Here is a 144,179-nt window from a genome sequence, read left to right on the forward strand (position 1 = left end):
GCATCTGTGCAGTTTTTCCATGGAGTAATCTGTGATCTGACTGTAATTTGCATAGTTGTGTGTGTGTTCCTCAGTGCAGTCAATAAATGACCTGGGAGGGAGGGAGGTAACATTCCAAACCAGCTATTTTAAGCATTGTTGCTGTTTGTGCATTTTCTTGGAGGAGCAACTTAGCGACAGGAAACGCCAGCCTAAATACAGTACTATCGTTGGTCTTTAATTGATTTCTTCCAGAGCTTGTCTCATTTATGACTAACATTGCAGCCATCTCAATACGGTAGTGCAAGAAAAATCCTGGGAAAAATAAATCTGAAGGATTTATTTGCTTTGTGAGCTAGCTGCAACAACAACAGTAGATTCTTGCATTTATATCGTGTCTTTCACTCAGGATTGTGTCTCAGAATGCTGGTAATTACTAATATTTTACTGATTTTTTCCCACATAAAAACAAGGCTTTGAGCAAAATAGGTCAAATGATCTATGTCATCTGAGGTGGTAGATTTTGGTAGAACGAATAAGGAAGTCACATACATCCTGGAAAATAAAAACCTAAATGGGGTAGAGGAACAAAGGGATTTTACAGTACAAATAGACTGTAATCCTTGGTTAGTATGAAAGCCAGTCTATTGATGAGATAACAAACTGGTCATCAGGCGTTGTGGATGGTTTAATAAACTGTTCAATGTATGCTGTGTAGATTGTGTTACAGTACAAATACTGTCATAGGAAGATACATTTGAATATACAGCACAGAAACAGACCATTCGGCTCAACTGGTCTATGCCGGTGTTTATGCTCCACATGAGCCTCCTCCTGCTCTCCCTCAACTAAGCCTTCAAGCATAACCTTCAATTCCTTTCTCCCTCATGTACCTATCTAGCTTTCTCTTAAATACATCTGTGCTATTTGCCTCAACAACCCCTTGTGGTAGCGTGTTCCATATTCCCACTACTCTCTGTGTGAAGAAATTTCTTCTAATTTCCCTATTTGATCTATTTGTGACTATTTTATATTGATGGCCCCTGGTTTTGGTCTCCCCCACAAGTGGAAACATCTTCCCTATATCTACCCTATCAAAACCTTTCATAATCCTGAAGACCTCTACCAGGTCACCCCTTACCCTCCTCTTTTGAAGAGAAAAGAGTCCAAGCATGTTCAGCCTTTCCTGATGGGTATAACCTCTCAGTTCTGGGATCATCTTTGTGAATCTCCTTTGCACCCTCTCCAGTGCCTCTACATCTCTTCTGTAATGTGGGGACCAGAACTGCACACAGTATTCTAAGTGTGGTCTAACCGAGGTTCTATAGAAGTTTACCATAACTTCCCTGTTTTTCATTTCTATCCCTCTAGAAATGAACCCCAATGCCTGGTTTGCCTTTTTTATGGCCTTATTAACCTGCGTTGCTACTCTTAGTGAATTGTGTATGTGTACCCCTAGGACCCTTTGCTCCTCTACCCCTTTTAGATTTTTATTTTCCAGGATGTATGTGACTTCCTTATTCGTTCTACCAACATCTACCACCTCAGATGACATAGATCAGCAGAGCATCATCACAAAGGGCAAGGTGTCCTGGTGAGACATTGTTTAACCAAATACCAATCTAATGAAGAAATAAAATCATGCTCAGATCCTCAGACAAAAAAACTCAATTCTGAAACTCAATCATGTTCTTGTTGATACTGCACTGGCCTGATAGAACCACCAATGGCAAGTTGGGCAGTTCAAAGAAAAGGGAATTCTCTGAATTTTCCCTGCGCGCATTCATTTTCAGAAATGTCACAGTGCTGAAAAAATCAGAGCTTCAGAGCTGAATTCCAGCTCCGCCACTGTTAAGCACCCCGTAAGAAGGATGCTATATAAATGTAAGTTGTTGTTGTTGAACATTTTAAATACCTGTAGTTTACAGAAGCACTTGTCTTTGAGGTGTATGCCTGCTGGGCAAGAAGTGATGCTTGTGACGATCTAATCACCTGGATGTCAACTATTTTGGTTTCTTGCGCCCTAAAAATGTCTGACTTCCTGATAATGAGGTCACTGGCTACGACATGTCCTGCACAGTTAACATGATCCAGAACTCAGCCACATTTTCAGTGCGTGGGAGCTGGGCGGCAGTGGAAAGTAATCACCTGATTGTACACAAGTGCAGGGAACCTGGCTATTGCGGTCCTGTTATAGCACTGGTTGGGATTTATTTTGATTCCAAACATTACCTTATAACCTGTATACTGTATTAAAAATATCTACAGGAGGATCTGTCTATTTTTTAAAGAAGAAAGGTTGAATTAAATTAGGTCAATTTAATGGTATATTCAAATTTACCATCTGGGAGGGAAACTGCTTGAGTCATATTTGACGTAAATATTTTTAATTTACTTAAATATGATTAAGCTGGTTTCTGGCCTAACCCTTTCTTCTCAAACTTTCACCCACAAAATATACAATCAATTCACTTTACAGTGTATTCTGTGAAGCGCTTTGAGATGTCTTGAAGATGTGATAAAGCGCTATATCAAATGCAATGATTATTATTATTAACCTTCTCAATGGGATCAACCATAAAGCCAGGTCAGAGGTCTGAAGTTGTAAATCACGCCTACCAGACAGTGGGATCACTTTTTTTACTCTGAGGTTTTTAGTTTAAAAAACGCCAGCAACCTACAAGCAGAATGCTGATCTTGGCTCCATGGACATGACCTCAGACATACATCCATCTACCTTCTGATGTGAGCAATTTTGAATCCATCATTAAAATTGATCCCATTGTGATAGTGTAAATCGTATTGAAATGCAATCCCTCACTTGAATTACATTCAATACATACATCTGAAAAAATGCTGTACTCTGTCCAGCGCCTTGGGAAGTCCTCCCAACGTGAAAGGCGCTATTACAAATGTAATCTTGTTGTTGTTGTACATGCCTGATTATGATAAAAGGAATTACAGTCACTTCTCCCTCCACTCCTTCCAAAACAACTACAAACAATTTGCCAGATATATCCTTCAGGATCTCTCTGTGAAATGCACTACACAGTTCACCAACAAAATACACAGTCAGCATACTTTACAGTAAATCCTGTGAAGCACTTTGAGACATCCTCCCAGTGGGAAGGGCACTACTTCAAATGCAAGTATTGATATTAATCTGATTATATGCAATACAACAACAACAACAAGATTCCATTTATAAAGCGCCTTTCACGTCAGGAGGACGTCCCAAGGCGCTGCACAGTTGGGTCATGACCCGAGCAGGGGGGAAATGGTCAGGGTGAGGGGAGGGAAGGGAGGGAGCGAGGAGGGGGGAAATGGTCAGGGTAAGGGGAGGGAAGGGAGGGAGCGAGGAGGGGGAAGAGAGTCGAGAGGGGAGCTGAAGACTCGGTCAAAGAGAAAGGTTTTGAGACCGGCCTTGAAGGAGGAAAGGGAGGAAGCGGCGAAGGCACTGGGGGATAGAGTTCCAGAGCCTGGGGGCTGAGAGGCTGAAGGCCCGACCACCGATGGTAGGGCGATTGGGGCGGGGGACGTGGAGCAGACCGGAGCCAGAGGAACGGAGGGTACGGGCAGGTAGGTAGGGGGATAGTAGGTCGGAGAGGTAGGAGGGAGCAAGGCCATGAATGGCCTTGTAGGTGAGGATGAGGATCTTGAAATCAATCCTCTGGGGGATTCACATATACAATTCACATTTATATAGAGTATAAGAATTTATTCACCCTGGGACTCCATTCTGACGTTGGAAGAGTCCTGCTTCAATCACATAAAAGGGAGTGGAATTTAATACTCCATAAAGTACAGTAAAAGAAACTTCTGTTTAGCTCCTCAGTACTCTTCACATGCAATTTACTCTGTCATATTCAGTATCTTGGTAAATTGTGCTTTTATTCTATGTATTCATTAGCTTGGCCCTGTTGGTGTCACTCTTACCTCCACATCTAGCTCTACATACGAATAAACGCAAGGGTTCTACAAAAAAGAAGTAAGAATAGAAAACACATGTACTCCATGGATGGAATTGAATTCGTCAAAGGGGAAGCTAAAAGAGAACTGGGGGTGTTAGTTGACTCATCAATCACCATGTCAAAACAATGTGAGGCAACAATAAACAAGGAAAAGAGAATGCAGGGCTATGTTACGAAATCAGTTGAGTTTAGATCTCCAGATGTCACAGTCAGGCTGCAAAATGCTCTGGTCAGGCCTCACCAAGAGTATAGCATACAGTTCTGGTCACTGCTACATAAGGGGGCTCTCCAGTCCAAGAGAGAGTGTAGAGGAGAGCAATGAGGATCACCCCACTGTGAGAGGAATGAGCTATGAGCAACAAATGTTGCTCATAGCTCAGGACAAGCTAGTGCTCTTCAGTCGTGAGGGGATGTTAAAACGGTGTAATAATAATAATCCTTGTATTTGATATAGCTTTTTTCACGTCTTCTAGACGTCTCAAAGCGCTTCACACAATATACTATAAGGTGAATTGACTGTAAATTTTGTTGGCGAAATGCAACAGCCAATTGCCCATAGCAGTGTCCTACAGACAGTCGTGGATTGAAGTGACTAATTTTTTTTGAAGGAATTATTAGCCCTGGAAAAGCGATCTGACAATCAATCAAAAAATGGGTTCCTACTTACTGCTAGGTAAACAGTGACGTGTGGAGTAAGGAAACTTGCTGGGAATCAAACCCAGGTCTAGAGAGAGTGCTCTAACCACTGAGCTACAGGTCTCCACTTTGATACTTCAGATCAGACAAAACTTTCTTTGAACCTGTGACTTAAATAAGAAGCTGGATTTGCTATGACAACAGAGCATCGGGAGTTACAATGACCTGCCCTGATTTACATAAAGGGCCCACAGGGACACAATGGATTTTAATATGATTTTGACCTTGGACAGATGGTTTCTATCTAAAGTCAAATTTACTAATAAAGCTAGTGAAACACTATTTTACACCACATGGTCATTGAGTGCAAATCAAAATGAGTTAGTCTAACTTTGGGGGTGAGAAACGTAATGTTAAAATAAGAGTTCCAAAATGAGTCAATAATTATTGAAAAGCCAATCTTTAACAACAAGTTGCATTTGTTTCACCCCTTCCCTCCTTCAAGGCCCATCTCAAGACTTTCCCCTTTGACCACGCCTTAGGTTATCTTCCTACCATTATCCCCTTTCCCCCACCCTTCTTGAATCCAGCCCCCAACTTGGGTTCAAATCCTAGACTGTCCAGAGCCTTGAGACATCCTCCCAATGTGAAATAATAATCCTTGCATTTGATATGGCGCTTTTCACGTCAGGAGGACGTCCCAAAGCGCTTCACAGAACACACTGTAAAGTGAATTGACTGTATATTTGTGGGCGAACGCGGCAGCCAATTGCGCACAGCAATGTCCCACAAACAGTCGTAGATTGAAAATGACCAATTTTTTTTTATTATTGTTTTTGGTTTTGGAGGGCACCATATAAATGTAATTTGTTGTTGTTGTTGTTGTACAAAAGATAATGGCAATACACAGCATTTGGCCCACAAAACATGTTGTACAATGAGTTAGTACAATCCAGGTCACTCTGAGATTACCAAAGATACTGAATGAAAATGAAGTTCTTCCCCAGACAGAAGGAAAAATGATCTGATGGCAAATCAAGTTATCCTAAACCTTTGCATTTCCTGTCACCTGGTTTCAGACTTCCAATGTTAGATAATGTGGAGGGAATAACCTCCAAATGCAAATAAATTATCTCCCCCTCCCCAGCAAAGTTTTTCTTATTTTATTTATCATATTTTTATTTCATTTATTTAACTCTTGGATTGACTATATGTACCGCAACATTCTTCCCTCGTTCTGTGCAAACTGGGCAGGGACCATAAAGAAAAAATATAGAAGAATTCTATAAAACACATAAAATCAAAAGAATAGTTAAAGAAAAAGTATGACTAGTTAGAAATGAAATGGGAAATTCAGTCATAGAAAATTAACGTATGCAGGGATACAGAATGAGTATTTCTCCTTAATTTTTACAGAAGTGAGTGGTACTGAGACATTTTGTGTATCAGAGGGGTGTGTGCAGCAATTAGAATGGATCGCTGTAGAAAAGGAAGGGATGCTTAATAAACTGATGAAACTCAAATTATTACTCCCGGAAAAGCAATCCGCCAATCGACTAACAACCGGTTCCTACTTACTGCTAGGTAAACAGAGGCGTGTGGGGTAAGGAAACTTGCCCAACATTTCGCCCTGACGGGAATCAAATCCAGGTCTTTCGCTTGCGAGGCGAGTGCTCTAACCACTGAGCAACAGGACTCCACACAGGTGTATATTTAAAATGAAATTGAAAAAGTAAACCCAGAACAATACTTAAGGATGTACAGTAGAATAAGAAGACACAGATTTAAAGTTTTTCTTTACTGGGAGGGTAATTAATGACTGGGACAGGTTGTCAGGAAGAGTGGTTGAAGCCAGGCCACTGAATTCATTTAAAAAACAAGTTGATGCAGTGATGGGGGGACGGTAGGGTGGGTGTTCTGGAAGGAGGAGATTAGATGGGTTGAAGGGCCTTCTTCATCCAAACTGATCTTGTGATCTCTGCTATAACTATGAACTCAAAGTTCAGGTTGGTAGTCCAGGGAGGAAACCATTGTATTGTCGTAACTACCGTACTTTGGACGAGATATAAAACTGAGATCCCAACTGTTCATGAGAACATTAAATATACGTGTTCATAACATGGGCTGTCATTGTATCAATGTCCATTGTATTCAGTTGTCTGACAATTACATTGACATTAGCAGACAATCCGACAGAAAAATTGGTATTCACTTCTTTGCTATTTGTGAGACACAGCTGTGACTACTGATCCGCTGATGTTCTGTCAGCTTGTTTATCAGACATTAAGGCCTGGATGAGTGCAAACTTGCTGCAGCAAGTTGAAGCTGTAGTCCTAGGCTCCCATCGATGGCTTCTCTCCTGCTGCTCTTATTTCCTCAACCTTCCCTGCTTATCCATAAGACTTACCGAACCTGTACGTTGATCCCCAGCTCTCCTTCCTACTCCACATCCGGTCCCTGACTAGGACCACTTTCCTCCACCTCCGTCACGTTGCCCATCTCTGACCGTACCGTACACCCAACGCAGCTGAAATCCTTGCCTTCATCACTTACTGCCTCGACTATTGCAATGTCCTCCTCGCTGGTATCCCCAACTCCACAATCCATAAGATCCAACTAGTTCAAACTTTTTAATTAAACATCTGTATACTCACCTGCACTAAACTCCGTACCCCTATCACAGCAGTCCTCACCAGGCTCCACTGACTCTCTATCCAGATGGATTGACTTCAAGAACCTCACACTCGTCTACAAATCCCTTCACGCCCTGGTATCTCCCTACCTCTCCGAGCTGCTTACTCCCCACTCCATCACCTGACCCCTCTGCTTGGCTGAATCCGGCTTCCTGCTTATCCCTTGTCCCCTCCGCTCCACCAATGATGGATGTGCTTTCAAACGCCTCCGTCCAAATCTTTGGAACTCTCTCCCTCAAACCTTCTGCCTAAAGGCTTTCCTCTTCAACTGTGCTTATGGTCGCCTCCCCTCTTCCAGCTCGGCATCAGACTCTGCTGCTGTTAAGTGCTTTGAGACGCTACCTCATGTGAAGGTTGCAAGCTGTTGTTGACACATTTGCCTTCAAATACAACATTTGACAGCAATTACATGTGAAACGCTTGAAGACATTTCAGCATTCTAGGCACTATTTCAAATGCAAGAGTAATATTTTTGCCTGCTGGCATGATGCAGACATTGGTGTTGTATTCATTTTTTTCTGTTCAACATGTTGTCATATGTCACATGAAACATATTCATAAAACCATCTTAGTTACATAAGACACCTCTGATGAGTTCATATCCATATCATATCCATCCTTCAAATGAGACATAAAACCTGCCTGTTCACCAAATAAAATAAAATAGATCATTCACTTTATAGCTGTTTATGGGACATTTGTGTACACAAATTTGCTGCTGCATTTGCACAAAACACAATCGCTATACTTTACATAGCACCTATGAAGCACTTAGAGATGTCCTCCCAATTTGAAAGATGCTGTATCAAATGCAAGGATTATGATTATTATCTAATTGTAATATATTGTAACATATAATTAACTTTGTATTTGCAGATGTTCTTCAGCTGAAGTTAGAAGACAATGTTTGCAACAGCCCAATTCTACAGTCATCCATTACAAGCGCTCTCCAAGCATGTGTGGCTCTTCTATGTTTCACATTGTAAGTGCAGAATATGCTGTGGATCAACAGCTGCAACCATTTAGGATAAAAAGTACCTGATGGAAGTTCAGATGAAGAAAGTCCCTTGCTCCATTGACCTTGTGACCTTGTGATTCCCATGTTTCCAGGATACCTTAGGATCTTACAGTTACAATACCATACACATTTAGATGTATACAGCGCCTTTCATGTTGGGAGGATGTCACAAAGCACTTGACACCACTGGCTGGGCACTCAAGCTGGGGTTGGGAGCCAAGGGGGTGGTGAGCGGAAACATGACCAAAGGTGTGGTTAAAGACCTTTCAAGATGAATGATATAGCTTTAAGTTGTTTCTTAAGGAGTCTTGTCCTCTGATCTGTACCACTCTCCAGTAACCCATACCCCACTGTGTAAAGAAACATTCTCTGTCCAAGATGTCTCTTTGCGTTTGATTTAATGCCTATAATTTCAAAGTCTTAAAGTAATTGATAGGAAATTGCTGTCAAGAGTAGTAAATACAGGCAACCAATCTACACAAAATAATGTTCATGAAGTGAACAGCCATGTGGTGAATGTCCAATTAATCTGGAGAACTTGTTGGCCAGGACACATGGAGAAACTCCCTTCTTGTTTTGAGTGTTGTCTTTACCAATTAACAGGAACAAGAAGCTGCAGGCGAAAATTCTGCAAGATTTCCCAACGAGTTCAGTGCTGTGAGAGTGAAACTAAAACACAAGAGACAGATAATAGGAAGTTTACCCAGTGCCAAAGAACATGCAGCAATGTAATGAACTATGTTTGGGACCTCATTTGTCCTGGGCCTCTGGCTGTGCTGTGAGCAACACTCGAGTGTTGACACTTGGACATTACTCTCAGGGTAGGGTGACCACACTTAGGGTAAACTAGGTAGTTTATCAGGTAAACTAGGTAGGGTAAACTAGATCCAGGGACGTATATTTTCAAACTCACCAGAATTCTGATGCTGTCAGTTACTGGAAAAGCTTGTTGGATTAAATGGCTGTATTTCTCTGATGAGTGTATCTGTTTTAGAATGCTATTATTATTGCTCAGTTTGTTGTTGGACTCAAGACGGGGCAAATTTGGCCAGGGACTATCCCAGGAAATGGGGACATATGGTCATTCTATTCTTAGGGTAGCTCCAATCACGGTAGTTAATTACTGTATGCATGAGTAATCTACGATGCCACCACATCCTAAACACATGCAGAATCTTTGATATGATAATTCCTGCTATTGACATAAAGTAAACGCCTGATACCTCGCTGCTCCGTGAGAAAAGGGTTCAGTGACGAGTTATCTGGAGTAGGGAGCTAGGCATTTGTATAAATACGTAAATAAATGTGCCCGGGATATTGACAGCATGACGACTTAAGTGGTTGTCACAAGTTAAGCCAGGATCCAGTTATCAGAGTTCACAGAATAACTTAAGATGCTTCACCGGATTTAAAGTGCAGTTTCTGTGTATTTTGTAGGAGAAAGCAGCAGCCAGCTTTGCGCACAGCACAGTCTCACAAACAGCCGTGTGGAGTGAGTGACGGTTTTCTGTGAGGGATTGTCGGCCGGGACACAGATGCTGGAATATTGAAATTTGAAATTGATAAATTCTAGAATGAGGTACAAGTGATTATAAAAAGGTGACGATCTGGTCATGTGGGCAGTTGGTGAACCCAGATTTACAGGGAGGGCCACGAGAGAATGAAGACAAAGGCAAAAGGTTTGAGTTTGGGGAATATTTTAGTGGGGGACGGAGAACAAAATTGAGAGACCAAAAATAGAGCATCTGAAATCGATCCAAGAAAAAAATAATATGAAAAGAGTCCAGAGAAAGCTATAAGGAAGACTGATGATCCTGGCAGATGGAGAGAGTAATAATAATCCTTGCATTTTGTGTAGCCGCCTTATCATGTGTCAGTGCCTCTGAGCGCTTCACAACATTTGACTGTAAATTGTAGTGACTGTGTATTTGTAGCTTAGTGGTTTAGAGCACTCGCCTCGCAAGCGAGAGACCTGGGTTTGATTCCCGTTAGGGCGAAATGTTGGGCACGTTTCCTTACTCCACAATGCCTGTTTACCTAGCAGTAAGTAAGAACCTGGTTGTTAGTCGTTTGGCGGATTACTTTTCTGGGGGTAATAATTGCTTCAAAAAAATAATAATGAATTGGTCACTTCAATCCACGACTGTTTGTGGGACACTGCTGTACACAATTGGCTGCTGCATTTCACCCACAAAATATACAGTCGATTCACTTTTCAGCATATTCTGTGAAGCGTTTTAGGACGTCTCAAAGACGCGATGAGGCGTTACATCAAATGCAAGGATTATTCTTATTATTTGTAGGTGAATGGGCATCACTGAGCTTAAGTAAATCAATTTAGAGTTAAAAAATTTAAAATCTTCGCATTTAATATAGCATCTTATCACATCATGGAAACTTTTCAAAGTGACTGTGTATTTTGTGGGTAAATGCTGCATAAAATTTGCACACAGAGTCATCCCACAAACGAGCCATGTAATGAATGAGGTGACTATTGAAAGGGGAAGGAAAGTCTAGGGAAGCATTTTCTTTTCAACGTATTCAACGCATGTCTGTGCGTGTTTGTGGGAAAAAATCTAAATATTTGAAATACCTGTATTGAAATTATGACAGATTTTCCTGCTTCAGACAAAGCTTTGGTACAACACCAGTAATAATTATCACATTGTATCCCAACAAATTTCCTAGCATTTTTTAAGCAAACCTCACATTACAGTGACTCGTAATATATAACTGCCATGTCCTTCGCTACTGAGATGTTGCTTATCTACCCTCCCTCCCCCATCCCCCGACAGTTGGTTGAAAGAATACTGCTTCCCAAATATAGGAACTTCCCCAGAGAATCAATGTTCAACTTTGGCTGCGAGAATTGTTGTGTCTCTGCCCAGGCTCTGCCCATCTCAGGCAAGGACCACTGGAAAGGCAAATCTCACGCTCAGTTGGCAAGATTTCCATGTCTTGAGGTTGTTTTATCAGATGGCAAAAGCAAAAGTCATTTTAAAGTGAGCTGGTGTCATTCCTTGTTGCGCACCATTTGTTGTGTGTGTTTTAAAAAAGTAATTTCCTCTTCCACATTCTTCAAATGTGAATCTAGACCGTGAATCTTGGTGAGCTCTTCAATGGTGGCAACCCTCCTCTATCTCCGAGGGACTTGAATTCTTTTTCACCCAGTTCAGTGAAGCCTGTCCTGTAACCAGTGCTCTGGCTCTTCTTTGACTCCCTCTTGTGGCGGTTCTCCGGACGCCCCAACTGTGGCCAACCGTCTCGCACTCTCTCCCTATGGTCCTAGTTTCTGAATCTTCTCCCATTCCCAGTCTGTGGGGGGGTGACTCTCATTTAGAGGCCCCACGTCATATTGCTGCATGTGTGGGGTAAGAGTAGAAAAAATGGTAAAGACAACCTTGCACTGTGTATGAAAATGCAAGCAGGTATCTGCCTACCCAAACAATCTAATGCCTGTTAATTGCCTGTACTGCAGATTGGCAAAGTTCTAACACTGTATCACTGTTTCTATGCTGAAAGCAAGTGTTTAAATTATGTAGAGTTACGGCAGACTGATCCACATGTAGGAAGGGGTACAGACTATACAACATGTATATAGTTTATAAATAGACCTAATATTTGTTAGGTCAGAGTATTAAGGGATTTGAGACAAGGGCAGATAATTGGTCTTGAGGTATACATCAGCCATGATTTTATGGAATGGCGGAATGGGCTTGAGGGGCTGAATGGCCTACTCCTGCTTCTATGTTTTTATAGAAGACATGTGGAAAGCAAGCTGAATGCCAGGTTTGAGGATGGGGATGTTTACAGTGCATTCTCCTTTCAAATCCTCGTCTGATTGTCCACCACTATTCCCGACTGGATGTGGCAGCACTGCAGAGTTTTTCTCTGATGCTTTGGTTGTGGGCTCGCTAAGTGTGTTGGTTTTGGTGTTTGATATTCAGGCAGCCCTGTATTGCTGCATTACAAGGTTGGCGCCTCAGTCTAAGGTATGGCCGCTGCTGCTCCCAGGATGCCCTCCTACTCTCTTCACTGAACTAGGGTTGGTCTCCTGGCTTGATGGGAGTAAAGGATGTGCAGGCTATGAGTTTACAGGCTATAGTGGTGTACAGTTCTGCTACTGATTATGATCTATGGCCCTTCAAGCATGCCAAAAGGCACGTATGCATATATGTGTTTGTGTGTGTGTGTGTGTGTATGTATGTGGTGTGCGTCTGTGTGCTGAGCACCTGTGTGCATTTGTATGTGGCAAAAATTAATCCCTATATTTGGTATAGCACCTTTCACGTCAGGAGGATGTCTCAAAGCTCTTCACAGGATATACTGTAAAATGCAGTAACAGTGTTTTTTGTGGGCGAACGAGGAAGCCAATTTGCCCACAGCAATGTCCCATAAATAGCCATAAAGTGAATGACCAATTTGTTTTTATGCTGTGGTGCTACATGAATAGAGTAAATCTGGTGGTTTAATAATAATCCTTGTATTTGATATAGCGCTTTTCGTCTTCTAGACTTCTCAAAGTGCTTCACAGAATACACTGTAAAGTGAATTGACTGCTTATTTGTGGGTGAAATGCAGCAGCCAGTTGTATACAGCAGTGTCCCACAAGCAGTTATGGATTGAGTGACCAAATTATTATTACTTTTTTTTAAGGATTATTATCCCCAGAAAAGCGATCTGCCAATCGACTAACAACCATGTTCCTACTTACTGCTAGATAAACAGAGGCATGTGGAGTAAGGAAATTTGCTCAACATTTCGCCTTGCCGGGAATAGAACCCAGGTCTTTCGCTTGTGAGGCGTGTGCTCTAACATATGAGGTAATTCAAGTGGTGAATCATCTAAAAATGTTTTTAAAGCAACTTATTCCTCATATTTCTTAGTTCTCTACTCCTCCGGTACATTTCTGCTGTAGGTTAGTCATTGTGTGACGTGGATATTGAATAATAATAATGTAAAATAGTAATCCTTGCATTTGATATAGTGCTTTTCACGTTTTCTAGACGTCTCAAAGCGCTTCACAGAATATAATGTAAAGTGAATTAACTGTATATTTGTGGGCAAAACACTGCAGCCAATTGCGCATAGCAGTGTCCCACAAACAGTTGTGGATTTAGTAACCAAATTATTATTCTATTTTGTTTTTTTACTTGAGGGATTATTATCAGGCGTGTGGAGTAAGGAAACTCGCCGTCCTGGGAATCGAACCCAGCAATTGCTCTAACCACTGAGCTACAGGATTCCATAATAGAATAAACAGAACTTGTGTCCTCAAATTAATGCTCCCAAATGAAATTTAACTATATAGAATGAGAAGGCTTTTAAAGTGAGACTCACACTTACTTCCTGCTGCTTGCTTGTCAAACTATCAGTGACCTCAGTTCCGGAAAGTGCAACTGCCTGGTTTAGACATCTGTACCTCACTTTTGCAACTTAGTGTGTAGTTTGCATGTAAGCAGGAAGACGGTCGAGTAACCACTTCTCCTTTTGCAAATTCGGTTGCATAGCTTTGTCCTCTCCTCTTTTTGCAAAGACGCCATTTTAAGAGCCAGGACTTTTCATCCATCCTCAACAGGTAGGAAAATTTCGCAAGTTAATGCCGAATGGATGCTGACATTTAGTGAGAGGTTTAAATGTGTTGGACTTTGCTTTACCGCTGCATATTTTGATAAGAATCTGCACAATATGCAAATTGTTTTTTGTTCTGACACAAAAATGAAGCATTTGATTAATTTCACATAGTTAGATCTAGTTTTAACCAATGTCCTGATGTTGTTATGATCTCACACAAGTGTTGGTAGGGGCTTGATATGCCAGCATTCAGGTGCACTAACCAGTATTTGTGAACAATTAGGATTTGCAAACATCTAAGCAGTTCGCTGCCTTGAAGCATTTTATTCTGTGAAGGGCCTAGGTTAACAGGAAGCTGGTTAATGCACCCTGGATGTGTATCAGTACAATTTACCAACTAATAAGAGATATTGGTGCAATAATGACGAGTGTAATCCTGCAAATGAGGGTGGACGAAAACTTTGTCGGAGAAGAGGGTTTCATAATGCTGCTTTTTTATTGAGACATGGAGGAACTACATTTGTCGGGGGTGCTGTGAATTTGTGTTTCCAGAGTCTCATGTTGCTAGCATCTTAATAAGTAATTGGCTTGAGTGCAATTCTAAACAGTATTTTGCGGCTATTCTTCCCAGTGTAGCGCAGTCAAAAATATTGAGAAAAGGTTAAAATCTATGTTATTCAGTATTATATTGGATTGTTGTTGGAAATCACTGCTGCTGATGATGTGACAAGTACATAGAATGTTACAGTGGAAATGAGCCATACTAATCCCTAATGGTGTTTATACTCCACAGACACCTCAACCCCTCCTATTCCCCTCTCCTATACCCCTCTATTGCCTTCTGTCTCATGCATGAATTAAGTTTCTTAAATACGTTGACGTTTTTTTCTTCAACCACAGCTTCCGGCAGCACTTGCAGTGTTTGTTGTACTGTGCCAGCTTGTGGTCAGAGAGAGAGGGCTAGGAAGTCAGGACGGGAAGAGAATGCAAAGTGAGAGAATATGACGGGGCCCACAAGCTAAGGCTTATCATTGTCATTTGTTAGGAATAGAACCATAGCAATTTACGGCACAGAAGAAGTCCATTCAGTCCATTGTGTCTGTGCCAGCTCCCTCAAGAGCAATCCTTTCTATCCTACTTACTAGCTATTTCCCCACACCACTTTAGCTGACTCTTTTTAAGGTATTTATCTAGATCCCTCTTGAAGGCCAATTTGGATTCTGCCTCAACCACTACTCCCGGCAGAACATTCCATATCCTAACTAGTGTGTGTGTGAAACAAATTCTCCTAACTTGCCCATTTGCTCATTTACTAACCATCTTAAATTGGTTGCCCTCTTGTTACTGAACTAACCGACCAGTGCAAATAATTTTTACCTATTGACTCTATCAAAACCCCTCATCATTTTAAAGACTCTGTCAGGTCACCCTCAACATTCTGTTTTCCAGAGGAAAGAGTCCCAGTTTTTCCAGTCTCCGCTTGTAAGTCAAACCCCTCATCCTTGGTATTATTCCCAGTAAATCTCTTCTGCACCCTCTATTGCCCTGACGCATTTCCTAAAGTGTAATGACCAAAACTGGACACAATATTCTAACTGTGGTCTAACTAAGAATATAATAGCAATATAACTAATGATAAGTAAAATGTAAAATGCAGTTGTGTTTCGTGCAGACATAGTTGAAGCATCCAGCCAAGATGGATGAAAGAGTGTGCTTATTTTAGTATTCTAATAATAACTTGGTCATTCAATCCACGACTGTTTGTGGGACGCTGCTGTGCACAATTGGCTGTGATGTTTCGCACGCAGAATATACAGTCAATTCACTTTACACTATATTCTGTGAAGCGCTTTGAGACGTCTCAACAATGTGTCAAGATGCAATATCAAATGCAAGGATTATTATTATATTATTATAGAAGTTTAGCATTACCTCTGCTTTTATATTGTATACCCCCATTTACAAAAGAACTACTTGCACTTATATAGAGCCCTCTACACAGGGTAGCATCTCAGAGTGCTTAACAGTGGCAGAGCCTGACACCGAACTGAGGTGAGGAGGTGGCCATAAGCATGATCGTAGAGGAAAGTTTTCAGGCGGGACTTGAAAAAGGAGAGAGAGGAGGCATATAGAGGGATTGAGGGAGTGTGTTCCAGAGTTTCGGGGCATTGTGGCTGAAAGCCCGACCTCCAATGGTGGGGTGGATGGTCCAAGGGCCAAGTAGGAGGCCAGTGCCAGTCGAGTGGAGGTGCTGGGTGGTGGATTGGGGAGTGAAGAGGTTGGAGAGGTAGGGAGGTACCAGAAGGGAAGAAACCTAAGATTCCATATTGAATATCATTTGCTATTTCTCTGCCCAATCAACTAATTGGCCTATGTCCCCCTGAAGTTGTTTATAATCTTCATTGTTAACTATACTGCCTAGTTTTTGGTCATCTGCAAATTTAGAAATGGTGCCACTTATGCTAGAATAATTTACATAAATGGAGAAAAGCAACGGTCCTAACACTGACCATGGGGCACACCACCTATCTCCACTTTAAATAACAACCCTTTATTCTTACCATGTTTTCTATCCTTTAACCAACCTTCTATCCATGCTGTTACCTCCCATTATTCGTATGCACCTTAATTTTGTTTTTACAAGCCTCCTATGCGACACCTCATCAAAAGCTTTCTGAAAATCCATATATGCCACATTCACAGCATTCTCATCATCTATTTTCTCAATTATTTCTTAAGAAAAATAAAAAAATTAGACTTGCCAGGTAAGACTTGCCTTTATCCATGCTGACTGTTAAGTGATCCATGATACTATCCCGCATGAAGGGCACTATATAAATACAAGTTGTTGTTTGTTGTCTTTAGTCAACCCATGTATTTCCAAGTGGTTATTAATATGCTGTATTATAGCTTCTAAAGGTTTTCTCGCTTGCTCCTGTTCTCCCTTTTAAAACAGAGGTGATACATTAGCTACTCTCCAATCTCCTGGCACAACTTTGAACTGCAAAGATGTTTGCCAGAGCATCTACTATTTCCTCCCTGAATTCCCTCAACATTCTCAAGTGCTGCCATCAGGGCCTTGTGACGTGTTCCCTTTGAGTTCATTATTTTATTAAGCATCCCTTCCTTTCTATAACGATCTATTCTAATTGTTGCACACACCCCTCTGATACACACAATGTCTCAGTACCATTCTCTTCTGTAAAAACTAAGAAGAACTACTCATTCTGTATCCCTGCATACTTTCATTTTCTTGACTGGATTTCCCAGTTCATTTCTAATTAGCCATACTTTTTTTTTAACTATTCTTTTGATTTTTATGTGTTTTATAGAATCCTTCTATATTTTTCTTTATGTTCCCTGCCCAGAGTGCACAGAACTAGAGAAAAATGTTGCGGTACATATGGTCAATCCAAGAGTTAAATAAATGAAATAAAGATATGATAAATAAAATAAGAAAAACTTTGCTGGGGAGGGGGAGATAATTTATTTGCATTTGGAGGTTATTCCCTCCACATTATCTAACATTGGAGGTCTGAAACCAGGTGACAGGAAATGCAAAGGGTCAGGATGACTCGATTTGCCATCAGATCATTTTTCCTTCTGTCTGGGGAAGAACTTCATTTTCGTTCAGTATCTTTGGTAATTTCAGAGTGACCTGGATTGTAATAACTCATCGTACAACATGTTTTGTGGGCCAAATGATGTGCATTGCCATTATCTTTTGTACAACAACAACAAATTGGATTTATATAGTGCCTTTCACATTGGGAGGATGTCTCAAGGCTCTGGACAGTCTAGGATTTGCACCCAAGTTGGGGGCTGGATTCAAGAAGGGTGGGGGAAAGGGGATAATGGTAGGAAGATAACCTAAGGCGTGGTCAAAGGGGAAAGTCTTGAGATGGGCCTTGAAGGAGGGAAGGGGTGAAACAAATGCAAGTTGTTGTTGAGGATTGGCTATTCAATAATTATTGACTCATTTTGGAACTCTTATTTTAACATTAAGTTTCTCACCCCCAAAGTTAGACTAACTCATTTTGATTTGCACTCAATGACCACTTGGTGTAAAATAGTGTTTCACTAGCTTTATTAGTAAATTTGACTTTAGATAGAAACCATCTGTCCAAGGTCAAAATCACATTCAAATCCATTGTGTCCCTGTGGGCCCTTTATGTAAATCAGGGCAGGTCATTGTAACTCCCGATGCTCTGTTGTCATAGCAAATCCAGCTTCTTATTTAAGTCACAGGTTCAAAGAAAGTTTTGTCTGATCTGAAGTATCAAAGTGGAGACCTGTAGCTCAGTGGTTAGAGCACTCACTCTAGACCTGGGTTTGATTCCCAGCAAGTTTCCTTACTCCACACGTCTCTGGTTTACGTAGCAGTAAGTAGGAACCCATTTTTTGATTGATTGGTCGATTGGCAGATCGCTTTTCCAGGGGTAATAATTCCTTCAAAAAAAAAAGATTGGTCACTTCAATCCATGACTGTTTGTAGGACACTGTTGTGGGCAATTGGCTGTTGCATTTTGCCAACAAAATATACAGTCAATTCGCTTTACAGTGTATTCTGTGAAGCGCTTTGAGATATCTCGACGACGTGATAAGGTGCTACATCAAATGCAAGGATTATTTTTATTATTTTGTCAGGAAACGAAGGCCCGAAGATATGATTTGTTGCCTTCACCATAATTTCAGGCACAAAGTCCCAGAGTCCTACCAGGAGTCAAAAGTAATCTTTATTCACTTGGGTTAATGCCATAAACTAGAGATGAGAATGGCTGTGACTCAGACTTGTTTTTCTAGGTGCCAAACTTTTCAGTTGAAATAAAAGATCCCACCCTTCACTTTTTCAAAATCAAATAGCGATAGAGAACTTAATTCTGATAAAAAATTCTAAATCATTGAACTAAAGAATCTTGCTACTGGATTTGTTTTTATCCAACACAATTGGTACATATTTTTCAATACCTGTTTGACCAGAAAAAAAATGATTTTATCTCAGGGGCACCACAAACCACAAGGCCATCATTCTAAATGTTAAAAAGTATGTATCAAGCAATGTAGTGGAATCAGTAACTTGGATACAATCAAACTGAGAAGTGCATCAGCCTGGCTCAGTTGGTGGCCCTCTTGCCTCAGTCTGGGACTCATACGTTTTAAGATGGCAATACAGAGCTGGGGATATGCTACATTATCAGAGGTGAGACATTAAACCGATTCACATCTGTCTGTCCAGGTGGACATTAAAAATCCCATGTCACTATTTGAGGAGAGAAAGGAATTTCTCCCAGTGTCCTGGACAACAATCCTCCAGACAAAATTTGTCATTGATTCATGGCTGTTTGTGTGACATTGCTATGTGCAAGTTGGCTGCCATGTTTGCCCACAAATACACAGTCACTCCACTTTACAGTATACCCTGTGAAGCCCTTTGAAACAGCTCGACGATATGATAAAGCGCTATACCAACATCAACAACAACAAGATTTCATTTATAGAGCGCCTTTCACCTTGGGAGGACGTCCCAAGGCGCTGGACAGTTGGGTCGGGACCCAAGCAGGCGGGAAATGTTCAGGATGAGGGGAGGGAAGGGAGGGAGCGAGGAGGGGGTAGAGAGTCGAAAGGGGAGCTGAAGGCACAGTTGAAGAGAAGATGTATGATATCAAATGTAAGGATTTATTATAAGTGCTAAACTGCACAATCTCAATATTTAATTTACATATAACAGACGATGTAACAAGACAGATTAGTCACACACCGACCATAGTTTCTCTCCTCAGTACACAAATGAAAGATACAGAAATGTATACCATAAGGTGAAATGCACCTCTCCTTATTGCACCCCACATACTTACCCGGACCAAACTCCGTATCCACATCTCACCCATTCTGGCCAGGCACCACTGGCTCCCGATTACTGAACGGATCGATTCCAAGATCCTCACACTCGTATTCAAATCCCTTCACTCTCTGGCACTTCCCTATCTCTCCAACCTCCTCACTCCCTAATCCACGACCCGGCGCCTCCGCTCGACTGGCACCGGCCTCCTGCTCATCCCTTGCACCTTCCACCTTACCATCGGAGGTCGGGCTTTCAGCCACTACACTCCAAAACTCTGGAACGCTCTCCCTCAATCCCTCCGCCTTGCCCCCTCTCCCCTTTTTCAAATCCCGCCTGAAAACCTTCTTCTTTGACCACCTCCCTCCCCCAGCTTGGAATCAGGCTCTGCCACTGTTAAGCGATCTGAGACGCTATTCTGCGTGGAGGACGCTATATAGTTGTTGTTATTATACAAATTGTAATCAAACTCAAATATAGTAATGAACAATGTAACAAAGTGTACTCAGCACTGTGCTTCCAGTTTGATATCGAACTGTCTTGAAGAAGGAAATGAAATGAAAGTTACGTGGATGTGTGGATAAATCTTAAAGGGTCACGGAAATCACAGGATGTTGCGCGAGTATTTTTCTTTGTGTGAACACTATTTGAATCTCACTCTCCAGATCACTCCCCATACCTTTTTATGTACTGTTTCCCTTTTTTTTAGCATCTATCTGATTCCATTGAAAATAATTCATGGATTCTGCCTCAACAACACATTATTGTTAAACTTAGAACTTTGGCGCTTACAGATTCGAAACAATAAATGAGACTAACTCTTGACTTGTCTGAATTAGAAGTAGGTGTAAATCAGTGAATTCATCCCAATTTATCCTACATGGATCAGTTAAATGTAAGCCAAGAGACTACATCCTTAAAATCTTCAACTGGTTCATAGTCTGCTTTGAAAGTTTGGTTGAAATACTTAAATGGTTCAATTTCTACTTCTTTAGCAATAATGTAGATAACAATCTTGGGGTTAACAGTGTAGAATTCTTGCATCCTGTGTTGTGTTCTCTAGGGTGAGGTCTTTGAACAGTAACAACTAATTGTGCCCCTACCGATGATCCAGAAATAAATCTGAGCCTTGGCTTGCTGAAGACTAAGACACACACTGTAATACTTGTAAATATGAATAAGAAAACACTAGAATGGGATAAAATTGTCATGTTAATGCTCCGAGACACTTCCCCTGCATGAAAGGCACTATATTATAATGATATAGTTAAAATTATATAAACGCAAGTTGTTGTCATAGGATCATCTTCCTCATATAATAATAATCCTTGCATTTGATATAACGGTTTTCACGTCTTCTAGATGTCTCAAAGCACTTCACAGAATATATTGTAAAGTGAATTGACTGTATAATTGTGGGCAAAACGCAGCAGCCAATTGGTATATAAAACACTGTTAGTGCAAAAGTAAGTTTTGTTTTATTCAAAGCGTGGAATATTTTGGAACTGAATCATACAGTATGATTGAAAAATCAATTGACTTCAGCATTCTTAAAAGCTTCTACTCTGGTGCTCAGTGGTAGCGCTCTCATCTCTAAGTCAGAAGGTTGTGGGTTCAAGTCCCACGTTGAGACTTGGAATCACATTGTCTAAAATGACACTCCAATGTGGTGCTGAGGGTGTGCTACATTGTTGGAGGTGCTGTCCTTCAGATGATACGTTAAACCGAAGTCCCGTCTACCTATTCAGGTGGACATTAAAGATCCCATGATGTTATTCAAACAAAGAAGGGAGTTTTTACTGGTGTCCTGGACAACAATCCCCCAAATAAAATTGGTCACTCACTCCACGGTTGTTTGTGGGACATTGCTGGGTGCAACTGGCTGCTGTGTTTCGCCCACAAACTACTTTTCTTGATGACATGCTCTCCTTCCCCTCCCCCACCCCCACATCTGCTCTACTCTTGATGGAACAGTATGCGATAGGAAACTCTCAAGGCAGGGAGTTGTCAGCATAAACCCATATCTTGTTGTTTCATGTTGTGCTGGGCTACTTGGCAATAATGTATTTTAATGTTTGTGCAAGAAATGGATATAGAATAATTCTAAATGTGTTGGAAGGTCTCCTGTAAGATACTGCCTTCATTAAACAAACAACTAGTCTATGAACATGATATGCATTAAATCAAACCATCTCATCGAAGTTTTCTGATGCATAGTATACATTGGTAGTGGGGTGCCCATTGGTTTTTGGACGTCCATTTGCCAAAGTTCCTGATATGAGGACCTGGATTAATCAGCTGATTTGTGGCACTGGACTTGAACATTCAGCCCATCAAGGTGGCTGTCATTGAACCGATTTGAGGAATATAACAACCCAGAGTAACTGAAGGGGGGATAAAAATATAATCCTTGTATTTGATTTAGCATTTCTCATATCAGAAGAGTGTCTCAAAGCACTTCATATGATTTACTTTAAAGAGTAATGAGTATTTTGTAGCTGAAAACAACATCCAGTTAGGTATTCAATAGTTAATTAGGTGATTGGCGGATTGCGTTTCTGGGGATAATAATCCCTTCAAAAAAAAAATGATTTGGTCACTCAATCCATAGTTTGTAGTACACTGCTGTGCAAAATTGGCTGCCGTGTTTTGCCCATGTAATATACAGTCAATTCAGTTCACAATATATTACCCCACCGTTTGAAACTCCATCCCAAATTCCCTTCATTTCGCTCCCTCCCTTGCCTCCTTCAAGGCACATCTCAAAACCCTCCTCTTCGACCGAGCCTTCGCAACCCTCCTACCCTACCCTCCACCTTCCCCGAACCCAACCCCAGCTTGGGTCCAAATCCCTGACTATCCAGTGCCTTGGGACATCCTCCCAATGTGAAAGGCGCTATACAAATGTAATTTTATATTGTATTGTACACATACCAAATAGCTCCTGGATAATACACTAGTAATGGTCTGTTTTCATATCTAAGTAAGTACTATACTATCCAGTATATGTCCCGACACTGCCCACAGTTATGTGTAAATAATAGGAACATTCAATTTAATTAACTTCAGACTGACTCTTCCAAATTGAATTGAATTTTCAGCAGCTTGATGGCTAAGTTAGTAAACTCACTGCTTAGATTGAATCACATACCAGTGTCTTCCGGAGAGGAAGGAGAACAGTATTTTTTAAAAAAACCTATCAAAGTGTGGGCGTGTGTAAAAGCAGGAAGCCAGTCAAAGTGAGGGCGGTCCTGATGTTGAAAGCATCCGATGTAGAAAGCAGGCCCAAACCCAATATGTCCATTACTCATCAAACAAAAGTAAAAGCACAGAAATATATAGCATGGAAGAAGGTCATTCAGCCCATTGAGTCTGTGCTGGCTCTGTGAAAGAGCAATTCATTTAGCTCCATTGACCTTTTCCCCAAATCTCTACAAATTACTGCCTTTTAGATAACTGTCTAGATCCCTCTTAAAACCTAATATGAATGTTGCCTCAACCACCACATCCAACAGGGCATTCCACTTTCCACATCCCAACAAGTCCGTGTAAGAATAATTCCACCTAAACTCATGTCGGAGGTGCCATCCTTTACGATTGAGACATTAAACTGAGGTCCCGTAGAACTACTCAAAAAGAGAAGGGAGTTTCTCCCGGTGTCCTGGCCAACAATGCCCCAGATAAAATGGATCATTCATTTGTCCATTGCTCATCAAACAAAAGTAAAAGCTGTTTGTGAGATACTACTGTGCACAAATTGACTGCCAATTTATCTACAAAGTTCACAGTGACACACTTAACAGTATAAACCTGTGAAGCACTTTGAAATGTCTTCCTGACAAGAAAGGTGCTATATCAATTGTGAGTATTCTATTTAAATTGATGCCCTCTAGTCACAAATAAAACTTAGTCACTGCAAGTGAGAAGTAGCCATAGTCTAATAAATCTGCCCTTGTCTAAATATGGGCCAAATATTGTTTTGCATTTGCAAAATCAGTTTTCAATTCAAGGACATTCTTAATTTTAATAAAAATAAAGTTGTATTCTGTTGTATAATGTCACACATACTCCATTATGTTGATGCAAAGAACCAGCACAGATTGCCAGTCTCTCTCCCTCTCTCTCTCCTTGCATCAGTGTAGAAAGTGTTCTGCAACAGAGATCGTAATGTCCCTGATACTTTGGGTTATTTTGTGCAGGCTCCCGTAGCCTGTACAGGAGTGATAAGAACTGTTTAATACTGATGCAGCAAAAAAGCTCAGCGCCATAGCTTACCACGTGGTGTGATGCCAATCTTGCCAGGTCACCACGGATCTTGTAATGTGGGCGGTAAAATCTGTGAGTGATGCATTGCAGGCCCATTTGCACCCACTTCCTAGCATCTAGTGCCGACATGAGGTTGCCAAACATCTCTGAACTTATCATGGGTCTCGCAAGTGTAAAGCATTTATAATCAGGATTAAAGGGCAACAGAGTGAGGGACAATATGGTGTAGGTTGCAGATCAATACTCGGTGTGTTTCCAGTTTTGCCTGTACTGCTCAGGTTAAAGGCTAAAGGGGAACTTCCCATGCTGCAAATTAGTTGGTGACTAATGATGACAGACAGAATGTGAATTTTTGCAGAATTTTTGGGGAGAAAAATGCAACACGTGCTGTAATTTGCCTGAAGAAATCCATCAGTGTTTCAGTTGTTGTCCCATCCCAAAGCTGGCTCTGAGGATCATTGATGTTACTGCCAGTGTCCGGGTTCCCATCTTATCTTAATTTGTACTTTTAAAGCCACCAAAAAGATGGAATTTTTAACATTCTGATAATAGCATTTGTCATCATTGCCTCATCAGGTCATTTTTTCAGCCCATTATTTTAGTGCTGGTTTTGTTGGAAAATTACTTATTTTACTGATTTTGGTAAAAGGGGTAGTCATTCTAACAGTAACCCTACCCCTCACTACAACCACCACCATTGTACACTTGCTTGTGAGTCACTCAAATATATTGTCACTACACTTTACCAAAAAAAAAGCACTTGGAGATGTTTCAACGTGATAATGATAATAATCCTTGCATTTGATATAGCGCCTTATCACATTGTTGAGACATCTCAAAGCGCTACACAGAATATATTGTAAAGGGAATTGATTGTGTATTTTGTGGGTGAAACGCGCCAGCCGATTGGGCACAGCAGTGTCCCACAAACAGCCGTGGATTGAATGATCGAATTCTTATTTTTTTAAGGGTTTATTACCCCGGGAAAGCGATCCACCAATCGAATAACAACCGGGTTTCTACTTATTGCTGGGTAAACAGAGGTGTGTGGAGTAAGGAAATTTGCCTAAGCTTTCACCCCGCCCAGAAAATGAACCTGGGTCCTCTTGCTTGCGAGACAAGTGAGGTAACCACTGCGCTACTGGACTTTACTGCTATATGTACTATAAAGTGCTGTATATACTATAGGTTGCTATATGTACAATTAGTATTATTATAGTACAGTAAATTTAGTTCATGTTTGATTTATGTAAAAGCTGCTTTTAAATGGGTAAGTTTCCCATTTACATCCTGAATACATATTAATCAGCGGTTCCTTCCCTTCATGTTCCGCAGCCTTCATTTTATGAACCGGTAGTGCCATTGGACTATGAAGACTTCATGATGGCACATTTCAGCCTTACAGATTCTGAGCTCCAGCAGGACTTGGGGGACTTCCCGGATGATGACCTGGAGATTACTTTTGTTCCCAGAGAATGTCATACGCTACAGCCTTCCATGCCAGAAGAAGGGTAAAGCAGCCATTCTCCAAATCTAGTCTTGTTTAATACACCAGTGCGATGATTCATGGACTGGATGGACTAAACGGTCCCACCCTGATCCTCGGTTCCTATGTATTTCTATGTGACCAAGTAATACATGCATACTTATCGCATTGTGTGGCATTCTTTATCTGGTGATACACCAGCCAATGACTGAACACCCATCTCATCTCATCTTATCTCACCTTCAGCTCTCCTCTCGACTCTCTACCCCCTACTCGCTCCCTCCCTTCCCTCCCCTCACCTTGACCATTTCCCCCCTGCTCGGGTCCCGATCCAACTGTCCAGCGCCTTGGGACCTCTTCCCGACGTGAAAGGCGCTCTATAAATGCAATCTTGTTGTTGTTGTTATTGTTCAGATGGTTGCATATGAACCTGAGCAAGTCTTCCTCAAACTGGCACTGATATCGTGGGCTGTGGGTTGTAGCAGCTCAGTGGGCACAACCATTTGAAGACAGTCAGGTGGTTCTGATCGGTAATACCCTAAACCAACTCACAAGGAAGTATGCAGTTGATACTCGTTGTCTAGCTGCTACATGAAGACCACTTGGGCAGAGTACCAGAAGACTCCATTGCCTTCAGCATGGCTCAAAATTGTTTCTAAAGAGTTCACATGATCAAAGGCTGGGAACTATTCTTGACAAAAGCCATTTAATGTGTGTGTGTGTGTGTACCTTTGGGTATGTGTGTTTGTTTGTGTGGGTTTGTGTTTGAGTCTGTGGGGGTTTGTACGTTTGTGTGTGGGGGGGGGAGGGTGTGTGTGTGTGTTTGGGTCTGGGAGGGTTTTATATGTTTGTGTGTGAGGGGGGTAGGTTTGTTTGTGTGTGTGGGGGGAGGTTTATTTGTGTGTGGGTGTTTGTATGGATGTGTGTGTTTGTGGTGGGAGTTGGTGTTTTCACCTCCACTCTGTTCCTCTATTTGACTCTCCTCGACTTCTGTAGACTGTGAGCACCTCAAGGTGAAAGCTTGCTCTCTGAAACCTGCTCTTCCCACATACCACACCACAATGCCACCAGGGTGAAATATTATGTAATTATGTTTGATCAACAAGCGGGCGCAGAATTACAACAGCAACGCTACCCATTTGAGAATCCGAGAAGGAGAATCTAGGATCCTTTATCCCAGTAGATGTGTTTAGAGGAATGATGACTATTTTCCACTGATGATTCTCAAACCGCACAGATCAAAGACAACTCCAGCCTCTTAACTTGCAATGATTCACTTCAATGTGATTCTTTTTAACTATTTTAAACTGTGTTTATAGCAGGTCCCGTTATATTTATGCATTTTGTAACAAATATTTTCATGAAGCAAGCTGGGACATTTTATAAGCATTTTGTTAGCCTTTTTGTTTGCTTTTATTCCTAGGGTTGATCTAGATCCACATGTCCGAGACTGTGTTCAAACTTACACTCAGGAATGGCTCATCGTGAACAGAAAGTAAGTAACACAATACGTACCCATGATCTCTCTCATTTTATACACCTATTTGAAAGTGCCAGCATAGACAGAATAGGTTGAATGGTCTTTTTCTGTGCTATAATCTTAATGTGCTTTTCACTCTGAAAAAGCATTATTTGTGGATCATACCGTTCAGTATCCAAGTATAAGATAGCTGTACATCATACTCAAAAAGAACCTTCTTAGCGATATATATTTACCAGGGCATTTCCCCCACTTTTAACAAAAACATCATTTTGCTATATGCTTATTAGCTAACCACCAATGAGCATGAGTGAAATAGCCAGCCCATATTTCCTCTGAGTCCCCTAATGAGTCACGCTGTTATTCACACCCTGCATTTTGCATAGCCAGTGTGGAGTTGTCAACATCCTCAAGGCAAATTCATGTACAAGGTAACCCACAACTCATTTTTGATGACTACAACAGCAACAACAAAACAGGAGGACGTCCCTAAGCACTGAATAGTCAAGGATCAGGACCTGAACGCGGGTGGGGGTGAGGCAGGGTTGGGATGAGGGAGGGCAGAGGGGGTAGGAGGGCGGCTGAAGTCACGGTCAAAAAGGAGGGTCTTGAGTCGTGCCTTGAAGGAGGCAAGAGAGGGAGCAAGGCAAAGGGATTGTGGGATGGAGTTCCAAAGAGTGGGAGCAGAGGCTGAAAGCCCGGCCACCGATGGTTGGGCGGGAGAGCTGGAGCAGGCTGGAGCCTGCTGAGCGGAGGGAGCGGGCAGGTTAATTGGGGGTCAGCAGGTCAGAGATGTAGGAGGGGGCAAGGCCATGGAGGGTCTTGAAAGTGAGGACGAGGATTTTGAACTCTATCCACTGGGGGTATAGGGAGCCAGTGGAGCCGGGCGAGGGTTGGGGTAATGTTGTGACAGAGCCTGGTGCAGGAGAGGCCACGAGCTGCAGACTTCTTGATCTGCAGCTTGTGGAGGGAAGAGTTGGGGAGGCTGACAAGGAGGGAGTTTCCGTAGTCGAGCCTTGAGATGATGAGTGCATGTATGACATAGAAAATAGACTAATAGAAACACTGCATTATGGATTATTTCAGTGTCAATCTGCCATTTTAGTTGCACTCTCGCCTCTGAGTCAGAAAGTTGTGGGTTCAAGTCTGAGCTCACATAGTTTAGGCTGACACTCCAAACTCAGTGCTGGGGGTTTATTGCATTGTTGGAGGTTCGGTCTTTTAGATGAAGTAATAAACTGAAATTCCACTGCCTATTCAGAATGAAGTTAAAGATCCCATGGCAGTATTTGAAAACAGAAGGGAGTTTCTCAGGTATCCTGGCTAACAGTCCTCCATATAAGTTTGACCCTTTACTTCAAGGCTGTTTGTGGGACATTTCTATTTGCAAATTGGCTGCCATGTTTGCCAACAAAACATACACTCACTGCACATTCCAGTAAATCCTGTGATGTTCTCCTCTCAACACGAAAAGCTCTATATCAAATGGAAGAATTATTATACTTATTGATTCTAACGCCTGTTATTCAGGAACCAAGGTAGCAGTGGAACTTTGAACTCAAGCAGACCTGGATCAAGGAAAGATCTGCACAAAACTCTCCAGAAGCAAATCTTCGAATCGGAGGAAACTGTTGATTTGTCCAGTCAAGAAATCAAGGTATCTATTCATTTCATTCACTATGTTAGCCTTTCCTTCATGTCAATTGTCTGCCTCACTTCCTTTACTCTCTAATAAAGCCCACTTCGAAAAAGTGTACCATAATAAGAGTTGGTGATGTGTTTTTCTGCTGTTAAATGACATGTCCTCAACCAATCTAAGGGCTTATTGCTGTCCTTTCCTTCACTTGTTTATAGTTTAAATTGTCCAAAACGCTACTGCACATGAAGGGGCCTATATAAACGCAACTTGTTGTTGTTATTGTTGTTTTTCAATGGTAGTGTCTGAAGATCCTCAAGTATCTATCCAGAGCTGACAGCCAGTGGCTTTTTTTTCTCCATCGTGTGTTTTTATAGGGATGGTCTGGAGTTCAGCTTCTCATTTAAGTGCAGGAAGCTGGTTATGTCTGACTTCCAAGTGGCCAGGATAACACAGGAACAGTTCAAGGACCACTTCCCTCTTTGCACAGCAAATAAGTTCCCCATTGGCCATTTTAGTGTAAATGCCAGCTGGCAAGCAGGTGTAATAGAATTCACATTATAAAGAAGTACGTTATAACAGGCCCGCATTGTAATTGAATTTCCTATTGAAACACATGATGATTACCGTTTACAATTGCTTTGTGATGAACCCCATTGCCATTGTTCTCCAGCCAGGTTTATATTGAGAAATAAAGATTGAAGGCCCTTGGTTAAGATGCTGGCCCACAGCTTTATAGAGCTCTGATCCAAGGGGCATACATCACTAAGGTATTATATGGTTTTTAACATGGTTTGTAAAGCTGCAATGACTTATTTCCACAGGACAAATCCAGACCAACTCTATGTGGGCAACCTGGGCAGGGAACATTGACGTCAACCGACTTTGACCTCCAGAGTCTGCAGCCGGAGCCCCGCCTCCAAAATGTCCTTCAGACCCTCAACCCTGAGGAGCTCGACAAACAAAACGAAGAGGCACGAAAAGCCGACAGACAAATGGAACTGTTTGCTCTCTTTCCATCAGCAGAGGAGGTATGACATTCATATTTCATACATGAGCAATTATAAAAACGGCACAATTCGCTCTTCCAATGGACTAGTGAGTAAAGGTGTAACATTAGGGTATACAGGTTCGGAAGTTGCAGGTTCAAATCCTAGTCCTCTTTTGTATTCATTGATCTCAGTATTTAAGGTGCTACAGATGGTCTCAGCCCCACTGGGTTAGGAAAGATGAATTTATCCAGGGTTAATGCTCCCGATTGCTGGCTGGAGACGATACTGGGAAATGTGGATGTGGCGCTGAGTGAGTAGGGCTTGCATTTGGCTGCAGTGCTCCCTGGTGTCAAACAATCTGCCAAGACTTACAGTCAAGTTTCTCACATGATTCTCATCATTTACACTTTTGCTTTCCAAAGTTAACTCACTATATCAAATGAAAGGATTATTATTATTATTGTTTTGTTCACAATGTTACTTTCAACATGATTTACATTATTGACAGCTACCTTTGGCTGAAGACTTTTTGATGCCTTTGACTTGGTTAAAAAATGACACACAACTGGTGTACAAAGTGGTGTGTGCTGCACAGTTTTATAATGAGTCTGTTTATCAGAAAATACCTTAACGCTTCCCTTTCTGTTACTTAGGAGGATGCTGTGGAAATCCGTCCTGCTCCTGATTGTCCGAAGGAACACTTGGGTTACAGGATCCTTGTGAAATGCCAAACCATAAAGTAATTTTACAATTGATCACCTAACTTCTTTCTGTTCAAGTTTTGGTTTCACTTTGAATCTGCCTGAAATGGGGTCTGACTCAGTTGAGTCAAAAGGCTGTAGGTTCAAAGCTCACTTTGGGGCTGATACTCCAATGCAGTCCGTTGCACGTGGGATGTACCATCCTTTGGATGAGACATTAAAGTGAGGTCCTGTCTGTTTATTCAGGTGGACGTTAAAGATCCCATGGCACTATTTGAAAAGAGTAGGGAGTTTCTCCCAGCGTCCTGATCAGCAATTCCCCAGATAAAATTGGTCATTCACTTCATTCCTGTACGCAAATTATCTGTAGCATTTGGGTATAAAACACACAGTCACTACACTTTACAGTAAATCCTGACACGTACTCCCAACATGAAAGGCTCAAAAATATTATTTTATTGTTATTATTTGCAAAACCTAACTGAGAGGTATCAAAAATAGTAACTGCTCAGCAGCACAAAAAAGTAAAGGTATTTATCAAGGACTAAATGTCTCTGATGAATCACTTGGCAGGTTGAACGCTGGCGTGTTTAAACTGATCCTGAAGCGTGTGGATGCGCACTTTGTGCATTTGATATTGTAGTAATGTGATGTGCCTCTGTCTGCTCACGATGGCTTCAATCAGTATGTCCTTTTCTTTTTAAACTCTCCATGGGATCCAGCAACTAGCTCCCCTCCCCTCACCACCCCCACCCCAGTTAATTATATTTGAAGAAAAGTTTGAATTATGACAATTATAATAATCCTTCCATTTTATACAAAATCTTGCACATCGGGAGGATTTCTCAAAGCGCTTCGCAGGATTTACTGTTGTGGATTTGTAGGTGAAAACAGCAGCTAATCTGTTTTCACCTACAAGTCAAACCACTTTACAGTATATCCTGTGAAGCGCTTTGAGATGTCTCAACTATGTGATAAGGCGCTATATCAAATGCAAGGATTATTATTATAAAAGTTTATTGCATAAAATGAATGCATTGACACTTTATAATTTGATGAGATAGTTTAACACGAGTAGTGACTATAGTACCTCCCATTGATCTTTCACTGTATACTTGGAGCACATGCCGGCACTGGGTTTTCTAGTGGAGACTTGTCCTTATGGCTGCAAGGAATGTTTTAATATCTGTCTGCTTTAAAACTCATCACGCGTTGGAGTGTGCCAAAATGCAGCCCTTCTTGTAGCCCAATTCTTCGTTTCTTTATTTGACAGGTTTGAAATTGAAGTGGAGCCAATGTTCGCCAGTTTAGCCCTGTATGACTTAAAAGAGAAGAAAAAGGTATTTTGTCACGTATATTTGTGATTAGTAAAGTGCACTTAAGTTATCTGAATATGTTACACCTCCTTGGGACATTTTCCCAACGTGAAAGGTGCCATACAAATGTAAGTTGTTTCATGTGCAATACATATGTATTTTGCAAATTCACAGACTGCCTTTGCTTATATACTTCAATGAAAGGCATGGGCAACTTTTTGGATTTTGTTTTAACATACACTGAGGCTGAAATGGAATTATTAAAGGAAACGGGATCACTAAGCAATTCTTAAAGAGCCACGTCAAGGCATAGTGTCGTCTTGTTAACCAAAAGCAGTGGATGATACAATCAGCAGTGGAATTATTTCATTGTCCTGAAATCCTGTGTGCCTCTAGCAAATGTATTATGTGTTTTATTTTGTTTTACCTCTTATCTATCCATTTTAAGGGATATTCAAATAGTTTATCATTCATTGGCTTTATTTGTAGCCTTCGTTCTGCCTGTAGTCAATGGCTTCCATTGCTCTCTGGTGCTAGGAGATGTAGGAGACCATGCCGACATGTTCGTTCCTCTTCTCCCCCCTCACCCACCCCCGGGAGTTTTCTTAAAGTCTGCCTCTATTCAATGTAAGGATTATTATTGTTGTACAATATGATAGATTATATAATAGTATCATTATATAATATGATATATAATAGTGTTATATAATAATCAATGCAAGGATTAATATTATTACTCCATGCGACCGAGTTAGCACACTAACTAACCCTCAAAGACCTTTGCCTTAACTGTAATAATAACAACGATTCCTAGAAAAATACTAACTAAATTCAGCAACCTGGCCACTCAGCAACTCAATTTCCGGAGCAGGAATGTCTGACTGTAGCCTCTCTGAAAATTCTTCCCTGCAATAATAATCCTCTCTTAGATCATAGAAACTAAAACACTGAAAAATTGCATGTTTAAGTGGGTTTGGAGTCCTCAGCATCGTTAGCCCAAATCCTTATCATTCTTAACCATCCAGTTTGAAAAAAGTGGCAGATCTATCCTGCAGAATGTTAGAATGCAGAACAGTGCTGTACCGTGACCTAATTGAAATGGAATGGGTTAGCATACAACTTGGTCACCACTCTCAGGATGTGTTCTCAGTGGATTATGAATTCTAAATGTATTTTTTGTCATTATTTTTCTTCAGATTTCAGAAAACTTTTACTGTGATTTGAACACTGACCAGATAAAAGCATTTCTTCGTCCACACACACCTCAAATCAAGACATCCAGTCTGGCCAGATCAGCTATCTTCTCCGTAACCTATCCCTCACCAGACATTTATCTGGTCATCAAGGTACAGTGCTCCTGTGTTTGTATGTGTGTGTGTGTGTGTTGTGTGTGTGAGTGAGTGAATGAGTGCATTTAAAAAGCTGCTTGATGGTGTGATAGGAGGATGATAGGATGATCCTATTCTGGAAGGATAGGATTAGATGGGTTAAAGGGGCTTCTTCATCCAGACCAATCTTGTGATTTTGTGTGTGTGTGTGTGTGTGAGAGAGAGAGAGTTTTCTCTGTGTGCGTGAAAGTATGCCTATATGTCAGTGTGTCTGTTTTTTTTAAATGTGTATGATCCTTACATGTATGCATGTATACACGTGTACGTGTATAAATTCTGTGCTCTGAGAATGTGGGACCAGTGTATGAAAGTACAGAATTTCTAAAGTGTAGGAATTTGTTAAGCTGCTTGAAATGTAAGCAGTTCATTCTCCAGGTCAATGCATAATTATCTCAGTCATTTTGCAGTATTAATTCAACTGTTTAACACACTCTCATCTTTGTTCCTTGTGAGTTATTGAACTGACAAGCATCAATAAATAAATCAAAGTCAAATCTTTCCCATATCAAAGGAAATTATTCTCTTGTTTGGTTCAAAGTTGTAGGCTTGTGGTTTGTGGATGACCAGAGCACTGACTAATGTTCCAGATCAGGGCTGTTTCTCAATGACCTCACAAGATTCACAAGATCACAAGGTTCCATCAGCTGTATGGTTAATGCAACACGGGAAACCGGACCACATGTATCTTGGGACCTGTGGTGATGCAAGTTTGGCATCCATAACTGCGCACGTGAAACACAGCTTGGGCCGAGCATAAGAATGACAACAAGAGGCATAAGATTGAATAAAACGTATTGAAAGTGCAGCCAAAAGGTTAAATCATGAAAAGGAAGTCTGGCCCAACTTCTCAGTACAAAATACAATAATGTATCTCCTACTTGCTTGTCTGCAGCGTCACCCAGTGGATGTTTGTGGAATGATTTGCAGAGCTAATGTCGTCCAAAACTTGACGACTGTCATCAGTACAAGTACCCGATCAGCACACAGTTAATGAAAATGAAACCCAATTTTTCGCTGAACAGTGCTCGGATGGAACACCAGTGTGAAACTGTAATCACCACACAAACCCCCACACTCGTGGCAGAGATTACCTGTAAGGTGGTTCAGTTTGATAAGCGAGGTTTGTGTTTCAGTCATTTACTTATATCATAATTTATTCTCTTTAAGATTGAAAAAGTCCTTCAGCAGGGAGACATTGGAGAATGTGCTGAACCGTATCTTGTGATGAAAGAGAGTGATTCTGCAAAGGTAACTTATTTCTGTAAATCTCTTTCCGCTTTCTGGTAAATGTTCAGTTTTCTCAATCCTTCCCTCTGCCTTTCCTCTTGACAGAGAGTGTGTAACCCCCTAGCCATTCTCAGTCATTTATATTTATCTTGCTCCGAAAGCCAGTGTGGGCTGAATGTCCTCTATCTGTGCTGTAAATTTCTGTGATTCAATGATGTTTTTTCTCACAGGTCAATGCCCTGAACTTTACGCATCTCTGAGGTCCCTTGCTTAGGTGCTTAGGTGCCTGCCAGTGTGCAGAGGGCAGACTCCTGAGAGTTGCATGTTCACTTCCAGAACTTCACACAATGCTTCAAGTGATTGATGCTTAACTTCCTCAGAAACACTGGATAGATTTATCAGGCATGGCAAAAGCCTGCCTTCACTAAATCTATCTGCACACTTGTATCATATTCCCCAAATGTCTTTTAGTTGCCTTATTGAGGACGTTTTTTTTCCTCCTGTATTGTTTGCTAGTAAAGTCAGCTTTTGGTCCTGTAATTTCCAGGGCCGTGTGTATTGACTCTAATACAACCATAGATTGATTAAGCACACTAATGCATTCTGTTCTAAATGTTACTTGGTATTTTTCAGAACAAGGATAAAATTGAGAAGCTGAAAAGTCAGGCTGAGTCATTCTGCCAACGCCTGGGGAAGTACCGCATGCCCTTTGCCTGGGCTAACATAAACCTGATGAATCTGGTCTCTACAGCAACGGTTGACCGGGATTCACCAGAGGTTGAGAACAACAATGGTAATATTGTCCTAAATATATTCTGGTATATACATTTGAATCAGATTTTTTTGGCAATTTCCCTCTTCCCTCCACCCCACCCATCGCTCCCCCCCCCCCCCCCCCCCGCCCCCAACACACACACTTCAATAACTTGCCTTTTATTTTTCCTCTTTTATGTAATGCTCAAAGGTAAAGGGAATTTAGGAGATCGAAAATATCTCTTGCAAGCGAGACGACTTTCTGAGAGGTCAGGAGGTACAGAGGACCAGTGCAATCTGCCCTATTTCAAAACAACCCCCTATACCGTCAACACCTTCTATAAGCAGGTATGCATCACTGTGTGTGCCCACTTGTATGTTTTACTAGTGTAAAGGTTCTTATTAAAATAATAATAATAATTATTGAGAGTAAAGAGTGTTTCCTCCTTTTGAGCAACACTGAATTACATTGGGATATTGTCCCATGGTGGCTCAGTCGGTCGTACTCTCGTCTCTAGGTCAAGAAGATTGGATTGCAAGCATCTTGTCAGGACTTTGAGCTCACAGTTGAGGGAAATGCTGGATTGTCTGAATAAACAACTGTTTGAACCCCCCCCCCAAATAATGTCTAGAAAATTGTGAGGTGAAATCCTGTACACCCTCCTATCTCCACCCTCCCTGCCCTCCACCCCTCCTGATCCCAACCACCAGCTCAGGTGTAGATCCCTGACTGTCCAGCTCCTTGGGATGTCGTCCTGACGTGAAGTGCACTATACAAATGTGATTTGTTGTTGTGGTTGCTCCTAATTACACAGATGTTCCAAGAGAAATATATTTAATAATAATAATACAATAATAATCTTTGTATTTGATATAGCACTTTATCATGTCATTGAGATGTCTCAAAGCGCTTCACAGGATATACTGTAAAGTAATTTGTATATTCTGTGGACAAAATGCAACAGCCAGTTTGCACACTGCAATGTCCCACAAGTGGGTAATGAATTTGATTTGAAGGATTGTTGGCTAAGACACTGAGAGAAACTCTTTTCGCATCATGCTATAGGATCTTTAACCTTTAACCGGACCAGGCAGACAAGACCTTGGGTTAACATCTCATCCCGAAGAATAGCATCTCCAAGAATGCATCCCCCCACCCCTCTCCAGCACTGCATTGGAGTGTCAGCTTAGACTATGTGATTCTACGTCCCAAAGCGGGGCTTGAGCCCACAACCTTCTGACTCTGAGGCGAGAGAGTTAAATAGTAGTGTGTATCCTGTTAACGCCAGAAGCAATTTAGCACTGGTGTTAAAAGCTTCAGACCTGGGTGAACTCTGCTTCAGGAAAAACTGTGCTGCCTTAGGTCAGCATGAGATTCAAGAGTTTGGCTGGAAAATTACACTTTTTAAACCTCATTCCACATTTTGTCCCATTGTTCAGATATCCTCAGCTAGGCCAAGGGTGTTGAGTTTGTCTTCTTAATGTTTGCAGGAAGGTGAGAAGCTAAGCGACGAAGATTTGCTGAAGTTTTTGGCTGAACTGAAGAGATCTAGTGCTTCACTGAGACGGCTGCGATTGATATCAGGTAAGAGTTCTGTTTTGTTCAGGTTTTAAGATTATTTTAAGAACAAACCTAGAGAATATATTAAATACAGGTGATAGGGGTGAATGAATTCACAACTTGGTTGGATTAACTTACTTGATGATTTGATTCACTACCAATATTTTGGTTTCCCTTCAAAAACACAACTGGCGACCAACAACAACAACTTGCATTTATATAGCGTCTTCACATGGGGTAGCTTCTCGGAGCTACCATATGTAGAGCAGCACTTCTCACTCACTCACATCGATGTTCTCACTTTTGTAACATCTGGAGAGATGTTTGTGCAGTCTCAGGGGGTTTGGGGTGGGGTGGGGGCAATGGGACAGGAAGGGGAAGATAGTATCCATAGTGTCCCTTATGCCCTGCAATTTGACTTTGTAGTGGTGATGGTACAAACAATCAATCATTCAGCAAGCTCCTTACCATAGTTGAAACAGCTCTGCTCATTTAGTTTCTTATTCTAATAATTTATTTTATATATTAATCTAAATTATATATGCTTGGCAGGCACTGGCCTGCTTCACGTCTCTCTCCTTGCCCGCTCCACCATCAGCGGTCAGGCATTCAGCCTCTCTGTCCCCACTCTCTGGAGCTCCATCCCTGAGTCCCTTCGCCTCACCACTTCCCTCACTTCCTTCTCAAGACCTTCCACTTTGACTGCACCTTTGGTCAAACTTCCGTTACCCCCCCCCACACACACACTTCTGCCTCAATTAGCCCTCACCCCTCCCAAATCCAACCCCAGCTGTGGTTCAAACCCTCAACTGTCCAGCCCTTCGGGAGGTCCTCTCAACATGAAAGGGACCATGTAAATCCAATTTGCTGTTGTGGTTGTTGTTGTTGTCAATCCCTCCCTCTGATTTTTCTCACCATATACCATGTGTGATACGCAGTGTATCAGGTATATCTACGGTTGACTTGCTTGCAACCTGTGTGTTCTTTGTCGTCCTATCTGATTTTGCCGACTGTGTTTCAGGTCAAGTAAAGCTGGAAATCTCTCCGGCTCCAGAGAACCCTACATTCTGCCTTACACCTGAACTGTTACCCGTCAACCAGCAACCTGAAAACCGTAGCCGAGTAATAAAAGAAATCCTGGAGTTCCCCTCTCGAGAAGTCTACGTTCCTCACACCTCCTACAGGTAAGTGGTCAATGTGAAACGGTTTGAAGAGACTTTGAAAATAGCTTTATTATAAAAAAATAGACATAGAACTTGTCCAGCGGCTAGGAATTTCTGCCTGTGACTGCACGGAGGGTGAAGCTGCACAGTTAATTCTAAGCTTCTAATTGCTACAGATAGGCAGTGATGATACTTATTGTACAGTACGATGTCAGCTCTGGCTCTCAGTGGTGTGAAGCCTAAAGTATGTGATGGATTAAACGTGATTCAGCACAGAATCCTGAGGCAGATGGAATTTTTTTCTTTCGCTGTGTTGCCTTCCAGTCAATCATCGTGCTTGATGTGTGCACTTACAGATGTAACCACAAGAGGGAGCGTTTATCCTATTTGCAGTTGTACATTTTATGGACCCTTGGATTTGGCTGTGGTGGTAACTTACATTGTGAAGCAATAATAATAATAATAAAATAATAATGATAAGAATCCTTGCATTTGATAAAGCACCTTATTGCATCTCAAAGCACTTCACAGGATAAACTGTAAAGTGCAGTGATTTTGTATATTGAGAGAAGGTATGAAATCTTTAAAGAAGGTGACATTTCACCCATCGAGTTAGTTATTAGTTCTAGTTATTACATCTTTATCTTTCTAATCATTTCTAATTTCTTTTATTTCTCAATACAAAATACAAGGATTATTAACATCCTTACTTTCAAGTACCCATTTACTCTTAAACCCATTTACATCTCTCTTAAACCCCTCCATTGATGTTTCTTCCAATGGGGCAGCTCATCCACAATTGAAAGCAATAACTGTAAAAAGGAAGGCCTCACAGTGAGTGGCTTAACAGATAATAAGTGGCAATGTGTATAGCTATCCCTGTTGGAGGAATGATAATGGAAGCTGACTTTTTATATAAAAAAATTAGATAATCTTGTGCCTGTTTAAATATTGACAAAAGCGACATAAGCATGGTGTGTAGATATGAAGTAAACATTGGGCTTTTCAAATAGGGGCAATCTTATTGTAGTGTGGCCAATAGCAGGAACAGAGTAAAGCTCAAGGACTGTAACTGTATGCACACCCACTTGTGTTTTTGTCCGTAAGGTCGTGAAATGCTTTGTCAGTTTCATTAAAGTACAGGACGTGCTTTTAGTTCAGACTTGTGGCCGGCCTGACCATTAGTAATGTGGATTTGAAAGAGTAATAACTGCTTTTCCAAGTCTTCCATAATATTCCTTTCTTCCGATCTGGTCTCCGTGCAATTCTAGTGCTAAAATATTTCCCGTTCAGGTTGGCTTCTCCACAGGCGCTGAACCACCACCCTCCTATGAAAAGAGAATGGTACAATAGGTTTCACAACAAAATAATACGATACAAATTTACATATACACAGCGGCTTTCACACCTGGAGGATGTCCCAAGGTGCTTAATAGCCTTGGCATGTACTTGAGCTGAGGGTGGGAGCTTTTGAGATGAGGAGTGGAAGGATGACCAAAAGCAAGCTCAAGGTGGTAGGTATTGAATGAGGTGAGTGAGGGAAAGAGTGGGAGGGACCGTGAGATGGAGTTTCAGTGAGTGGGGGCAGATAGGCTGGAAACCCGACTGCCTATGGTGGGCGGGTAGGCAGGGGGGCAGACGGAGGCTGGTGCCCGCTGAGCAAAGCAAGCAGCTGGGTTGAGGAGGTCACAGAAGTAAGGTTAGGCAAGACTGTAGAAGGATTTAAAAGTGATAACAAAGTGTGTCAGTGTGACCTATAAGTTCAAGTCCCAGTGTGTTTGAATACTGAGATGCAACGAACGCTGATGAGATCTCTACTCAGCAAGAAAGAAATGAAAAACCTCCCACACACTGATTATGCCAGAGTTGCTGTTGGTATCAATGGCTACTGGTATTGTTTGTAGTTTACAGTAGAATACCTGAATGTTTCTGGGCGCAGTTTATGGCACTGTGGAGGTCATTGTCTCGATCACTGGTGCTGAAGGGGACGTCTTTACACTCGCTCATGGCTGATGGAAGATCTCCCGTTACCATCTGACCAATTTGTAGAGTGTAGCCGTTGTCCTCACCGCTCAGTCTAAAGGTGTACTCAATCCAGCTTGTGTTGTTCTTCCAATCCTGCAGTTTTATCTGCAGCAGGTATTTGCCCTGGCGAGCAATCTGGTAGAAATTTTCTAAACCCAGCCAGAATTCACCTGGACAGAAAGAGTTGATTTTATTTTGGTCAACTAAGTATCTGACACAATCGGAAACCCATCACCATGCTTAAGAGTATCCTAACCAAACAGTTCCATAATAATAATAATCCTTGCATTTGATATAGTGCCTTATCACATCTTCAAGACGTCTCAAAGCGCTTCACAGAATATACTGTAAATAAATAATAATCCTTGCATTTGATATAGCGCTTTTCACGTCGGGAGGACGTCCCAAAGCGCTTCACAGAATATACTGTAAAGTGAATTGACTGTATATTTGTGGGCGAACGCGGCAGCCAATTGCGCACAGCAATGTCCCACAAACAGTCGTAGATTGAAAATGACCAATTTATTATTGTTTTGGGTTTTTTGGAGGGATTATTATTAGGCGTGTGGAGTAAGGAAACTTGCCCAAGGTTTCGCCCTGCCTGGAATTGAACCCAGGTGTCTTGCTTGCAAAGCAAGTGCTCTAACCACTGAGCTACAGGACTCCACAAAGCGCTTCACAGAATATACTGTAAAGTGAATTGACTATACTTTGTGGGCGAAATACAGCAGCTAATTACACCCAGCATTGTCCCACAAACAATCGTGGATTGAGTGACCAATTTATTATTTTTTTTAAACAATTATTACCCCTGGAAAAGCCAATCGACTAACAACCTGGTTCCAACTTACTGCTATGTAAACAGAGGCGTGTGGAATAAGGAAATTTGCCCAACGTTTTGCATAGGTTTCTATGAAGAGCACTGCCTGGCAAGCTTTCCTGTTGCTTGTCCAGCTAGGACCACCTATCTGTTGGGTCTTAAGCTTGCAGGGTTAACATAATTAATTAAAGATGGAGGAGGGACAGGAATTCCATTTTGTTTTCTTTTCATCCATTTGTGCAGTTATTCAAATGTGCTTGTGAAATACTTCCATCTGGAAATGGAAGTTTCAACGAGAGGACATCAATTTAAGAGCCAAGAGAAAGGTTTTTTTTACACAGAGAGTTGTTAAGGATGTGGAAAGCACTTCTGGATGCAGCGGTTGAGGCAGAATCCATATTAGCTTTCAAGAGGGAATGGGATATATATTTAAAGAGGATCAATCTCCACGGGTATTTGGAAAAGGCAGGTAAATGGAACTGAATGGATAGCTCTTTCAAAGGACCAGCAAATGGGCTGAATGGCCTTCTGTACTGCAGATTTCTGTGGTTCTAAACCGCCTTATTTTTGTGTGGAAAATTTAGTCTGCTGCCAGAACTAGCAGTAATATCTGGTGTGTGTGTCCAACTGGAGGATTCTGATCAACAAAAAAAATCATATAATCTATGTCATATAAGTTACTCATGCCACAAGCCCATGAGAGTAACTTTGCTGCAGGAGTTTTAATAAATTATTTTGGCCACCGTGTATTTTGTTCATTGGATCTATTTTTGCTGCACTGTGCATTATCATAATAATCATCAACATCATAATTCTTTTAATTGATATAGTGCCTTCTCATGTCGTCAAAACAGCTCATAGGGCTTCACATGATTTACTATAAAGTGTAATGACTGTAGGCAAATCAGAAATTAATGCATTAGAATGCAGGTTGCCATAATTATTGATGTTACGTGATATGTTCCATCAGATATGTTCCTTTGCTGCTGTGGTGCAAAGTGTGTCCCTTCAGTGTGTTATTCCAACTCATGCTGGCATTTGTCAAACCCTTGTTGGTGGCTTCATCTCCCTTATAAGGTGTTAAAAGTAGTTCTAGCAGTCGTATAAACCACTGAAATAATTGGATGACATGTCGAACAGTTACATTGTACATGATGCTATTACTTCAGAGTTTTCTGTGGTGGAATTAAACCATGGAATAAAACTATGTTAAAAGAAGCCATGTGTGAATAACGAGCTGCATTAGTAACAGACTGAGGTAAAGCTTGACAAAGGCCCTCATGGCCTCTGGCATGGTGGTGCAGTTTAAGCATGGAGATTATAGTCTCCCTATTGGTAGGTCTCCCTATTGATTTAGGATGGAATTTAAACCTCTGTGTGCATTGACGGCACTGTTTATTCATTCATTCAGTCTGTGTACACTTCCTTTGATCATCACACATTTTGACGGTATAACTTTTCACTTTTCTTTAATTTGCCACTACTCCCCAAAACTCTGGAACACTCTCCCTCAATGCCACTGCCTTAGTCCCTCTCTCCCCTTTTTCAAGTCCCACCTAAAAAACCTTCCTCTTCGACCGTGCTTACGGCCAACTCCCCCTGCCCCCAGCTTGGAGTCAGGCTCCACCACTTTTAAGCTCTCTGCGTGGAGGGCGTTATATAAGTGCAAGTGTGGAGTCCTGTAGCTCAGTGGTTAGAGCACTCGCTTTGCAAGCGAGAGACCTGAGTTCAATTCCAGGCAGGTCAGGGCGAAACCTTGGGCAAGTTTCCTTACTCCACACGCCTAATAATAATCCCTCCAAAAACAAAAACAATAATAAATTGGTCATTTTCAATCTACGACTACTTGTGGGACATTGCTGTGCGCAATTGGCTGCCGCGTTCGCCCACAAATATACAGTCAATTCACTTTACAGTGTGTTCTGTGAAGCACTTTGGGACGTCCTCTCGTCGTGAAAAGCGCTATATCAAATGCAAGGATTATTATTTTTATTATTTTAAGTTGTTGTTGTTGATTGGGGGACATCTACAGTTAGTTGCTGGTGAAAGATGAAGATTCCAGCAGTGAGAAAGAGGTTTGCAATTGATGAAACAGCAATCTCTCACTAGAATTCCTATCTCCAATTTCTAGGAGGGTCCAGTTTCAAATGCTTTTTACTGAACTCTGACACCAGGTGCCGAGAGTACAATCAGTTTATAGCAAGTGGTGAGCACTCCCATGATAGTTATTAAATCATAATTATGACTGAGGAGCTGACAATGAAGGGCCTGTTTTAAGAAGGTGATCAATTCGCTAATCTCATTTTACTTTTAGCCATATATTTAATGAGGAAACCTTTAGAAATAAAATTTATTAAAATAAAATTGTCTTGTTAATAGTTGAACGTTATGAAAGTAAAATTACAGTACCCGGTGTGTTTAGTGCCAGAGTCTTACCACTTAAGTCTCCAAATCCAGTTTTATAATCCAGCCACGGTCGATCAAAGTCCTCAGAGCCATCAATTCGCCGCTGGATCATAGTCCATCCAGACTCTGTGAGAGTGAGAGAAATCAGCACATGCTTTAGACCAGAGATTGTAGAGTGGCTGTTCACAACTGTTCTATTTTTGGTCAGCTGAATGCCTGAGACATGCAGAACCCCATCGCCATGCTTAAGAATATCCAAACCAAACTGAGAATTACATGCATCCAACCTACACAAACTGCTCTTAGAAGATTATATTAATTAATAAATAATTAATAATAAACCTTACATTTGATGCAGGGCCTTTCACATCAAGAGGCAGCTTCACAAGATTTACTGTAAAATGCAGTGACTGGGTTTTAGGAAAAACTGAGCAGCAAAAATTATGTAATTATTTTACTTTTAAGTTGCTTGTAAATGCTCATGATACAAGTCTTCAGTCTACGTAGGTCTCATTCTTTCCACTGCTTTACTACTTCCAAATCCATTTGACCTCTGAGTAACTGTCGATAGGTTTTGTTCCAGTCATTCTCTCATACTCACGCAAGTCACAATTCTGCTGTCTTAAAATAATTTTTCATTCATTTCATTCAGATCATCCCATTAAAACAACTGCTCTTCAATGTGCAGCCAATTACTGTTAGCCCATCCGATCTCATCCTTCCCTGCCATCCCCACATCACAGCATCAAGCTGATTTTTAAATGAGTCCAGTGACTTGGCCTCTACCATCCTTCCTGCCAACCTGTTTCAGTCATTAATTACTCTGGGTAAAGAAAAACTTCCTGGTGTCTGTCCTGAAATGGCCCTTTACAACTCTAAACTATGTCCTCTTGTTCTACTGTCTTGATGCAACTTTGTGGAGTCCTGTAGCTCAGTGGTGAGAGCACTTGCTTTGCAAGCGAGAGACCTGGGTTCGATTCCCGGCAGGGTGAAAATAATAATCCCTCAAAAATGTTTTCTTTGTCATTTTCAATCCACGACTGTTTGTGGGACACTGCTGAGCGCAATTGGCTGCTGCATCTCGCCCACACATATATACAGTCAATTCACTTTACAGTCTATTCTGTGAAGCTCTTTGAGACGTCTAGAAGACGTGAAAAGCGCTATATCAAATGCAAGGATTATCATTACTATTGTAGTATTGATCTGGTTTTACGTTTTAAACCCTATTTAAAAATAGGGGAGTAGTCTTCTCTCAAGAATGAAGAGCCCTGGGGTAATTTGTGCTCTGTGTAAGAACAGGTTTCAAGCCCCACATCAGGAATTTGAGCTGACAGTCCAGGCTGACACGCCAATGCTGGGAGAGCACAGCTTTGTTGAACAGGTAGACACTAAACTGAGGTCCTGTCTGCCTGTTCAGTGGATATTAAAGAGCCTATGGCACTAGTCAAAAGGGAGTTTCTCCCAATGTTCTGGCCAAATTCTGCCAATGGTTTTTCACTTCATGGCTGTTTGTGGGATATTGTTGCGTGCAAATTGGCTGCTGCATTCACCTACAATTTCAAAGTCACTAATCTCTGGATCACTTTGAGATGTTTTGATGTGATAAGGAGGTATATCAAATGCAAGAATTGTCATAATATTATTTCCAACTTTGCGATGACATATTGAAACTAACCTGGAGTCATTTGGCAATAGGTTTTAAAAGGCTGCGATCCTTTTGGCTGTATGCTGTAAATGCCACTAGTTCTTTCGCCCCTCCTGAAAATCTGTTGGCAGTCACCTGTACCATGTGAAAATATTTAAATGGTATAATTGAACCAGTCTCTGAAGTAATACTTAATCAGCTGTTAAACTATCTCTTTGTTTTGTTACCCTATTTGCAGCTCTGGAGGCTGGGGGGGGGGGGGGGGCGGAATTGGTGTAACTGAGGGTGTCTCTGGTGTGGGCTGCCTGTGCTACACACACCTTGTGTTGCCCCGGTGCTGTTTTTTTAGTGCAATGACTTATTGGATACAACTGTGTTGCCAACATGGTGCTGCTATTCACATATGCTAACCCAATGAAAATACCCATCGTTGCACGAGTGCTCTGCTGAAAACTGCACGGAATCAGGGCAACAGCAAACCAAACTTTTTTGTAAGCAAAATAGAAGCCCACGGTATTAAAGGGACAGTGGCAGCATGGATACAGAACTGTCTGGGAGATAGAAAGCAGAGAGTGGTGGTGAACGGTTGTTTTTCTGACTGGACGGAAATGTGCAGGGGTGTCCCCCAGGGGTCAGTATTGGGATCACTCCTGTTTTTGATCGATATAAATGACCTGGACTTGGGTATAGGAAGTATAATTTCCAAGTTTGCAGATGATACTAAGCTAGGAAAAGTAGTAAACAGTGAGGAGGCTAGTAGCAGACTGCAAGGGGACATAGACAGACTGGTAAAATGGGCACACACATGGCAGATGAAGTTTAATGTGGAAAAATGTGAAGTGATGCACTTGGGGAGGAAAAATGAGAAGAGGAAATATAAACTAGATGATACGATCTTAAAGGGTGTGAAGGAACAGAGAGACCTGGGGGTTCATATAAGTAAATCTTTGAAGGTGGCAGGACAGATAGATAAAGCTGTTTTAAAAATATACAAGATACTAGTTTGTAAATAGGGGCATAGAATACTTTGTAAATAGGAAGTTATGATGAGCCTTTATAAAACACTGGTTAGGCCTCAGCTAGAGTACTGTGTTCAGTTCTGGGCACCACACTTTAGGAAGGATGTCAAGGCATTGGAGAGGCTGCAAAGGAGATTTACCAGGAATGAGGGACTTCATGTTATCAGGAGAGGTTAGAGAAGCTAGGATTATTCTTAGAGCAGAGAAGGTTAAGAGGAGACTTAAGAGAAGTTTTCAAAATTATGAAGGGGATTCTTCACACAGGGAATTTTTTCACACAGCGAGTTGTTCGGATCTGGAATGCATTGCTTGAAAGGGTTGGAAGCCGATTCAATAAGAGATTTTAAGAGAGAAGTACATAATTATTTGGGGAGGATAAGTTTGCAGGGCTATGGGGAGAGAGCGGGGGAGTGGGATTGAATTGGACAGCTCTTTTCAAAGAGCAGGCACAGACACGATGGCCTGAATGGCCTCTTTTTGTGCTGTATAATTCTATGATTCTATGATTAAATGCAGGCAGAGGCCGGAGAGGACCACATGATTGTCTGGCAGCTTTGTGTTTGTGATGTACCTCCGTCAGGTTTAATTTGCCCATTTTTCCACCTTTGTGGAAGGTGCAGAAAGAAAAGTGTCTAACTCCCACTTCCTTTGTGGCATGTCGGTGTTGCATAAGTTGTTGTGTAAGACGGGAAACCGTCCTGCCCATTCCAGGTTGTGTTGTTGGAATGTGTGTAGCCTCATCAAGTTTACAACGATGCTGTGTTTATAATGTCCTTGAAGAACAAACAGCTGGCAGAACAGCTGTGGTGCAGAATGGGATTGAAGGATTCGGATTCGTACAATCACGCAGAATTAAAGTCTCTAACCACAAGAAAATAAGAATAAACTTTGATGCCCTGACTTGGCCTTGTGGAATTGCTCTATTGAAAAATTACTATTTCAACTTTCTTTTTGTTTGAAAAAAAATCTGAATTGCTCAGACTCTGCTGGGTGAACAGCAAATATAGTCTTGAGTTAGTTTGGTTATGGGGATGTAGCTCACTTTCATTTTTTNAAAGGTGCTTGTTTGAATTCCTGCCATCGATCACGTGATGGGAATGGGACCCTGCCTTCTGGCTGTATGGGAGCCATGTTGACTTCTGTCCAATTGGAGTTTCTACAAAGCTTATTGCACGACAGCCGGAAGCAAACATCTAACTTTAACATTGTCCATAATTTCCTTTGGATAAAGGGCAAGGCTGTTTGTGTTTTTCCCCTCTATAAGTTCTTGACAATGAGCCTGTTGTAGAGTCTTATCCTGGAGAATCCCTTTGAACCTTCAATACAGTCCTAGCTTTGTACTTTGTATTTATATATTTATTAAGATTTATACAATTTGTAGTCACTATCATACTATTATTAAAAATAATATTTTAATGACATTCAATATTTATATATAATATTTATTATAAGCAATCTTGGAAGCTACCCTGCATAAGGGAGGCTATATAAATGCAAGTTGTTGTTGCAGGGCTATAAAATAATATTTGTGCACTGTATTTCTTGTTATGCTCTTGATTCTGCCATCTCATGGCATTGCCGGTTGGAGGATTTTGGTGGTTTTGCATCACCAAATGGTATATAAGCATTGCTTCAAGCTGTGGATTAAACAGTTTCTTACCCCCACTGCCTATCCGCTGACTCTGCTGCCTCCGCTCAGCAGGCTCTGGCCTCCTGGTTCATCCCTTACCCCCTGCGCTCCACCATCGGTGGCCGTGCTTTCAGCCACTACGCCCCAAACTCTGGAACTTTCTCCCTCAATCTCTCTGCCTTGCCCCCTCCCTCCCCACTTTTAAATCCTAGCTAAAGACCTTTCTTTTTGATTGTGCTTACGGTTATCTCCCTCTCCCCGTGGCTCGGGGTCAGACTCCACCATTGTCAAGCGCTCCAGGACTCTATCCCGTGTGAAGAGGGCTATTTAAATGCAAGTTGTTATTGTTGTTCTTCAGACACTGAAGAAGCCCAAATGGATTCTTCACCCAAAAAGCCTCATGTTTCACACACACATGCTCACTGCAACGTGTTATCCTTTAATGGTAGGATGAACTGATGGACACTCGATAAAGAGGGTAGTTTAAGCAGGATGACTTTAAGATGCCTTGAAGGACTTTCATGATACAATTGAAAGTGTAAGCTGTTAGCAGCAGTGTGCCCATCAACAATTAGTGTCCGCACACATAGCATCCTGTTTATTGATGTCTACATACACCAGTGGAATACTACATTGCTGATGTAAGAAATAGCATTGTAGCCAGTAGAGAACTTACTCAGTTCTCCATGAAGCCATAGAAATATATGTTTTAGGAACTTTTATGCCAGTTGTCCCTTTTACTAATTTCTCCTGATTTCCCTCCATCTGCGACAAGAAGAGACAAATGCTCTGCAACCAAGGTCACAAGTGCCACTTTTTGTTGCCTGTCTAGAAATTCTTAAAAGCCATCTGATTTATCCCTTCTCCCTGTTAGAGAAGAGCTTGACATCCACTCAGTGCCTCCTCACAGTAGGGATGGTTGTAGTGGCCTGGGTATTGAATCCGTGTTGTTCCCCTCTGTTGTGCAACTCGCTGGTGCTCAGATACACTGCACCACTGTTTTGCTTGCAACACAGGGAGCATATTTGCCTTGCACTACATCGTCATCCAAAAGAATTACAACTTGCATTACCTGGCATCGCTTCAAATGCTATTCAGGAAGCCAATGTCTGAATAGATTTGTTTTATGCCTTTAATCCCTGTGTAGCATTTATATTTGCTTCCTGTCCACTTAGTCACCCCTTTGCCTTTCACCTACTTGGAGCTTGGCCAGGGACTGAGCTCCCTAGTGAGTAGACGATCTGGATTGCATTATGTACAGAGTGAAAAGTACAGCGCTCTCGGCCTTCGTTAGCAGCACTCTGGCTATTCAGTTGATATTTTTACAACCAGATTTTCCATTCACTGAAAGTTGAAAGATCAGGTTGCGCTTGTTCATATCTTTCCTCTCGCTCCAGATGCCGCTGTGCATCGCATCAACAGCAGTACAGAGCTTGTAGCCGTCCATTTGCCTCAGACTGTTCAGTAATCAGAGCCATGTGTATGCCCTTTGTTCCAGTTATGTCCTGCAATATTAAGCACTGTCACTTTTCAAGATCATTACTTTAGACAAAAGTTTCTTGAAAATGTTCTTTGCGTCAGAAGCTTGTTTCTAAAAAAATCTCTCAAAAGCAATTGGCAAAATGTATTTTGGCCATATTCCGAATAAAGTTTCATTCTCTCCTTGCTGGTCCCCTTGTTTTCCCCTCTACTCCTCTGTCCACAGTATGTAGATAAAGCCCCTATCTTCTCCTCTTTACCTGGATATTGGAGTCTGACAGCCCCACAGTTTGGATACCCTCTGGTCAATCACAGGCCCTCAAGCCATGGGGCTTGGATATAGCTTGGACCCATCTCTGCAAACAGGAGTTGCCCTGAATGTCACAATCTTGGTTCAAAACTGTCCCTGAAAAGAATAAATACGCTCATTCTGGAGCTGGATCTGAAGAATTTTAGAGGAAAGTGAGCAGAGTGTGATGTGCACAAAAAATTGCGGTTAGAGTTTCTCTGGTCAAAGTCAGAGCATACCTCCTCCTAAAATGGAGAAACTCGCAGATATGAGTGGAGGTTTTGTTGCAGCTTTTGAAGCATTGGTATGGAACTTAGAAAAGGATGAAAGGAAAGGAGTTTGTGTTTACAGTGGAGTCCTGTAGCTCAGTGGTTAGAGCACTCACCTCGTAGGTGAGAGACCTGGGTTCATTTCCGGGCAGAGCAAAACCATAGGCAAGTTTCTTTACTCTACACACCTGATAATAATCCTTCAAGAAAAAAAACAGTAATGAATTGGTCACTTCAATCCACGACTGTTTGTGGGACACTGCTGTGCACAACTGGCTGCCACGTTTCGCCCACAAAATATACAGTCAATTAATTTTACAGTATATTCTGTGAAGTGCTTTGAGACATCTAGAAGACGTGAAAAGCACTATATCAAATGCAAGGATTATTTATAGGATTATTACAGTGACCATCCAGCAGCACCTTGAAGCTAACCCATAGTTCTGACACCAGGAGGATTAGGAAATGTAGCAAAATGTCATCCATCACAACTTGAAGCTCAATGAGCATTTCCTCAAACCATCAGGTGGTAGTTAGGTGTAGAAGATAGTCATCATGCATAGAAATTGATTTGCAGTCTGTAGAGCCTGCAGTTTATCTTTTCACTTTCCTTAACAAGAAGTCGCTGGTTGTAGTTATTAATCTAAAATCTTTCAGTAATTTAAAGTTGGTAAACTTGTTAAAGCTTCCCTAAGATTTTTGATATTCAAATGAGGAGAATAAATTCCTTCATCTGAATATCTGTGTCTGCAGCACTTCAATCAGGATTAATATAAACAAAACCATACTCACTGTCAGCTCGGGCTGCCTCTCGTGGATTCTGTTGATCAGCGGAACTGTTGTTTCCCTTCAGTTTCTTTCTCAACTTTACATGCTCCCTGGCCTCCCTATTTAAAACCTCCAGACAGAGAAAAGAAAGGTGACCACATATCTCCTTTTAGAAAGTGTTTGAGTATGCATGGCATCCAACAGAGCCCACAGCGTCCTCTCTCAAAATGTGAAGCAGGCCGGAGCCTGCTGAGTGAAGGGAGCGGGCAAGTTGGTAGGGGGTTAGGAGGTCGCAGAGATAGGAAGGAGCAAGGTTACGAAGAGTTTTGAAGGTGGGGACCAGGATTTTGAATCCTGTGCGTGATAGGAAGTCAGTGGAGTCGGGCAAGGATGGGTTGTGGAGCCTGGGGAGGGAGAGGACATGGGCTGCAGAGTTCTGGATGATCTGCAACCTATGGAGGAGTTGGGGAAGCCGACAAGCAGGGAGTTTGCATAGTCGAATCTGGATGTTATGAATGGGTGTATGAGTGTCTCTGTGGCCTGCGGTGTGAGATAGTGGCGGAGCTGAGTGATGTAGTAAGGTGGCCGAAGGCGCAGTTGAAGAGGAAAGTCTTGAGACAATGGAGCGAGCGAGGCAAAGGGAATGTGGGATGGAGTTCCATAGGGTGTGGCGGTGGGAGGGGGATTTAACTCCAAACCCATAATTGGGGACTGTTTTTTAATGTGATCTCTCTACTGTTTCGTAATTATCGCCAGTGATGCTGTTGAGAATTGAAGCTGTTTTGAACCTCAAATAAAAACACTCCCCTGGACAGTGCGACACCAGATACATCAAAAACATAAAACTTCAAAACCTTCTCCTATACAATCTGACAGAAAACACAGGGGGTCATTGCAGGAAATATCTTCAATTCTTCACTCATCACCCTTCCCTGCTCCTCAAAATATTCAGTTACTTTATAAAGGGCTTTTGGTGAGAACAATCTGCTGTTAATGAGCACACGCGAGAAGTTCACTGAGAGTGAGGGGCACACACCTTGCCAAGCAAGTGTTGAATCTGTTCGCTCTGCTCATTGATTTGCTGCTGCTGTTCCTCCACCAGTGCCAGAAGTTCATCTGCACTCAGTCTGTGAGCCTCCGCCGCAGCCTATAATAACAATAATTAATAATAATAATAATCCTTGCATTTGATATTGCACCTTATCATATTGTTGAGACTCAAAGCGCTTCACAGAATATACTGTAAAGTGGATTGACTCTATATTCTGTGGGTGAAACGTCCGAATCACTTCTTGAAGGTGATGGGCTGTAAATGAGCCCCACACTGCTGGTGAACATGAGATTCTTTACTCTGATCCTGAAAGGGTTCAGCTTTTAAAGAGTTTGCATTTTCAGACTCTCAGTTCACCCTGCTACATCTTTGTCAGATGCATAGTTTTGTGTTCTATGTGTGTGGTGTGTGTGCATACATACGTGTAAACTTTCATAAGAACATAAATTATACCCAAACTGTTTTTGTGCTGTTTACTGGTGCTATGCAGAGTATAGCACATGTTTTATTCCCAAAACATTTTGACCCAAAACTCGGGGTTCATGTTATACTCACGTGGAGACTATTCTGGTCTAGCTCCTGCCCTGCTCAGGATCAGTTGCTCTCTCTTCCCCCACCACCCCCGTTCTTATGAATACAAATCTTTCTTAATGTCACTATCTCACATCCCGGCCCGGAAATCTTTACTGCTTAAATAATAATAATAATAATAATAATCCTTGCATTTGATATAGCGCTTTTCACGTCGGGAGGACGTCCCAAAGCGCTTCACAGAACACACTGTAAAGTGAATTGACTGTATATTTGTGGGCGAACGTGGCAGCCAATTGCGCACAGCAATGTCCCACAAACAGTCATAGATTGAAAATGACCAATTTATTATTGTTTTTAGTTTCGGAGGGATTATTATTAGGCGTGTGGAGTAAGGAAACTTGCCCAAGGTTTCGCCCTGCCTGGAATTGAACTCAGGTCGCTCACTTGCAAAGCGAGTGCTCTAACCACTGAGCTACAGGACTCCACGATAATAGTGAGAAGAGAATAAACTAGTATCTGTTTGAAACAAAATGCAGATGAAAGCTCTTTGCAAGACAATGTATTGGTTTTACTGTGGTGTTTCTCTGCTGGCCTTCTTGATCCTTTCACAAGTCTGATGAATTGCATAATAACGGCATTTGGTATAGCGCCTTTCTCTTCTGGAGGATATCCCAAAATGTTTCACAAGATAAAGTGCAGTGACAGTGTTTATAAGGGCAGTGAAATGGCAGTCCATGCTCTAAAAATGCTAATAAAGAAAGCGCCAATCTAACACCCACTAACCTGGCTCCCATGTATGATTGTGTTTTTTTGAAGAGGAAGCAAACTCCAGTCCCCATCCCCCTCCAGCTCAGACTTTAGGTTTAGGCCTCTGCTGCAGTTCTGCTAGACACCGGCCTGCTTCATGTCCCCCCACCCTAATTTTACTCTAAACCTGCAGGATGCTTGCTACACAAGGAATAGATTTCCTAGACAATGTTGGTATGTGTTTACACAGTCTGCATCCTGGAATGCTGAGCTTGCACAAAATGCCAAAAGGCATGTCGAGGCTCGCAGGCGTGTACCAGTTTATTAATTATAGACCTGACAGTTCTCCTGCTCTGTGTGCGTGACTCTCAGATCTCCAATCCTGTGGCACACACACGTGGATATTGACAGTGTTGTCTGCACTTGCCTGAGTTACGCTTGTGAGAGACTGCCTAGTGCATATGCTCTGAAATCAGGTGTTGCCTAAGGGGAGCTGGAATATCCATTGTCTAATGTTTTAGGGTGTAATGATTTTCCTTTTGAATGAGACGATTATGAAATTTGTGCTCATGTTCAGGGAGCGCTGCATTGCCGGAGGTGCCGTCCTTGGGATGGAACATTAAGCCGAGGTCCCGATTGACTGCTTGAGTAAACTTTAAAGACCCGATTCAAAAAGAGAAGAGAGTTTCTGGCCAACAATCAGTTCTGGCCAACTGACTTTGTTGGACATTTGGTCTGGGAAATTGCTTCCCTATTAACCTATAAGTAAATAGTCACTGCACTTCTCAGCAATTATCTATGAAACACTTTGAGATAGTTCAACATTCGGTCCTGCATCACCTGCAAGGATTATCATCATTTGTCCAATGACAAAAATCAATTCTTTTGCATCGGGATCATTGTTTTGAAAAAAAATTAAGCCTCGCCTAGAATTATAGATATTCAAATTGAAATTTCTCACTTTTCCCCCTAGGAGTCTATTAATAATTTATTATAACAAATGTTTTCCCTCAAAAACACTTGACACAACTCGTGCTGTGGTAACTACTCACAGTAGTTATCAAGTACAAGGTAAACATCGAGAGCAGACTGCTTAATGTCAACCAGAATATACACAGCTGGGCAGTGTTACCCCTGTCGGGAGCCCCTCAGTGTGGAGTGTTATATGAACAGATGCAGATCAGAAGTATTTTAATTGAAAGTTCCACTTCAGCGGTATTTAGACAAAGTGGGGAAAAAATGCCTGAGAGGGCGTTCTTGTTCAAAAAATAACCTATTGTTATAACTCAGCATTTTTTAGCAAGGGAAACTCGTGCTTCAGTATCCCAGCTCAGGTACCAAGCCAGGACTGTTAAGCCCCTTGGGATACCCTCCCATTGTGAAAGGTGTTATATAATATATGTATATAAATGTATGTATGTCATTTTTTTATTGTGCTGCACATACACAGGACCTTTTACTCCTGCACTTGGCTGCTCTGAAGTTTGTTGTGCAGAGGAATCAGAGATATTCTGTTGTGTTTAGGGAGAGGGCTGATGCTTTGCGTGAAAATGGATCCAGATCTCCCCGACCTCAGGAAAGTTCAGCACCAGCGAGTACACAGTACATAGGTGGACCAAAGCTCTTGTCACACTAGATACAATGGAACACACCTAGCTTCTCTCCACCATAGATATTACCGGACTTGCAGAGGCCAGGAGATGGGTTCCTCACTCACGGGGAAGTACTGGTTTATATATAAAATATATTAGGGAACAATTTGAGCCTCTTTTGAAGACTATGAGGTTGGGTTTCAGGGTGGCCCACGTCACCTTGACATATGCTACAGGACATTCACTGTGTGGCAATCCTTGTCAGCACAAGGAGAATACTTGGTTCCTGACTTGGAGGTGATTCACAAAAAATGTTAGATAAACTGGTATAGCCTGCTGACCCACTGGTAAACACAATCTCTGGTCCGGAAAGTTAACTTTGTTTGTTTGCCTACTATAACAAACAGTCACTAGACCTCCCAGTAATTACCATGAACTGCTTTGAGATGTTAAGACATGATAAGGCTCTATAAAAATGCAATAGCTTTTTTTCTTCTTTCATTCAGCTGAGATAAAAACCTGAAAGTTGGGTTTACAGTTTTTTTTGGGTCAGCCGGGCGTCTGATCACATGCGGAAACCCATGCTTAAGAGAATTCCAAACCAAGCTGAGATTTCTATATATCCCACCTAGACATGGAAATCCCAGAGATAGACTGTTGGAATGGAATGCGCACTCATCCTGGAGGGATTCATTCTGCTTACCTAATTCCAGAAAGTATTAGGTCAGGTTGGCAAGAGCCAAGTCTTGGGGACCCCAGAGTGTGCGTTATGGGTACTGCTGGAGTCTAACCAGCTAAAACCACATAGCTTGCCATTGATATTGTTGTCCGGCAAGCTTTCCCACTGCTTGTCCAGCTAGGACCACCATACCCACTAGGGCTTTGGCTTGAAGGGCTAAAAGGAGTTGACTAGTCTGCCCTTCCAGGTCCTGCCAGTGATCAGGCTGCCTGTGCTGTCATCAGCAGTGCCCTGGAACACTGCGGACCCGCCTGGCTCAGGAGCCAGGCTACCAAGTCCGTCACAGAGTGCTGGCCCGATTCTGACATTCCATTACTGGGCATCTCACCTTGGAGCCAGTTCAGTCCCAAGGAGACCCCGCGTCACTTTTATGTTGACATGAACATGTTCAAAGACATTTTGCACAGTTCTGGAGCCACCACACCCACCTGCACATGCCAGGTGTCCCTTGAGGACGAACGACAAGGCCTAATATAATAATCCCTCCAAAACAAAAAAAACAATAATAAATTGGTCATTTTCAATCTACGACTGTTTGTGGGACATTGCTGTGCGCAATTGGCTGCCGCGTTCGCCCTCAAATATACAGTCAATTCACTTTACAGTGTGTTCTGTGAAGCGCTTTGGGACGTCCTCCCGACATGAAAAGCGCTATATCAAATGCAAGGATTATTATTATTATTATTATAAGGCGCTCTATCAAATATATAAAGGATTGTTATTATCTCAGGATCTCATTCGTAACATGTACTGTATTTTTTCAAATTAAGTTCAAGCAAATGAATATATCAGAAATGTGAATAGATGTTTGGTCACATATAAAAATAGTCCAGAGGCCGACATTCCACCTAACCTAAGATAATTTTCTTGAAAAGATTAAGATTCCTACAGAATTAGTAGGAAATTTAGAAGCTGACTTTCCTTCAGTTCTCAAAGCAACCGCTTCCAAATTAGGACTGAATTTGAGAATTTACAATAGTGCTGAACTATTCTCTTTGAGCGCAGAATCTTACAAGAACACGAAAAAGTGTGAAACAATGAAAAGCGATCAGCACATCAAGCCCGGCCCTTATCTAAAAACAATCACGTCAAGGTCTTAATGCCATGGACTCTAGCTCCCAGCCCGAAAATTAATCATTCAATGACATCACCTAACCCTATGATCAGAGCAGCTTCTTGAAATCACACCAGTGATGTATACTTATGGAGTATAAACATCAGCATGGACTAGTTGAGCAAAATAGCTTGTTTCTGTGCCCTATCACTCTGTGTAATTCTATGTCAAAGTGGGTCTAATATAAACACGGTCATTTTCTAACTAACTAAGGCAGCTGGAAGCAAGTCGTGCTGACTAAATATGAACTTTGCTCCAGTCTACAGCGCAGCAGAGCTCCTGCAGGTCACCATGAATGTACAGGATGCATGTTCTGGTTTCTGGAAGGCGTCTCTGAAGAAACCACTTTAGATATTGTTGACAACAGCAACTTATATCGTGCCCTTCACTCTGGTAACATCTTTAAGCACTTATAAGACCCCATCATAAACTTCAAATCCAGGGCAATTTTCAATTTCCCACATTTTAAAGTCCCTCCCTCCCCCAGGTTTATGTAACAATAGCCTCTCGCACCCCCACCCCCAACCACCAAATTGCTGATCTGCCCAGTGAACACAACTAAAATGTGGGATTGAGTGAGAATAGGACAGATCTTGGGTGTGACATCCTCCACAGTCCAAAGCCTGCCAGCTCTCACTGTCTAACCTCACACACAAAGAACTTATTAATCTTTGTAACTAATAGCCACCTCAACAAGGCACTGGAGGATTTCTTGGGCTCAGAAACAGAACAAAATAGCCTTTGTAAAAAAAACAACCGTGAACAGTTTGTATCATAAATAATGTGACCAGGTGAGGTATATACAGTAAGTGATTATAGACAGAAAGAATTATAAATAAATACTAACAATCCTTACAGTTGGTATAGCAAATGGACTCTCAAAGGATTCACAGGATATACTGTACTGTAAATTGCTGTGACTGTGTTTGTGGGCAGACACAAAATGAACAGGGTACGAATTTTAAACTTTAAGAATACAAAGAAACTATTGGAAACTATCAAGCCCCCAAATTCATGAGCCAAATATGCTGTTGAATCTGAATAAGTTTGGACAAAAACCTCATAGAGGTTATCAAATTGGATATATAATAATAATCCTTGCATTCAATATAGCACCTTATCACGTAGTTAAGATGTTTCAAAGCGCTTCACAGAAAATATTGTAAAGTGAATAGACTGTATATTTTGTGGATTTATAACTTACTGTAAAACTGGCTTTACACCTGTTATGTGATCACAAAAAGAGTAAAATTGATAATGGTTTGTTTGAGAAGTACGCAGAAAAATGCACAGAAGCTCCCTTACCCTGTGAAGTGAGGGATCTCCAGACTCATTCACACCTGTTTTCCTGCCAAGCATCCTCTCCAGCTTGCCTTCCAGAGCCTCCACCTTGCTGACAAACAACTGTCGTTCCTGCAATAACTGGGTTAGTTTGTCTCTGAGATCTGTGGATATCTTGTGAAGTTCTTGGTCCTGAAGTTCCAATGTCTGGGACTTAACTTTCAGAGCCTCACCACCGCTCTCCAAGTCCCTCGCCTGGCCCTCAAGTTGAATGAAGGAACTGTTGTAAACGTCTAGTTTTTCCACGATGGCATCGATCTCCACCCTCGTCCCGTCCACATGATGTTTCAGCGCTTGCCCGAGCTGAAGAAGACCATACGCAATGAGGTTCACATCGTCAGATGTGGCAAAGTGAGCCTTTTGCACTCCCTGAGACTTGTTCCCCAGTCTGCCCCCCAGCACACATGCAGGGTTAACAAAGCAGATCATCATAGCAAAATAAAACGTCTTCATTATGTGGATCCAAGCAGCTTGATGTTGCTTGTTTAGCTCACTTTCACTCTGTGCAGAGACAACTCTGCTGCTGATATGCCACAAGCCAGACACTGCACTCCCTTATATACTGTCTTTGAGAGCCTACCCAGTTGCACATATTTAAATAATAATTAAACTCAGTGGGAACCAGTGAGGCATGCTCCATACCGCATCAGTGCTAACACTAAGGGAGTATCTCTAAAGTCTGTCCCACTTTTTTTTGCTTATTAGCAGTGCAACTTGAACATCTTTCTGAAATTATTTTAAAACTCTCTGGGGGTAAACATTATGTTTGTTTTGTTGTATGTCGATTTGGTTGGATGCCCCAGTATGACGAATCGGGACTTGGAACTCACATAGTCTGTGATGACGCTCCAGTGTAGTGCTGGGGGTGTGCTGCGTTGTTGAAGGAGCCCTCCTTCGGATGAGACATTAAATTGAGGTGCTGTTCAGGTGAATATTAATGATTCAGTGGCACTGTTTGAAAAGAGCAGGAAGTTTCTACCGGTGTCCTGACCGACAGTTCCCCAAAATAAAATTAGTCATTCACTCCATGGCTGTTTGTGGAACATGGCTGAGTGTAAATTGGCTGTCGCGTTTGCCCACAAATACAGTCACTGCACTTTATAGTATATCTGTGAAGTGCTTTGAGCATCCTCCCGACCTGAAAGAATTATTATTCAGTGGCTGGTGATAAGAGTGCATCAGGTGCACTGACGCATTGAGCATGGAGCATTTATTGCATTTGCTCCCACCATTTCTTCATCCTGTGCATTTTAGGTTTCTGGCGTGTTGAGAGGAGGTGTCTGGCAGAGGCTAGGATAGGTGCCTTTTCTCCGGCCTCCCGCCCGAGAGAGGGAGCAATAATAGCCTGGTCACCTACTACCAAGGGCATTAGTCTCAGTGTCCCTCACCTCCTGCTTCTATCTTTAGTTGGGATGTGGTGTGGGATGTGAGGGAGGGAGATAAGTTTAAAAAAAAGTGGAAAATGCCAACAATTTGCATTTATATAGTGCCCTTCAAGCAGGGTAGCATCCAACAGTGCTTAAGTAAACAAAATAATGGAACAGTTTGCATATTTCTGTGTTTTCTATGAGCTTCTGATTTCAGGTAGCTGGAAGATTGTGGAGTCCTGTAGCTCAGTTGTTAGAGCACACGCCTCGCAAGCGAGAGGACCTGGGTTCGATTCCCGGGATTGCGAAACCTTGGGCAAGTTTCCTTACTCCACACGCCTGATAATAATCCCGTTTCCTTACTCCATACGCATCTGTTTACCTAATAGTAAGTAGGAACCCAGTTGTTAGTCGATTGGCGGATCGCTTTTCCGGGGGTGATAATCCCTTCAAGACAATAAATAAATTTTAAAATAATAATTTGGTCACTCAATCCACGACTGTTTGTGGGACACTGCTGTGTTCAGTTAATTGGCTGCTGTGTTTCGCCTACAGAATACAGTCAATTCACTTTACAGTGTATTCTGTGAAGCACTTTGAGACATCCCGAAGACGTGATAAGGCACTATACCAAATGCAAGGATTATTATTACATTATTAATATAGTGGCAGATAGATATGTATTATTTGTTTATTCATTCAAGGATTGTCTGCAGTACTAATGAAAGTGAGCTGCGTATTGGGTTTCTGCAGACATTATTTTCAGAAACACTAGTACTGCCTCTACACTACCTCCCCCCAAAAAGTTCACATTGAATTCTACCCCAGTACCTTTTGGTCCCCATTGTTATTAGCTAACAAGCAAGGAGATCTGCTACGGAAATGTTCTTTCTGTAGGAAAGTGCACAAAGTACACAATCACTGCACTTTACAGTAAACCCTGTCAAGTGCTTTGAGATATCCTAAAGGCGCTATATCAAATGAAAGGATTATTATCATAAAGAGCATTCGCCTTGCAAGCGAGAGAACTGGGTTCAATTCCCAGCTGGTCGAAACTTCAGGCAAGTTTTCTTACTCTACACGCCTGATAATAAGCCCTCAAGAAAAAAAACAATAATAAATTGGTCACTTCAATCCACAACTGTTTGTGGGACACTGCTGTGCGCAATTGGCTGCCGCGTTCGCCCACAAATATACAGTCAATTCACTTTACAGTGTGTTCTGTGAAGCGCTTTGGGACGTCCTCCCAAATGCAAGGATTATTATTATTATTATTATTATTATCTAGAAGACGTGAAAAGTGCTATATCAAATGCAAGGATTATCCACCAAATATTAGCCCAAAAAGGATGTCAATAATAGTGCTTTTGAACCTTTAAGAAAAGGGTCTTCAAAGGGGAGTGAAACAAGAACAAAAACGTTTTGCAGCTTTAATTTTTTTAATTAGGCACCATCTCAAAATTATAAATGTAGTTTAATTTCTAACAACCACGGGTGTCAGGAGGTCAGGCGGTCGGACAACAACAACAAGATTGCATTTATAGAGCGCCTTTCACGTCGGGAAGACGTCCCAACGCGCTGGACAGTTGGGTCAGGACCCAAGCAGGGGGGAATGGTCAGGGTGAGGGGAGGGAAGGGAAGGAGCGAGGAGGGGGTAGAGAGTCGAGAGGGGAGCTGAAGGCACGGTTGAAGAGAAAGGTCTTGAGACCGGCCTTGAAGGAGGAAAGGGAGGAAGCAAAGCGAAGGCACTGAGGGATGGAGTTCCAGAGCCTAGTGGCTGAGAGGCTGAAAGCCCGGCCACCGATGCTAGGGCGGGGGATGTGGAGCAGACCGGAGCCAGAGGAACGGAGGGTACGGGCGGGTACATAGGGGGATAGTAGGTCGGAGGGAGCAAGGCCATGAATGGCCTTGTAGGTGAGGATGAGGATCTTGAATTTGATCCTCTGGGGGATGGGGAGCCAGTGGAGGCGAGCGAGGGTGGGAGTGATGTGGTCCCGAAGCCTGGTGCGGGACAGTACACGAGCTGCAGAGTTCTGAATGACCTGCAGCTTGTGGAGGGAGGTGGCGGGAAGGCCGGCGAGGAGAGAGTTCCCGTAGTCCAGCCTTGAGGTGATAAAGGCGTGGACCAGAGTTTCAGCAGCGTGAGGGGTGAGGTAGTGCCGTAGTCTGGCGACATTCCGGAGGTGGTGGAAGGCAGTGCCAGCTGTAACGCGGATGTGGGGAAGAAAGGACAGCTCAGGGTCGAACAGAACCCCGAGGTTCCTGACCGGCTTTGAGAGGTGGAGAGTGCAGCCTTGGATGCTGATGCTGTCAGCGCCTGAGGTGCGGAGGCGCTGACGTGAGCCAATCAGGAGGGCCTCAGTTTTACGCACGTTGAACTGAAGAAAGTTGTCTCTCGTCCAGGACTCGATGTCGGACAGGCAGCTGTCAGGACATCGGTGGTCGTGGAGTTGAGGGTAGAGGAGGAAAGGTAGAGTTGGGTGTCATCCGCATATATGTGGAAGTTAACCCCATGTCTGCGGATGATGTCACCACAGGGGGAGCGTATAAAGGGTGAAGAGGAGGGGACCGAGGACAGAGCCCTGAGGGACACCGCACGAGACAGGGTTTGACAGAAATTAATAATAATAATCCTTACATTTGATGTAGCCTCTTATCACATCTTCAAGACGTCTCAAAGCGCTTCACAGAAAATACTGTAACGTGAATTGACTGTATATTGTGCGTAAAAATTAAAACACAATTTGTAAAGTCCACCAAACAAAGGTTAGAGCACTCGCCTCTCGAGCGAGAGACCTGGGTTCGATTCCCGGCAGGGCAAAACCTTGGGCAAGTTTCCTTACTCCACACGCCTAATAATAGTCCCTCAAGAAAAAAAACAATAATAAATTGGTCACTTCAATCCACGACTTCTCTGTGGGACACTGCTGTGCACAATTGGCTGCTGTGTTTTGTCCACAAATATACAGTCAATTCACTTTACAGTATATTCTGTGAAGTGCTTTGAGACATCTAGAAGACGTGAAAAGCGCTATATCAAATGCAAGGTTTATTATTATTATTAAGTTGTTTGGTGATATCTTCCAGTCTCTCAGTCTCTGGTAGTGATCTTGGGTTACGAGTGCTGAAGGTAAATCAGTAGTACTTAAAAGTTTTTTTTCTTGCCTTATTTATCAGCAGCAATTTCTGTGGGTGGCAATTATCTAATATTACTGATGGATGTCCAGAGCTAATGAGACTGTTTGGGCCTACAGAATAGACTTGCTTGTTTTAGCGCATTTCCATCCACATAGACCACACAGACATGGAATATATAACTCGTGCTTGCTGCACGATTCTAATGTTTCCAGGTGCCAAGTTTTCTCCTGAGAAACTTTGTTGTTTCCGTCCAAAATATCTGAGGATTTCACCACGTTCCCTTAAGGACCTGAATGCTTGTGGTTCTGGGGCTTGTTCACAAAGTGATGCAGTGCCAGCATAAGGAAGTGGCTGCAGTGGTGGTGGTTGAGTCACACCTGCTGATAAATAATAATCTTGTACCAAAACAGACAAGTGTGCTGCTAAAAGATTGTTTTAACTTCACAGCAGCCAACTAGGCAAAGCTCCCTAACTTCACAATGCCAATCAACAGCAGTGCGTGTGTCCTGAGTATACTGTGGAAAACTTTTTTGTCCTCTTTTGAGAATTTTACATGATCCCCTTTTCCGTTTCTCCCAGCTCCCATGAGGGCTGGGCATCCTGTGTGTTAGCCTTGGCTCAGTTGGTAGCAAGCTTGTCTCAAGGCAGAAGGTTGTGGATTCATGCCCCATGTTACGATATGGAACCCACATAGTCCAGGGTGACACTCCAATGCAGTGTTGGGAGAATGCCACTTTGTTGGAGGTGTGTCCTTCAGATGAGATGATAAACTGTTAAAGTTAAAGTTTTTTGAGAATATTAAAGTTCCCATGACACTATTCAAAAAGAGAAGGGAGTTTCTCCCGTGTCCTGGCCAACAATCTCTCAAAAACAATTGGTCATTCTCTTCACGGTTGTTTGAAAGACATTGCTGTGTGTAAATTGGCTGCTGCGTTCACCCAGAAAATATAGTGACTCCACTTTGCAGTGTATCCTGTGAAGTGCTTTGAGATGTGAAAGGTGCTATACAAAATGCAATGATTATTATTATCTTCCGGTGTGTCACACGGGTAGCAATTTTTCACATGTGATTCATAACAGTGAGTTTCAGCGGACTATTTGAGTGTGAGGGGATGTGTCGCAGCCAAACTCTATTCTTTGCCTCACCCAAGGTGTACACAAACTTGCATAGTGATCAAGAGTGGAACCCCTGGTTGATTATCTCCTCCCTAACAGGGGACATTGAGCTATAGTGTGACACATCTCACCTCAGCTGAGATCAGATAGCTCAGCACAGAACAAGGAGACCATTCAGACAAGTCATTGGACAATTAAGTTTTACTATATACCAAGGTTACTGGGCTTGTTTTCTGATCTTAATGTAAGGTAGTTGCTGATGTATTTTTGTTATATTTTATTTGGTGTATCTTGTTGATAATTCTTCAAAACTCTTGGTTTACAAAGCAGCTTCACACAAGGAAACTGACCTTATTTTGCTTTTAATAACATACTTGTTGAAAGTAAACCTTGAAATGCATGGGCGTGTGAGCTCCAGTCTGGAACATGTACATACATATCATCAAAATTATTGGTCTCAAAATAGCCACAGCAGATGCTAGTAAAAAGGAATTTATTGTTTTTGAGAATAAACTCCCACTGATCTGTCCTCAAGGGAACAGGCAACTCTGTACAGAGGTTACTGTGTTAAACATATCATAGCTGCAAGAGTCAATCCTACATTTGCAAATATCAGCAAGCGTTTACATTCTTCAGTAAGCTGTATATTTTGTGGAAGCATTGATTTACAACTGTTGGCTTAATTCTCTCTTGTTTGCTTGCTGGACTCAAGAATGACATTTAGCGCCATCGAACATATTGAGTTGCAACCGCAGCAACAACAACTTGCATTTATACAGCATCCTTTACATAGGAAATGTCTCAGAGGACCTGATATTGGCTGGATTTAATGTGGAGCAAGGAGGAAGGGGAGGGAGAGGTGAGCTTAGGCATGGTCAAAGAAGCAGCAAGATTCAAGAATACAAAACACAATAATTAATCTTTCACAAACAATTTAAACATTTGGGTTTAAATTTTATTGCTGATCTATGATAGTCTCCTGCTTATAAAATATATAGATATTTAGCGAGGTGTCAGAAGGTTGTGAGTTCAAGCCCCACATTGGAGCTTTGAGGCTCACAGTTTCAGCTGATACTCTAATGCAGTGCTAGGGGAGCAGAGGTGCTGTCCTTCAAATGAGATGTTCAAACAAGGTCCTGTCTGCCTGTTCAGGTGGATGTTAAAGATTCCATAGCATCAAAATGAGAAGAGAGTTTCCCCCCAGTGTTCTGGCTGACAATTCCCTGAGATAACATTGATCATTCACTTCATGGCTGTTTTGGGGATATTGCTGTGTGCAAACTGATTGTGTTCAGGCATAAAATACACAGTCAATAGACTATAGAGTACATCATGTGCAGAGCTTTGAGACATCGAAATGACATGACTATATCAAATGCAAGGCTTAATATTATGTTATTAGAGAGCAAAATAGACCACTGTTTTCATCTGTTGGTGTTACATTATTGGTAGCGTTTTCATTTACTCTATTTATTATCTACAGAAATCTTCTATACGTCTATCCACAAAGACTGAATTTTGCAAACCGACTGGCGTCAGCGAGAAACATCACCATCCGAATCCAGTTCATGGCAGGGGAGGAGGCAGCCAGTGCCATGCCGGTATTGAAGACATCTTTTCTTGAGACAATTGTTTTATTCGTGAATCTAAGAAAAAACTAAAAACCAAAACAAATTGTCTTGAGTAACTTGCTGGGAAATCCACTGACCATTGGGTTTCCACAGTCTTCCTTCAGGTGAATTGTTAAACCGAGGTCCCGTCTGCCTGTTCAAGTGGACGTTAAAGATCCCATGCCTCTATTTGAGAAGAAGAAGGGGTTTCTCCTGGTGGCCTGGCTAACAAATCCCACAAATAAAATTGATCAATCATTCCATGGCTGTTTGTGAGACACTGCTGTCCGCAATTGGCTGCCGTGTTCACCGACAAAATACATAGTCAATCCACTTTTCAGTATATCTGTGAAGCACTTTGAGGCTTCTCAACAACTTGATAAGGCACCATATCAAACGCAAGGATTATTATTATCTACAGATGAGCACTGTTTGTTTTTTGTCTATTTACTGTAATGATTCCTACATATTACCAATCTGAAATAGCAAAAGCAGGACTCCTTACATTGGGGTGTCCCTGCAATAGTGCACCATTTCTACAAGTCACAATAAAAACAAAACTACAGATTTCATAGCTTTTTGTGATATGTTCCTGATCTGAGCCATGCTGAGTGGAAAAAAAGGGTTGAGTGCTGAGCAAAGATTGCAACTCCTGCTCATCTTTAACAGAAGAGAACAGAACAGAAAGTGGACCAGTTTGATCGCATCCAAATTATTCAGGCTATTTTATTTTGTCGAAAAGAAGCAATGAAAAGATTTGCAAGTATTTGCAGAAGTTAATTTATTACGTCTGTTTTGACTGTGGTATTCCTTTTGTTGCTATTTCAGGTTATCTTTGGAAAGTCAAGCGGTCCAGAGTTTGTTTCTGAGATATATACTGCCATAACTTACCATAACAAGTAAGTATTATATAACAGGACCTAAAATAACTCTATTTTTATAGATTCTCAAAATGGCAAGTAAACTGTGTATGTTCTTAATGTATTACTTTTCCTGAGTATTTGCGTGTTTCCATGCTGTTATGTCCTTTGTAATTCTATGTAATTTGCCTGAAACCCATCATATATTTTAAACTGCAGGAATTGCTCATTGGCCATATGATTAGTTTTCAATGCCAATATGAGAGACCAAATATAAGTTAAGTAAATAACAGATCTGCGTTCAGACCAGAAGAGAACAGATTTGAATCCCAATCCATGCTAAGGAGGGTCATCTAAGGCAGGACAATAGTTAGCACAAAACAATTAGGGGGATGGGGGGGCAATAAGACAAAGCATCCAGCATTTCATAGAGCACTTTATCACATCAACAAGACCCTCAAATACGTCACACAATTTATTATGAAGTGCAGTCACTATCATTAGGCAATTGCGACAGCTAATTTGTACACAGCAATGTTACCATAAGCAGCTATGGAGTGAACGACCAATAACAACAACAAAATTACATTTGTATAGCACGTTGGGAGGACGTCCCAAGGCGCTGGACCAATTTTCATGTGGAAGATTGCTGGCCACGGCACCAGGAGAAATTCCCTTTTCTTTTTGAAGAGTGTTATAGTGTCCACCTCAAAAGGCAGACAGGACTTGGTTTGAAGATCATCCTACAATGTAGTACTACCCGAGCACTGCGTTGGAATGTAATGTATATTATATGGAGTCCTGTACGTATTGTTTAGAGCACTCGCCTTGCAAGGGAGAAGACCTGGGATTAATTCCTGGGCAGGGCAAAAAGCTAGGCAAGTTTCCTTACTCCACACGCCTTTGTTTACTAGGCAGTAAGTAGGAACCCAGTCGTTAATTGTTTGGCGGATTGCTTTTCCGGGGGTAATAATCCCTTTAGAATGAAAATAATAACAATTTGGTCATTCAATCCACGTCTGTTTGTGGGACACTCCTGTGCGCAATTGTCTGCTGAGATTCGCCCACAAATTATACAGTTAATTCACTTTACAGTATATTCTGTTGAAGCACTTTGAGACATCTCAAAGACATAATAAGGCACTATATCAAATCCAAGGATTGTTATATATATTATGTATTATATAATATATATATCACTTTACAGTAGACTCTGGAGCACTTTGATATGTCTTGAATACGTGATAAGGCACTATATCAAATATAAGGATTATTATTATGATTATATATTATTTATAACTCTTGCATCAATTTAGTGCCTACAATGTTAAAACATCTCAAAGTGCTATTGCTATCAAGTGTAGAAATGGTGTTATTTAGGAGCACGAAGCAGGATCCACAAACAGCTATGACCAATACATGCGGAGGATTGGTGCCAGGACATGACTGCAGCAAACAGTACAGAAGTTGCTAAGGTTTCAATCAAATGATGTCTCCTGGACTGGGCTGGACTAATCATTTACGATAAGTGAAATACCAATGGCGATTGCTAGTTAATATTTTCTACTTCACAGGTCCCCCGATTTTTACGAGGAAGTAAAAATTAAGCTTCCTGCCAAGCTCAGGGAGAGGCATCATTTACTGTTTACATTCTACCATATCAGCTGCCAACAGAAACAGAACCAAGGGGCCTCGGCAGAGAGTCTCATTGGCTACTCGGTAAGTTAGTTCTGAACTCCATTGGGATATGGATGTGCAGTTGTCAGGTGTCCATTTCTCCTCTGTAATCCCAGACTACAAGTGTCGAGAGAGATCTTTGGACTGTGGAGGACTCTTGTCCTGAGTGAATCATTTGCTAGGGAAGGGAAAATAATAATACTGATATTGCTAGCCATGAAAGGATTTAAAAGTGAGAACTAGGATTGGACGAGCCTGATGCTTACAGACGTACACTTTCCAGCAGGAGCCATTGGATAATGATTAGGAGACAGAACTCTGGCTGATTTTATTTCTCCTTCCAAACCCTCGGCACCCAGACCATCTATAGCACTGCACCTGCTGCCCTGGCTGGGATCGACTATTTCATCGTAGACCAGGAATTAAACTTGACACCATCAAGAGTTCAAGATTCTAATTCTCACCTTTAAATTCCTACACCTGTGTGACCTCCTCAAAGCCTACTGACCAGGCCATTCCATTCACTCCGCAAACACTGGCCTGCATCAGGTCCCCGGCCTTATCCACCTCACCATAAGCCCCCACTCTATGCACCTCTAACCCACAGTCCATCCGACCCATGCCTTTCCTCTCTTTTGAGTTCTGTCTCAAGATCTACCTTTTTGCCTCTCATCTTTCTCTCCCCAGTCAGCCAGTACTTTTAAGCACTTTGGGATAATCCTCCCAACCTGAAAGACTCCATATAAATGTAAATTTGTATTATGTATCTAGTCTGAATGTTTTAATGCTATAGCAAGTGAAACTTTTGGCCATCATGGAATCATCGAATTAAATTCCTAAAGTGTGTCTTGCTCACACTGGTCAACATTTCCCAACACTGAAGTGACCAAAACCTCAGAGGCTGGATATCTTTTTGATCAGTACGCTCGATGGCTCAGTGGTAAATGTACCTCCAATGGGATATCATCCAAGACAGAGAGATTCCAGTTTCAAATGCTGGTCTGTCCTGCCCTTCTAAACCTCAGCCAAGACAACAGTAAGCACACAATTGTCTTAGCATCAGAAATGAGAGGGGAAATGAGGGATTCTCATCACTAACTCATGATGATTTTACCAGTAATGGAATAAATAGAAATAAGAATATTTTTTCCATTTGCAAAATTAGATAAAATATGGAATTTGTACATTATCTGTTCCTCACTTTATGTTTGATGAGAAACACCACAGTAAAAGATGCTGTATTGGAATAGGTGATGCCAAGCTGACTGTACCACTCTGCTGTCAGCTCCCTGCTTCAGTCAGCTCTTCCTTCCTTAGCCCAACTTGGAACCTGAGGCAGAATAGTTCATTGCAGTACAAGTGATCAGGTTTTGTACATTGGGTACTGGCTTTGTGGAAATACTTTGATGAATACCACGGAGCTCATAAACTTGATGAAATTCTGCTAATCTTTGTTTCCTAGTGGCTGCCAATTCTCATGAGTGAGCGTCTTCACACGGGTCTCTACTGTCTGCCAGTAGCTTTGGACAAGCTTCCTAACAAATATTCAATGCATTCTCCAGAGGTGAGTGGTTCATTTTTTCAACGTCATCTTCAGCGTACAATGACCGACTCCCTCCTCTTTCAAGATCCATCTCAAGCCCCACCTCTTTGACCGTGCCTTTGGTCATTTTTCTTCTCCCCCCACCCTCTTGACTCCCACCTCTAGCTCGGGTGCCACGTCAGGACTTGTCAAGTGCCTTGGGATATCCTCCTGATGTGAAAGACAATGTAAAATGTAAATTTATATGGTATTGTATATTGTTGTGCCCAAATTGACTGCTGCCAAAGTAGTCGTTATAGTCTACAGCGAATCCTTTGAAGTGCTTTCTGACTTCCTCGCGATGTAAAAGGCACTCATATCAAATCAGGTCTTGCACAGTAAGCTCACAACTAACATTTTGACCTTTGATGCCTTTACTGTGCTCAGTCTGGCTACTAAATAGCAGGAAAGAAATCAAAAATAACTTCCCCCAATGCTGCGGTGAAGGACAAACATTGCTTCTACGCACAGCAAATGCCAAACTCTACTTGCTTCAAATTACCATTTTCACATCCTCCTCCCCGATGCAAACCACACATCAGGAGCTGGCACGCAGGCCGATGGGAGTGTGTGGAACAGCAAATAGCTGGTCCAGGGAGGAAATAGCGCCTAAGACCTATCATTATTCAGTTAATTTAGCAGCTAGAAATAGTCAGGCACAAATAAATCCCTCAGGATTTCCGGATTCACCTGCATTTTTGTTTCATTCTACAAAGAATTGATAAAGAAATGAGTTTCACTCCTCACCAGAGCAGGATTTCAGTGAGTTTGGAAAGAGTAATAGAAATGAAACCAACGTTGGGTTGCTTCTACTGTGGCTCCGCCATGTTCATTCATCCTGTTTCCAACACCTGCAGTGAACTTCATTCCTGCAATGATGGCATTCAATGTTTAAAGGTTAATTTCAATTTGTGACCATTGCCTTTGTTCATGTTGTTTGGCACAGAAAATTCCTAATCAATTACCAATAAAATGGGTGGATGGCCACAAGGGTGTTTTCAACGTTGAAGTGCAAGCTGTTTCCTCTGTACATACCCAGGTAAGCCTCCTGCCCAGTTTAATGTTTTGTATGCTCTGCTGGGTTATATTATACTGAACTGGTTGACAAGCTTATTAGTCTCATCAGTCATATTTGCAGCAGCACCTTTGACTTCAACCCTGTCAGCTAAAGCCCTGATGGATACTGGGGGGAGGGGGTTGGGGGGGAGAGAATGGGGTTCTAGCCGCATACATGTTATGAAACTTATAAGTTTGTGCAATGTTTTGGCACTGTGACCGCTGCACATCCTACAGATGCTGAGTAAGTGTAGTGTTCTGATGACAATATTATACGTATTGTAGTCGACCCTCTGGAACTCCACTGGAAATGAGGACTTCATGGTAGTCTGGACTGAGATCGGAATCCGAGTGGAATTCCAGAGAGCCGACTGAGATACATCCAGATTGTTTGTTCTTAATCCTTTTGTGAATCCCGGAGCTTCGCTCCCTGGGAATGTTGGAATAACTGGCACTGCTGCGAAGGGTTTCAGTTCACACGGTGGGGGGTCAGCTGCGCATAGATCGGCCTGACAGAACGGCCTGAGCTACACCAGCTGAAGCTATTCCTTTTCGGAACAGGACAACCACCTGGACAAGTTCTTTGCTTTGTGCCACACTCTGGAAGGCCATGTCGCGTTTCCCATCCGTATTCTGGACCAGAAGATAACAGAGAGTAACCTGGAGCACGAGTTGAAGTTGAGCATAATCTCACTGCCATCAGCGCGGCTGGAGCCGCTGGTGCTCTTCTTACATCAGGTTCTGGACAAGCTTTTCCAGCTGATGGTGCAGCCCATGGTCATTGCAGGCCAGACAGGTAATTCAGCTACGCTGCTCATTCAGGACGGGTCAGGCGATTGACAATGGAGTCTATTGTACACCACATGGAAATTGTATGTAAGCACAGGTGTATTATGTGCCATGTGCAAATCAGGTGTAAGTGAGAATTATACCTGTCCTTCAAAGTGTAAATTATATTTATTAAGTAAGCAATTAACAACTAATCCTTTTCATGTATTATCATTCTTGCATTTGATATCGGACCTTTCATTATGGGGAGGAAGTCTCAAACCACTTCACGGGATTTACTGCAAAGTGTCACAATTGTGCATTCGTGTTTGTTAAGGCTTAAGCGTACCTGTAATGCCCTCTGTACACATACAATATACAATTACACATAGTTTACACAATGCACCAGTGTTTACATAGGCATCACATATGGCACATAACAGATCCCATTATCGTCAAGCTCATGCCATTGGTTATCACTCATCTCCAAATATGTTATTAACTTGAGGTTCTCCCAGTGGGCAAAGTTGGTAAAGACACAAAACTGAGCAGGTCACACCTGGATAGGCCCAGGTTCCATCCTTGGGCCAAACTGAGCTAGCTGATCTCAGCTGAGGAAGCAGTAAGGATAGTACAGCTAGAGAGAGGAAAAACTTGATCTAAGTTTTGCACTCTTAATCACCCTCCAGTGACCAAAGTGTCCTTGTGTACCCAGCAGCTGGAGGTGTGATTGAGTTCTGCTGCACCCAGTCACCCCCTTCCCACAGTTGACACAATCTGTCTGGGTCGGTGACATACTCAGGATATGTCGATGGTTCAGATTTGAATTTGAGGGGAGGCGGTAACCAAGTCAAGCCATGTCAGGCTTAAATTGAGTTTTATATCAATGCTTCAGTGCAAGAGATTGCTAAAGATTTGCCATTCATAATTGTTTGTAATAATGTCCATAATGTTTACCTGTATAGAGAAAGGCTATAGTGGTAATTTATACTTTGGCTCAGCCCTCTTGCCTCTGTGGATGAGAAGGCTCTAGGTTGAAGTTATTCCTTGGCTCATACTCCAGTGTAGTACAATGGGAGAGCTGTATCATCAGATGAGTGTGCCTTTCGTGTGAGACTTTATGAAATGCTGTTAAAATGCTTTCTATGTTCTTTCTATGACTCTTACATACTTATTGATTCAAACACTCTGCATTGTTCATTGGCAGCCAATCTTGCCCAATTCACATTCGAGTCTGTGGTATCGATCGTGATCAGCCTTCATAACAGTCCAGATCTCAGCAAAGATCAGCATGGACGCAACTGCCTACTGGCGTCTTATGTATACTATGTGTTCCGCTTGCCGGATACTCTGAACGACTTGGCTAATGCAGGTAAGAGCTCTTTTGTTATTCCGTGTTATTCACTCGTTTTATCACAGCCTCCAAGTGCCAAATCTTTGCAGTAATAAGAATAATAATCCTTGCATTTGATATAGCATCTTATCACGTCGTCGAGACTTAAAGCGCTTCAGAGAATATATTGTTAAGTGAATTGACTGTATATTTTCTGGGTGAAATTGTAGCCTATTCAAATCAACAAGGTGAATTGCACAAGAGCTGGCCTGGCAAGAGCACGTTGAAGTGGTTTCAGTAGCACATCAATTCCATGTAAACTTCAGTCGTGCAATTGATTCATTTCTTGATCAAAACTGGAGTCTTAAAATTTTTTGCCCATTCTAATGGATGGCCCAGGAAGTTTTGAGTTACTTTTAATATTATTATCCAATATTATTAGCTCTGAATACACATATATCCGTCAGCTCCGAGCAAACGCAATTTCAAACCTAAGAGGTAAATTGGCATTCCTGGTTCTCATCGCTTTACGGCTGGTTGCAATTTCCAATCATTTGCAGTATTTTTATTTGGTCACACACGCAGAAACCTTGCACCATGCTTAACAGTGTACAAACCAGACTGAGAGTTCCACATATGTACGTCGCCCACACATGGAAATTTCTGTGTGCCTAGAATGGAAAGGGCATTCTCTCCCTGAAGGAATTCACCCTGCTTACTTAGTTCTGGAGAATATTACAGAATATTAGACACAGGTTTGCAAGAGCTTAGACTTGGGGGCCCCAGAGTGTATTAGGGGTATTGCTGGAATTTAACTAGCTAAAACCAGATAGTTTGCCGTTGATATCGAGATGCAAGCTTCCCACTCCTTGTCCCTCAAGGACCATCCTACCTATTAGGGCTTTGACTTACCGGGTTACCAAGAGCAGCAGCATAAAGAGAGAATCTGTTATCAGCGATGCAGACAATATCACTCAGTTAGCAGTTTCCTTAAGTTTTAGTTTCACAGAAGAGATCTCATTTACGAAAGGCTGATAATATACTGCAGTTTAAAAATCTCTCTGAAAACATGTTGAATACAGTTGACTCTACATTTTACCTAAAATAGCAAATAGAGCAGAGGGGCCAGTTCTTAAATGGTTAAGTTTCAATACTTACTTTGTACCAGAAGAGGGCATTACAGTACACAGAATATACAGTCAATTAATTTTACTGTGAAGCACTTTGAGACATTTTGAAGTGATAAGCGCAATACCAAATGCAAGGATTATTATTGTTATTACCTATTGAAGTTACACATCACCCAACATGTGTGAACAATTGACAGGGTCAAAATGGGCATTGTATTTAGTAGCCACTATAATAGAGTTTGCCGTAATTTAGCAATAATATTCACACATTCACTACGCTAGGCTCGATTATTCCTACACCCTGCTCACCAGTTCCCCCCAGCTCCTCCATACACTATCTGCAGACCACTCAGAACTCGGCAGCCCATATCCTTTCCTGCACCATTCTCCATGCACTCTCCCCGGTCTTAGTTTATGAATTTTTTTTCAATCGACCAAACAAAGCCTGAAAGAAATCAATCTCCAGAGGTCAAGAGTATTTCAGTATTTAACAACTAAGTATTTAGCCTCATTTAGTTGTTAAATATTGAACAAAAACAACAATAAATTCTGTTCCTTGTGATAATTATCCACATCCCCTACTAAAAATTTCCCCCCTATAATGATTGGTGCGGAAGCAATACTGTGTGAAAACTATCTTATATCAGAAGGTCCAAAAGTTGTAGGCTTCAAGGCACACATCGGGATTTCGAGCTCACAGTCTAGGTTGATACTCCAATAGAGTTCTGGGAGTGTGTTGAATTGTCAGAATTGCTGTCCTTGGAGTAACACATTAAACTGAGGTCCTGTCTGCCCGTACACCATAGACGTTAAAGATCCCATGGTATGACTTGAAAAAAGAAGTTTCTCTTGGTGTCCTGACCAACATTCCTTCAGATAAGATTGGACATTCACTTCATGGCTGTTTGTGAGACATTACTGTGGACAAATGGGCTGTTGTGTTTGCCTGCAAGATGTTTTGATGCTTTGACATTTTGACTAAATCAAATGCAAGGATTATTATTATTTGATTAATATATTATTATGAAAGGAATTACCTTTCGCTGTGAAGGTCCAGTTACCGTGAAGCTGATATCAACAAAGCTACTCAAATACTCGGTTACATCTGTAAACCATTAGACTATAGGTCAAAAGCAATTATTCCAGCCTTGTTGGAGTTACTAGTACGCCATGTTTACAATAGTGCTGGCAGATTTAGATACACTATTCTAGCATATTGAAGGCACTCCATCACACACACACCTATTATTTCTTCCCTCTCCCACCCTTCCCTCTCCCTTCCTCTTCAGCACATCCACATTCACATTTGGAGAGGGTTTGGAGAAATGTGACCAGGGTGATTCCAGAGTTGTAAATTACAATGAGTTTCAGAGCTCACAGTGCACTCATTAGGAAAAGGAAGACTGGGGGCGGTATGGTATGATTGAGGTCTTGACTGAGACCACAACTAAAGGATCTAGGCTGAAAATTATAAAGCAGAACTCAAGATTATAAACAATTTGGATTGTGTATCAGTGCAATAGATTTCCAACAGAAATCATTGAAACCATGTGAGTTAAATCTGTCAAAGTATCTGCTTGAGAACAACACCATGAGGTTTCAGGGATTTGTGTAGGCTGAGATGAATAGATAACTATAGAACACAGTTATTTCTGTGATGGGGGGGTGGGGGGATCAACAGTATTGTATAGTGGAGATGTGGGGAGGGATTAATAATGTGTAGTTTGTGCTTTGTCTTTGGAATTCAGAGAATATGAATGCCATGGGCAAATACAGTGGGTGAGATGCCATCCATGGTACGATAGATTCAGCATGTCTATGGATGGAGTGGGCTTGTTGTAACACATTGCCTTTTGTCATTCCACCTGCTTATGTTCTGGCAAAGTGTCATCTTTGCAAATAACAGTTTATTCAGGACGCAGTCCTGCATTTATTTGCGGGCGACTCAAGCCCAGGTTTCATCCGTGTAAGTTATCGAGTTACGACTTGCCCGATTGAACTATACGTCCCATTGAGGGTCCGCCGCTGATGCAGACTGTTGGTTTTCTTTTAGTTCCGGTCACTACTCCTGTCTGCATGGAGAGTCGCTACTACACCGTAGGACGTTCTACTGCTGCCCTGGTGGGATCCAAACTGTTGCAGTCTCGCCTCATGAGCAACAGTAACCCTGACATTGCAGGTGCTCAGGCCTCACCAGATGAAGAGGTTAAAAATATAATGTCTTCAAAGGTACGGTTAGAATTCTGTATTCCCACTAACTCCAAACAAGTCAGTGATTCTTCACAAAGGATGTAAGGAAATGAAAACAGCAGAGGGTGGGTGACATTGCCTCCTAACCTTAATATTCTTCAATCCAGACTACAGGGTTGCTTTTAGGATTCGCTTCAATCAGGACACACTCACGCAGCTACTATTTCCCTCCCCCTTGCCCTACCCCTCCTCCTGCCTCCTATCCACATCCCTCCAGCTTGCCCTCTCTTCGTCTATCTTTAATTCCTCCTGAAAACCTACCTCTTTGACTCTGACTACGGTCACCTCCCCTTCTCCCTTTGCTCAGCAACTAACCCAACAACTGCAAAATGAGTGTCAAATGTTATCCTATGTGAAAGACACTATATAAATGAATGTTGTTTTTGTCTTATCCAAACAGAATTCCACTTTAATATTCTTTTGCTTGAGATTCCACTACAGTGCCGGTTTGGGGAAAACACAGCATGTTAAAGAGAAAGTAGATCTTACTAAATTACCCAGTGACTTTCCAGCCATTCCCTTTCAAGATGCCAATCAAACAGAAATTCTTCATTTATAGACACAGACCTGAGGGTCCTGGTCTATGTTGAGTCAGCTGATCTCTCTGAGGTTGAACATCTACATTTAGCCTGAGTGATTGCTTCCTTCTCTCCCCACCCCCACACCACCAATACCAACCCATAGGGAGAGAGAAACCCAGGTAATGTTAATTGAGGGGCCTCTGCTGGAAGAGGATGTGTTTAGCTGAGGATGAGATTAGCTCAGCAGCTGTTTCTACCCCCTTCCCCCACCCAACCTCCCCTTCAATCACAGTCAAACACCTACTGTCTGAGTTCGCAAATGAGCAATGTCCATATCTGCAAAACAATACCATAAAAATTTGCATTTATATAATGCCTTTCATGTCAGGAGGACATCCCAAAGTACACAGCAGTACTGGCTGGATACCAGACCTCAGGGTGGGAGGTGAGGGGATGGGGAGGGGAAAGATGACTGAAAACTAGGTCAAGAGGTAAGTCTTGAGAAAGACCTTAAATGAGGTGAGGGAGTGAATCCATTATGGAGTTCCAAAGAGTGGGGGCAGAAAGGCTGAAATCCTGCCTGTTGATGGTGGGATGGATAGGACAGGAGACATGAAGCAGGCTGTTGCCCGCTGAGTGAAAGGGAGAAAATTGGCAGAAGACAAGAAAATCAGGTTAGGCTTCATTCACTTTGAAGGAGTTACTGAGAAGACCACCGCTGGATTATCAGCCTCGTTCAATGACTATTTGGTGGACTGTTCCAATGTACTGACCATCTAACCTTTTCCCTGCCTGTTCAATGACTTCATGTTGGGTCCCAGGGAATGGATCGAAGTGGTGTTCGGATGTCTTCCTATGTAGAAGTGAACAGCTACTTCCAGAACGCTTGCGCTGTTGGACGATCGTCAAACAGAAAGGTAGACTGCCACATAGCATGAGGAGATGCTTGTTACACCAACAGCATGGCACTTGATGTAGAACCAACAAATGTTTGCGTATGTATGTCACACTGCAGCTGCAGCTATAGAGTGACAAGGATATCAACTCATTTCAAGTCAAGTGTGGAAAATAAGGGTGGAAAACGCCACATTTTGTAACCATTTTCAGTCAATGACACAAGTTAAATAGTAGTTGTATGATTCCGGTACCGTTAAACAATTCTGAATTTTCAATCTACAGAAAACGAATAGGAATAGCAGATTAGCCCCACATTATGCAGATCCAAAAGGTTAATTTTCTGGTCCATTCAAAACCTTACCTGATCCAACCCAGGGCAATAATGAGAGTGTGTGTGGGGTGGGGGGGGGATACAATTGTAGAGTCTTGCGCCTATTGGTTAGACCCTCACAAGCAAGAGGGCTCAGGTTTGATTCCCGAGCAGGGTGAAACCTTTGGCAAGTTTCTTTACTCCACATACTTCTGTTTACCTAGCAGTAAATAGGATTGGTTGTGGATCGATTGGTGGATCGCTTTCCAGGGATAAAAGTCCCTTTTAAAAAAAATTAATAACAATAATTTAGTCGCTCATCCACGATTGTTTGTGGGACACTGCTGTGTGCAATTGTCTGCCACTTTTCACCCACAAAATATAGTCAATTCAATTTCCAATATATTTTGTGAAGCACCTTGAGATGCCTCAACGACATGATACGGTGCTATATCAAATGAAAGATTTAGTGATCCAAAGTTAGTTAAGGCCACATGTGAATGCTATCCCACCCTTGTCTGGAATGTGCATAAATGTGAATGCCAGTTGAGGCTGGGATTGGAAATGGTGGCGCTCCTGCCCATGGTGAATAATTTTCCAGCACTCCCTGTCCAGGCTCACAGATAAAGAATGGTCACATAAAGAGGCTCCTGGAAAGTGTTCACTGAACTGTACCCCAGCAGGAATCAGGGTCTTCAGGAGAAGAACAGGGGGAAGGGGGTTTGAGGAATCACATTCCAGGACTGAGTTGCCAGTCTGATTCACATCACTACGGGCAATGCCAAGTGAAAGCCAGGCATTGCAGGGATAGGGGAAACTGGCAGGAGAGTTATCATAATTCAACTTTCAGGACTATAACAGAGACCTTAATTACCCCCTCCACAACCTGCATTATTCTTGCCACATAAGGTAAATTTTCCAGAGAGACTAAGAGAAATAACTTGAAAAATAGGTTTGTACCTTCCAACTGCTCTACCAAGTAAAATGGTAGAAATAAAATCTATTGTGGGTTTTAAGAGGGAGGTAGACAGGAAAATGAAGGATAGAGGCTTGAAGGGGTTTGGGGATAAGGCAGGGTAGTGGATTGAATGAATACTTTACTCTGAGAGCTGGTGCAGACCTGATGGGTCGAATGGTCTCCTTGTGTGCTGTAAAATTTGATGATTCTTAGATGTACGTCATTAAATATGACGCACATCAGATACTATTTCACTTGAATTTCACAACATAAAAATGTGTTTGTTTTGATATAAAACAAGTAACACTGTCTGTATAAATTAAACTCCTGTTGCTTTCTTAACTATGCTAATTAAATGTAACCTTTAACAATTTCTAAGATGTGAATCTACCTACCTGTTGAGTACTGGATGTTCCCAAAAGATTCAGCGCATACGTTCACTCAGTCAGCGTGAATACATATTGTGAGTTGTCAGCACTGAATGACAACAACTTGCATTTGTATAGCAGCCTTCATATAGGATAAGGTCTCGGAGTGCACCATAGGGGCGAAGTTGGATGCTGAGCTGGGGGGAGGAGAGGTGACCCTTGGCACTGTTGAAGAGTTAGGTTTTAAGGTGGAATTTGAAGATGGATAGAGAGAACATGAGTCAGAGACATAGAGTCAAGAAGCCACTCCCTGAATCCTAGGAAGTGAAGTCCTGGAAATGTGCAGGGCAATGGATCATGTCAGAACTTTGTAAGATGTGGGAAGGTACCAAGGCCCATAGTCCAGGACACCAGCAAGGCTCAAAGGATGTAAGAGAGAAAGTGAGAAAAGCTAAGAAGTGATTAAGTGAACGCAATCTTGATGTTTGAAAGTATTCAGATGGTAGAAGGTGAGAAGACAGAGGAAGGTTGGGATTTCCCACAATCTAAAGTTCCCAAGAAAGAATGAGTTAGAATAGGTGTCACTGCTATGGGTTTTGATTTGAGTGCAGATATGAGATGACAAATTTGGGGTTGGTTAAAGTGGAATAATAGCAAGTATTCGGTGAGTGCATGTTATCTCAATTAATGTCTGCAACCGTTATTCTGCATGTAATCCTATGAAATTTGAACAATGATGAAATTAATACTCAAAGAGACACCAGTTTGATTGCTTTCTACATTCATATTTTAACAAGGAATGAAAGAGTGCTACTGTAATAATACACACTGACTAATGACACCCTACTGAGCGAAGTGACAACCCTGCTGCAACCTTACCTGTGCACATGTGTTATAATCACTAATTCAGAAGTGACTGACATGTTCCCTCCTTTGATTTTTGTGCAGCAGTCTTCCTTTCAAATGGGCTCCGAATCAGCTTGTTGTGCTATAATTAAACCTCTTTCCCGACAGCAGTGTTTTTTTCGCTCCTCTATATGTGCACGCCCCTTCGCTGAAGGCAGAGGCTGAACTTAACAGGCACTACACGACCCTTAAAGGGGTCTGGATCCGAATTGTTGCTCATGTTTACTGAACTTGTTTCCTGACCTAATATAAAAGGAACAGGCCCATTCTTGGGTCCTATGCAGCATTGATTGAAATTCTAACCCATTCATTACCAAAACAAAGTTCAATAAACAGCTCCTGCCTTTCAGTTTTGGCATGTGTATCTTGTGTGGTAAGTTAATGTCAGCATCTATGTAACCTAAACAAACTGCTTTCACTTATCTTATTGTTGGCATGTATTTTGTATGTAACAGTTCATGTATATGGCTGCTTGGTATTGAGTGGCATGTATCCTTAACCTAATTAAGTATTGTGCCTTCTTCGTATAAAAGGGCCAATGAACCCATCACTGAACTCATCATCATTTGTATTCTTGAAAGTTTGACACGATGAGTACAGTGTTGATTTTGTGCCTAATCTCTTCAAATTGAGAATACCTGGTTCTTCATGGAAAACAGGCAGAACACTTTGTCTCTTCCAGATGCTATTTACATTCCTGTTGCTGTTAAGAATAAGATAGAAAGGCAGTGCTCATCTTTGCACAACTTGAGATTCAAGTATAAAATGCAGCAGATGGGGATACTGTTTAGCTGTGTAACCTGTTATGGTGGATTTGCTTTGAAACATAGAACAGGAGAAGTCCATTCGGGCCATGAAGTCTGCTCCACCACTGGCCATTCACCACCTTCATTCTTGGGTTGTTGTTGGTGTGGCACTAGTTGATTAGAGGTAATGATTTGGCTTCTGGTAGGTTCCCATTCCTCTTTCATGAGAGTGATAATTTCATTAGCTTCCAAATGTGTGAGTGAGTTACAGACGAACGTTTTGTGAAAATTCACAAATGAAACAACAAGATAAAAGTTGTGGTCATCGTTTCCCACCCTTTTCACAAATAATCTGCCGATTTTCACAAGTGAGACCCCATTATTGCATTTTGAGCATGTGCCATTTAATGTCTTCTTTTTCATTCCTTTTTCAATAATTTTTATTGAAACAATTAAAAAGATCAAGCAGCTTATCCAAATAAATCAGGTTTTTCCAAAAAAGTTAACAGTACACTCTCTCTGGTGTTGATTTTGTAGGTGAAAATTGCTTGAGCGCCTTTGGTGATGTTGGCCACTATTGGTATTTCCCAATATAATTGCACATTTCCCAAGATATTGTGCATGAAACTCGATGGAATTTTTACTCCTTAGTGAGTAAGCAGGATCTTGAATATACAGAACCCGCTGCTATGTGTGGGTCAACAACCCCTGTGAGCTAGATCCATGATAAGAAGAACATTTCAGTATATTTTGTACATGGACGAGACAAGCTAGGGCTCTATAGTCTTGAAAGTTGATGTCTCAGTGGGTACCTTATAGAGATGTATACATTTTAAATTTTAATGAAACAGAAAACCCAGGATAATATTTCAGATGCACTGAGACAGTAGTACAAGAGGACATACGCTTGGAGTTACAAAGGGCAATTTCAGGACAGATACCAGGAAGTGTTTTTTTTTTTTAGCCAGAGGTTAATTAATGACTGGAATAGGTTACCAGGCAGAATGGTAAAGGTCAGGCCACTAGACGTACTTGAGATACAGCTCGATGGCAGAACGGTTGGAATGATGAGGTCAAATGGGTCGAAGGGCCGTCTTCATTCGAGCTAATCTTGTGATAAGTGGAATGAAAGACTGAATTAGGTCTTTGAAAACTTTTAGACACAGAATGTTGAGTGAGGGGTTTGAGTGTCAGATTCTTGTGACCACATTCAAGACCATCTGTGCTTGATTTTAGATAAAGATTGAGAAGCTCAGATTTGAGCACCTTTTTGTTCTTAAGTTTTTTTAAATTTATTTTAACATTTATCTCCTGAATGTTTGGTGTTAATTTTAACACAGCTATAGTGTATTCCTCAATCAGAGAAGAGAGAAGAAAATCTTTCACTGTTACCAGGAAGTTGCACAAATACCTTAGGATGATCACAGCATTCCAAATAGAGTGGGAGGACGTCAACGGGAAATGTCTTTTAAAGAAAGCCTGACTTTTTTGTCCATGCTTAGAGCAATTTTTAATCAATGTGATTTATTTTAAAATAGCTTTTTCACGAAGAGCTGGCACTGCAGATGGTTGTCAGCACAGGCATGGTGAGAGAAAATGTCTTCAAGTACGCCTGGTTCTTCTTTGAACTTTTGGTAGGTGCATGTACTTTACAGAGGGTAAAAGTCGATTGAGTTGATTTTGGGACAGCGTTATGTGTGCTCTTATAACTGACACTGCCTTTCAATAAATTAAAGGTTAAAAGCATGGCCCAGTACATCTGTCAGATGGACAAGCAAGATTCTCCACGCAAGGCACGCTTCCCAGATCGCTTCAAGGATGACATTGCCACTATTGTGAACGTGGTTACTGCAGAGATTGCGACTATTCTTGTTAAACAGCAAAAGGTGATTTTACTTAATGAGAAACATGGTTCATAATGCTTAGCACTGGGGCAGATTTCAGAGGTGCCGCTCTTCAGACGAGGTGTTAAACTGAGGCCCTGTCTGACTGATCTTTGGGTGGACATTAAAGATCCCAGCGCGCTATTCAAAGAGAGAAAGGTTTCTCCCGATGTCCTGGCAATAATTTGTCGAGATATTAAATCATTGGGTTCATGATCTTTTTGACAAACTTTGCTGGAATATAACGACTCCGACCATTAATTGCCCCAAAAAGCAATCACGACATGTGACAGGAATCATTGTAAGGCTTTGACACATTTCGACATAGCTACAAGAATGATAAACTCCTTCATTTACATAGAAATATTTTTAGCATTTAAGTATTTGAAAGTTCAGTCAGTACATGAAAAGTATCACGCTGGACAATTGTGCCATCTATCTACTTTAGGCCCACCTCGGCTGCTTAATTCATTCAGAACTCTGCAGCTCGTGTACTGTCCCGCACCAGGCTTCGTGACCACATCACTCCCACCCTCGCTCGCCTCCACTGGCTCCCCATCCCCCAGAGGATCGAATTCAAGATCCTCATCCTCACCTACAAGGTCATTCACGGCCTTGCTCCCTCCTACTTCTCTGACCTACTATCCCCCTACTTACCTGCCCTTACCCTCCGTTCCTCTGGCTCCGGTCTGCTCCACATCCCCCGCCCTAACCGCCCTACCATCGGTGGCCGGGCCTTCAGCCTCTCAGCCCCTAGGCTCTGGAACTCTATCCCCCACTTGCCTCCTCCCTTTCCTCCTTCAAGGCCGGTCTCAAGACCTTTCTCTTTGACCGTGCCTTCAGCTCCCCTCTCGACTCTCTACCCCCTTCTCGCTCCCTCCCTTCCCTCCCCTCACCCTGACCATTTCCCCCCTGCTCGGGTCCCGACCCAACTGTCCAGCGCCTTGGGACGTCCTCCCGATGTGAAAGGCGCTCTTTAAATGAAATCTTGTTGTTGTTAAAGCAAGCTGATTTCCAGGTACAGCCTGTTCTTCCCCACATACCCTTTTATATTTGTAATTTTTCTAAAGTATGTCTTAATTCCATTTTTAAAAGAACTGTTATGGAATCAGCTTCAACCAAGTTTTTGGAAGGGCATTCTATACCTGTTGTGAAAAGTCCCACTTTTCACCATGAGGCTTCTTTTTCTTACGTTGCTAACCTTTTGTAGAAATATCGAAGCAACAACATTAGGTTCTTTGCAATGGGAAATAGATAGTAGTAAGAAACCATGTGCACATTGAAAAAAAACTGGACACATAGATAGGAGAATAAAGTTGAGGAATTTGGGGGAAATGCTAGGATATGGAAATGGGGATAATATCTAGAATAGGCACTTGTGTGGAGTATAAACACCAGCAGGACTGGTTGGGCTGAATGGCCTATTTCTGAGCTGTACCTTCTATGAATCTTAAAAAATATATACATCGCTTTCATTATTTGTTTAATACTAGGAAGCAGAACAAGCAGAGAAGATCAACATAAGTTTGTCCTTTTTCCTGTATGATCTCCTTTCTCTCATGGACCGAGGCTTTGTGTTCAACCTCATCAGACATTACTGCTCCCAGGTAAAGAACACATTTCCTCCTTTCTCTTCTGTGTAACTCCAGGACAATATCAAGTACTGTAATAACTATCTACCTGTTGGACTTATTCACTTGGCAAGTTTACAGGTCTGTATTTGGGTGGATATCAGTGCTTACAGCTATTAATTCCGTTGTTCGGATGAGATGTTAAACTAAGGTTCTGTCAGCCTGTTAAAGATGCCACACCACTATTTGAAAAGAGGAGAGTTTCTCCCTATGTCTTGGCCATGGCATAACTACAGTGATACAGTCAAGCCAGAGCCCACAAGGTTATGGGAGCGCAACCCATTGGCAAAAGAATGTTGTGGGGCGGAGACATACTTCATCCCCAAGTAATATTTGAGCCATTTCAGAAATAATCACCTGTCTCCTGGGCTCAAAATTGGCCAGAACGCACTGGTATGGCGTACCAACAATTATTATTTTTAATTCGGAGGCGCTCCCCGCCCCTCTCCCGATGACTTCCGGCATTTCACATTATGATGCTGCTGATATTGTGATGCGTAAAGGTAAGCACAAGGTAAGAGTTCGGAATCGGGAAGGGGCCCCTTAACCTATTCTTGCATCAGAGCCCCCGTAACCCAATCTTTCATTAGGCCCTTGTTACACCACTGGTCTTGGCCAACAATCACCCAAATAAAATTGGTCATTCACTCCATTGCTATCTGTGGAACATTGGTGTATGCAAATCGGCTGCCGCATTCGGCCATAAAACACACACAGTCACTCCACTTTACTGTAAATCCTGTGAAGCGCTTTGGGGTGTGCTCCTGACATGAAAGGCACCATATCAAAATGCAAGGATTAATTGTGAAGGTTCACAATCACTCACTCTCTCTGGATGAGATTGAGAGTTTCGTGGAGTCCTGTAGCTCAGTAGTTAGAGCACTCGCTTTGCAAGCGAGAGACCTGAGTTCAATTCCAGGCAGGGCGAAACCTTGGGCAAGTTTCCTTACGCCACACGCCTAATAATAATCCCTCCAAAAAACAATAATAAATTGGTCATTTTTAATCCAGGACTGTTTGTGGGACATTGCTCTGCAGAATTGGCTGCCGCGTTCGCCCACAAATATACAGTCAATTCACTTTACAGTGTGTTCTGTGAAGCGCTTTGGGACGTCCTCCCGACGTGAAAAGCACTATATCAAATGCAAGGATTATTATTATTGATGTGTGTTGAAGCAACAGTGTGCACACTCAGAAAAAGGAAAGGCTCAGCTTATTGTCCATCAAGCGTGGTATGTACTGCACAGCATTCACTGTAGCCTGGAGTCTCAATCTTCGTTTCTGTTTTTCTCATTGCATATTATATTATGCTGTAGAAACTCAGCTTCTATCAGTGAAGTGCTCTGAACAATCACAAAATGTATCGTTGAGTTTGATACAGAGCCTTATATAGTCAAAGCTCTTCATAAGAGGATTTCCTGGAGACCATTACCATTTATTTACCTGTTCTGTATTGAAGCGTCATCTTAGACTGTGAGCTCCAGAACCAATAAGGAGAGAGAGAGTTCGGATTGTTTTAATATTTCACTGGCTTACTTGTTTTTAACCTGTTATTTTCTAGCTGTCATCCAAGCTACAGTCGTTACCCACCCTTATCTCTACACGCCTGGAGTTCCTGAGGATTCTCTGCAGCCACGAGCACTACCTAAGCTTGAACCTTTTCTTTGCCACCAGTCTGTCTGCTCCAGGGTCTCCGTGTCCCTCCATATCATCACAGGTAACTACTGCCACCCGCAGATCCACATTCCCATGGGTGTCATTGTGCATGAGCCAGTATTATCATCTGCTCATCTGCTTTGTTAAAATGATAAGTGGAGGCCAGCGTTGAAGTTTCAAATCTGTGTACTGCTAGGTTACACTTTGTTTCGGACATTTCACAACAGAGCCCGCTGTTCTAAGTGAAAAGATTTCTTGGATCCGCACATATCAAAGTGTTTATGTAAAACAACGATGCATAGAGGGGATTAGGAAGGACGGTAGAGGCCAGGACTCAGGACTCATATAAGAAACATGGCGACACTGGGGTCTATCATAGACTGATCGCTAAAAATAGTACTTTTTAATATAAAACATATAGTTTGTACAATTGTTTTTCTTCCAGTTGGTTTGTGCTTCTGCTCCCAGCTTTCTCATGCTGGGGTCACTGAATGGCTTTCAATATCTGTAATGTTTGTTAACCAAACCACAGTTAAATTCATTAGTTCCTTTATTTAAACCTTACACTTCCACACTCTTCCACAATCTGCCCAGTTACTTTCCTAGGATCCTTGTATGCTTGCTCCTCATTGGCAATGATCAGTTGCCAATTATGTCATGAAAGCAATGTGTAACAGTATCCTGCCCAAGTGGCCATTGCTCATGGAACGTCTTAGCAGTGAATATCGGCAGGAACTCAACGGTTGAGGTTGTTGCATCTGGTCCTGACCTCTCCTCACCCAGCTGTCAGACACGTGCACAACCAGTAGGGAACAGGAAACCCAACTGGTTTTCCCCTCCCTAACCTCAGGAAGACCAGAGCCCAGTTTAGCCCCCCCCTGCAGGTCCCAGCTGAGACCAGCAAACTCAGTGTGGATTGGGATCCGAACCATTGATCTGCAATTTAAATCCCTATTGATGATACTTTCTTCTAGTTTGACAAAGCAGGTCCATTTTTACATTGTGTCCCTTATATGGATTTGTTGCATTAAGTGCTGTTAGTTGTCATTTATCAAATACCAATGGTTATACTAGATTTGGGCAATATATTAGGCTTTAGATGTCATTTTATTTTTCTTGAATTTATGTCTCAATTTTCTGAATTTTTTTTATAAAAATCAACAGAATTCAAGTTCATGTTCCAGCATCCACGACCAAAGGATAGCCAACATGTTTGACCTTTCACTTGAATATCGCCAGCAGCACTTCCTGACTGGGCTTCTCTTCATTGAGCTGGCAGCAGCCCTGGATGCTGAAGTAGAGGGGTATGGCCGTCTACTTTGTTCCTTGTAACAACAACAAATTGCATTTATATAGGGCTTCACATCAGGTGGAAGTCCCAAGGCGCTGGACAGTCAGGGATTTGGACCCAAGTTTGGGGTTGGGATCAGAAGCGGTGGAGGGAAAGAAGGGCAATCAATGGCGCAGTTGAAGAGAGGGTCTTGAGATGAGCCTTGAAGGAGACAAAGGAGGGAGTCAGGCAAAAGGACTGTGGGATGGAGTTCCAAAGGGTGGGGCCAGAGAGGCTGAATGCCTGACCACTGTTGCTGTGAATCTGCTGTGCAAATAGTGGAAGATGACATCCAAAAAAGCAGGGTACTATTAGAATAGATCAGCAGTGCCACCTGAGTGCTAACCACTCTGGTTTGATCCTACCCTTCCCTGCAGTTCCTAGTCTCACTGGTGCCACCGAGAGGAAGGACAGAGTGGGTCCTTGATAAATTAAGAGAAGTACAAACAGGAGGGCAAGCCATTCCCAGCTTCATGGCTCTTTGTGGGACACACCTGTGTGGAAATTTGTTGCAGCATTCACCTATAAATGCACAGTAACTACACTCTGCCAGGGGAAGCACTTGAGGCATTCTTGACATAGGTACTATATCAAATACAAGGATTATTGGTATATTTATTATCAATTAGAGGAATAGGAGACGGTTGGTCACGGAGCAGAACATGCAACAAGAAATGCTTGACATTCCAGTATTTGCTTCTTCCACAGGATAGCTAAGGTACAGAAGAAGGCTGTCAATGCAATACTCAGTCTACTTTGTTCACATGATCTGGACGTTCGCTACTCAAAACCTGACATGAAAACGAAACTAGCTGCCTTGTACCTGCCTCTGATAAAGATTACAACAGATGCCCTGCCCCAGCTCTATGACTTCACAGGTATGAGCTTTTCCTGTGCAGAGTTCTGCTAGAGTGAGGGTTGCCTTAATATCTTTGCCGTTGCCAGCCGTGAAGTATTGGTCATGTGGCATCAGATGTTTTGCAGGGATCAGAGGTGCATTATAATGACTCTCTGATGGTCCTCCCAATGATTTTTACTTCTCTTCAAAACATGGTTGTTTTTGTACGTTACGAATCACAGATGGCAAAATCGATTCCCTGTGAAGATGTTTTCCCACCGTTTTTTTTAAATCTAACAATCTACCACGAACAGAACTTTTACCTTTCTTCATGAACTCTAAATGTCGCCTTGACGTCAAGAAGTTCAAATAACCGTAACTGAGGCCAGAGATGAGGCCTGGGAATCTGACAATAATTGCTCCCAGTTATTTTTGTTCTCTCCTGTTTTGGGCATAGGCACAAACAGGAAGTGACATTGCGATGACCCACTGACCCAGAAGTCAGACTATTTTTCTTTTAGGGCAGGAGCTGGTCAGTGTGCTCTCTACGTGCTGGCTGGGTTTGCCCGTACACATCAAAACCCATGATTGTGCCTCACTATGAAACAAGTTGGGATTTTATGGACCAAAAGAGCACATTATAACAAAGCAGCACTTAGGGTTACACTGTACTTACAAACTTGGATAAACTACTACAGAAGGGTAAAAACCATAAATATGTCCTGCCTTCCGTTCAGCGTCACAGAGGGATGTGTCTGGACAACATTGTGTGAACAAACCATTTGTTACTTTGTCAGTGAGACACGAGTCAGACATCCCACTGATAAGGCTGATTGTCAGCCAGGAGCCAGGCAGTGAACCCTTTGCTCTCTGTATATGCAGTTATAGCCTACTTGTCATGCAGTGTTCTCCTTAATGTTTTGGGGAAGTGAATTTCACCTCTGCATCAACAGGTCAGCCTCCACCATCCCCGGGACTGCTTTGACTACTTTTGTTATTTCAGATGCTCGAACTAGGAAGGGACGTCCCATGAGCTCAGAGGGTGATGGGGATAACGTCAACATAATCAGCCCGCAGACTGCCATGTCTATTGCTGGAAGCTCGATGAACACAATGCTGAGAGCCACTATGACGAACTTTTCGCCTCTGGTATGCTGGGAGCATGTTTCTGTTTAGTTCTGCTTTGCTCCGCGCAGGCGATGGTGGGAAGAGCGTCAGGTAACGTGAAGGTGCTGTCAGCGGCTGCCTGCTGCCCTTCACTGACGGGGAAATGTTGTTTCACTTCTGGCTTTTGGTCTGCGCTTGAGGGTATCCTGATTGGCTACTGTAACAAACTAGGCTGGTGAGCAAAGCCGCAGCCAAGGCCGGTAACTGATGCTGAACATCAGTCACCTTTACTTTCAGCCCACCCTGCACGGCTCCTCACTGATCTCAACAACAACAAGATTCCATTTATAGAGCGCCTTTCACGTCGGGAGGACGTCCCAAGGCGCTGTACAGTTGGGTCAGGACCCGAGCAGGGATGGGGTGGGGAAAGATGACTGAAAGTTGTGGACATGAAACAAGTTGATGCTCACTGAGTGAAGTGAGCAAGCGCTCTGAGATGCCATCCAGCGTGGAGGGCGCTATATAAATCCAAGTTGTTGTTGTTGAAGTGAGAGGCCTTGTCAGTCACGTAAAATTGGCAGAAAGTGATACTTTGAGGGGTTGTCAAAGTGATGGCATTAAGTGGAGCCTTGCTGCTGGAGAAAGCACTTCACCAACTTAAACCATAGTCACACTGATTCATGAGATCTTGGCTTCAGGATACAGGAGTCAGAGCCAAGGCCTCGCAGTTTGATGCAATATACGGATTCTTTCCTGGAGAAACTGTAATTTTTGCTGGGAAATGCTTTTTCCAGTGGTGAGAGTTGCCAGTAGAGAGGTTTCAACTTCAATGGCATTTCTTTAACACAGCAACGCTTTTTAATGTGAATTTATAATGCTGACCTTACTCCTTTCAACAAAAACAGTGCCCCTTCACTCCCCAATGCTTGAGTCAGGAGAGGCATTGCCCAGGAACTGAGCCTAATTTGCTATTTCCGAAAGCCACCAAGACAATTAAATGTGGGGAAAAGTGTACAAGGGCAGGCATGACCCATGAATGTATACACATGTTATGTGCTGCAACACGTTCAGGGATCCCAGGACTCTTGCAATTACCATCTACAGAAGCATGCAGCAGCCAAACCAGACTGAGCATTCCACACACATTCCACCTACGGGTGGAAATTTCCGAATCTCTGCATGGAATGTGCACTCTATCCCCGGCAGGACGGACCCTGTTTACCTAATCCCAGAAAGCTAGTTGACAAGAGCCAAGATTGTGCATTGGGGTATTGCTAGAGCTTTCTTTGTAATACTGTATTTTGTATCATATCCAGCAAGCTTCCTGCTTCACACACGCATCGCTTTGAGGTGAGAACGGAGTTCGACTTTCCTAGAGCCTTCTCAATCTAAACACAATTTGTGTTTGCATTGAATCACACAACCGGTATAAAACTATTGCTGGGAAAGATTAAAAGGAGAAAGCACAAATGCTGAAATAAAGACGACAAATGTAGGTCAAGCAGCATCTAAACAGAGAGGTGAACAAGCATTGGGTGTGAGTTATGATGGAGGGTCATACCCCAAATGTGAACCTGCCTTTTACTCTCGGAAGATGAATGAGATGCTGTGCATTTGCAGTATTCTCTGTATTTTATTTTGTGAATTATTCCCCCTTTGTATAGATAATACACAAAAAGGTGCTCTTTTTCAGATGTGTGAAAAGGGTTTAAAAAGCACTGTGTACTGCTTCCTCACCTGGAAAACGTGTCTCTGGACATCAAATGCATCTTGTCCAGGGAAGTTCATATGCATCAGTTATGGCAATTTGGGGTTGCAATCCCAGGATTCCCAGGATCCCATACGGTAATGGTGCTCCGAAATTCCGGGATTGCAACCCTAGTGGCAACTCAAAGCTGAGCTTTTTTTCAACCCCAAGGTAACATAATCCCATTTATGTGTATAAAATGCAAAGAAAACACTGGAAAGATCTAGTTCTTGGTAATATGTGGGTATTACATTGCACTACAAATTGTGCTGGTGCATTTCTGTACATCATAGCACATATATTCCAAGTTTATCAATCTCTATCATAAAAGAGCAAATCATTCCTCTTCTCTGCAGCCGAGTAAACAAATCAGTCCATTGACTTCTGAGACTAGTAGGACAATGCTCATTTGTTTCTTGTGGATACTGAAGAACGTCGATGAAAGTCTGATTAACAAGTGGTTGTCAGATCTCACCGTGTCCCAGATCAACAAGATCTTAGACCTGCTGCACCTCTGCGTCTCCTGCTTTGATTACAAGGTAAGGATGCTGCCCGTTACCATTTCTCTTTCCTTTGATCTGAATTGTGCAGAGTGCTATCTCTCCAATATCAGTATTATTAGATATATTTAAATACAAATATGTATCCAATATTAAGTACAAATCAGCCATTATCTAATACAATGGTGGAACAGGCTCGAGGGGTTGAATGGCCTACTTCTGTTCCTATGTTCCTATATATATTTATAAGAGTTTCTGGGGTGAAATGTACATCATTATCGTGTCAAGTAAAGCTGAGTTGAAGCCAGTGGATTATTAACATTAAACATACAAGTGGCATTCAAAGGAAAACAGGAGGAGGCCATTCAGCCCATCAAGCTTATTCCATCAATTTATGAGTTCTCTGCAGATTTTTTAATCCCAATGCCTCACTCTTATAGAATCATAGAATATTACAGCATAGAAGGAGGCCATTCGGCCACTCGTGCCTGTGCCAGCTCTTTGGAAGAGCTACCCATTAAGTCCTTCTCCCCCGCCCTTTCCCCATACTCTTGCAATTTTTGTCTTTTCAAGGACCTATCTAATTCCCTTTTGAAAGTTGTTATTGAATCCGTTTCCACTAACCTTTCAGGCACCAAACACTTTAATACCTCTCCTATTCAAGGATTTGTCTTTTAAACATCCCTGCTGATTCCACCTCCACAGCTTTCTGGAGCAGAGAGCTGTGACAAAATGCTTGCTGACCGCATTTATAACTGTTTTGGCTCTGATTTTAAGGCTGTTTCCCTTGAGGGAGATCACTCTACCAAGTGGAAGTCATTATTTTAAATGCCTCAATTAAATCACCACAGAGAGTTGCTTAATTCTTCCAGACACATGACCTTGGAGCCAGCCCAGGGCCAAGGAGACCCTGCTTACCTCCGTGAAACACCAGTGGGACAGTCACACTGCGGTTGTGGTGTCGAACTAGTAACTGCATTCGTGCAGTGTGAATTGACAGCTCAGAATTATAATGCTGTCTCGTTGCCTTTAGGAGTAAACAAATGATATAAAAGCAGTAAATTGATGCCTGAGCTTTCAAAGCAGAAGGTTGATGATCTGCAAAGGAAGGTGATTTTCACAAAAGGTGATTTCCACAAAGGGAAATTCCCAGAGCTGGAACTGTTAATCTTCAGATATTGTAACAGGTTGTGACTAGTTCAGTGCAAGTGAGGAATCTGAATGTGGCTTTCAGCCAAAGGATAAACTTGCAAACCTATTGGCATGGTTGAGTTTGTTATCTTCAAATAATCAAATCCCCATCAATGCACCTTACATGATTGTTGAAGTGTTGACCTTTGTGGTAGGTTTGTAACTTTTATGAAGATAATGTGATCTGCCTGTGGTCTGAGAACGAAACAAGTTTCTAGTTTTGTGTTTGATTTCTAAGGGCAAACACGAGTTGATAAGTACAGGGGCGCTTATTAAAGAGGTCCAGCAAGTGATGGCAGTATAGGGTCCCGGTAGTGGAAGGAAACAGTGCAGTGACTTGCCTTTGTGTTTGGGTGGTTTCAGGGCAAATCGGCCTCTGATAAGGTCAGCACACAGGCCCGCCAGAAATCCAGAGACACCAAGGCCCTTCTGGAGGAAGCGCTGCTGAGAAACGCAGGAGCTCGAGGGGAAATGATAAGACGCCTCCGTGGCCCAGGTAATCTACTAACAACAACAACTTGCATTTATATAGAGATTCACATAGGACAACGTCTCGGAGCACTGTGCAAAGGTGAGGATGGAGGCCGACCAGGGAGAAAGGGGAGGGAGAGAGGATCATAGGAGCCTCTTAGGCTATAAGGTAGCCTCGGGAGTCATTTTAGACCTATAAGGAATCAAAGAGGTAGGTATTTAGGTGGGATTTGAAGATTGATAAAATTGGGTGAAGCAAGAGATTGAAGCAGGGAGTTAGAGGAATTAGAGCATAGTGGCAGTCATCGATTGTGGAACAAAAAGATTGGAGGGGTAGGGCTGTGCTAGCTGAGTGAAAGGAGTTGACAGAAGTGGGGTACGAGCAAGTAGGAGAGGTAAGGTGGGGACGGATTTGTATTTGAGTTTGAAGATCCCCCCACCCCTTGAAAATGAGTGTGTGGTAGCACAGAATCCAGTGTTCTGAGACGCTACTCTGCATGGAGGGTGCTATATAAGTGCAAGTTGTTGTTGTTAAAGCTTCTATTCAATTATAATCTTACTTGAAGATTTTCCAGTTTAAAAAAAATTTATGTGCCCAGATGTTTGACATTTCCCTGGAAATACACAGTCACTGTACTTCACAGTTAACTCCTGTGAGGGCTTTGGATAAGTTTTTGATAACGTGATAAGGTGCTATATCAAATGCAAGGATTATTTATTGTTTATCTGTTTGATCTCACATGAAGACCCGTTATCCTAATGAGCAACATGAAATGTTTAAGACCCGGAGCCCCAAATTCCATCTAGTCTCAGCCTTAAGATTATTTTGTCCTAAAATTTAGGAAATTGTGGGAAATTCTTAAAATCAATCTTAATTTGGAAACTTTTTTAATGAATTGCGAGGGAAAAAAGGCTTCCAAATTTAAGAATGTTCCACAATTTTGCACAATTTTCCACATTGTAAGACAATGTCTAACGTATAAAATAGTGAGATTGTAGAATTCGCTGCCAGGTTCAAATGTCACAAAACGCACAAGAGTAAAGACTGAGTGGTTTATAACTTTCCGTAAATGAAATCACTGCCTGGGAATCCACTCCTAGACGTATATTACATCACTTGCATTGTCCATAGTTTCTTTTCTTCACGCCACAACACTCAACTGATGTGTGTCTCAGTTACTTGAGATGAGTTTCTAATTCCTGCACCATTCAACAATTACAGGGAATGACAGGACCATCGGAGTGAATGAAAACCTGCGATGGAGAAAAGATCAGACCCAGTGGCGACAGGGCAATGAACGGTTAGAGAAGTAGGTGCAAAAATCCACACATTTGTTAGTGCTCAGTGCTTTTCTCCTTTAGTCCTGTCACTAAGATCTTGCTATTATTGACTTTGACCTTACATTGTAACCAGCTGGATCGAATATGCAAGAGCAGTGTGCCTGAATAGCCCTTTTAGTTTTTTTATATATATATTTTTAAAAATCTCAATTGCTCCGTTTATTTTCTCAGCACATTTCAGACAGGGAACTTTTCCTGGTGTCTTAGCAAAAGATGCTCCAACTAAATGGTCATTCACTTCAGGGCTGTTTGGTACCTGCTATTCGTAAAATGGCTGCCTCATTTGCCCACACAATATACAGTCATTTACCCTTCACAGCAATTCGCTGTGAAGTGTTTTGAGATGTTTGATGTAATTGGAGCTATGTAAAAAGCAAGGAATGCTAACTTGCTCTATGAGAACTGCGTAGATAAAGACGTGTTCAAACCTCCCATGGGACATCATCAGGAAGCTTTTGCACTGTGCACCAGAGCTATTGTTTTCTTCCCGACTGCCCAGCCACCAGGAAACCCACCCTTGCCCATTGGGTGAGTGGAAATTTCCATCACTGATTGTTCTTTGTGTGAATTAAAGAGGCCATTTGGTTTGTCCCATGATCACTTGTTTTTCTAATTTTTTTAAATTAGACATTCCAGTTCTTTTCCCATATCCAGTAATGTTCTTAAGGTGCAGGTTGTGCAAACCCTCTGCTGCTGACCTACAAGAGATTATTATCAAAATGTCATGTTGTATTATTTCTGCTTATGCTTGGTCTCATTACAGAATTTGATGGTAAAGTAATACGTTACGTGTTTAGCTCCCATTTCTTTTATTGATGTTTTTGCAGATCCAAAGCAGACCTAGATCAGGAAGCGCTCATCTGTGGGAATCTGGTTACAGAAGCTAATCTGATCGTTTTGGATACCTTGGAAACAATCACGCAGGTAACGGCAGTGCGAAGGCATCGGGTTTCTCCGACTTTACTAATTTATTTCCCCTTTCAATGATTCGGCATATCTGATCTCCTTCTAAGTAAAGTGCAGTCCCGTTATAAAATCCCATCCTGCGGTATAGGTGTGTTAACAGGTTTAACTGACCACGTGCTCAGAGGGTTAATGAGTGACCTCCAAAATAGTCTGTCCCTTATGTCTGATTATTGATCCTGATAAGCTGAATTTATTACACATCATCATCCCTCAATCTTTGTGTTTTTATAACTGAGAACTATAGTAGAGTTGAAGAAATCTTGTTCTGTGATGCCTGAGATGCTGTGGTCAGGATTCAGTTTGATAATTTGTACAGGACTTTTCCTGCTGAATGTCGCCGCGGAGAACAATTAATTGATTTAACTGTGTCAAATGTGATTGTGACTAAGTAGTCAGGATTGAAGAGGTTAGGTTTAATGGAGTCTCTCTTTTCTCAACTTGGTTAATTTGATTTTTTTTCTGTGTGCCGTTTTTGTGCCAATTTTTCTTTGTTGCATGTTGTTTGTTTGATGGTCAGCGTGATGGTGTCATTGGGGGAACTAGTTCGGGGGTTTCATAAGATCAAACAAGATTAAATAAAATCAGATTAAGAAGGCCCATCGTCTTATTTGATCTTGTTTTACTAGAATAATAGTCTAACTGTCTTCCCATTCAGCATCAAGCTTGTTCTGTGGAGTTCTGTAGCTAAGTGGTTAGAGCACCTGCCTTGTAAGCGAGAGAACCTAGGTTCGATTCCCGGGCAGGGCAAAATGTTGGGAAAGTTTCCTTACTCCACACGCCTCTGTTTACCCAGCAGTAAGGAGGAACCCAGTTGTTGTCTGGCTCCGTCACTGTCTCACACCGCAGACCGCTGAAACCCTCATACATGCTTTCATTACATCGAGGCTCGACTATGCAAACTCATTGCTTGTCGACCTCCCCAACTCTTCCCTCCACAGGCTGCAGATCATCCAGAACTCTGCAGCCTGTGTCCTCTCCCGCACTAGGCTCCGTGACCCTATCACCCCCATCCTCGCCCAACTCCACTGGCTTCTCATCACACAGAGGATACAGTTCAAGATTCTAGTCCTCACCCTCAAAGCCCTCCATGGTCTTGCTCCCCACTATCTCTGCGACCTCCTAAACCCCTACCATCCTGTTCGCTCCCTGCGCTCAGCGGGCTCTGGCCTGCTTCATGTCTCCTGCCTTGCTCACCCCACTATTGGCGGGCAGGCCTTCCAGCTGCCCCCACCCTCTGAAACTCCATCCCACAGTCCCTCCTCTCATCCCCTCCTTGCCACCTTCAAGAACCATCTCACGATCCTCCTCTTCAACCGTGCTTTCGATCTCCCTGCTTCACCTCCTGCCCTCCACCCTCCCCCACCCCGACCCCCAGCTCGGCTCCGTAACTCTGTCTGTCCAGCACCTTAGGACATCCTCCCGATGTGAAAGGCGCTTTACAAATGTAATTTTGCTGCTGTTGTTGTTTGTCGGTTGACGGATCACTTTTCTAGGGGTAATAATCCCTTAAAAAATAATAATAACAATTATTTGTGGGACACTACTGTGCGCAATTGGCCCAGAAAATATTCAGTCAATTCACTTTACTGTGAAGCGCTTTGAGATGTCTCGAAGATATGATAAGGTGCTATATTAAGTGCAAGGATTATTATTATATTATTGTTCTAAATGAGTTTAGTGTCCTGTTCTCTGCCATCCTTCCCTGTAACACATTTCAACTGTGAAAATAAATATTTATTGGCATCTATACTAAAATGTGCACATCATAACCCTGAACCACTGCCCTCTTGCCCCACCACCCAGTTGTAATGAAAGCAAAGTTGCAGTTATATTTTCTCATTTAGCATCTTATATTCCTTTTAAAACATTCATTCTGAGATGTCTCGTTTTGAGGCTGAAGATCCCAAGCTGATCTTTGTTCCTCAAAGTTGATCTCAACATTAGGAATCGGCTTCATTGCTCTCTCCTAAACTGCTTCCAGATCTGTGTCGACACCTTGTTTTGCAGCATTGTACTGCAGATGAAGCCTGTCTGGAGCACTGCATCCCTTGGGAATGGCAACTGGAGAATAATCCCTAGCAATTAGAGAAATTACTGTACCTGAAAGTGCAGGGTACTTTCCTTTAACCTAATATAGCTGTATGTTGAATGTTTTGGGGGGAAGGATTGAGAAGAAAAAAGTAATCTGAAATGTGTTCTATTTATTGAACCCTGCAGGCGATTTCTGTGTCTGACAGTAAGGACAGTGTCCTCGGAAATGTACTCAGAGTTCTTCTTCACAGCCTTGGTTGTAACCAGAGCTCCTGCTACCTGATGCATTGCTTCAACACCCTGAGGGGTCTTCTGGCAAAGGTAAAACCAAACCTTTATAACCTCTGGAACTTTCCCCTCCTTCGAGCACCTTACCCTTTATCACCCCTCCAACCTTTCCCCCCAAATTCTCCTTATCTACCACCCCCCAAACCCTCCCCCACCTTCATCCCCGACATCTCCACCCTTCTATTTTCCCTCTTCTTCTGCTCCGAACGCCTCCTCATCCTAGGCAATTTCAACCTTCACTTCACCCCTTCCTGCTCTACCTCTGCTGACTTTATTCCCTTATCTTCTCCCTCAATCTCTCCCTCCACATCCACTCCACCATCCGCAGTCACCCCTCGACTTGGTGATCACTCGGAGCCTCACAGTCTCAGACCTCACTGTCATCGACAAAGCCATCTCAGACCATCATTTCATCTCCCTTAACTCCTCAATCCCTCTCCAAACCGCCACCCAACCCACCTCCATCTCCTACCGCCCCTGGAAAAAATCTCCCGCCCTCCCTCTCAGCTGCCTTGGAGTCATCTGAACTCCTTCCCCTCTGAGCGTCCTCCCGCAATGACCTATCCTCCTCGGTCTCTCTTGGCCACAGCTCCCTCTCCTCCACTCTTGATTCCCTCGCTCCCCTCTCTTCTCAAACGGTCTCCTATTCATGTAAATCACCTTGGTACACCAGCCACCTCCGCACCTTTAAAGCACCGATAGGTTCCGCTGAGCGCACCTGGCTTAAATCAAAGCCTTATGGTCCATTGGCAGATCTGGCTGGACCATCTCAAATCCTACCGCTCTGCCCTTGCATCCGCTAAATCGTCGTTCTACTCCAAGACAATCTTGGAAGCTAAGGACAACCCCAGGCTCCTTTTCTCCACCATGAACCCACTCCTTCGCCCACCCTCTTACACCTCACCCATCCTCATCTCAAATGTCAACTGTGAGACGATGCTGGACTTCCTCGAATCCAAAGTTGAAGGAATCCACTCAGCTGCCTCTGCCACTGCATCTACTACTCCACCCCCATCTCCTCCTCTGCTCCTGGCCCCTACCCATCCCTCCCTCCACACCTTTGAACCTGTCTCCCCTTCCTCTCTCTTCACCATAATAACCCGTATGAAACCCACCACCTGCTACCTTGACCCCATCCATACCCCTCTCCTTACCTCCCAGCTCCACCTCTTTGCCCCTCTACTCACTGACATTGTAAACCTCTCCCTGTCCTGTGATACTATTCCCACCCCATTAAAAACTGCTGTCATCATTGGGTTGGACATATTTCTTTCACCCCTGGTAAATACTACCGGCTCCTTTCGCTCAGCGAGCACCACCCTGTTTAATGGCCCCCGTCTATCTACTCCACCAGTGGTGCACAGGTTTTCAGCCAATCTGCCCCCACTCTCTGGAACTCCATCTCATAGACCTTCCAACTTTCACCAATTTAAAGACCCAGATCTTGTGTCTCCTCCTCTCTCCCCCCACTCCTGCCCTCGCATTCTTTTCTCCGATGAAAACAATTTTCATCTCCACGAGTCTCCTCAAATAACATGGAGCTCTTACTCCAAGGGCCGTTCTCAGCTTTGTCAGCACCTCCAAACCCACTGTTAAGCTGGAGGACTGTAAAGGGTAAAATGTGATCTCTGAACGATTTTTCAGTATTGCCACAGGTGGGGATGTTGTACCCAGCTCCTCCTGCTTGCAAATACGTATAAAGTTACAAAATACATTCTTCTTGTATCATTAACTATCTACAATTTGTCCCCCGAGGAGATTCCAAAACTTGCTTCAAACTCGGAAAAAGTCGAGGAGAAGTAAAATATTTACCTCCTTTTAGAGGGGCCCAAAATTTCTCACACCCTTGGCTTGAAACTGTTCATTGGTTCAGAATCTAAGAAGGTGTGGAATTTTGTGAAGCAGTCTTCAATTCAGTCTTAAAGTTCAAAGCCTATTTTCACATAAGGAACATGCTCCTAAATATAATTAATAATAATAATAATAATCATTACATTTAATATAGCACCTTGCGACATCTCAAAGAGCTTCACAGAATATATTTTAAAGTGGATTCACTGTATTTTGTGGGCAAAACGCGGCAGCCAATTGTGCACAGCAGTGTCCCACAAACACTCACGGATTGAGTGACCCAATTTAAAAAAAAATTATATTATGATAATTAAAATGTTTTTTGCTAAGCAAATGAAGGTAACTCATGGCTCTTTCAGTGGAAGGAGATTGAAAGCTTTCAGTACAGAAACAAGAGACCAGCACAGCAAAACAATACCAGTCTGTGCTGTAATGGAACAAATTGAACCACAGTGCCTGGTAGATTAGACGCTGTGGCCCTGGACTGAGCAGAATGCTGTTTTCGTATGCATTTAGTCATACTTCCATGTTATTGTGTGCTTTTGTTTTATCAGTATGCAGACCTGCTGTTCGAGGAGGAGGCAGAACAATGTTCTGAGATGTGTCAGAGGGTCCTACACCACTGCAGCAGCAGCCTTGAAAGCACCCGGACCCAGGCCTGCGCCACTCTCTACCTTATCATGAGGCACAGCTTCAGTACAATCAGCGTAAGGCTCCTTTATTATCACCTATAGTGTACGGTGTTTGTTGAAGGAAGGAATGCACCTTACTTCCGTGAGTCTCACACAGGCTCTTTAATGCACTTCAATGTTTTACCTTGCAGCAAGCACCAGCCTCATGATTAGGGCATTCCCACTCGGCTCTGCAAAACAAAGCCCTAACATCTAGAGTGGTCCTAGCTGACGAGCAGTAGAAAGCTTGCCAGACATGTTCACAAAGGCAAGCTGCTTGATTTTGACTGGTAACACTCCAGTCGTACCCAACACACAAACTCACCTGGGCTTAATAGTTTCCAAGATTTGGTGGACAGGTTGCATTCCTCTAGGGAGAGAGTGCACATTCCATTCCAGACAAAAGGAAATTTCAATGCATTTATGGAGCTCTCAGGACTGGTTTGGATACTCTTAAGCATGGTGATGGGTTCTGCGTGTGTTGGACACCCGGCAGACCAAAACAGAAGGTCGGCCAAGAAATGACCTCCACACAGTAAAATGTACAAAGGGCAGTTGTGCTTGAACTGCAGTGACTGTGTTATTCACATATCAATATTAGTGACTATAGTCTTTGAACATTTGTCCTTTTGTCTTTTGATTTTAGATTTTATACTACTTGTGGGAACCAAGACTATGTTTGTAGTTTATCCTTTGCTGGTGCAATGCTAACTGTGGCATTTGACCACTGTTGACAGTTCAGGTTCTGTGCCCATTGCTACCATTTTAATTTGAGTGATTTGAGACATGACATATATAGAATAGTGTAGTATGACTTGGCAGAACCAGGCAACTTTGGATCTAAGATTCCCAAAGCTTTCTAATCTGTTGTAGACTAATCCATACTATCAGCCTCTTCATTATTGTAGCATGCGACCACCAGGACGATAGAGGGCGAATTAGATGGACCTTGGTCTTTTTTCATCAAGGAATTCCTATATTCCAATTGTGTACCTTTTTTCTGTTGGATGTTCATTGTAGTGAGTGTGAATCGTTAAATGTTGTGTGCCAGTCTCAAGTTTAACAACAGTACAACTGACGCTCCTGTTTTACTCTTTCAGAACTTTGCCCGAGTAAAAATGCAAGTAACAATGTCCTTGGCCTCACTGGTGGGTAAATCCTCCGATTTCAATGAAGAATACTTGAGGCGATCCTTACGAACAATCCTGGCCTATGCAGAGGAGGATGAGGATATGCAGCCGACAATGTTTCCTATTCAGGTAGAGTGAGCTGACATCGAGTCCAAATCTGAAAAACCTTTGAGTTATATTTCCTTTGTTTTCAATACTATGCCCTTCACTGTATTCTCTCCGAAACGCAGTTACTGTTTGTCTGTTTAGGTAGATGTTAAAGATCCCATGGGACTATTCAAGACAGAAGGGAATTTCTCCCGGTGTCCTGGTCAACAATCCCCAGATAAAAGAAAATGGTCATTGTCTTCATGGCAGTTTCCAGCATTGAGTGTCACATTCTCACCACCCTCTGCGTTCCTTCTAAACTCCCTAGTAGATCTACCACTGGCTATCTCGTATTTATGTCCTCATTTTACAGACTCATCAAAAGATGGAAACAGCTTATTAACATCTTCCGTATCGAATCCTTTCATAATCTTAAGTGCCTCTATCAGGTGCCCTCTCAAACACCTGTAAAAATCTAAGAATATTTCACAGTTCTGTGCACTTTTGGGGATAGAATAACATTACAGGCTAAAACAAGATGAAATTTCAGATCTCTGGAATTAAGTTCCACGTTGTACATTAGCTGTTTTAATCAATACATTCATTGCCTCTCACTCTCCTTTCCAGGTGGAGGAGCTGTTGCGTAACCTGAACAGCATCTTGTCGGACACAGTGAAGATGAGGGAGTTCCAGGAGGATCCCGAAATGCTCATGGACCTGATGTACAGGTACATATTAACCTCCCCACCGCTTTGTCTCCCCCCGCCCGCTCCCCCATGTTTCAAACCAACATAGTAACATAGCGATGTTTTCAAACTCAAGCTGTGTGAAAAAGTCATTATTTCTAATATCAGTAATATTCAAAATGATCTATGAATGGATTCCAGAATGCAAGAGATCACTGGTCAACCCAACCAGGTTCTTGAGTCAGGCTCGCCTCCTCCTTTGGCAACACCTGGATTGAACATTGCAAAGTTGTTAGCTGCTAGCATCATGTACGGACGTGCATTATTAGTGGAGCTCTGAGTTTGGGAGGAAGCTGGACTGTCGTTCTGTGCAAGTGGCACGAACCCGGACGTGGACATTTTGGAGCAGATGACATCCCAGATTAACTCTGGAAAGCCATATGACCTTGCCCTAAACTTTCAAAAGTCCTGGAACAATGGTTTCATATGACAGAGCAGCAGAACAAGAGGACAGAAGTTCATGGTTGCAAAGGGAATTTGCAGGACAGACACCAGAAAGTATTTCTCTACGTAAAGAGAACTCAGTGATCTGAAAAGGTTAGCAAGAAGGGTGGTTGTCTCATTTAAGAAACAGATCTATTGTAATGGGAGGACAGTAGGGTATTTTGTTCTGGAGATCAAAACTTTTTTTATCCAATCTTCTCATGTGATCTTGAGGTTGGATGGTAACCAGGTGAGTGGGTCAAAAGCTCAATATGGAGTGCTCATTGGCTCCACCTTGTGGTCTTGGCAAGAACTGCCACAGTTTGCTCTAATGAGGCCTTTGGGTTAAGATCAATCTTTATTGACGGCCACTGGTTGCGAAGTAGAGGCATAAAATCATAGCCTGGCAGGATAAATGGATTGTGTTGTTGTTATATGATATAAGGTCTGGTGCTAATACTACTTCCTGGCATCTTATCAGGGAAACTGGGTCGAAGTCCCAGAATGCAGAACACTGTATTTTCTAACCGTGCCATAAGGAGGAAGAAAATACCTTTGCCCTTCTCTTCCCATGACCTTCCCTACACTATGCCCCCAACAAAATTTGATCCATTTGAACTGAGCAGATGAACTTGAGCTTGAGAGAAAAGAGGATGCAAATTAATTAAATTAATTACACCTCCATAACATAAAGCTCACTTCAGCCCTTACCTCATCTGCTAAGCTGTTGAAACCCTTAATCATGCCTTCATCACCTGAGGACAGACTTTTCCAAAGCTTTCCTTGTTGGTCTCCCAATTCAGGTTATACAGTCTGAGCCCTTTCTCATACAAGGCTCTTTTGGTCCCTAGATCCTTGTCCTGACTTTTAACTCACTCTGTGTGTCACCCTCTACCTCCTTATGTAGCCTTTTCTCCCCCAATTCTATTGCACATATCTTCTCTGTTTCCAGTCTGTTGCTCGCTCCCCATTTCTTTTATCTCACTATTGTCGGCTGAGCCTTGAACCACTGTGCCCTGGTCCACTGGAACTTTCTTCACCATGCTTACTCTCTTCCTGCCATTAAAATCCTTACAATAACACATCTCTTCATCTGTGACTTTAGTCAACAACCTTAAAACTTCTTTTCGTCCTCCTTTGGCATCCTTCACAAACCTGCTCATCATTGTATCCGTCAAGCACTTAAAACAGTTCACTCTGGCCGAAAGGTAGTATACACGTGCATGTTATTGCTACTGTTTTTTTTGCATTGAAATAACAGAAAGTATAATATGTTTGAAAGTTAAACTGCAGGAGTTTAGTGACCCCCAGTGTCCAGTCATTAGCACTGTTGTTTCTTCAGGACAGCTGGGACTCAACATTTGCACTTGAATATACTGGACAGTCTGCGGCAGCGAACTACCTACCTAACCAACCGAGACCGACAATAACTCATTTCGATTTCATTAGCCTGGTTTAGCACTAACATCTACAGGCAGCATTGCGGTGAACTAAACTCCCACTAATCCAGTGAATGTCCCTGTTTTCCACTTCACTAACTCTCAGGACAGGCCCAATCTAGGTCTGGAAATAATTACTTGGAATAAGATCACATTTATTCTTATTTTTGACTAATAGCCTGCAAGAATTTCTTGGAAAGATTATCAGTGAATTGGTTTACCCAAATAATCTCTTTCTTTCTCTCTCTGTGTAATCAGCTTCAACAGCTACTGAGTTCTGGCTCTCTCCCCTGTTTTCCTGAGTTGCAGTTTGTTGGTCCTTAATGGAATGACCAGAACTCACATTGGTTTATGTAGGACAGTGGGGTTGAAAATGCAGGATGCGCCAACCAAATGTTTTTGCACTAATTGTGACCTTTGTTTTGTAATTGAAACTGCAATTTGACAACAAATATTGTTTTGCAACTGGTGTTTTTCCTCAATTTGTTTGATTTTCTGAGCTTTTTTTTTGCTACGAAATAGTCCAAACCAGCAGCCTGTTAAAGCGCATACGCACATTCATTTGCAGTGACGCATGCGTATGCGTGCACACAAACAACCCACATAAATGTACTCCCACACTTGTGCACACATAAAGATATAGTTTCTATCAACTAGACAACTACAATTCCGTTTGGAGTTCAGATACCAACCTGGGCTAAGATTTGCACTGATATCCCAAAAGGAACGCATTCGTAATTATTCGCTGCTCTACCTGATTAAAAAAGTCCTTCCCCCCCCGACCTCCCCAAATAGGTCAACACATGCCAATAAGAAGATAAAATATTGTTCCCCACAAACAGCCAAAAAAAGTCAAATGATGGCACCACCAACAATGCAGCTGTTGGAGTGTCAGCCTAGACTTAAACTGAGATCCTGTCTAGATGCAATATAATAGAATTTTACATTACATTTATATTGTATTTTTCACTATGGAAGGACATCTCAAATAGTTGAAATTGACCAAGTAGATGAAATATTGTTCCCATGTTGCATTTTGTCTTTCTTTTTAGGCTTGCCAAAGGGTATCAGACATCACCCGACTTGCGTCTGACCTGGCTCCAAAACATGGCTGATAAACACTCAAAGCGCCAGTGCTACACAGAAGCTGCGACCTGCTTGGTGCATATTGCTGCTCTGGTAGCAGAATACCTGAGCATGCTGGAGGATCAGAAGTATCTTCCAGTGGGCAGTGTCAGCTTTCAGGTAATTATGTCTGCCTGTACACCATGTGGTCAGCCAAGCTCAGTTGGTGTATGTCAGCCTGGAATCTGAATCCGAAGGCTGGGGGTTCAAGCCCTGTGGTGACCTCATTCAGATCAGACATTAAAAGGGTGATCCTGTCCTCCTGTTCAGGTGGACGTTAAATAACCCATAGCACTATTCGAAAAGAGAATACCCCTCAAAATCCACGACTGTTTCGTGGGACACTGCACTGTGCAACTGGCTGCCGCGTTTTGCCCACAAAAACACTTTACAGTATATCCTTGAAGCACTTTGAAATTCCTCTAAGCCTCAACAATGTGATAAGTTGCTGTATCAAATGCAAGGATTATTATTATAATCTCTTAGATATTTCAGATCTATGCACTTTAATTTAAAAAAATGTTGTTGTTGTACTTTCCAGAATATATCCCCCAATGTGCTGGAGGAATCTGCTGTTTCAGATGACATTTTGTCCCCTGATGAAGACGGAACTTGCAGTGAGACATACTTTAGTGAAAATGGTCTCGTTGGTTTCCTTGAGCAAGCTGCAGAGCTCTTTAACATGGTAGGTGAGCTTTTTATAGTCCTGCTCATTGTCAGTTGGTGTTCATTTTGCTTTCCCTTCTGTCTCAAGTCTGCCCGTATCCTCACACACCATCTGGGAGTGTGACCACCCGTCTTGAGCTGTTAAATCAGAGCTATGTGAACAATAACTGAGCTGCTCCTCCCAACATGAAAGGCGCTATATAAATGCAATTTGTTTTTAGTGTCTCTATTGATGTTTTTCTTTCAAAATTCAACATGAACATTGTGGTTAGAGCACTCGCCTCACAAGCGAGAGACCTGGGTTCGATTCCCAGCAGGGCGAAACGTTGGGCAAGTTTCCCTACTCCACACGCCTCTGTTTACCTAGCAGTAAGTAGCAACCCAGTTGTTAGTCAATTCAATGACACTGTTTGAAAAGAGAATGGAGTTTCTCACTGTGTCCTGTCCAACAATCCTGCAGATAAAATCGGTCATTCACTTGATAGTTAATTGTACGAGCTTACCACGTAATACTTGGCTGTAGCACTTATCTACAAATAGGCAGTCACTATACTTGGCGCTGATTACTAGTGAAGTACTTTGAGACAGGTTGATGATACAAACCCTACATCAAATTACTAATAATTCTTACTATTGATATAGCGCTTTATCACGTCGTCGAGACGTCTCAAAGCGCTTCACAGAATATGCTGTAAAGTGAATTGACTGTATTTTGTGGGTGAAATTTATTATGGGGATTATGAAATAAATGATGGGGAAACTTCAGATTATTGTTTCATTTAGCAGATTACGCAACTCGTTGTGGAGCAAAATGGAAAAGGCTGTATGATTGTGTGGTTGATCATTGTATTACTTTGTTCTCTTTAGGGTCAAATGTATGAAACTGTGAATGAGGTTTACAAAGTCATCATCCCGATCCAGGAAGCTCATAGGGATGTCAAGAAATTGTCCTATATCCATGAGAAACTGAAAAAAGCTTTTGAAAATATAACAGCAAAGGTAACTTGTTTGATGTGTGTGGTGATACCCAGAGAGTACCTCAACTTTGTAACTTTTCTCGCAGGGTGACTTGTGCTGGGATTACAAAATATAGATACAAAGCACTAATTAAATGATGTGAAATTTTGACAGCGATTCAACCAACAGACACTTTAAGCCTTATCTCTTTGTAGCTATTCTGGGAGGAGATTTTTTTTCATAGGCATTTAGGCTTTATCTTAAAATACACCAAGGAATGGTACTAACATAGTTCACATTTGGAGCAGAGTAATATGTCATACAAGCTCCCTCCCTTCACAATGCATTGTTTGTGAGTAAGAGTCATGTGCTTATATTGAGGAGGGAAGAGAGTAGGAAAACATATTTTCCATGAGGAGGGTCATTGAAACATGGGATGTTTTGCCACAAGTGGATTTAGAGATAATGTCTGTCCTAATGCAACAGTGCGTTACTCACAACACATTAAATGGAGTTTGTTCTCTTCAAGGGTCAAAAACGAATGTTTGGTACATACTTTCGGGTTGCTTTCTATGGAGCAAAATTTGGAGATTTGGATGAACAGGAATACATCTACAAGGAGCCTGCTATCACCAAGCTGCCGGAAATTTCCCATCGACTTGAGGTATCATAGTGAATCTAGTTAAAGTTAACTTAGTTAAAGAGGCGCTGAAGTTAATTTTATAATCAGTTGCTTCTTTTATTTCCAATGAAATTATTTGTGATTTTTGTTTAAAATAAAATCCAGAAGCTTGAGAACTTTCTCATGTTCTTAGGCTTAAGATCATTGCCTTAAAATTTAAGACTGTGTCATTTAAGATTGTGTGATCAGTTGCTTGGACTTGCTTATCATTGATATGTTATATTGTAGCTACCTGTGGAAGAAGCCAAAACACCAAATATTTGATGGGCCAATGCACCTCTTTCAGTTTACTCTTTCTTGTGTTCTTAATGTAACAGTGCCTGTATAATATAACTTTTATAATATATATTTTCTATAATAACTGTTTTAATATTCTTTATAATAATATTGTGGAAGATTTGGAATCCTCTAACTTAGTGGTGAGAGCACTTGCCTCACAAGCGAGAGGACCTGGGTTTGATTCCTAGCAGGGCAAAATGTTGGGCAAGTTTCTTACCTCTGTTCATCTAGCAGTAAGTAGGAACCCGGTTGTTATTTGATTGGTGGATCGCTTTTCCGGGGGTAATAATCCCTTCAAAATAAATAAATAATAATAATTCAGTCACTCAATCCACGACTGTTTGTGGGACACTGTTGTGCACAATTGGCTGCCCCATTTCGTCCCACAAATATACGGTCAATTCACTTTTCAGTATATTCTGTGAAGCGCTTTGAGAAGCCTCAATGACATGATAAGGCACCATATCAAATGCAAGGAGTATTATTATCATGTTAAAATGCTGAGATTTTATCATTGATTAATAGCTAATCTGCAGCCAAACAACCACAAAGCGATGATAAAAAGCTTTGACTAGCATTTAAAGAACTCTGCTGAAAGCATAGATCCTGTATTGTTTTCAGACATTTTATGGGCAGTGTTTTGGTGAGGATGCTGTGGAAGTGATTAAGGATTCCAATCCCGTGGAAAAGAAGAACTTGGATCCTAACAAGGTCAGTTGGAAATTATTTACTTGATCCAATTTGAGTTGATTCACATGGAAAATTGCATTATTTGTACCCGAGTACCTTTGTGGTGGCCTGTAGCTCAGTGGTTACAGCACTCGCTTTGCAAGCGAGAGACTGGGTTCGATTCCAGGTAGGGTGAAACCTTGGGCAAGTTTCCTTACTCCACACGCCTGATAATAATCCCTCAAAAAAAAACTAATAAATTGATCACTTCAATCCATGACTGTTTGTGGGACACTGCTGTGCACAATTGGCTGCCGCGTTCGCCCACAAATATACAGTTAGTTCACTTTACAGCATATTCTGTGAAGCACTTTGAGACATCTAGAAGATGTGAAAAGAGCTATATCAAATGCAAGGATTATTATTATTATTTGTGTATTGTGGACCCAAGTAAAGATGTAATTTCCTGAATGGTATTTTGATGCGCTGTAGGAACAGCATCCTTGATCTCCTTGTGCTGCAAGAGGGTTGTGAACAGTCCAGGCCTGAAGTTAGACAGCTAATGTGGTGGATTTTTTAACTGGCCATTTTTACTTTTGGAACTGGTGCAATTCTCACAGAAAGATGACCGTAATCTGTTAAAAAGAATCACACCTTTATGTTTTGATTTTGCCGTTTCCAGGCCTACATACAAATAACATTTGTTGAGCCGTTCTTTGACGACTACGAAACGAAAGACAGAGTTACCTATTTTGAAAAGAACTTCAACCTCCGGCGCTTCATGTACACCACTCCGTTCACAAAGGACGGCCGGCCCCGAGGAGACCTCAGTGAGCAGTACAAGAGGAAGACCGTCTTGACCACCCTACATGCTTTTCCATACATTAAGACTAGAATCAATGTCATTCAGAAGGAAGAGGTAAGCTTTGAAGGGCTCTGAGACGCATCCGGCATGGAGGGCACTATATAAATCCAAGTTGTTGTTGTAAGGTTAAACATGCTCTCAAACAACAGCATTTTGAAATCTTTTGTTCATGAAATGGATTCTGAAAACACAATATATTTCTGATATTTTTAACAGGATCTTTATAAGATTCCAATTGGGGCCAAACCCCCTCATTACAGATTTTTCTCTTTACAGTCAGTGAAAGTAGGGTCAAAATTCATGCAACTATAGCTAATTTTGTAAAGCCTTAGACCCATTAGAAAAAAATCCACCCTGGAAATTTTGAGAGAAAGCCCCAAAGGAAATCAAACTGTGATCCTCTCCTCTCCAATCCCATGTGTTGGACTGAGTGTGTAAGACTTAAAGTGTATTTATTTACACTTCTCCCTCATTGCACAGTAAAGACCACACATGCAGAATTAAACATCGAAAGTAATAAAAGGATGAAAATTCAACATAATAAATCCTTTTGTCAAGACTTGCGCTTGAGGCTTTTGGGTTGAAGAAGAGGTCTTTGCTTCCAGCACCACAACACTCCCTAAAAAACACTTAGAAAAATTAACTTCCCAATTAACATAAAATTTATTATTGTTTACCATAATTCCACATAATCTTAAATTTTCAGATAATGTTCTGAAACCAAAGAACAGGATGTCTATTATCCCTTTACGTCAGTCTGCTAGGAATAAAAGCAAAATTGTTTTCAGTCCTAGGGGCTTTGAAAATTGCATTTGTTTTTGTTTGCAGTTTATTCTGACTCCCATCGAAGTAGCCATCGAGGATATGCAGAAGAAAACCCAGGAGCTGGCAAATGCATTATACCAACATCCCCCAGATCCCAAAATGCTTCAGATGGTCCTACAAGGCTCTGTGGGAACGACTGTAAATCAGGTACAATACCAGAGTACCCAAGCAAGAATCAATTCACATGTCACCCGGAGGCATTATGCTTGAGGGCTAAATACTGAACATTGCTATGGCCATTCACTTTTAGCTTTCAAAAGGAAACTAGATAAATATTGAAAAAGGAATAACTACATGGGTATAGGGTATGGGGAAAGGGCAGGTAAATGGGAATAAAAAATTGCTCTTTAAAAGAGAAAGCATAGACACCATGGGCTGAATAGCTTTCATCTGTGCTGTAAATTTCTATGCTTCTATTTCTCCCCCAGTCTAGGAAATGCGTTTCCTGCAGTTTATCTAGCAAAGTGTTTAGTTTATTTTCGGGGTGGGGAATGGAGGAGACAACCAAGCCCATGTAATGTGACATATTCTATCCAAGTGACTGTCACACAATTGGCAGTCAATAGAATATAGTACACCCAAAGAAGGTATTTCCTCCCCTGCTGATTGTAATGTATTTGTTTTCATTATCACAATTATTGAAAAGAATTTATATATATATTAATCTTTTTGATATTGCATTTGATATAGAAATATATATATTTGAAATGTATATATACACAGTCAATTCACCTTACAGTATATTCTGTGATGTGCTTTGAGATGTCTCAACGACATGATAAGGTGCCATATCAAATGCAAGGATTATATATACTCTTCAGTATTGGAGACCACTGAGCAGGCAGGCATCTTGTTTGTTTTCCAACAATGTATGTTTGAGGGGCTTGCCTCACTCATATGTAGTCCTGGATAAATCCTGGAAGAGGCTGATACCCAAATCCGTGCACAATTTTGTTACTTGTCAGACAGGGTCCTAAATCAAATATACCACCAGTTGCAGGGACCCTGGCTACATTTCCCATCTGTGGTGGTTACAAGCAGTGGCATTGCCATTGGGTTCATGAAGGACCCAAGGGTTGGGAGTGGTGGGGGTGGAATTAGGGTCATAAAAAGGAAGCATGAAGCATTAAAAAAACAAATATAAAAGAGTCCATTTCCTCAGAATACTAAAGATGCTCAATCCCTGTACAATACGGTAAATGGTCCAGGGATACACACTGCAGTGACCCTGTGAGTGAATGTGGAGCTCCTGATCTGTGAATCCAAATCTTCTATTTTATCATTTAAGTTCTCGTGATTTTCTAATTCTCTGATGGCTCCACCACTGACCGGTTTTATCTCCTTGTTGCAGGGTCCTTTAGAGGTAGCTCAAGTGTTCTTGGCTGACATTCCAGAGGATTCAAAACTCTTCAGGCATCACAATAAACTGAGGTTATGCTTCAAAGAATTCATCATGCGGTACGTTACTTACAGTTGGGATGAGCTTATGTACAACATGGACAGAATGTCACAAAAACAGATGTAACTGTTTCCAATTGACATAAGAGATCATCTCACAGGCTTCAGTGTCCTGCAGGGCCTCTTGAATAATTTGCTTACGCTCAACCTGTCTCCTTGGTTTCTGTGTTCTTTAGTTATTTAATTTGCTGGAATTGTCATTTCCCCTCTGTGAGGAAATGTTACTCCCTTCCCTCTTCTGCTTCAATCACCATGCCCCAAGTTGCCCTCCGAAACCTCTTGCCAAATGGTTATTCCGTACGTGTGAATTTTTGCAGTGAGAGTTGGTTAGCTATTCAACAGTGGAGCCACCATAGCCAAACCCCATCCTGTCCTCACATGATGTGGATTGAGTGACCAAATTATTATTATTTTCTTTGTTGGAAGGATTATTACCCCCAGAAAGTGATCCATCAATCAACAAACAACCGGGTTCCTACTTATTGCTAGGTAAACAGAATCGTGTGGAGTAAGGAAACTTGCCTAAGGTTTCACCCTGACCTTTAAATGTAAGTCTTTGTTATTGTTATTCTCCAGATGTGGACAAGCTCTGGAGAAGAACAAAAGTCTGATCGCCTCCGACCAGAAAGAGTACCAGCAGGAACTGAAGAAGAATTACAACAAACTAAAGGAGAACCTGAGGCCAATGATTGAAAGGAAGATCCCGGACCTATACAAACCAGTCATAAAAATCCACCGTGAGACTAAGTAAGATTAAAAATGTCATTCACTTAATAATAATAATAATAATAATCCTTGCATTTGATATAGCGCTTTTCACGTCGGGAGAACGTCCCAAAGCGCTTCACAGAACACACTGTAAAGTGAATTGACTGTATATTTGTGGGCGAACTCGGCAGCCAATTGCGCACAGCAATGTCCCACAAACAGTCGTAGATTGAAAATGACCAATTTATTATTGTTTTTTGTTTTGGAGGGATTATTATTAGGCGTGTGGAGTAAGGAAACTTGCCCAAGGTTTCGCCCTGCCTGGAATTGAACTCAGGTCTCTCGCTTGCAAAGCGAGTGCTCTAACCACTGAGCTGCAGGACCATTGCCTTGTCACAACATAGATTTACCACAAATTTGTACATTATCCCTAGATTATCATCTCTGTTAGTTGAGATTATTTTTAACTGGATGAAAAAGAACTACCTGGGTAATAGTTTTGTAACTCAATATCCTAATGTGCTGAGAATAGGAAAGTAAGAATGTAGAGAAACAAAAAAACATTGCAGTCCATCTGATGGGTCTCAAAGCTACAAAACCACGATAAATGCTCCCTTCTGTGCTGTATAATTCATTCTGTGCTGTATAATACTATGATTCTATAGAGGGGAGCAGGATTGATTTGGGTAGCTCTTTTCAAAGAGCCAAGATCTGTGCTGTATAATTCTATGATTCTTTCTCTCCTTTTTTGTAAATTACATTGTACTTTCTTTCCTTCCCCATTTCACACCTCTCCATGCTACACAACTTGTTACGACTGATTGCACTTTTGATCCAACTGCTAAAAGGTGCAGGAGAATGGCCCACACCGTTTTCCCTGTGAGAAAGAAGCTCAGCTCCTCACTTTGTCGCTTCCTGATAGCATGGCCAGCATAGGAAATGTGCAAGGATTTGCAGCACACACCCACATCCTGCTGATAACACTCATGCCACCTCATGACAAAATGACCTAAACCCTTCCTAATCCTTTCCTGTTAAAGTGCACTTGGTGGGAACTACCTTTAAGTATCATTGAGTGATTGACAAACAATATTTTACCATAAGAATAAGTTGGATACCAAAGGCATTCCTTCTAAACTACTCTCTGTGGTATACGTAGCAATCCAGTAACTTTTACCCTTTCTGCTCCCAAGGGCATCCATTCACAGATCAAGTTTTAGGAGGCATGAGACACAGTCATCAAACCCACAGAACAGCTGATGGACCCTGTCTGCTTGAGACACTAGGATCCCTTTCTCGTGGTTCATTTGGAGCTTTGAAAGCTGCCACTGCAAGCGGATGAAAAAGATAACTTTACTCAGTCAACAAGGAAGCACTTTTATTTAAGATGTAAATGGGCGACTTTACTGGTGTCAAATTCTTCATGTGCAGAGAGTGGACCCTTTTGGATCTTGGACAATTTTAAGCTGTTGCTTGTCTCGAAACTCAGAAGACTTGTTGGTTCTGCCCGATAATGCTGCCTACAAGGTGACTGCGCTGTTCAATGCAAGTTTTGTTCCTAATATTATTCCTTTGCCATCATTAAAAGATCCACTTAATGATGTTTACATGGACTGGTACTGTACATGCTGGATACTGAAACCCAAAGTGTAGATAGATTGATATCACACGGTTTGCTCTCTCTGCCTTATCTGTACATAAGCCATCACTTATTTTTTGTGGGTCTGATCTGATTTTAAGCGATGTTGAAGAAAAACTTTTTTACTCTTTGTAATCTTCCTTGCAGCTTTTAGTGTGCAGTCAAACCCTGGCAATGTTTAACCTAATTATTCAGTGTATAGTACATAAGTTCAACAGGAATTCCTTCCAGAACAGCAAAAACCTGGAGCCAGGTTTGCAAATCTGTTTTTAATTTCTGCTCTGCCAAAAAGGTTTCCCAGCTGTTTGTTGCCCTATCTGCTTTTTAAAGATCCTAGAGGATTTTTTTAAAAAAAACGATACTCATTATTTTTGTGGAGTCCTGTAGCGTATTGGTTTGAGCACGTGCTTAGCAAGTGAGAGGACCCAGGTTTGATTCCCGGGCAGAGTAAATCCCTAGGCAAGTTTCCTTACTCCACACAGCTCTGTTTACCTAGCAGTAAGTAGGAACCTGGTTGTTATTCGATTGGCAGATCACTTTCTGGGCTAATAAACCCTTCAAAAATAAATAAATTAATAATAATTTGGTCACTTCAATCCACGAGTGTTTGTGGGACACTGCCATGTGCAATTGGCCTCCACGTTTCGCCCATAAATTATATAGTCAATTGACTTTACGTTATATTCTATGAAGTCCTTTGAGATGTCTCAACAGCGTGAAAGCGCAATATCAAATGCAAAGATTATTATATATTATTGAGGAGCTGGTGTGAATAATAAAGACTTTTAAAAGAATTGTTTTGCACATTCGGTAAAATAATACCAATGGAGATGAGACCTAACTTTATAAGTCCAAAAACTGAATATCAGTTAAGAAGTAAAGAGCAAAACAGACCACTGAATATTTGTATGTGATTAATTATTATATGCCTTTCAGAAGATGATACACAGCTCAAACCCTATTGCTTCTCCCAATTTCTATGTGTGGAACATGACAAGTGCTTGTTAATAAAATACCAAGTTTGTAAACCATGTGCCTGCTGTTCAGTATAAAATAACTTTCATGATAAAAGCCATGTGCCTGAGGAGCTGAGATTAAAGGCTAGCTCTCAATGGTGACCAAAGAAATCCAATGAAAAGAAATGCATCACCTGATATACCTTCGAACAAAACCCGTGAGTGACATGCAACTCTGAAACCTGACCACAGACCATATCTGCTGTTCAACTTTGACTTTACCATCACAAAGCACCTGTCTGCTGTGGTCAGTGGGTGATGGCGAATCTTTCACCAAAATTGCATCCGCCAATAGCAGGACCTTCCTGTGTGCTGCAGGAACATGCAGTTAAACAGTGAGAGAGAAGGTTGAAAATAGGAATGTATGGAAGTGGGAATGTATGGCAGTGTGGCAGCATTAAGATGGAATAACAAATAACACATGAGGAGAGATGTTATCAGATTTTTGTTTAATATAATACTGTACAAGCTGTAACAGAAACAGAGAAACAGAACAGACTATTATAAAATATATTTGACACAAAAAAGTACAGGGTAAAATTGGGATGAAATCAACTGTATGGTGATTAAAATGATTTTAGAGAGATGATTTTAAGGAGTGTGATTATTTACTTTCGAAGACATTGTGTAAGACAAAAGAAAAAATAATGCCTACGTTACACGAGGGTTTGTGGGACGTTCTTGTACGCAACTGGCTGCCAAGTTTTGCCCACAAAACATACAGTCAATTCACTTTACAGTATATTTTGTGAAGCACTTTGAGACATCTCAAAGACATAAGGCGCTATATCAAATGCAAGGATTATTATTATTATTACATTGCACAAGTGTGTTGGGGGAGGGTAGTGGGATGGGGGAGGGAGGTATATATTTCCAGGAAAGAAGACCAAACCTCCTTCAATTGCTGCATTTTAAATTTTAGTCTGCTTAGATTTTTTTTTCTGTCTGAGATATATCCTATCAGACATTTTTTAAATTTCCAATTGTTCTGAAGATTATTTGTAAATAAGTACTACATGCGGTGGGTTGGGGAGCCAGGGGACTTAGTGGCTCTTGAAAGATATCAATCACCAGAGTAAAACCAGATTATTGGAGCATACAGAAAGCAGCCTCACCCACCCTTGCATTTCTCAGTTACAAAAGTTTTATGCGTAAAATTGACGGAATCATACTGCACTGAACAGGGTGAAAAATGCTGTAGAATTGATGAACTGTTTGTTTGCATGGAGCGTGATCTTCACAGGAAATGCCAGAGCTATCATCCAGCACAGCAGATTAGAAACAAAAATTTGGCAAGATCAAATCTTTCATTTTAATGATCGGTCTCAAGGCTCCCCGTTGTTCTTTTTTAGATCATGACTGCAGACCTTCCTCTTTGACCGTGCTTACAGTCACCTCCACCCTTCCCCCCCAGTTCGGTGTCAGTTTCCGCCGCTATTAAGCGCTCCGAGAAGCTGGCTGGTGAAGGGCGCTATTATAAACGCAAGTTGTTTTTATTGTGTTTGACTGCACTTTCAGTTGTCTTCCCTCTCCCTCTCCCCCACTTCCTCCCCCCACCGGCTTCCTCCCCTGGCTCGAGTGCCAAGCCAGGATTGTCAACGCCTTGGGAAGTCCTTCTGATCTGAAAGGAGCTGCATACATGTGAGTTTGTGTTTAAATTTATAATAATGCCACTCTAATTGCATCAACAGTTTTAATATTTTAAATTATTTTAATTTGTGGACTTTACGTTTTTATTCTTTCATTTTTCGAAGCCTTTCTGTGGTTTTTGGGAGGGGGGGTTATTTTTCTCCTTGCCGCAAGATTCAGGGTGAACTGAAGATTGCAGTAATTTTCTACAAAGGAGACAGGTGCGACGACGTCTGAAGTCTGTGAAAGAACAGAAAAGAAACCCTTCCTTTCACCCACTCAGCACTTCAAAGGGACAATCTGAGGCTCAGGCTGTGCGTACACCATTCATGCCTCGGTTTTTGATCTCTGTTTAATCCATCCTTGAGGAACAAATGCCGGTAATAAAATCTGGTGCTGTGTTTGTTTAAAGTTCAATAAAGACTTCGTTTCACATATAGATAACGTGCTTCATGATGCCACGGTTTCCAAAGGAAAGGGCAATTCAGCCCCCAAAAATCTAAACTTATGAAAATAAGCCGTGCTTTTGCAAACTAGTAAACAGAACGGGTTCTCAGCATACAGCAGCCAAACCAGCCCTTCTGAAAAACTGACAACAAATTGCCAGTCTTGCTCAGAAAGGCTATATCCACCCCTAGCACTGCACTGGAGTATCACCTTAGACAATGATTCGAAAGCCCGACATGAAAACAGAAAGTAGAACCAGAAAAGTATTTTTTTAACGTTAAATAGTATTTGTATTTGTTTCAGTGGATTAGGATTAATATTACAATATAATATTTGATATATTGATATAAATACAATTATTCCAGGTCTTTAAGTAGCCATATCACTGTCATATTTATTAGTTCAGCATTACAGGTCCTCCTAGACCTGCCAGCCCTCTTATGGGTTAAGGATTAAGTCACCAATTTAATAAACTATTCTTGGGAAATAGATAAGTTTAAAATGTAAATTTCCATATTTCTAAATTTGCACTGCTAGAAAATGCTGGACTATGACTGCTTTATAATAATAATCCTTGCACTTGACATAGCGTCTTTGAAACGTCTCAAAGCCTTTCACAGAATATACTGTAAAGTGAATGTATATTTTGTGGGCGAAATGCAGCAGCAGTGTCCCACAAACAGTCGTGGATTGAGGTACAAAATTATTTTAAGACTCAAAGATCTGACACATCAGTTGAAAAAGAATTATTCATGATAATTGCAGATCCCTTGGCCCCACTTAAGAGTATCCAAACCAGACCGAGTTCCACAAAACTTATACAAAAGTGCAATTCTCAGTCTGGTTTGGATACTCTTAAGCATGCTGACTCATTTCTACATGTGTTACTCACCTGGCTGACCAAAAAAAACAACTTCAAACTGAAGCTTTCAGAGCACTGAAAACCCTAAAGAGCATTATTGTATGCTGAAACTAAAAGAGGCACTGTCAGAAAACTGATGCAGCAGGCCTTTATCATGGATAAGATCATTTATTTGAGTGACTTCATCCATTAGGTTTGAGCTGCTCACTACTAGCCTGAGTTAGAAAGTGAAATGTTCAGGCTCCATCGTTGCAGAAACTGCACATTAAAATTCGGCAAATATAAGGCCCTAATTTGTGGTACTTCTTTATGGGATTCCTTAATAAGGAATCTGGTTTGAATCCCTGTTGGAAACTCTAGATCATTTCAGAGCAGAGTTCCAAAGGATCAGTGGGCTCAACCTGGGTAACCTAGTCATTAAGAATTATTATGAAGAAATCCCATTAAGAAATACTAGAAATTAGGCCCTGAGGTCTATTGATAGTAATTTAGCGTAATTCTACATTGTAATTAAGACAATCTGGCTCTCAAGAGTGAGAAAGAGTCTCAAAGGATGAGACACGACACCTGCAGTTGGTATGCTTATTTAAATTACTGAAAAGCTATTTTGTCTATCGAAAAGTGCTAAAGGTGCTGTCACCCTAAACGTTTCAATCCCACCACTTCATATAAAACTGAATATGGCACAACTAACGTTTCTGCTTATCTTCTTACTATATATGTTTTTATTGACATAAAAATACTTATCGATTATGGAATAATTTGCTTAAGACATTTAAATCATAGTGTGCTGAAGTTATTTTTTATTCCAACAAAAATGCACTTTTAAAGATTATTCTTATCTCCCCTGTGCCAGTAATGCTAATAGACTTCCCAAAGAAAGGAAAGTGCCCTTAAGTACCATCCAGCTACTCTCATTGACACAGATAGAAACTACGGGCATAGATACCAGTGCTTGTTGCCAGACAATTTTCCTGTTGCTTGGAGAACCTATTCTCATAAGGCTACTTTTGTATGTATTTGTATCAATAAGTATTGAGACATCACTCTTTGGAGTGATGATGACAGGAAGGCACTGACATTTTTATGTACAGATTCCATATATCTGTATTGACTAAATAAGATGAACCATAGCACCTGACAATAATAATCCTTGCATTTGATATAGTGCCTTATCACGTCTTCAAGAAATCTCAAAGCGCTTCACAGAATATACTGTAAAGTGAATGTACTGTGTATTTTGTGGGCAAAACCCGGCAGCCAATTGCACACAGCAGTGCCCCACAAACAGTCGTGAATTGAAGTGACCAATTTATTATTATTATTTTTAAGGGATTATTATCCTTGGAAAAGCAATCACCAATCGACTAATAACTGAGTTCCTACTTACTGCTAGGTAAACAGAGGCATGTGGAGTAAGGAAACTTACCTAAGGATTCGCCCAAGAATTGAACCTAGATCCTCTCATTTGTGAGGCGAATGCTCTAACCACTGAGCTACAGGACTCCACGGTAAACAGGACAGGACTCCAAAATAAACATTAAAGGTAATCCATTTTCTCGATAAGGATTTCCACTGTTTACTGTCCATTATTATACAGCTACCGAGTACTTTCTTTGACCGTGCCTTCCATCATCTTGCCTGCCCTCCCCAGCCCCTCACTCGCCAAAATCCCACCTCCAGCTTGGGTACAAACCCTTGATTATCCAGAGGCTTGGACATCATCCCAATGTGAAAGGCTACATAAATTCAATTTATTGTTGTTGTGCATTTGTGTTCTGCACATGAAGCTGTCAGTGTATTTGTAAATTAATTATTGTAGTAATGCAGTGGCAAAGTGCTGGCTCAGGAATCCTGTCTCATAAATCTCATAAAGCTGTCAAGTTAGTCTTCATTCCCATTCATCACAAGACACTGTCAAGTTTTATGAGAAATTTGGACACTGCTAAAATATTGTGCCCATCATATTATACCAGTGATGTAAGCACAGACATATTTAAACATTGAAACTGCATTCTAAGATGCAAGGGAGTCGTGTGATTACCTTTAGTTAGAAAATAACTAGAAAATATTTTACAGACCATAGCAATGCAAATTGTCAATAAATTGTAAACTTGTGCTAGCTTGGAAATACGCGCTCACAGGCTTGGCTGACACTCTAATTCAGTGCTGGTTGGGATGAGGAGGGCTGAGTGCTGCATTGTCAAAGGTTCCGTCTTTCATATGAGACATTGAACAAAGATTCTGTCTGCCTGTTCAGGTGGATGTTAAAGCCCCGGTGTCCTGATCAACAATCCTCCTCAAATTAGACATTCAATTTGTGGCGGTTTGTGGGACATTGCTGTGCACAACTTAGCTGCCATGTTTGCCTACAAAATGTACAATCACTTTATGATCTATCCATCCACTTTGAGATGTCCCTGACATGAAGGATACATGGATTATTTTGCACACTGATATAGTCAATTCACTTTACAATATATTCTGTGAAGCTCTTTGAGACGTCTAGAAGATGTGAAAAGCGCAATATCAAATGCAAGGATTATTATTATGATTACCAATGCAGTCATTGTCGGATCCATAAAACCCAACCTGTGCTGGAGCGAGGTATGATGCCAGTAACTGTACATGTGTATAGGAGGCTGGCTTGCTCGCTATCCACTGGCTGCTTGTATTTTATGTTGCAATGTAATCTATGATGATGCTCCAGTGCAATACTGATTTGAGTGGAAATTGATTGAGATGAACTGAGCTGAATTGAATTGAGCTAAATAGGGCTGGGCTGAACTAATTGAGTTGAGCTGGGCTGAATTGAGTTATATTGAGCTGGGCTGAGCTGAGTTGACCTGGACTAAGCTGAGTTGGGCAGGACTGAGTTGGGCTGAAGTGAGTTGAGCTGGATTCAGTTGGGCTGGGTTGCTGGATTGTTGGGCTGGGCTGAGCTGGGCTAGGTTGGGCTGAGCTGGGTTGAGTTGGGCTGAGCTGGGCTGGGTTGAATTGGGTTGGGCTGAGCTGGGTTGAGCTGGGTTGGGCTGAGCTGGGTTGGGCTGAGCTGAGTTGGGTTGGGCTGAGCTGGGTTGGGCTGAGTTGGGCTGAGTTGGGCTGGGTTGGGTTGAGCTGGTTTGCTGGGTTGGGCTGAGCTGGGATGGGCTGAGCTGGGCTGGGTTGGGCTGAGCTGGTTTGCTGGGCTGAGCTGGGCTGGGCTGAGCTGGGCTGAGCTGGGTTGCGCTGGGCTGAGCTGGATTGGGCTGAGCTGGGTTGGGCTGGGTTGGGTTGGGCTGAGCTGGGTTGGGCTGAGCTGGGTTAGGTGGGGCTGGATTGGGCTGAGCTGGATTGGGCTGGGCTGAGCTGGGTTAGGCTGGGCTGGGCTGGGTTAGGTTGGGTTAGGCTGGGTTGGGCTAAGCTGGGCTGGGTTAGGCTGGACTGAGCTGGGTTAGGCTGAGCTGGGCTGGGTTAGGCTGGGCTGGGTTAGGTTGGGCTGGGTTGGGCTTAGTTGGGTTAGGCTGGGCTGAGCTGGGTTAGGCTGGGCTGGGTTGGGCTGAGCTGGGCTGAGCTGGGTTAGGCTGGGCTGGGTTGGGCTGGGTTAGGTTGGGCTGGGCTAGGCTGGGCTGGGTTAGGTTGGGCTGGGTTGGGCTGAGCTGGGTTGGGCTGAACTGGGTTGGGCTGGGCTGGGTTGGGTTAGGCTGGGCTGAGCTGGGTTAGGCTGGGCTGAGCTGGGTTGGGCTGAGCTGGGCTGGGTTGGGTTAGGCTGGGCTGAGCTGGGTTAGGCTGGGCTGGACTGGGTTGGGTTAGGCTGGGCTGGGTCAGGCTTGGCTGGGCTGAGCTGGGTTGGGCTGAGCTGGGTTAGGCTGAGCTGGGCTGGGTTAGGTTGGGCTGGGTTGGGCTGAGTTGGGTTGGGCTGAGTTGGGTTGGGCTGAGTTGGGTTGGGCTGAGTTGGGTTGGGCTGAGTTGGGTTGGGCTGAGTTGGGTTGGGCTGAGTTGGGTTGGGCTGAGTTGGGTTGGGCTGAGCTGGGTTGGGCTGAGCTGGGCTGGGCTGAGCTGGGCTGGGCTGAGCTGGGCTGAGCTGGGTTGGGCTGAGCTGGGTTGGGCTGAGCTGGGTTGGGCTGAGCTGGGTTGGGCTGAGCTGGGTTGGGCTGAGCTGGGTTGGGCTGAGCTGGGTTGGGCTGAGCTGGGTTGGGCTGGGCTGAGCTGGGCTGGGCTGAGCTGGGTTGGGCTGGGTTGGGCTGAGCTGGGTTGGGCTGAGCTGGGTTGGGCTGAGCTGGGTTAGGTTGGGTTGGGCTGAGCTGGGCTGAGCTGGGTTAGGTTGGGTTGGGCTGAGCTGGGTTAGGTTGGGTTGGGCTGAGCTGGGTTGGGCTGAGCTGGGTTGGGCTGAGCTGGGTTGGGCTGAGCTGAGTTGGGCTGAGCTGGGTTGGGCTGTGCTGGGCTGGGTTGGGCTGGGTTGGGCTGGGCTGAGCTGGGCTGGGTTGGGCTGAGCTGGGTTGGGCTGAGCTGAGCTGGGTTGGGCTGAGCTGGGTTGGGCTGGGCTGGGCTGGGCTGGGTTGGGCTGAGCTGAGCTGAGCTGGGCTGAGCTGGGTTGGGCTGAGCTGGGCTGGGCTGGGCTGAGCTGGGTTGGGTTGGGCTGAGCTGGGCTGGGTTGGGCTGAGCTGGGTTGGGCTGAGCTGGGTTGGGCTGAGCTGGGTTGGGTTGGGCTGAGCTGGGCTGAGCTGGGCTGGGCTGGGTTGGGCTGAGCTGGGTTGGGCTGGGCTGGGCTGGGTTGGGTTGGGTTGAGCTGGGCTGGGCTGAGCTGGGTTGGGCTGAGCTGGGTTGGGCTGAAGTCTGTGTGTGCTCAGGGTTCCTCCCCGGTTGACGTGCCCCACAGCCCTTGTGAGGAGGGTTCATGCGCAGTGAGAGCCGCGTGTGCTGCTGTGCTCAGTGTGTGTACAAAGCGGTGAGAGTGGCGGCTCAGCGCAGACACACACACACACACACACACACAGGGGATACCGAGTTACCGGCACAGCGCACCGCACCGCTCCTGCAAACCTTTGCAATACAGGAAGGCAGAGGAGAGCAGAGGAGAGCACGGGGGCAAGTTAGTACTGAGTGAGTGAGAGAGTGAGTGTGTGACTGTGTGTGAGTGAGTGAGTGAGTGTGAGTGAGTGAGTGAGAGTGTGTGAGTGAGAGTGTGAGTGAGTGTGTGAGTGAGTATGTGAGTATGTGTGTGTGAGTGAGTGTGAGTGAGTATGTGTGTGTGAGTGAGTGTGTGAGTGAGTATGTGTGTGTGTGTGAGTGAGTGTGTGAGTATGTGTGTGTGTGTGTGTGAGTGTGTGAGTGAGTATGTGTGTGTGAGTGAGTGTGAGTGTGTGAGTGAGTGAGTGAGTATGTGTGTGTGTGTGAGTGTGTGAGTGTGTGTGTGAGTGTGTGAGTGAGTGAGTGTGTGAGTGTGAGTGTGTGTGTGTGTGAGTGAGTGTGAGTGTGTGAGTGAGTGTGTGAGTGAGTGTGTGAGTATGTGTGTGTGAGTGTGTGTGAGTGTGTGAGTGAGTATGTGAGTATGTGTGAGTGTGTGTGTGAGTGAGTGTGAGAGTGTGTGTGTGTGTGTGAGTGAGTATGTGAGTATGTGTGTGTGAGTGTGTGTGTGAGTGAGTGTGTGAGTGTGTGTGGGGTTCCTGTGTTTCCCCTCCGGCTTGAGCTGAGTTGAGAAGCTTAGCGTCGGGATTGAAATTTGCGGAAAAGTGCTTTTTATTTGCAATTGGAGAAGAAAAGTGTATTTTTTTTCACCCCCCCCCCCCTCCTCCCCCCCCTCCTCCCCCCCCCTCCTCCCCTCCCCCTCCTCCCCCCCCCCTCCCCCCCCCCCCCCCCCCCCCCCTCCTCCCCCACTTACTTTGGGTTTATTTACACGAAAGACTTTTTTTTCGCCAAGTCGCTCGTCCAGTTGTTGCGCGAGTTTATTTCCTTTGGCTTCCGAAATACTCGATGTAACAGCCCTGTTCCCCCCTAACACACACACACACACACACACACCTCCTCCCCCCCTCACTGCAGGTTTTTAGACTGGTTTGTGGGTGAGTGTGCAGTTGCATTTCAGTTATTTCACTCCTTCCACATTGGGAATCCAGGAAAGTTGGGAGTTTTTTCTTTGCTGAAGAAGTCTGTCTGTTTGCAATGATTCCCTGTCGAGATGTGAACCAGCCACTGAAATTTGTAACCCTTTGTGAACACAAAGTAACAGCAGTGAACCTGTTGCTGAGCTTTTCTTACTTCTCTCAAACTGGAGTGTGTGGCTGAGAAATATTTAACCTGTAGCCAAACAATGAATCTCAACATCTGTGTTTTTTTTTTATCCTTGAGTTGTTTTACGGGGTCAGCCGGGTGCAGAAACCCATCAAGATGCTTAAGAGTATCCAAACCAAACTTAGATTGGCATTTCTTGAATTTAGTCTTTTTTTTTAATGATTGTATTTCTGCAAAGACCTTTTTTCTTGGTTTCTCAGCTCCCTAGGATGGCGTTTTTTTTTATTGCTTAGCTTCTCTCTCATGTTTTCTATTTGTCCATCACTGTAAAACGCTGAGGATTCAAAATGCGCCGTTTATAAATCTTGGATTTGCAAATATCGAATCCTGCCGGTATGTGAATCAACCAACTTTGTTCTCATGTGATGGACTGCAGCAGCAACAGTAACTTATATTTATATAGCACCCTTCACGAATGGTAGCGTCTCGGAGCGCTGGATACAGCAGTCACATACGGTTATTGACGGGTTCAATATTTGCAACTCCAGTTTGCAGCTCTTTGGATTTCAGATGCCTCTCCCCCCCCCCCCCCCCATATGAAGAAAGGATCATGTGATAATACAGTATATTGGATTACTGAAATACTAAAAATCATTGTGTCGTACAGCAACAAACATTATTGTCAAAGGTGAATGTTTGACTTTGGAAGTCTTCACAAAATTCTGATGATGCTTAAAACCGAATTGATAGCATTTCTCCTGATACAATGGAGTCAAGAATCATATTGATACTCTAACTAGTTTTCTATTTTGAGCTTTTTCTAATGCTGTGTGTAAGTCTTACTCGTGTATACTGCGTCAGTTCACTGTGACACATTAATTGAAGTAGACGTGATTGACAGTACCAGTTCTAGTAAAAGGCTAATGTTTTTTAGTTGGTCACTTTCTAATCTTTATGTTGATGAGAGGTTTCAATACTTAATGATACTGTGGAATGATTTGTGCTTGCGTTGGCCTTCTATTTACTGTTGAGGTATTAGGTGCCCTTTAATTTTGAGCTGAACTGTGGTGGGGGGTTGTTAACTGGTTCAGCAGCTGTATTTTCTTTTAAAAGTAATCACTGCAGGTGTTTGGCATGTATAGTCAAGTCTACCGCAGACTGAAAGAGGAGTGAGTGCTATTTCAGAGTGTGCACTTTATTTCTGTGTATAACCATAAATAGATACATGCACAGAAGGATATTTCACCCAAAATAATTGATGCCAGTCATGTAGCATGGGGAGGGATTAGGCGTGACCGACTTTCAGTTAGTATATGAAGCAATTCTCAAATGTGTGTGTTCTACACCATGCGGAGTGTAGTGAATCATTTCTGCAACTCATCCGAAATAACGTGATGTTCTGCAAGGGAACAATTATTTCACATGAGCTGTGTTAGCAAGAGCTAATCATTAAGAGGTGGCCAAGATTTGCAATTCACCCTCAATTTTGGTTTGTTTGTATTAATAACTGCTCAAGCCCTACTTTCGCAGAATATGATGTCATCTGAACCCATCGACTGGATTCCTGCCTTGAATAGATTAATCTATTCCCATCCGCTTGTAGCTTTCTCTTGATGCAAAACATTTGAGCGATAATTCCGAATCCATGAAGATCCCTTGTAAAAAGCTTCCTCACTCTAAACTCTGAAAAATGTGTTATCTGTATCATTGCTTTTTAAAATTTAGATGTGTACTAGTCAGTCATGTAATTTGACAAATCTCTCCCAAGTGAGGCAGACCAGCTAACTGGACTGGTGAAGTCACAAATGACTTACGGTTGTGAGGCATTTATTGCATATACAAGTGACTATGAGGTTACCTATTTAGAATTCTTGTCGTGGACTGTTAAGTGCTTTTCTCTCACCTCTGGATCTGAATGTTGAATCCAACCCTAATTGATGGGATAGCAGGTCCTGACTTAATTCAATTTGAGAACATTAATTCCACTTCCTGATGGGGTTTGAGTCCACTGCACAAAACTGGGTCATAATTTTTCATCCATTATGATGCGAATTGACAATCTTGCTGACAAGTCATAGGAATGTCTGCTGTGGGAATGGAGTACATTTGGACTGATCTGCAAGGAGCGTTTACTGAGGTTAATGTGTCAGTCGGGTCAATGGGGGGGGTGGGAAATGGTGGTGGGGGGGACAAAGATTTACTATGCAGCTGGGAGTGATTGTTGACAATGAGTGGAGAAGTGTTTTATTTCTCGGCACTGTTGCCATGATGGAAAACTTTAGTTCGAGTTGTAGCCTGGGAAAGAAAATAATTTTCATGGGTGTAACATTTAATTAATTAACACGGTAACTTTACAGCAAATTGATGTTCTGTTATTATACATGTTTCATTACCTACACCTTTGCAGCTTGATGTTTGGAGGTTTGTCAACTTGGAAAAAGCCATAATTCCCGAAGTGTGTGTGTGCATAAAAGATTATGTATAGTTGTTAAGGCTGACAAAAACGGTGGCCATTACAGTGCCGCGAGTTATCTGTGAGAGATTATGTTTTAAGAGGATTCTGCTTGTCTGTGAATTCCAATGCTATTCCTGTAGTATTTCTTTTGTGACTTTTAAGAGCTGTTCAATTTTTGAACTTTGCTTGTGGTAATATTATTATAATCCTTGCATTTGATATAGTGCCTTATTGTTGAGATATCTTACAGTGTTTCACAGAATATACTGTAAAGTGGATCGAGTGTATTATGTGGGCAAAAAGTGGCAGCCAATTACACATAGCAATCTCCCATGAACGTGGATTGCGTGACCAAATGTTTATTATCTTTTAAGGGATTTTGCTGTACTTTGAAGTTGTAAAGAAATGTATCACAAGTACAAAGCACATCCTGTACTTAAAGGATATTGAGAATATTGGTGAAATATAAGAAAGGGGAGAATATATACATATTGATCTTCACCCCCGCCCCGTATGCATAAAATCCAAGATCTGCTTTGCCACTGTCTAATTCACACTTTTTTGATCTGCACCCCCACGCTAACCTGACTCCATTTTGCTCCAGGGGTTCTCTTAGATGATGACTAGAAATTATCTCTGCATCATTTCACACAAATCGTGGGTTACTCTGTTCAGTGGTTGGCTTTGTTAAATCTGTCTGCGTATTGCATTCGTGCCTGATTTCTGTGTCTTCATTGTGCCATCTCTTGTCTGTTTTTCTAAAGTCTGAATACACAGTACTTGTAAAACCTAATGAAACCCCTGAGATCTTCCCCTAGAAGTGGGCATGTGAAAATTATATGTGGACGTGTTTCACATTCAACTCGTGCCAAACTTTACATCGATGTATTATGTGAAAATATATATTCAACATTACGTTTAACAAACAAAACTCTTTTACAAATGCCCATGCTGTCTTTTGCATAATAACATATAGGTATATTTACATGATAATTAATAATATAATAATCTTTGCATTTGATGCAGATCCTTTCACATCAGGAGATTGTCTCAAAGAGCTTTGCAGGATTTATTGTGGTGCAGTGACTATTTTGTTGATGAATGTTAAATACATATGGCATTTAGACTATTTACTTTATATACTATGATTTCAGACAAAACCTGGCTATTGGTTTGCCATTTTAATTAATTGTGCATCTTCTAATTGCACAGAGTAAGAGTTATGGCATTTTGATAAGTTCCACATATTTCTAATTAAACCAAAGTTATTGTGTAACTTTTCAGGGGGTCCTGTTTTTTTAAAGATACTGCATTTTTCCTACTTTATAATGGACCTGAGGTATTTTGTGCAAATGCCTTCCCATGCTATTTGTGTAACCAGCTAAAATTACGTTGTATAGGAGCAGCTCAGGGCAAGTCTCCCTTCTTATGGTAAAGTGCCTATCCTCTGCCAGTGTTTCTACCATGTGTGTCTGCCCTTTGCACATGATGCTGTGTTGCCCTGTGGTCTTGGAGTCTATATGAATGACTTGCTTTAAGTTCTGGGATCTGAAGTTAATGCACTGGCAATTTAATTTTTTTTGGATGCATTTTTATTTTACTTCTTGTGAAATATTTTTGTGTTAAGCAAACGTGTTGCATTATAACTGGTTCCATTTTCTTCTGTCAAAATTGCAGTAAAGTGTTGGAATAATAATAATCCTTGCATTTGATATGGCTCTTTTCACGTCTTCTAGGCATCTCAAAGCGCTTCACAGAATAGACTGTAAAGTGAATTGACCATATATTTGTGGGCGAAAAGCGGCAGCCAATTGCGCACAGCAGTGTCCCACAAACAGTCATGGATTGAAAGTGACCAATTTATTATAGTTTTGGAGGGATTATTATTAGGCATGTGGAATAAGAAAACTTGCCCAAGAATAGCCCACACATGTGTGCTGTATCTTGTCACCTTTTCAGCATTATCGGATACTAGCCAATGATTTGGCCGAAAAAGTAATGGCCCTTAAACTCTCTTGAACCAATAGCCTCCCATTTTATTCTGGGATCAGAAGTTATTTCTTAAGATGATTGAATATCCATTTAGTGTAGAGACCCAAATGAGGGAAGGAGGAATGTATCCGTTAAGCATTCCCACAATGTGACCAAAATGCCTCTGGATTTTTTTTTCAGGTAGAGGAAAGTGCCCATTATAGCATCTTCCCCGAATTCCTTTATAAAATTGTCACTGTGCCACAGATCACTCTGGTGTTATCGATGACGTGTTTGTATGCCTGAAACTTCACTGGTGCCTCCCACACAGACTGGGATGCTGACCTGCAAAGAGTATAAAATCAAAAATATGTCTCCAAAATAATGCATTTTCTACCATGTACTGACAATGTGGAATTTTGAACTATTTGAGAAATTCAGCTGTACTTCAATGACCCTTGCCTTGCGTTCTGTCTCACAGGAACAGGGAATATTAGCTTGGATGTGCTTAGCGCGAATGAGGTCCAGCTGAACAAACAGAATCTGTCACAAATCAGCCCCAATCTAATTTCTCCCCTGGGCAAAATTGTTTCCAAGATCTGGATAGACAAGCTGACCGTGTTCGGGATTCTTTATTATTCAAGGCCAAAAACTCTGTTTCTCTGAGAATCCTACAAACTAACTTATTGATGCATAAGGATAACCAAACGCAGCAGTGGAGAATGCAAGCCCTTGTTTGATTCATTTTATGGGTTTAAGGATAAACCATACGAAACATTTCCTCCATGCGATTTGTGTATGCTTGAGTTTATAATCGATTAGGTTGTGTATGATCTGTGCAAGGAGCGGGTTTGTTTGAGGCGCTAAACTACCTTTTCTTGTTTCTTTGCGCTTTGTACTTCTTCAAATAGAAATTGCACCAAATAGAGCAAGCAAACTTTGGGCTGCTTGTTTCTCTGCTTGTGTTTCTAAAGTTTATGATTTATGGATTAATTTGGCAGGAATTTAGGGTCTTGCATGAGCCCTGACTACGCAATTAATTTTTGCACATGGCTTTAATGAGCTTCATATGGGTGGATCTCTTGTCCCCTCTCAAATCATAGGAATCAAGAAAATCAGTGGCGAGATTAGAAAGAATTTCTTGACTCAGAGGCTTGTTAGCGTATGGAATACAATTTGTTTATGTAGTGCCTTCTGGTTTGGGAGGATGTCTCAAATCGGTTAACGGTGCTGGATAGGCACCTGAGCCAGAGGTGAGGAGGGAAAAGATGACTGAAAACACGGTCAAAGAGATCTGTTTTGAGATGTGCCTTGAACATAGCGAGAGTGAGTTAGGAGGAACTCCGGGAGACGTTCCGGAGGCTGGCCTGATCAATGGGATTGTTCAAAAGAGAACTGGATAAGCACCTGAGCGGGTAAAGACATGAGCAGATTAGGGAAAGAGTTGAAGACAATAACCAGAATTTGCAAGTGTATATTGCCTTTCACATGGTGTAATATCTTGAAGTTCTTTATAGACAGTGGAAACTCGTAGTGGGATTAATGTGTTGCTATTTAATTCATAATTTTTCTCAACTGTATTTGCTTAGTTTCTTAACTATAATGTTTGAGCATTATAGTTTATCTACTGTTCTTACCTGACATCCAGAATCCTTGGAATTTTTTCCCCTCTCCCAAGCATAGGGAATACTGATGCCACTTGTAGTGCCCAACTGTTCTCCCTGCTGAGATTACTGTGGTTACTTTTGTATCAACATGGGATTGAACCTAATACCTTTTGCTTTGTATGGCTTAGTTCTGCACAAAGCAATACATTAAACTAACTGAATCACCAGGGACTTCAGGGAAAAGTATATATTTGAAAACAATGTACCTTCATAAAGATGCAGCTTAAAGTTGCCAAAGGGGGCATCTTTGCTCTTCCTCAAATAGAAATTGCACCAAGTAGAGCAAACAAACCTACGGCTGCTTAATTATTTTTTTTGTTTAATTATGAAATATTTGTAAAAAAAGATGGCTTTGTAAATGAAGAAAGACAAGGATTACATGTAATTGATTCTCTGCTTTATAGGTCACTGATCTTTCATGTAGTATTGACTGACAGTACAAGATTAAAAATCAGATATTGCTACTTTAAAGTTTGTTAAGCATAGCACTTTAAAAACAAATCTGGTTGGTTACCTAATCTGGTTTGCATGTTGGGAGATTGGAGAATTCACCCATACAATAACTTTCAGATGAAGGTGTTGTATAACTTGATAATTGAAAATGATAATTTACTTTGAACTTCCACATGTTTGGCCTTTTTTTTGATGTATTTTAGCATTTTTCTTTTGTATTGCAATATTTTTATAAACTTAGTCATAGTAGTCAAGTTATTTTAGCTGCTGTTGCTCACCTTTTGCTAATATTTTGTAGCATTTATTTGGTACATCTGCAAGCTACAGTGTATTGGTGAGGTCCAGGGTAGTCATGCAATTGATGATGATGGTAATCCTACTAATCTTTACATTTGGTATAATGCCTTTCACGTCAGGAGGACTTCCAAGAGCACTTCCCAGAATGTATTGTAAAGTGCAGGGACTGAATGTTTTGTGGGTAAATGAGATGATGATAAATGATGAGAAATTCCTGTGACTTTCAGTACTGCACTTGCTGCTTCCTCCAAACTTTGTGGTGTGATCTGTGAATGATTTGTGGAAGACTTCATGGTCATATGATTGGCAGTGTCCCAAAAGAACTTCTTTATCGTAGCTCTATACTAAGCTTATTCACCAATTTGTACTTTATAAAATAGGATTATGCTGCCTAGATAATTAAACATTCAAAACTTTTGAATTGGTTTTGTTTAATGCAAGCTATGTAAATCGGTTTGCTTTTCAAGTCTAAAATGCCGACTTAAGACATTTTTAAAATTGTGAATCTTTCATGAAATCAAACAAAAGTTGTCATGAGGAAATCTAAATTGACCGAAAGCTCATTCCTCTTCTACATTACTTTTACTTTAATGATGACATCTAGTTGTAATCGGAATAACCCCAATGCTTACACCATTGTCTTCTTGAGTTGATATCCTAAACCTTCATTACTCATCACTGAAATTTTCTAAATTACTCTTCACTAATTTTCGCTAAGTTCACTGGCCCTATTTTCTTGACTTGTGTGAAGTAATTGGCTTGTTTAGTATTTAACTTGTACGCATCAGGTTCTTGCTTTCAGCCATCTTTTGAGTCTGTAGCTTACCAGTTAGAGCATTCGCCTCACAAGCGAGAAGACCTGGGATTGATTTCCTGGCAGGGCGAAACTTTGAGTAAGTTTGCTTACTCCACATGGCTCTAGCAGTAAGTAGGAACCCGGTTAATCGATTGGCGGATCACTTTCCGGGGGGATTAATATTACCTCAAAAAAATAATAATTTGGTCACTTAATCCACAACCTTTTAACTGCGTTTCACCCACACAATATACACACAATTCACTTTACAGTATATTCTGTGAAGCACTTTGAGACATCTCAAAGTCTTGATAAGGCACTATATCAAATGCAAGGATGATTATTATTATAAAGCATAAGAATTCATCTTCAAATTTTCACACTGGTCTCGTCTTTGCTTTCGTTATCAAAAATATAATGAACAGGACTTCAATCCTGTCTACCTGTACAGGTGGACATTGGGAGTTCCTCCCGCATTTGCTGACAAAATGCACAGTCAGCCACTTTACAATATACCCAATGAAAGGTGCAATATAAGTTGTTTAAGAATGACTAACAATTATCAATGCACTGTATTTACCAGACTTGTGAGCTGGAAGGAATGTCTTTTGAATTGGACATATGTGGGGTTAAATTTAGTAGTAGGTGTGAGAGGTGCCTCCTTTACAAAAGAATTACTGTGGTAAGTAATTTCCTTCCGTACTGACCACTGTTGTCTATAGTTTGCATGTAACTCAGACAGAAGAATCATTGTGAGTTTGAGACAAATTATCAGCAGTTTGAAAAATGTTGCACCCAGAATAAATCAAATCGATGGGGAGGCGGAACGTTACAAGGTTAACTGGCAGATTTTGAGAATTTGCTGCTGCAGATATTTTAGAAAATGAATTTTCAGAAACTAATTAAACAGAGTAAGTTTCTTAATTTATGTTATGGCTTATGTCAATTGACATAATGTGTGTGTCTGCTGAGATTTTCCTCAATGCGTTCATGTGTCATCTAATACATTGACTTTCTTAATTTGCACTGGCTAATGCATTTTAAGTTCACTTTAAGTGACCTTCAGTTCAAGTGCATAATATTAAGAAATCAATATTTTTTCGGGGGGTTGGGGTTGCGCCACTTGCAGCTGGTGGAAGATGAACAACCTTTTTAGTTGACTCTGTGTGGTTGTTCAAGAGATCGTGAAATTCTCTTGAGGTTTTCCAATATTTCTGAAACTTTTTTTGTAGCAATGGCTGTTTCTTTTTTTTAAAAAAAAAGCTTGCAAAGTTGATATTAGGGGAATGTCCTTGAGGGCAGCAGATAAGGATTGAATCATGAGATGACAAATGGAAACTGGGGATATTCTAAATGCAAGTGACTTTTTTGGTGTTGCGTTCTTTGTTCTGAATCATTCATTATTTTATTGCTGCCTCTTGTGTGACACAGATTGTTATGAGCAACCACATGGTGTCCTTTCCCTAGGCAGTAAAATCCTAAATAAATGTTTTGAAATGCATATTACTATACAGTACTAGCTACAGTTATTATACCAATGTGAATCTATGCATATAATCACCATAAAACACAAGGTTGGTTTTGAGGTGACAGTTTGTTCAGTTTACTGCATATCAGTATTGTATGTTTGTATCCACTGTCACTGAAACAAGCTAGACAGTTAAACCCTTCGTCAAAATTAAACTGAGTCAGAGTGCAAAAACAACACTAAGTGACTAACCAATAAACGGCTTGGGACTCTTGGGGAAAATGAAGAAGCTTCTATTACTTGGTTTCACGGGAGCAGAAAAAGATCGGTGAAGGGAACCAGACAGTGTAACTGTATGGATCACATTATTTAAACATGTTTTTAAAAACTTGTCTTTGGTCTGTGGATTATCCAATTTGAACCAGATGTACATTGGAGGCACTGTAATGGTCTTTAGTTTCCTAAGGCAGCAATAACAATAACTTGCATTTATATAGGGAAATCACGCAGGGAAATCTTGGAGCACTTAACAGTGATAAAACATGACGCAAGCTGGAAAGACAGTGGAGGAGACTGTAGGCATGGTCGAAGAGTACGGTCTTCAGGTACTTCTGAAGACAGATGGGTAGGGGGCAATGTGGAGATATAGAGAGTTTTGAACATAGTGGCTGAAATCACGACCGCCGATGGTGGAGCAGAGGGGATGAGGGGTATGCTGAGCAAAGGGCGGGGGGGGAACGGGAGCTGTGTGTGTGTAGTGGAGTTGGGTGTAAGAAAGTTGGAGAGGTATGGAGGTACTAGGGTAAAAGGGTAGAAAAAGCTGAAACTTTAAAGATGAAACTTTTGTCAACATAATGCGCTATAGGAAATGCAAGAATTATTTATTATTGATAAAGTGTACTTGGATGGCTGTTGGATGAGCTGAGTATTGGGTTGAGCACACAGAGTGGTGGCCATGTAGTGCTCCATTTTCAGGGTTGCATGGGGAAAATGACCTGAGATACAGGAGGCTGGGCTCTATAGGAAACTGCATCAGTCACCACAGTCCGTAGAGGTAATGGAATGAGAAACGTGTGAGGTTCTCAATGCACAGAATTGCCCACGTGTTTTTCCTGTATAGTTTGGGAGTTTAGTGATTTCTTGAACCATTCTCCTGTGTATCTGTGATGTGACTGCAGAAGGTCGTTGAAACAGATCTGATTTACAAATGTGTGCAGCATAATGTAGAAAACCAGGAAGAACTGTTCTTTGAAAGGTCATGTGCCGCTTATCTGGAGTACATGGAATGTCTAGTTGTAAGTACGGACTGTAGCCATGACAACTGCTGCTTTGATTACCTCTAAAGCCAACACTCCATCAGGAGTGTTGGTTCAGCAGCTGAACAGTTATCTTGGAGCAAATGTCACCTGAGTAAAATCATACCAGAAAGTTCAAGGCTTAATATTCATCATATACATTTGGTTCTTTCCCGCTTTGAGCAAATGGCAAGTAATAATTGACTGCATTCTTTGTTGCACAACTAATCCCATCACATTGGAACAAATCTTAGGTCTACATTTATTTCACCTTTTGATCAGAGTTTGAGGGTTGTACTGAGTAGATAAAGTAAAATAATTCTTGCATTTTATACAGGACCTTAACATGTCATCACTGTCTCAAAGTTCTTCATAGAATTTACTTTAAAGTAGTCACTGTATTTGTAGACTAATGCGGTAGCCAATCTGCACACAACAATGTCCCACAAACAGCCATAAGTATTGTATTAATGACTGTATTTTAATTAAGCATTGAAACTTGGAAAGAAATGTTGAGTTATTAAACCAAGTTGTCTTTGATATATGAAATGCCTGTAAGATGATTTTGGTTTGACTATTCAATCGAAAAAGTACTGTTTCTCGGAAAGCCAAATTCACAAAATAATAATCCTTGCATTTGATATAGTATTTTGTCTTCGAGGCATCTCATAACGCTGCACAGAATATACTGTAAAGTGAATTGACTGTATATTTTGTGGGTGAAATGCTGCAGCCAATTGTACACAGCAATTGTCCCACAAATAGTTGTGGATTGAGTTATTATGTTATTATCAATTATTATGTTTTTCAGGGATTATTACCCATGGAAAAGTGATCCGGCAATCGACTAACCAGGTTCCTACTTACTACTAGTTAAACAGAGGAGTGTAGAGCAAGGAAATTTGCCCGACGTTTCCCCCTGCCCAGGAATCAAACCCAGGTCTCTCGCTTGCGAGGCAAATGCTTGAACCAATACGCTACAGGATTCCACAAAAGTAATCAGAGGCTTTTTTTTTATAAAAACTCTTCTTGGATCTTTAAAAAAACAGACTCATCTGCTCTATTCCTCTAGCTGTCATTACATTTAAAGTTTTCTTTAAAAATTTTATATAATTGCTATTTTGAGAGTTTGGCTGGAATATGCCTTTTTCTAATTGTTAAGTATTTTCTTGGAATGTGTCCACCAACACAAAATCTTGACAGTTTGTTTGAAAAGTGAATTTGAAGGTAATTAATTAACTCAGCCAGAACCCTGCAGGGTATCAAAGAGCTGGTTTAATTTTGAGCAATGCTTCTTACCAGTTGCTGTAAATTGGAGTGACATTGCAAGGATGTTTAACTTCCAGTCTTAACACTGTAGCTGTGCTTAGCAATGATTTGGTTCTGTGTGGGGCGTGCTGGTTCTGGCAGGGGTGACAGATGTTCTTGTTATGTAGAGTAGCGGTAACATGAGCACAGCAGATTGTCAACCTGCTTTTCTTTGTCCTAACAAACAAACTGGGGGTGAAATTGGAAAAGAAGGATGCACATAACCCATATTTGGATTGGCTAGTAATTGTAGTGCGGCTGACTAAAATAATTGGACTTGCGTAAGATGCTTGTTCCAATTGTTCTGAATCTATTTAGGGATAGTACTTGATTCTCTAATGCTGAGTAGTAATCAGGGTTTTATTAAAAAAACTAAATTGGTACTTTATTGGTCTTGGCATAATACAGATGACAAAGATTGTAATGATGCATTGTGTACCACATACACTGAGGTTCTTAGCATTCTGTGTTAGGTGGAAGAAGAGATAATTTATGCTTATAGAAATATACAATAGGAGGCTATTTAGCCCTTTTTTCTAATTGCTCCTCCAAGAAACCATCCATTCCTAATACCCTGCCCTTTCCCCGCAGCCTCTAATACCATTTCCCTGCATGTTTGTCAGAATTCTCGCCTCAATGGCACAAACCAACTTTGATCTAACAGCCACCTCGACAAATCATCCGTGACTATAATTGGGTAAATTACAGGGTAACCGTTTTAGTTGGGAATTAGCCAAATTTATCTATCTTAAGTATCCAATTTTTATCACAACTTTCCTCTGACACATCAGTCTCTAAATCTAAGAAATCTTGAGTTATTTATATTTGAGAACAAGCACTGGTTCCTTTTTTGAAAACATTTTTGTTTTTTTTGTTCCACCACCTGTATCGATAGTTTGTTCATTGAAAAACAACCTGCTACATTTCCTATTCATTTGTCATTTTGGTTTGAAGATTTGATCCCTAGATCTATTGTTTGAATTCTATGTGAATCCACATTTCTCTATAATCTTAGCAATCCTCTGATGTCACAGTGGCCTCTCTCTGAGAGAAAGAAGTTCTCGCATAGCTGACCTTTAATAGCTTTGTCCCATAAATTCTGAAATTAACTATTTAGTCCATTTCCGCACTCCTTCCAACAACTGAATATTCTTTTTGAAAAGGGGAGACCCAAAGCTGAACACAAGTATTCCAGATGGAATCCAAAAGGACTATATTTTACATTCCCACCGCCTTGCTCTCCACCCCTTTTGATTCCAACTCCCAGCTCGGGTGGTTGTAGATTTTAAAGTGTGGAGGGGGGGATTTTGGGTTGTGCTACATCTGGGCACATTCTCGCTGTGATCTTGTGGGCTATGGGGATGAGAACAGTTTAAGAATGAATAAGTATGATGTTCCAGGGGAAGAGTAAGGCCAGTCTTAGCAGCCCGGTGCAGTGGTAGCATTCTTGCCTCTAAGTCAGAAGGTCTGTAAGTTCAAGCCCCACGTCAGTCCCTGGAATCTAAGCTGACACTCCAATGCAATGCTGGGGATTGTTGCATTGTCGGAAGTACCATCCTTCAGATGAGACATTAAACCAAGGTCCTGTCTGCCTATTCAGGTGGATGTTCAAGATCCCATGGAGTAACCAAAACGTGAAGGGAGTTTCACTCTTCCAGTGTTTTGGCCAACAATCCCCCAAATAAAATTGGTCACTCACTTCATGGCTGTTTGTGGGACATTGCTCTGAACAAATTGGCTGCCATGTTTCACCCACAAATTAGACAATCCACTTTACAGTATATCCTGTGAAGCGCTTTGAGAAATCTCAGTGAATTGATAAGGCACTATATCTAATGCAAGGATTATTATAACTGATCTTGGCCCAGCAGGGCTAGAGGCCAGAGAATCACCATATAGTTGCTTTTGCAGCTGCACTGTTGCCAACACATGGCAGGGTGGAATGTTTGCAATGTGTACATGAGACAGGCAGGTACAGGGCGCAATTTTGAGCTTCCCTATCATTCTGCTGCAGATTTTATCTGAGAGTGAGTTGCCCAGTTCCTGCTCCCGATGCAGTGTAGGTTTTAATAGTTAAATGGGAGAGTATCAATCTGGGATTGGGAAGAATTTCAACAATTTGCATTTTTTTCATTTTCCAAGCGAGAGGGTGGTAGCTTAGGGTTGATTTATTTTAGGATTGCAAGGTCCTGAAATTTATTGTACAAAAATCATTGGTGCATGATGACATTTTTGTTTGATATTTTTCATCTTTAGAATCTGGAGGAGTTTTCACCCAAAGTGTGGCAGGGATTGGAAGCTTAGGAGTCAGTCCAGGCCCTTGTTATGTTATATTAATAATGATTATTAATAATGATACCTCCAAAAAACAAAAACAATAATAAATTGGTCATTTTCCATCCACGACTGTTTGTGGGACACTGCTGTGTACAATTGGCTGCAGCGTTTCACCCACAAATATACAGTCAATTCACTTTACAGTATATTCTGTGAAGCGCTTTGAGACGTCTAGAAGACGTGAAAAGTGATGTATCAAATGCAAGGATTATTATTATTAAACACTAGCAATTTCACTAACACACCCTCAGTTAAACGGCTGTGACAAGGGAAAACAGCAAATATGATCCTTAAAGCTTTCAACATTGACCAAGTCAGGTGAGCAAATTTGCCCCTACAATTGTAATATATAATGACTCCCACCAATGTGGAAACTCTATAAAACTGTGAAAAGCAACACTAGAAAATGGAAGAGAAATCTAAGGAATGTTGAAATGAGTGGACCTAGCGACATCAAATTCAATGCTGATAGCTCCTAGCCCCATGGGTAGTTTTGTGCTTCTAACTATGATTAATCGCTCTGGAAATTTGTGCCTAAATTCGAATTGTGAGTTTTAGATGCCCTTGATGAACTGGTCAGGTCCCTCTCTTCACTTATTGATTAGATTGTGACAAGGAATGCATAATTGATGAAGCATTTCAACCCATATGGCTCTGATTGTGAGTAGTTGCTTGCATTTGGAGAACTGCAATATGACCATTGATTGCCCATGAAGTTGCAATGTATAGCCCCAGCACATTGTGTCTCAAATCACTAACAGTAATGGATACATGTTGTGCAAAAATTACAAAGACAAAGGTGAAAAGAGAACTATTCCATTGAATGAGTAAATTCTATTCTGAAGACAAGTGGAAGATAGGTGACAAATCTACATTTGTCTGGATTTGAGCACTTTGGGTGAATGAGTAAGGGAGAATGGGCTCTTATCTTTGGTGGCAAAATGGAAGATTTGGTCCTAGACTTTAGGAGAGTGATGAGTGCTTTTATTCTCCCCAGCGTACACCTTCTGCACAGAAGCTTTGGGCGTTAATGATTTACTCAGGTGGGATGGCAGCTGTTTTAGTAAAATACAGTAAAATATAATAGTATTGCTTTGCAGTCCTGTAGCTCAGTGGTTAGAGCACTCGCTTTGCAAGTGAGAGACCTGAGTTCAATTCCAGGCACAGGGCGAAACCTTGGGCAAGTTTCCTTACTCCACATACCTAATAATAATCCCTCCAAAAAACCAAAAACAATAATTAAATTGGTAATTTTCAATCTACGACTGTTTGTGGGACATTGCTGTGCGCAATTGGCTGCCGCGTTCGCCCACAAATATACAGTCAATTCACTTTACAGTGTGTTCTGTGAAGCACTTTGGGACGTCCTCCTGACGTGAAAAGCGCTATATCAAATACAAGGATTATTATTATTATTATTATAAGTCTGCAATTGCTTTATGCTGTGATATTTGAAGTGGAATACGCTAACAATATATTGTTACATTTCCTTCTACATTAAATATCGACACTGCCACTCTGCTTTTTTTAAAAAACAATTTAAAACCATCTACTTGGATCTTAAGGACTCATTTAGTGTGCATTTACCCAAAATATAGAAATGGCTGTTATACATTCTCATCGTTATGTGCCAAAACCAATGCAGGGAGGTGGAAATGAGATGTAACCTTCAACTTGGTAATGTCTTGACTTGTTTGGACAGGTTGATAATTACTGCAGTATATTAAATGCACCTTTTTCTGAGTAACATTAGATGCTAAAAGGCTCATATGACCACACTTGTGCAGTGTCCTGAAAATTGCCACTGTTTAATTATTGTAGTCTATGATTATTATATCTCTTTCCTATTGCTGGAAAACATAACTTGCTTTATCATAGGTTTAACATATCGCAATAGTATCTTGTGGTGTCTATAGCCTGGAGGCAGTGTTTTGATCCTTACTGTTATAATGTAAATCGAGTCCATTAATATTGTGTGAAAAACATAGTCAGTTCTTACACCAGGTTCATCAGATTGCATCAGAAAATCGTTGAATCTGGCAGAGTTCTCCTGAATGGAGATGAAAGGATCGCACAGCTAGTTTGAGGTAGGATTTTGTTGCAAAAACGTTATAAGAAACCAATGTAGGGGATGGGGGCAGGAGGTTCTGTGTGAAAGAAGTTGAGATTAAGAGATTGGGAATTTGAGCTATGAAATCTGAGATAAAAGTAATAAATATAACTTGAGCTTTCATGAAACTAGTTGCTGTCAGCACAAGTTGTGTGATGTTTGAAATGTAGCATGCTTGTAATGGCTAGTTCAATAGTTCACATGGCCTGTGCGATATGGTTATTGGAAAAAATTGCACTAATTTTTTTGGTGCAAATATTTCTCTTACTAAACCCGCATTTTAACATGTTAGATTTGTATGTGTGATGCTTCTCTCTGTCTGTCAGTCAGCCTGTCTCAGTTGGTAGTATTGTTGCCTGAGTTGAAGCCCCACATTATATCAGGGCTTTAAGCTCATAGTCTAGGCGTGAGCTAAGATACTCCAGTGTAGTGCTGGAGGAGTGCTGCGTTGGATGAGATGTTCAACAATTTATGTTGGACACCAACAAATTACATTTATAAACTGTCATGAGACAGATCTTGAAGTAGAGAATGGGTAAAGGTGAAGCCAGAGAGTGGAGGAAGAAAGGCTGAAGGTCTGATTGTTCAGTTGGATGTTAAAGATCCAATGCTATTATTTGTAAAGAGAAGCCAATTTCTCCTGGTGATCTGGCTCCAACAACACAAATTACATTTGTATAGCATGTTTCATGTCCAGAGGACATCCCAAGAATTCACCAAATGGTCACTTGTGGAACATTGCTGTGTGCAAATTGGCATTCTCTTACAAATTCAAAACCATTTCTAGTTGACTTTCCATCTTCCTTGGTTTAAAACATTTGTTATTTTATTTAGGCAGGTTTGCCCCCTGTACTTTTACTTGCCTAGTCTCCTTTCAAGTAGCATGAGGTGGTGTCAATGCAGAAGACGTGCAGTTTTTGACTTGATCTTTGACCAGTTTCATAACTATCAATAAATGAAACAGACTTTGCAAAATTAACGTGTGCAAACTCTTGAATAAAGAAAAGCTGATTTAGTTGCAATGATAAAGAAAGTGAGCTCCGAAACCAATGTAAATTTTGCAAATTTGATATTGTAGATAGCTTTCATGTTAAAAAAAAATACAGTCTGGCAAGCCGGTTTTTCTGTATTATTGTTAATGCAAATGCCGATACTGGCGTTTTTCAAAAAATTGTCAGTACCACTATCGTAATTGTTTGAATCCTCCGAGCAGAAAATAGTGAATAAGCTGTCTTCTGCTTGCGGGAATCAAACCGAGTCAAAGTCTCTATCCCTGCTTAACCCTGAAGAGTGGGCCCGCGGGAGTCTGCACGTGTGTGAGCCTGGGGACATTTTTTAAATGTTTCTGTTTTGGGTCCAGTCCGCCTAGGTATGAATTCCGGGCACCTGGAATCCAGTAACCTGGGGGATCACTGTATCTGCATTAACATTGCAAGTATTACTTTTTATTTTCTTTAATTCTTTTAAAATGTTTGTAATTAAAGATGCTCAATTTCTATGGATTATTGTGTGGCGATCCTCAGTCAGGATGCCTAATGTCACAGGGGACCTTGAGCGCAGAACGTTTGGAAACCGCTGCCCTAGATTATGAACTCAGGGTCCTCATGTGGTCCACAACCTTCTGATTTTTATTGAGGTAATTGTTCTCTGCTCCTTCTGATATCCCATATGCTCTGGGTTTATTTCTCCAAGGTTTTATCTTGTTTCCTCTATAAAAACTTGCTCTTGAACTATACTTTTTGGAAAGGATGAATCTTTTGATACAATCGAGAGGAGCACTGATCAGAAAGAAGGAAGGAAGAGTTAATCTGATCCCATTGTTGGAATATCTCAAACCACTTCACATGATTTATTGTAAAGTGTAGCGACTATCTATTTGCAAGTGAACTCAGCAGTCAATTTTGTAAACGGCCGTGTACCACAAACATCCTTGAAGTGAATAACTAGTTTTATTCGGGGCTTGTTGACTCGAACAACAATACAGGGAGAAATGTTTCTTTTCCAGTTGTGACATGGGATTTTTAACATCACCTGAACAGGCTGGTGGGAAATTGTTTTTGATGTCTCAGCCGAAAAATGGAACCTGCAAAACAGTGCTTCCCTACCACTTCATGGGCGTGTCAGAGTAGACTACGTTCAAAGTCCTGATGATGGTCAGTGAGATGTTACCCCGGGTGAAGGATGCTAAATAAATGCATGTTGACATGAAGTTTGAGTTGTGAGAATGCTCCCAGCTGAGCCAGGCTGAGATTGCTTAAGCTTGTTTTAATTTCAGTATTTATAGGAACAAAGCAGTTTGCAAGAAAGGGATCAGGAAATATATGCGATAGCTACCTTTAATAAAGTGTGATTTTGTTTAGTGTTACCTGAGAAGAATTTGTTGCAGTGTCCAACTTTGTTTCAAACAAACCTCAGAGCCGTTCTTTTAACATCATAATTTCTTGTTTTTTCTCCAGCGGTGATATTGATTTTGGTGAGTTTATAGTTTTAACAACTTGAATAGTCGAACTTAAATCAATCAAAACCCTTTTTCATTCAGGTACACGTGGTAATTTTCCACCTATAATTCTGACAGTATTTCTTCTAAAAATGCCCCAGTAAAACGTTGTTGCTGGTCTGAAGTTGTCTTGCTGTCAATGGAGATGGGGAGGTGGAAAGAAAGTGTTTTTGTCTTAACTAAGCAGCTGCTGGTGATATTCAAGCATACCCTGATCTCTTCTGCTTCTCATTTCATCTATTCTCTAACTACAGTTTCTCCTCTGGACATGTGTTCCTGATGTTTTCCGTATCTCTCTCTGTGTCTTACATCTCTCCCATATGTGGCTTGCTCCGTCTATCTTTCTGCGAGTACATTTTCTCTCTCTCTGAACTTGTGGGCTTGTCAGCCTTGCTCCAGTTTGTTTTAAGTGAACCTAGTTTTGCAGTGGAGCGATATCAACATGTAATTTCTCTCCTCCCCCCCATAGACTTTCTGCATGTTGGAGACGGCCTTTGATCTACTGCACTATTTGTTTCCAGACAGCAGGGAAGGGCCATTTGCTTTTACCACAATATCACTGCTGTGTTATTTTCTCTCACCGATGCCCTCACCCTTCCATGCCTTGCTGGATTTCTCAAGTCTGCAGGCGTGTAAATGGTATAATCCTTTGAGCTTTGATTAAAGCTGTGTTGTAGTATTCCCTAGTCCAGGGATGAATAGGAGTGCTTTCTTTGAAAAGGTATTTGAAGGAGGAATTGCTGCTGTTGTGTGGATGAGTGAATAGAACAGCTGTGGTGTGATGCTGCATGCAAGTGACCTAATATTTCTTTGAAAAAAAACACATTCCCTCCTTGCGTCATATGTAAATCTTTAAAATTTGGGGTTTAGATTACTTTTTTTAAAAAAAAAGTTTGTTCAATTTTTTTAAAAAATGTGCTAATATTACGATGCTTTGTTTCACTGATACCCAAGAAGAGCAAACTCATTTTACAGGCATTTGGGTTTTCACTTAAACCAGCATGTGACTGGAGGCTGTTGTGGTTCACACGTTCCTATCAAAAGGGAGAAAAAAGAAAGGTTCTTAGCACCAGATGGGCTGTTCTGGAATTGTTTTAAAGCCATTACAATGATAGCAGGGGTAGTTATGTGGCAGAACCTGTCCTTGATGACTCTCTCTCCAGGGATATGTCTGATATGCTGGGTTTAATTTTTACATTTGACAACAGTGATTTTTTTTGTCCTGCTCTGACATGCGGCTTGTTTTAAATTTTGATTTGTCCACTAAGCTGATTGCAAAACAAGCTCAGATTGGTTCAAGGTTCAAGAAATGTCAGCAAACTCCTACTCTTTCTGTTGAAAACTTTGTGCTGTAGTGAATGCAGGAGGGAGACCAGCACTTTATAGTACAGTCACTAACACCACTGAGGTAAAGTTTCCTTTCTCAAGGCTTTGGGACTTCAAGACGCCAACATTGTTATTACGAGCCCAGATTCTGCTCGCTGTCTGTATGCATCCAAGCAGCAGGGACAGATATCCATTCATTAACCTTTGGTCACTGCATTGCTGATTTAATGTCTGAACTCAGACAGAAACCAGGATTTTTGTGCAAAGAACAACTGACTGTCTATGCCTCGAAGTCACTATTTATGATGGTCCAGAACGAGCAGAAGTTGGAGATACAACTGGTTAGTTCCAGCCCTATTCCTAGCTTCAGTGTTTTAGATCCTGTGGAATCATTCTGATTTAGATTGGGTTCAAAGTATATTTATCTGAATAGCAGTATAGGAAAATGTGTATGCAGTGGTTAAGCTGTACAGCAAGCTTCCCATTGTGAGTGGGGTGCAATAAACAAAGCTGCACAGTCCAAGTTGAGTTGTTTGCAATCTTTGCGGCAGTCCTATTTCCAGTGGGAGCTAAGCGGCTGATTGTGGGAGTGGTGAATCCACTTTGGGGGACGGGGAGGGAATAAAAGTGGAGCTCTCTGTGTGCAGTGTGTTCTCTGCCCGTTTTTGAATCCGACTCCTGAGGAGTTTGTTCGCTCTGTGGCAGCTTTAGCAAGTATCTGTAATTGAGCTTGCTTAGCTTTATTACAGCGTTATCTTATGTAATTAAATTGAACCTCTTTCCCCTTTCCCTGGTTCCTACCCCCACCCCCTACAATTAGAATTTTTTTTTGTTTGTACCAATATAGTTGGTGGTGTAAATTAGGCACAAAAATCTTGATACAACAACAAATCACATTTGCATAGCGTCCTTCATGCAGAGTTGATGTAAAACAAGCAAGCTTCAGACTAGTTGTTGTGGCCGAACTTCAGATTCACCAGTGCACAAGGAAGTTATTTCAGAGAGGAATGAAAAAAAGGCTCCCACTTACTTGGCCTTGAACTAAGCTGTGGATACAAAACAAAATTTGCATTCCATTTTTTGTTTTCAAAA

The 144,179-nt window shown here is 41.8% G+C and overlaps 2 protein-coding genes across 3 annotated transcripts; one reads left to right on the forward strand and one right to left on the reverse strand.

Moving 5' to 3' along the window:
- Positions 1-13,840: 13,840 nt before the first annotated feature.
- dock8 (dedicator of cytokinesis 8) lies at positions 13,841-113,974 on the forward strand. 2 transcript variants are annotated; one of them, XM_007892636.2, is made up of 47 exons: positions 13,841-13,875; positions 25,312-25,487; positions 26,886-26,957; positions 28,473-28,599; positions 29,403-29,609; positions 30,224-30,309; positions 31,545-31,611; positions 32,784-32,933; positions 34,143-34,223; positions 34,836-34,995; positions 35,167-35,303; positions 36,447-36,540; positions 37,538-37,700; positions 64,255-64,372; positions 65,210-65,280; positions 66,816-66,960; positions 68,381-68,482; positions 69,447-69,539; positions 70,118-70,352; positions 71,532-71,696; positions 74,841-75,016; positions 76,380-76,475; positions 81,282-81,377; positions 81,480-81,629; positions 83,120-83,233; positions 84,819-84,974; positions 86,078-86,217; positions 86,952-87,121; positions 88,085-88,230; positions 90,292-90,474; positions 91,990-92,122; positions 93,320-93,407; positions 94,266-94,362; positions 96,622-96,756; positions 99,129-99,281; positions 100,346-100,504; positions 101,090-101,190; positions 104,123-104,315; positions 104,737-104,880; positions 105,729-105,860; positions 106,348-106,482; positions 107,401-107,490; positions 108,131-108,367; positions 109,142-109,285; positions 110,490-110,596; positions 111,173-111,343; positions 112,498-113,974. In XM_007892636.2, exons 2-47 carry the CDS (start codon positions 25,357-25,359, stop codon positions 112,562-112,564), a joined length of 6,117 nt encoding a protein of 2,038 aa, XP_007890827.2. In that variant the 5' UTR covers positions 13,841-13,875; positions 25,312-25,356; the 3' UTR covers positions 112,565-113,974. The 2 variants fall into 2 exon arrangements, with proteins under 2 accessions (XP_007890827.2, XP_042188832.1); XM_042332898.1 differs by lacking the exon at positions 76,380-76,475 and having other exon boundaries at positions 13,842-13,875.
- LOC103178101 (angiopoietin-related protein 3) lies at positions 37,723-57,734 on the reverse strand. The gene is made up of 7 exons (XM_007892633.2): positions 57,115-57,734; positions 51,069-51,179; positions 50,057-50,162; positions 44,609-44,713; positions 42,961-43,056; positions 39,599-39,874; positions 37,723-39,007 (listed from the first exon to the last, which is right to left on the reverse strand). Exons 1-7 carry the CDS (start codon positions 57,601-57,603, stop codon positions 38,832-38,834), a joined length of 1,359 nt encoding a protein of 452 aa, XP_007890824.2. The 5' UTR covers positions 57,604-57,734; the 3' UTR covers positions 37,723-38,831.
- Positions 113,975-144,179: the final 30,205 nt, after the last annotated feature.

This window comes from Callorhinchus milii, unplaced genomic scaffold (genome assembly GCF_018977255.1).
Source record: "Callorhinchus milii isolate IMCB2004 unplaced genomic scaffold, IMCB_Cmil_1.0 Scaffold1, whole genome shotgun sequence".
In the NCBI taxonomy this organism is placed as follows: Eukaryota; Metazoa; Chordata; class Chondrichthyes; order Chimaeriformes; family Callorhinchidae; genus Callorhinchus; species Callorhinchus milii.

Coding starts and splice junctions, on each gene's coding strand:
- LOC103178101 (XM_007892633.2), bottom strand. CDS start 57,603: ATGAAGACGTTTTATTTTGCTATGATGATCTGCTTTGTTAACCCTGCA. Junction 44,714..50,056: donor AGAGGCAGCCCGAGCTGACA/GTGAGTATGGTT, acceptor CACATGGTACAG/GTGACTGCCAACAGATTTTC. Junction 39,008..39,598: donor CTGCGCCCAGAAACATTCAG/GTATTCTACTGT, acceptor CTCTTTTCATAG/GAGGGTGGTGGTTCAGCGCC.
- dock8 (XM_007892636.2), top strand. CDS start 25,357: ATGATGGCACATTTCAGCCTTACAGATTCTGAGCTCCAGCAGGACTTG. Junction 81,630..83,119: donor TTCTTGTTAAACAGCAAAAG/GTGATTTTACTT, acceptor GTTTAATACTAG/GAAGCAGAACAAGCAGAGAA. Junction 104,881..105,728: donor CTGCAGAGCTCTTTAACATG/GTAGGTGAGCTT, acceptor TGTTCTCTTTAG/GGTCAAATGTATGAAACTGT.